This window comes from Orcinus orca, chromosome 1 (genome assembly GCF_937001465.1).
Source record: "Orcinus orca chromosome 1, mOrcOrc1.1, whole genome shotgun sequence".
NCBI lineage: Eukaryota > Metazoa > Chordata > Mammalia > Artiodactyla > Delphinidae > Orcinus > Orcinus orca.
This window is the reverse complement of record NC_064559.1, coordinates 174293968-174433336: the sequence shown is the minus strand read 5'-3', so window position 1 is coordinate 174433336 and position 139369 is coordinate 174293968. Positions and strand designations below refer to the sequence as shown.

The following is a 139369-nucleotide window of genomic DNA, read 5'->3' as shown; positions in this document are numbered from 1 at the left end:
AGGCTTCCACATCGACCATGCCCCCCCCCCCACCCGATTCCTTCAAACCCCACTGCGGGCAGCCTCAGGCTTCCCTCCCACCAAGCTGGCCCGGGCTGAGTGTGGAGGGTGACCTGAGGAGACCAGGTGGAGGGTTGGGCCGTGTGGCTAGAGGTACCCCCAGGAGGGACAGCAGTCCCAACATCCTTCCCCTTTCCCAGACCCTCCCATTGGCCTCTGTTCATGGGAAGGGTGTTCCTGGCCAGTCCCTCTCCAGCCCAGCCCCAGGTGTGCGTACACGGGGCACAGGCGTGCACGCACACGCACACACAGAGCCCAGCAGCTGCTGCATCCTCTTCCAGGACAAGAAGAGTGGTGACCCCCGGGGCGGCTGTCAGTCACCGTGCTCTCCGGGAATACAAACTCATTAAATGTTTCCCTGCCTTGTTACAGGGGCCCAAGTCCCCGAGTCAGGCCTGAGGAGGAGGAGGAGGAGAAGCAAACAAATGTGCAGCTGATCCTTTAAAAGCACATCCTGTATTCCTGACCCCTGGAGAAGAGGGATTATCGAGGGTGGGGATTACCCACGGAAGGGCCTCACCGTGGGTTCCTCTGGAGTCAAGAGTTGGGATTTCCAGTTCCTGTGGCACACGGAGCTCCCCCAGGCAGCTATTCTGCCAAACAAAACCTTTCTAGGCTAAGGGTCTCCCTCTCTCTTCCTTAGCTGCCTGGGCCTGACTCCCCTTCACGGTGCCTCTGCTGGCATCAGCTGGTCTCTTTAGGGAGAACTAGAGGTGCCACCCTTCCTCTGGCCTCTTCCCTGCTGGCAATACGTTTACGCCAGAGTCATGGAGCCTCCCTAAGCTTCCACAGTCAGAAGCCAACAATGCCCACTGGTTAGAGAATGGGGAGCCTCAGAGACCCTTCAGCCCAGCGGGCCAGCTGCCTCTTTGCTGGACGGCTCCTGAGCTGGACTCAGTGGTGGGGAATCTGGGAGGGAGCGCTGTGACGTGGGCCTGGAGGTGCAGGATGCTCCGGTGGGTATGAAGGGCCCACTTCAGCCCAGCCCAGGAAATAGTTCTAAAAGGGACCCCATCCCTTTGTGAGCCAAATAACCTGCTCGTGGATGTGGGCCGAGGCCCTGGTGGCACCCCCATTACCTATCCCTGGTGGCCAGACTTATCTCCTCACTCCCTTTGGAGACCAGACCCCCACCCTGCAGTCTGGAGGGTTTGGGCTGGGGTCACCAGTCCTGGCCTCTCTCCTGGTGCCCTCTCTGCTGCCTGCCCAGATCCTGCTCCCACGAGGGCTTGGCCCAGAACCTCCCAGAACCAGCCTCTCCCTTCCACTTCCCCCACCCCACAGAAGTGCAAGGACTCTTCCACTTTCCCATGCACGCCCCACCCCCCTCAGCATGGGCTACCAAGCTCTTCGCTCCGGCTCATCATCCGTAAGGCCCTTCCTCCTCTGCGTCTCTTCCCACCCTAGAGTCCCACGGGGAGTCATTTATCCGGATAGACTGGCTCTCCTCAGTGCAAACATTCACAGGAGCATTAACAGGCCTAAAACCCAATTAGCCTTCAATTACTCAGGCCTCCACCAGATTTTCCGTGATGGGGACAGAGGTTAGGAATGTGCTTGGGCCTGCCTGATGGTAGCTCCCCTCCATTCCACCCCCCCCAGGCACCGCTACTCCTGTCCGGGCCAGTCTGCTCCCTGCCGCCGCTCCCTCCTTCCTTCCTTCCTTCCCTCCTTCCCTCGCACTCTTCTCTCTTGCCCTCCCTTCCTTCCACATCCCTCTTAAAAAAAAAGCAGTATTCTTAAATATTATTAGTACATAACTAACACAAGGTTTGAAAAAACCTTATTGTAAAGGCGTAATGCAAAAGAATGCAAAGTGAAAAGCTAAATCCCCACCCTACCCCCGCCCCATAAATCCCAGTCAGTAAGCGGGGGTTCTCTTTACTTTCAGACATTTGATTCTATACATCTACACATACACACCACACGTAGTTTTAAATGTTCTTTTTTTTTAAACATTTCAGATTGGGGCCCTACTATTCATATTGGTTTTTAATTAATTCGGCTGCGCCGGGTCTTAGTAGTGGCACTCGGGATCTTCGTTGCTGCGTGCAGGCTCTTAGTTGTGGTGTGCGGGACCTAGTTCCCTGACCCGGGATTGAACCCCGGGCCCCCTGCACTGGGAGCGCGGAGTCTTAACCACTGGACCACCAGGGAAGTCCCCATGTTGTTTAATGACCTACTGTATTCACTGAGCAATATGTCATATCGGCTGCATCTCTCCATGTCAGCGCACAGAGCTCTTCCTTCTCCTGGGTGCATAGTAATCCACCGTGTGGCTGCTCCATGATATATTTGGTCAGTCCTTTCTTGATGGACGTTGAGTTGTTTCCGAGGTTTGGGATGACAAGCATCATTGCAGCGACCACCTCTGTCCCTATATGACTGTGCACAGAGGCCAGTGTTGCTGTGGGACAGATGCCTAGAAGTGGAATTGTTTGGCCCCAGGGGATGCATATTTAAAATGCTGATAATTATTGCCAGAATGCTCTCCATCTCCAGAACCTCCAAGATTGTGCCAATTTGTACTCTCAATTCTCCATTTCCTCTGCTCTCATCAACACTGGGTATTATCTTTTTAAAATTATTTTTCAACCAAATAGGGAAAATGACATCTTGTGATTTAATTTGTACTTCTCTTCTTCCAATCTACTATCTCCCTTCACCACTCCTTTACTTCCATGTCCCACTCCCTCCTCTTCCTCAATCTCATCCAGCCTGCCTCTCCTCTCTCTCTGTCTCTCCCACCCCATCCCCATCAACTCCTCTTGTTCCTCGCCTCCTTCTTTCCGCTCTCTTCCCCACATCTTCTCATCGCTTTGCCTTCCCTCTCTCCTTCTCCCTCCTCCCCTGGGTACTATAGTCCTGGAGGGAGGGGCATCCAGAGAAGCTATTAGCTCTGCCCCCCTAATACTCTGAGTCCTGCTCGCCTCTTAACACCTCCCTGAGCCTGGGCCTCTAAGCCCCATCTCACTCACGTCTCCCTCTAATCACTAAGGCTTATTTCTGATTTTCTGAAGTGACAAGGAGCTGGGTTTGGGGGAGGGAGGGCTGTCAGCCAGCATCCTCCAGGATTGAGGGAGGGAAGATGCAGGGAGGGAGGCCTGGCTCAGGGGATGTGGCAGTGGAGACTCCAGCTAGGCCCTCCTCACTCTATAGGCCCAGATTCTCCAGCCCCTTCTGCCTCGGCTTATGGTGCATATACTTCCACCCTCAGGGTGTTCTTTTAGGCTGTTTTCTCTGGTTTCTTTTGTGAAAAGGAGAGTGACTCCCCCTTCCCCCAGGGAGCTCCCGTGGACAGTCTCAGTCCTCCACTGTGCCCCCTCTTTTCCCTCCCCTGCTGCCACCATCTCCCTCTGCCCCAGCCCTCTGATCCCCAAGGTGGGAAATGCCTCCATGCCGAGCACCCCTCACCTCCATCTCCTGCTTCTTACCCGTGGACATCCCGGTCTCCCCTCTCCTGCCCCAAATCCACTCCTCCAAAAGCTCAGTGAATTGGCATGAATTTAATTAAGGACAGCAAGCAAATCTCTTGTCATTACAAAAACATTTAAGGTAAAATATGTGCTTAGGGGCTTCCCTGGTGGCGCAGTGGTTGAGAGTCCGCCTGCCGATGCAGGGGACATGGGTTCGTGCCCCGGTCCGGGAAGATCCCACGTGCCGCGGAGCGGCTGGGCCCGTGAGCCATGGCCGCTGAGCCTGCGCGTCCGGAGCCTGTGCTTCGCAACGGGAGAGGCCACAACAGTGAGAGGCCCGCGTACCGCAAAAAAAAAAATAATAAAAATAAATAAATAAAATAAAATGTGCTTAGAGTAGAGGTCTCAAGAGAGGTAGGATGAGGGAGCCAGAACTAATTTGAGGGAGTTACACTTGAGCCCCAGTTCTAGCCCCACTGTGTGACCCTGGATGCTCCCCTGGTGTCTCTGAGCCTTTCCATATCAGTCCCCCAGAACCTCCAAGAGGCCCAGCAGGAGTACCTTACTCCTGCCTGGAAGTGTTCTCCCTGCACTAATTTAATTACGTGGCCTAACTGGGCCCAGGCTGGGGAGGTGGTTAATGGCAGCTGCAGAGACAGTGGGTAATCAAGAATTAATTAAGCGTTTCTGGGGATTCCCGAGTCTGGGCCAGGGATTCCTGGGAGCTTGGCTATATGGCTGAGCAGGGTGTGGGAGGGGGCCCCCTCCAGCTTCCCCTGTGCCCTGCCCCTGCCCCTGCTTCCTCAGGAGCTGGGGGAAGCAGCAGGCCCTAGCTCCAGAGAGGCTCTGGGTGCAGGGCTCCCCACTGAGGCAGTCTCTGATCAGTGGGATATGGAAGCACACAGGGGCCAGCACCTACCCGCCAATCCAGGAGCCAGCAGTGGAGTGGCAGCGTGGAGCTGGACGGGCGCCTGTGCGAGTGGGTCTGGACATTGCTGTTAAGGGCTCAGCCCATGTTCAGGTTGGGGCTCAGTCTAGGCTGGGCAGGTGGAAAAGGAAAGGTGGGGCCTCAGCCTCTGGGCTTTGGAGTCAGGCAGCCTGAGTTGCGCACTCAGCGTTACTACTTGCTACGGGTTGGTGCTCTGCCCCAAGGCCTGTCCCCCAGCTCTTCGTGGAGCAGGTTCCTCCCTAGTATTCAGGTTCCAGAGAATGCATCACCTCCTCAGGAAGCCTTCCTTGACCACTCAGGCTAATTTGCCTCCGCACCCCCGAGTGACTGTCACATCCCTCTGCCTTATTTTCTGTTCACGTATTTCTTGACTTGTTTCTTGTGTGCCCCCTTGTCTTCTTCACTAGAAGAGCGTTCCATATGCAGGCAGAGCCGGGCCAGCCTGGCTCACAGCTGGATCCCCAGAACCTAGCACAGCGCTGCCCTTAGAAGGTGTGCCCGGAAGGAAGAGGTCTCTCTCAACCTGTCTCCTCACCTGTCAAATGGGGGATATTCACACTCTGCAGACTCTCAGGTCGTGAGGGGGATTTAGAGCCCGGACTCGGGAAGCGCTGAGCACCGCGCCGGCCCAGAGCTCGCCGCGATGGCGGTCACGACGTGATCAACTTCATCAGCGTAGTCCTTGCCACCGTCATCATCACGGGCGAATTTCCTGCCCCACCTCCCGGCTCCGGGCCCCGCCGGCTGCGGGGTGGAAGGCGCCCGCCGGGGTAGGGGCCTCGCCAGGCCAGGCCGGCAGACCCGCCGCGGGCCCCGCTCCTTCCCAGGCGCCCCCGCGCCGCCGGCGCTTTGAAGTCCCAATCCGGCAAATAGAGTCAATCAATTATGAAGGGAACAATCTGGCGGCCCCTCGGGGAGCGGCGGCCGAGCGATCCCGGGGGATTAGGCCGCAAATCGCGCTGAGCCTCCCTAAGTGACAGCGAGAGAATCGCACGCGGCGGCGGCGGCGGGAGCGGGAGGGAGCGCGGCCGCTAACCCGATTATGCAGATCCGCGGGGGGCGCGGATTAGGCCGCGGGGGCGGCTTCGCCCTAAGCGGCTCGGGGATTTGGGAAAAGTTTACTCGGGCGGAGGGGGCGGGGCCTCCCCCGGGCGGGCTGCCCATCGCTCCCAGCTGGGTGGGTGGAGGCCGCAGGGCCGCAGAAGAGCCCGAGGTGGGGCGCACCTCAGACGTCGGCATGGCAGCACCTTTCCAGGCACACGCTCACACACACACACACACACACACGCACGCGCGCGCGCGCAAAGAGTTACACACGATAACCCTACGTACATAAGCCCACAAACCCACACACCCTGGCTCGCCATCACCCTTCCAAGCTGCAAAAGCACGTGAGAACACACAGAGGCGTGCACACATGCCCCCAGGCTCAGCGTCCCAGGTAAGCCGTAAGCCAGGCTTATGATCACTCACACAGCAGTGGCTCACGGTCACACGAGCGTTCACGTACACACTCGCAGAAACAGGCAGATGCTCTACCATTCACAGACACACCATCCTGCATCCAGATGTGGTGCCTCCCTGCCGCCCCAGCAGACACCCCAACACAGGTGGAGATGCCAGCCACAGGATGGCCCATGCAGGCATGTGGTCAGGTGCATAGCCCCCTGGAAGGACCCTGAGGACGAGCATGTGCCAGTGTCTGTGAGCATGAGTGTTTTTGAGTGTAAGCCTGCCAGGGTGGCCCATATCTCTGGAGTCTGGGCCTAGTCTTGGGCTTCTGCAACGGGGTGGAAGGGACTGAGGCATGACACTGAGTCCCCTTGGTGACTCTGGCTGGGGGTCCTCTCTGTAGGCTGGGGGTCCAAGACTTTCCTCACCAGGTCCTCTGGGCCTGCTGCTTCCCTGAGGTGTAGTCAGGGAGGAGGTTGGGGAAAGAAGGCAGTAGCTTCCCCCTACCCATCTGGGAAAAGGGCACAGAACCCAGCTCCAAGACAACGGAAGGCAGGCTGTCAGGAATGTCTCAGCCACTTTTCATGTGTAAAATGTTCAGTGTGTATGATTGGGGTATGTCCAGGGAACACTCAGGCTTTCATGCTCAGTGTATGTCCATGTATGCTTTTGTGTTTGCCAGTATGTATATCCTTAGCCTCGCACCCCTCACACAAACATCACAGCCACATATAATGACTGAGGGCACACAGCGACCACAGACAGGCACTCATTTTAGACACCCAAAATGACCATGGACACATATTCTTAACACACACACACACACACACACACACACACACACAGCACGCCTCTGAGAGAGGCCCATCCTCTGCGTGGGCAGACAGTGAACACTAAATGGAGTCACCTTCTCAGTCCCCACAGCTGCTGTCAAGGTGGCAGAGGGCAATTACTGTGGCATGGAGGACACCTCACCCCATGGCCTAGGCAGTGACAGAGTGATCCTGTGGCTGGCTCGATCAATGGGGAAGAGGGGTCAGGGTTAATGAGTCTTTAGCAAGCATGGCACTGGCTGCGGCCTCCAGCCCCTGTGCCGTGTGCATGTGTGCCTGTGTCCATCACACACACCATTGTTGTCACTGGAAAGAGGGTATATGTGTGTGTGTGTGTGAGGGGGGGGGCATTATTTTCAGAATCTGGGATCCACCCTAGAGTGGTCTGGGCTTACCCCTGGACCCTGGTTAGTGGGGGAGGGAGGTTCTACGGTGTGATGAAGATGTGCTCTGGTGTCTCAGGCTGCTGGGCATGGTAGGGGAAGAGTCCCCTCCCTGTGTAACTACAGCCAGGCCCTGATGCTGTCTGGGCTTGGTTCCCTAATTGACCTTCCCTCCTGCAACCTTTCTGGTCCTGAATCCCTTGGAGGTGAAGCTGAAGGAATCAGACCTTCAAGAAGAAATTCTCTTGGGTATCCCTGACCTACTGGACAGGACCTGTAGGTCCAGTTGGCCAGCCCCTCACACCTAAAGTGCCTGGCCCCCCATGGGGCAGTCAGGCCTGATTTCATGCTCAGGAAGGATTCCTCTGGCTGCCAATGGGGCAGATATGACTAGCTGGCTGCAGGGAGGGCTGAGTCACAATTAATCAGCAGCCAGGCTGTGGGGAGGGGCCGACCAGGCAGAAGCCCACCACAGAGGTACACAGGCGGAGGCCTGCAGGATTAAAGGGAATGAGGGTGGGAAAAGCACACACCCAGGGTTCCTCCGGGGGGGCTCAGTGGCATCTCAGGGGTCCTTAGCTGGGTTGGGCCCTCCTTCCCCCCAGCCTGCCCTGATCCGAATCCTGCTGCCCCACTTGGTGGATGTGTATCCGTGGGTAAGGTACTTCATCTCTGTGTGCCTCAGGCCCCATCTCTAAAATGGGAATAAAATAATCCCTTCCTCATAGGACCTATATAAAGGAAATGTGAAGCATGTGGCAGAGTGGCTAGCAGAGAGGAGGTGCTCAAGCTGTGGGAACTTCTGTTATTGTTACTACAATATTATAATTAGTTTAGAAGAGGCAGACCGCAGAAAAAAAATCCAACAGCCGATGAAATCTGACACCCCTTCCCCCAAAGGAGGGAGGCTGGGGAGAAGGGAGACCCCTTGGGATCCATGACAATTTCCCCTCCCCCATTCAGGTTTATTACCTAGGAGAGCACACACGGGTTGGGGGAACTAGTCTGGGCAGTCTACCCTGAGGGGAGGCAGACAGAACCGCCCCCTCCCTCCAGCCCCCAAGTACAAGTGTGTGAGGAGTAGGTGGGGAGAGGGAGGCCAATCTGAAGTGGCTCAGCGGCTCAGTTGTTTCAGGCCAGAAGCCATTACCTTCCTGGAGAGAGAAGCCCATGGCCCATCTGAGGCTGGGGGCAGGGGCGAGCAGGGTGAAGATTGGAGTGAGACCCCATGTCTGCCTGGGGCCTTCTTGCTGTCTTTTCTCTTCTCTGACCAAGTGAAGAGGCAAAGTCCAACTCACTCTCCTCCAGTTTGGGCATGTTCCACGCTGGCCCTGGGGGTGAGGGCGGGGACCAGCCAAAGAGGAAGGGGTCCCTGCCCACAGTGCCTCGAAAATTGATTGCACCTACTGTGTGCAAGGCCCCCAAGCATCTCCTGTTTACTTTGTACCCTCGACACAGCTGGAAACCAGCAGGGATCTTCGAAAGAAAGGCATCCAATTATCTAGCCTGGGGGGCAAGATTCGGCAGCCGGAATCAGAGGATTTCCATATAGGGGTTGCAGAGGTGGCCAACAAGAGGGAAGGGGGGTGCTCAAGACCCTGCCTGCTGGGTTTGCACTGCAAGTGTGCTGTTTTATGAAGATGGTTTGCCTGCTTGGGGTGGCTTGGTGCTGATGACTGAGGAGAGGGCTAAAACTTCAAGCTCAGGGAAAACATTAGTCTACTAAATTTCAGGCCTGGAACCCACTCACGTCAACGTGGCAATTTCTTGAGTCACCCCCAAGGTGGGTAAAGGGGGACAGTGATGGGAGTGGCAACTTGTGATGGGCCCTGGAAAAATCCAAGACTAGTTCTTATCTGTAAAGGACAAGAGGGGACCTTGTGTGTCTCTAGGGGACAAGTGTGTCCCTAAAGAGCAAGGCTGTCTCAGTACCATGGACAGCAAGACCCTTCTTCCCCTTCCAGCCCCAAGTAGAGTTTATCTGTCCATTTATTCACTGGTGTTGGGTGTGTGTTGTGGGGTGGAGGACTGGAGAAGAAATGGGACAAGGAGAGGAATGAGGCTGTGTCCCCGCCACTTACAGGCTGTCAGTAGGTTGAGAAGACAGACTTCTAAGTAGCCAAATGCGGGGATTGTGTCTGTGCTGATGAATCTGTCCTCAGCCCAACTCCTGTGAGGTAGAAGGTGTCTTTCCACATCAGAAGCTCTCAGAATGCTAAAAGGGTGTTTAAACCACACTAGGCGTCCTGGGGGAACTGAGAAGTCAGCTTTGCAAAGCACATCTTGCAGGCTCCAGCCAACCTTAAATTCTAGCTGGCACCTGAATAGCTTCGTAGCAATTTAAATTTCTTTGTCTGTCCTTTCCAGATCTGGCCACATGAACAGGTCTGAATCCCTGGGAATATTCACACCTCTCAGGGCACAGAGCCTAGGGAAGGCAGAAGCAAGATTCTGTTCTGGGTAGGCTGTGAGTAGCAGTGCTGAGAATCTGGTGGCGGTTGAGATTGGCATGGGGCTGATGATCGTGGAGACAGAGACAGCCATGGAGATAGTGGTGATGGTACTAATGTGCTAATGGAGTGGGGGAGAGAGCTGGGGTGCTGATAATGGTGGAGGTGATGGGGAAGTATTGGCAACAGTCAAAATGTGGCAATACTGTAGGCAAAGAAGTAGGCCCTAATGGGAGATAGCTTGGCAGAGTCTGAGTTCATAAGACTATAGTCTGAGTTCATAAAAACTCAGCCTGGGTTCGACTTCTGCTTTTGACATTTGCTAGCTGTGTGACCTTAGGCAAGTTATTTTAACTTTTCTGTGCCTCAGTTTCCTCATCTGATAATAATAATGCCTACCTCATAGAGTTGTCATAAGGCTGAAATTAGTTAATATATGTAAAATGCTTAGAACAATGCCTGGAACCTGGTGAATACTATGTAAGTGATAGCTGCTAATACTATTAAGGAAGGCAGTGGAGGTGGTGATGATGAGGGTGGAGGTGAGAACAGGGATCGTAATGACAACAACACTAATAACGGAGTACTAACCTTGTGCCTTGCGCTATTCTAAGCTCTTTGTATGTAGGAATTTGTTTAATCATTTTAACCCTATGAGCTAGCTCATATTATCCCCATTTTAAAGATGATGAAGGTAACACAGCTAGCTAGTAATTGGAGGAGCTCTAGAGCCTGTGCACTTAACCACTTGCTGAGTGGCAACAATGATGGAGTGGGGCACAGCGATAGCGAGTGTTGTGTACTGTGGATGGTGGTAATGGAGGGGGCCTGGGCAGTGGTGGTGGTCCTGGAGGAGGTGCAGGGGCAGTGTAGTCACCTATAGGAGCATCCACTAGCCAAGTTCCCAGTAGTGCTTTCAGCTGCTGAGGGGAGGCTCTGCCAGGTTTCCCTGGTGCTGTGTGTGTGTGTGTGTGTGTGTGTGTGCGTGTTACTGACCTTTTACATGGTTCCGCTCTGAAAGCAGGTAGGATAGCAAGGACCTTCCTTTCTGTTCAGCAGCAGGGGCTTTGCGTCCCCGGCAGTGAAGTAGGATGGAAACAGGCAGACTCTCCGGGCACAGTGTGGCAAAGCCGTGGGCTGGGGCTTCCCATTTGTCCTCCATCCCCTTCCTGGGATTTGGCATCCTCTGACCCCATCACTGCCCAGGCCTTGAGCTGCCTGCTAATGCCTGGCCTGCACTGATGGAGCAGACAGCAGCAGAGGCAAGCTGCCCAGCCCATCACGGAACTCTCTCGGCCTCGCCTGCCCAGCGCTGGCTCTGGCCTGCCTCCCGCTTGCTGCGGCGCTGAGGGGGGAAGCCTTAATAGAGAATCCGCCTCTGCGCCACCACTCCCGCCCGCCAGCCTGTCCCTATTATCAGCACCATCAACGGCGGCAAATGACACTCGCGGAATCTTGACTCCAATCTGATGCCTGGTCCCCGGGGCCGCAGAGAGGCGCAGGCTGGCCAGGCTGGGGGGCTGAGGAGGGGCTGCGCTGTAATAGGATGTGGCCGAGGATGGTCTATTAGCAGCGCCGCAACTGATGATGAGCCCCCACCCCAGCCCCTTGGTGTCGCCATCCCCCCATGCCCCCCCAGCCAGACATATAGGAGGCTCGTGGAGGCAGGGGAGCTCGGGGAGGGGGCTGCTGCAGGGGGTTGGGCTGGGGCATCTTTCAGCCTGGACACCAGGCTCCCTTGGGGAACCTGGGGGTTGGGGGAGGGAAGTTGGAGAAATGAGGCCCCTCAGACTCTCTCCTTCTGACCATGTGCTGGGGAGGAAGAGGAGTAGGGAGCAAGGGGTCCCTACTGAGGGAGGGTGACTTTTTCCATTCCTACCTGGGAGCATCCAGGGCTCCAGGTCTGGAAGGATTCTCAAGAGCATCCCATCCAGCCTCCTTTTCCAGCCTCTTCTTGAACTCTCTGAGACATGGGAAGCTCAGCACCTCCCTGGCCACCTGTCTCATTGCTTCATGCTTCCTCATTTGGAGTCCTGAGTGGCCTTTCTTTCTTGGTACCAGGGCCCTGAGACCCCTAGGGGTACTCACCCCACAACCAAGAAAACCTCATAGGATGTGGAGACAGAAGGTGGGTCTCAAGTCTGCTTCCCCGGGCCCCTACCCCTCCTCATGGCCACAGATCTTCTGGCCTTTGTGTAATGTGTGTGGAAAGGTTCTAAGAGGCTGGGGGGCAGATGGATGAACCCACCACAGGGCCCTGGATAATGCAGGACAGCTAGGTCCTAGCCCAGCTCATCTGCTGGGCGACCACGGGAGAGCTACACACTGTCCACCCTAGTCTGCCTCCCTCTCCCCTCCAAAAGGCCCTTGCTGAGAAAGGGAGGTAACGAAGCTGGCTTTTCTCCCACAGGGGACAGGGCGGGTAAGCGCTTTGGGAGGCAGGAATCATGGATTTGGGGTGGGACAATCTGTAAGTATGGTCTCCTTAACACCCCCTCCACCCATGCATATACAACTGCAAAGGGGTGGAGGAAGACGAGGCTGAGAGTAGAGTGTGAGCTTGCCCCTTCCCTTCTTTGGGCCTGGCTATCAGTGCTGGGGGCACTGTGTGTGTGTTGGGGGGGCGGGGCTGGGAGGCGGGGTCAGAACACAGGGCTCTGTCCTGCCCTGAATGGGACCCGGCAGGCTGGAAGCCTGGGCTCTCTGGACTCCAGCCCAGCTGGACAGGGCTCCCTTCCGAGCTTTGCAACAGGAAAGAGGGGCTGGGCCTGCCTGTGCGAGGACCCCTGGGGCCTGGCTCATGACCATAGCCCCCTGACCCCACCCCCAGGTCTGGACCTCTGACCACAGCACTGAACTCAATCTGTTCTGCCCACTGCCTCCACCATGCCCCGTAGTCCAGAAGCCACAGACGTCCAAGCTGTTTGCCTCTGCTGAGTGCCTGTCCTCAGTGCCCCAGCGGGGGCCTGGCCATCAGTCACAGAGCTGGCTGGACACGCAGGGCCGGATGTGCACCAGTGGATGGCAGGCGGCAGGGGGCACCGACTCTTGCTCGTGAGCCCCTTGGTGGCCTCCATTCACTCCACACCTTCCCTGCGCCATTTGCTCTTGCCAAGATCACCTGTGCCCTCACCTGTGCACATCCTTCTTTCTCCATCACCTGTGTCTACCTCACCTGTCCTGTTCACTATGTCCTCTCACCTGTGCCCCTCTGCTCTGTCCCCTCTCTCCTCCCTCATCAGATTCCTCTCCCCTGTCCCCTCCTCCCTAGTCTCTGGGCCACAGTCTTCCCCTCTCTTAGGCAGTTTCCTGTGTTAGTCTCTCCACCCGCTTAGCCCCTTAGGGGCTAAAAAAGCCAAGATTCAGCCTGTGACATTCCATTTCCCCGACAACAACTGCTCCTACTTCAGCCAGGCCATCCCCTTTTCCAATCAGCTACCAGTAGGGAATTGGGACCCCAAGGCAGGATAGATTCTTTGGTCCAACTGGTGGTACAGGTGAGAGGAGGAGGCCTTGTGTGATTTTGGGGGAGAGGGGTCACTTGGCCCGGGCACCCTGGGGAGAGGATGCAGTTCTGGAGGTTCGGCAGCAGGGGGCGCCCAATCCATTCTCTATTCTCAGACCCCACAGCTGTAATTGCCCAGAGCCGGAATAGCCCACCGGGGTGAGTGTTGAGTACACTGTGGGTTGGAACCCTTGAGAGCCCTCAGGAGAGGGTGAGCTTTGTCCAAGTCTGAATTTGGCCTTGTCTTGTTTGCCTTTTAAAGACACTCTTACCTGTTTCCCAGAATTACTTCTCTATTTGAAGTCCTACGAGGGATGAATGAACTTGGCCTTAGACCTCTGGGGTAGAGGAAGGTGGAAGAGGTGCTGTCGTTCCTCTGGGGAGGACCACCTCCACTGTCCTCAACCCTGGAGACTGGCATTCCGCCTCTCAAATCGTCCCATCTGCGGGAGATAAGGAGTAAGAGCCTCCCCTCGGCTTCCCTAAGATTCCTCCCTTCTCATCTACAGGCAGTGTCCTCCCTCCACTGGACTAACACCTACACCAGCTGGGGAAGGAGCACGCCCAAGCCAAGCCCCAACAGACCTGTCTGGTGCCCAGTGGTATGGAGGAGAGGAAGGGGGCTGGGCGGGGTGGGCCTTCCCTGTGTGACAGTGTGACCATGTCTGTGACACACTAATAAATAGTGTGTGCATGTGTGTGCACAGGTGTGTGTGTGTGACTGAGAGAGAGAGAGAGAGAGAGAGAGAGAAAACAAGGTTTGTTCTGTTCTTTTCACAGCAAAACCTGAGACAGGTGCTACAGTGCACCCCCTTCCCCCTCTACACACACTTTGGGAAGGGGCTGAGCCTGGGTGCGAGGGCAAAGCAAGTGTGTGTGACATTGACTCCAACTAGGTGAAGCTGCCCCTTGGGGCGTGCCGCCAACCTCCTGTCCTCAGTGCCTAAAAGCTCACCACTAAAATTTTGATCTTTCGGAAGGAAGGAAGGCACTGCCCCAGGCTTGCATATTATCATAATAGTCATGGCTCTGGGATAGGACAGCATGAGGGGCCCGGAAGTGACTTGGAGACAGAGTGTGACAGGGGACATTTGCTGAAGAAGGCTAAACTTGATGGGGAGGGGTCTCCCATAGCCCTCTGACCTGGGGCAGGCGGGAGGGAGGGCCTGGTGCAGTCACTTCAGGCCCATAAACACCTTTCTGGGCCTCCCATTTTGCTGGGAACTGGAACTGAGATCCTCAGTGTAACACCCCCCTCTGCCCCAAGCAGGCCATGGGAGGTTGGTAAATATCGTAATCAGATTAGTGAGTGGAGACGGCAGAGGCTACGGTGGGAAAATGCTCTGGGTTAGCCTGGCCCCCACCCCTCTCCTGGGAATCCAACCCTCTTGCCCTGCCCAACCCCTCCCCTGTGGGCCCCAAAGCCATCTTGGCTCTTCAGTGGCCTCTGTTGGTCTGGGTGATCCTACCTATCACCTGGCTCTCTCTGGGTTTGGTGGAGATTTCTGTATCCTGGGTCTCCTCAGGCCAGGGGAGAGATGGGGCAGCAGAAAGCCCAGCCCTGCTGGCACCCCTCCCCTCCACTGGGCTGCTTTTCTCAGACCGCTGAGCCCAGGAGGGACCCTGACCCCTTCTTCTGGTCATGATGATGTGCTCACCTGTGAGACTGGGATGAAGCCTCAGGATTCCAGGGTGATCACAGCTGGAGGGAGTGTCTGGTGGGAGGCGTGGGTTTAATCAGGGTTGAGTCAGAATCACTTCCCTCCTCAGTCTTCTCCATGAGAAGGTGAGTACAGGTCTGCGCACAAGGGGCGCAGGAAGCCTGGCCAGACGGGATGGAATGGGGCAGAGATAGCCAGGTATATCCCGGGGAACAGTAGGAACATCAGGTCAGACCAGGAGGGGAGGGGCTGAGAGAACAGAGGTTGGTGTGCTGTGGAGGCTGGAGAGCTGGGAGACTGGAGAATTGAGGATTGGGGGCTGAGAATCTAGAGAGTGGAGATTGGGAAGCCAAGAGGTTGGGAGCTGGGGGTTGGAACTGGGGTTGTGAAATTAGGAGACAGAAGACTGGAGCTAAAGGATTTGGGTCTGGGATACTGAGGATTGGGATATTGGGGGGCTGAGGATTTGAGGTATTGGGGAATTTAGGGGCTGAAGGTTAAGAACCGGGGTGTTGGGGGACTAGAGGATCAGGACCTCAAAAGAGGTTGAGGCGTTTGGGGCTGAGGAATGAAGGGCCCCTGGAGCTGAATGTGGAGAGAGAGGAAGTAGAAAAACGTCCTCAGGGGCAAGGAGAGGTGTCCATGGCTGGGTGGGAGAAAGTGCTAAAGGCCCCAGGACAGGCCCCCCTCAGCCTCTAAGGCCGAGCTGGGGCCACCGGGGCGGGCAGCGGGCCTCTCCTTTTCGGGCTGTCAGAGCGGGTTAGGCTCCAGGAATTGGCTCTCTGGATCATCTCCCGGGAGCCAGCCCCTCCTGGCAGCTTTGTTTGGGGAAAGCGCAGGGATTAGTGGGCCTGCCCCCCACACCACCTCCCAGCCGCCAGCTCCTAGCGCTTTCATCCCTGAAGGTCGCTAAAGCCGCAGTGCTTTGAGATTAGGTCCCACAAAGGGGCCCCTTGTGCTCCAGCCAAGCCTTGGGGGCAGGAAGGGGAGGGGGTCCCGAGAACTCAGTGCAGACTGAGCCCCTGAGACAAATGCTTCTCTCCTTCCCTGGCGCATCACGAAGGTCTCCCTGGCCAAAGGCAGAAGACCCCTCCCATCTCCCTGCCCCCAGCTCAGAGACTGTGTCTCCAGTGGAGCCTGGTGAAGGGCATTTCAGGGTAGTTGGAGGTGACTCCCAGGCGTCGCCTGCCCGCCCCCGCCCCCCCGCCCAGCATATCAGCATCCACCTGTGGTCATCTCAGGGTGGGGCGGGCTAAAGGCACCCAGCGCAGAGGCCAGAGCGGGTCTAGACCATAGACTGAGAAGGAATATCTGTCCCACCTGCTCACTGAGTGGGTGGGGAGACCAGCCAGGGCTGGAGAGAGGAAGGGGCTTGTCTTGGGTCATACCACATTGCAGGCCCAGCTGGGGCAGGAATGTGGGGAGCTCCCCCTTTCACCCAGGCTAGCGGTCAGCAGGCCTTCTTGATGAGGTGGGGACAGTTTTGTGCTTCCTGCATGGAAGAGAGTAATATTTAAAAATGTGGCTTCCAGCATAAAGTTGCCAGCTATTAATTTGTCCATATAAGGGCACTGAGAGAAAACTATCAACCGCTGTCAGAATGATTTCATAAAAGAAAGGATATTTTCATGTCAAAAAAGTTGAAAAGACATAATCCCAAATAGAGAGGTTAGAGCTTCATATTGAATAGACATAGCTTTAGGAACAATTTCCTACAAAAATCTTATTTTTCTCTTTTCTTGATGTTTGGGTGAAAGGTCTTGGGACTCTTAGACCAGGTAACCTCAGAGGGAGTGCCTGCCCCATGGGGCTGAGGGCCTTAGGTCCTATGCACCCAGGTCCCCTAGATCTAGATCTTCCCACCACTCCATGCCAGGGGTTGGGGGGCAGCAGCTGTTTCGGGTCTGGCCCTGGGGAAGTTGGAGGAAGAGGCCCTGAGATTGGGCTGCTCCTTAGGGGCTCTGCTGAGAGGGCAGTCTTCGCCTTGTCCCCCTCCTTGCCAAGGAGACACATGAAGAGGAGGGGGAGGGAGCAGGTTTGACTGCGGGTCGATAGAGGAAAATTTCTTCCTGTCCTCTCACTCATAAAGTGTTTGTGGCCAACATGTTGCACAACGTTCCCAGAGAGGCCACAAAAGGCAGTACTGGGCTGGCGGGGTCAAATAGAGCTCGTGGAGCCCAGCCCCCTGCCTAGCCCCCCACCAGGGTAATTGGGGTGCTGGTGGTGGGGTTATGGGGTTAGTCTGAGGAACAATGAAGGGGCTCAATAAATCCCTTGTGAGGAAGAGCCCACAGGCTGCAATGAGAGGTAGGAACTGACGGTATTAGCCAATACTTATGTGCCATTTACCACTTACCAGGTACTATGCTAAATGTTAACTCATTTAATGTTAACTCAGTTAATGTTAAACGTTAACTCATTTAATCCTCACAGAAGCCCAAGGGGTAAGTACTAGTATTTCCCTCATTTTACAAGAAGACTGAGGCATGGAGTTAAGTGGCTTGCTCAAGGTCACACAGCTACTCAGTGGCTGAGGCTGGATTTGAACCCAGACGGTCTGGCTCCAGGGTCCATGCAATTTAATTACTGTGCATGTGATACTGCTCCACTGTAGTCCTGAGCGAGGGTTACCTCTGAGTCCCCACGATCACCTGGCCATGCCCTCCCCACTTCAGGATGCTCCATGGCTTTTCTAGGGTTTGGAGCCATCAAGAGGTGCTTGTCATTTTGCAGACACTGGGTAGAATGGAAGCGTCCCCTTGCCTAGTTGTGGTAGTTTAAACGACACGTCCACAAATTTTTCAATACTTCTTCCTTTGAGTGGTAGAGCTTAATTCTCCTCTCTCTCTTTTTTTTTTTTTTCTTTTTGCGGTACGCGGGCCTCTCACTGTTGTGGCCTCTCCCGCTGCGGAGCACAGGCTCCGGACGCGCAGGCTCAGCGGCCATGGCTCACGGGCCCAGCTGCTCCGCGGCATGTGGGATCTTCCCGGACCGGGGCACGAACCCGTGTCCCCTGCATCAGCAGGTGGACTCTCAACCACTGCGTCACCAGGGAAGCCCAATTCTCCTCTTTCAGTATGGGTTGGATTTAGTGACTTGCTTATAATGACTGAAACTTAGCAGAAGTGATGTCACTTTTAAGATTAGCTTACAGCTTCAAATAGAAGACTACAGCTTCTATTGGACCTTTTCTCTTTCTCTCGGATCCCAGCCACCATACAAAGAAGTCCAGGCTCTCCTACTGAAGAGACCACATGGAGGAGAACTGGGACACACTGGCTGAGAGCCAGCACCAACCGCCAGTCCTGTGAATGAGTCTTCTTGGAAGAGGACCCTCCAGCCCTAACGAGACTTCAGATGAAGTAGCCCTAACCAGTGTAATTGCAACCCATGAAAGACCCCAGGCCAGAACCACCCAGCTAAGCTGCTCCTGGATTCCTGACTCTCAGAAACTGTGATGTAATCAATGTTTGTTTCAAGCCACTTAAGTTTAGGGGTAATTTGTTATTCAGCAATAGATAACTGATACACTTGGTCAACCTCACTGTCTGGAATCTCACCATTAGAGCTTCACCTATGGGTGGGTTAAGTCACTGTCACCTCCATGTCTCTCCCCAACGCTGAGATAAATAACAACTGGCTGATGCTGATTTGCTGACTCAGATAACGGCTAGAGGACACCTCCAATCTGGTTAGGGGATGCCATTCTGGGAATGGTATGTGGCCACTTAATCATTTTGAACCCACGCAGGACAGGGGTGGTCACCAATGAGCCGCTTTGACACAGTTGTATGATTTCACAGCTTTCGTATATGGCAGCTTCCAGAAAAACCACCCCCTGCTTTAGCTGACAGCAAAGGGGCAGGGCTGTCATGGGGATGAGGGCTTGAGGAGAGCTGAGCTCTGACAGGAGTAAGGCCCAGGTTCCACAGATCTCTGACATTCCTGGGCTCTCTCCATTCCTTGTCCAGTAGTGGCCAGAGCTGCATTCATGAGACCCCTCTCAGCATCTTCCAACCCGTTTCAGAATCCCCACCCTTGGCTGGCCACTGGTCAGAAGTTAGCACAGTGTGACTGTGCACATCTTAGTGTCATGGTATGTAGGTGTGAGTGTGTAAGGGCATGAGGTGGGAGACATTTGTGTGCAGAAGCATGTGCTGGTGGGAAGCATTCATCTGTGCACGTGTGCATTTGATTTGTGGGTATCTGGGTGGGAAGGAGTGTATATGCTGCCGTATTTTTGTGTGTACCTGCGAGAGTTTTTGTATACATCTATGAGAATCAGTGTATCTGCATGATGGCTTTATTGGAGTGGGGGCCTGTGCACCTCAGTCTGTGTGCCTGTCTTTGCTGCAGTTGGGATGCGTGTCTATGTGTCTGGCTTTCCACAGGCAGGTACCAGCGCTAGGAGAGCCTGGGCTGTGGTCCTTCAAGGGTTAAGAGAAACAGGCACCGCCATAACTCTTAATCATAGCTTTGCAAGCTTAGCCAGTGCCCCTGTTGAAAAATGTTTCAAAAAGCAAAATAAATGATCTTTTAGTTACAGAAGTATTGATTTTGCCCACATCTAGTAATAAAGAGCAAGTCACCTGTAGCTAAAACTCTTGTAAAATATATTTTATACTCTAATAGTCTGCAGATAGAGTCACCCGCTGAGCACAGATGACAAATCTCCCCAGCGCGGCCTGCGCCCCCCATATTTCACGTCAGGTACGCAGTGGTGGTGCAGGCAGTGACGGAGCTGGGCCTCCCTGCGGGTGAAGACACAGCGGCCTGGCTGGCCAGAGGAAAAGAAAAAGCCGGGTTCCCGGCACCAGGTCCATTCCCCAGGCCCCAACCTCCACGCTCAGCACCAACCTGGCTCACAGTGGAGGTTCCAGACCACCTGCCCTGCAGAAAGAGCTCCCCTCCTAGATCTGGATCCTGCAGAAGCAGCTCCCCCAGGCTCTCAGAGCAGGGCTCTGGCTCTCCTCACTGCCTAGCTGCAGAAGCTGACAGTTTGGGAGTGTTGAGGCTGGATCTAAGAGAAGAGTGAACAAGGGGGTGGGGACTCCTTCCTGGTTTGAAGCCTAGTTACCCTAGGTGTGCACACACACGTTCACACAGGTGCCACACGCTGCCCCTCCCAGGCCCCCATGCACACACAAAGGCACACACTTAGCCCCCAGTGTACACATACACAGAGAAACCCTCCATACGTTCAGAGGGACCCCACCCTGTGCAAGTACACACATGGACACTTGGCTTTATCCAGACACACACCCAAGAGCTCATCCAGGGCATGTCCAGTTCCCCCACACAGTCCTGCCGTGCATCTAAAGAACCAGACTGCGTCCACTCTACCCAGAGAATTCTTTCAAGAAATAGACTTGTCTGAAATGACCAAATAGTTACTTTGCTTTCGGGGATCGCTCTTTTCCTTCATTACCTGTGTTATATCCAGATAAATCTGGTCCCGTACACACCCACATATAACTCTCCCCACCCCTCTCTGCAGGTGGGAGGGCAGTTGCTTAGTGAGGGCACCCTGGTCTCTTGGCCTCTTTTACTTCCCAGAGCAGTGCAGCCAGGGATGAAGCCCAGGCCTCAGAGGTCACACACCTGGTTCCAGTCCCTCTTCTGCCCTGATCTGCTGTGTGGCCCTCAGCAAGTTTCTGCATCTCTCCGAGCCTCTGTTTGGATGGTGCCCAACATTTTCCCCCAGCCCTCATGGCCTCCCTCAGAGAAAGTCCACCGGACTCACCATGTCCCTGGTCAGGGTACTCTGGGAGAAGTCACAGTGTCCTCCCACCTCCACAGCCATCCAGCCGGCCTTGGGCCACCTCACCCCCGACAGTAAGATCACCTGGAGCAAGAGCGGTCAGAGGAAACTCAAAGACACGGCAGGGTAACCCCTCCCCACAAAGCTGGGAACAAACAGCATTTTCCAATCCCTGATGGCAATGGGGTGGGGAGAGGAAGTGAGGAGGGTGGAGAGTAGAGGGAACCTCTGGGAGTGAGAAGGTGAGGGGCTAAGTCAGCACTGAGGCAAGGCTGAGAGATGGTGGGAAGGGGCCAGGAGCTTGTGGGGGATTTGGGGAGAAGGTAGTGCTACCCCAGCGAGGGGAGAAGGAACTCGCGCGGGGCAACTAAGAGGGTGTGTGTGGGGGTGGACGCTTTGGGGTGGTCGGAGAGGGCCAGGAATCCACAGGGGTATCTTTGAGCGGTGAGGGCCAGCAGCCGGGTGGAGGGAGGGGACAGAGCAGGTAGCTGCCCCGCGCTGCGCTGGGGGCGGGGGGAGGGCTCTTTAAGCGGCGGCCGCGCTAATAACCTGTCCAGGAGATGGCTCGTGGCAAATTGCTTTGTTAGTCTTGTCAGCGCGGCCGGGGCCCCCGTCAGCGCGCGCCATGGATCACGATGATGAATCGCCGCGGATCGCGCAGATGCGGGCGGCCCGCGGCCCTGCCCGGGGCTGGGGGTGGGGGTGGGGGGCGGGGCCGCGGGGGGCCGGGCCGCCGCCGCCATTAGCTCTCGAATTAGCTCTAAGCCGCGCACCCGCCAGCCACTGCCCGGGGGAGCGCCAGCCGTAGGGGCGGGAGCGGGCCAAGATGGGGAGTGGCACCGGGGCCCTCACCCCGCCAACCCCCGAGCCCGGATGAGGCCTCCGAATCCCGGCAGATCCGGACGCAGAGAGTGGGCCTCCGGGAAGGAGCGCAGGGCGGCACGCTCTCCAGCCTCCCCGGCGAGCCTCCGACATCGCAGCCGGGTGTTCCCGCAATTCGAGGGTATCCCCTGCCCGTCTGGGGCGCCTAGAGAGTGGCCGCATCCTGGCATCCGCCCCCTCCCCTCTGGTGCTGAGTGGGCCTCTCTTTCAGAGTGTGTGTACGTGCGGGGGATTAGGGGGGGTGGGTTTGGCATTGCTGCTCTAAACCGAGTCCAGAAATGGCAGGGCTGGGGTCTGCCCTGGGACTTTCGGGGAACCTCGGATTCTCACTCAGTTCCCAGATCTTTTTGCACAGACGTCTGGCATGTGGGGGTCTCGGTTTCCAGGCTGCCCGAAGCCCTGTGAGCGCCCGCTTTTCCAAAGTTCCTAAGTTAACCCCTCCCTTGCCTACCCACCACCTTGGTCCAATTTAGAAACATCTCCCCACACACACACCCATGCGCGCAGCCCACAGAGGCACAGTCTGCATCCATATGTTACATATTTAAACCTGTACACACATATGTTACATACAAATATAGGAATATATACCTGCAACTACAACATACGCATAACTCACGGGATAATGAATACACACAACACCTCCCAAAATGCACAGCCGCCTCCACTCCCAGCCCCAGTAGCCCCCAGAAAGTCTATTGGAGGCGGGTCCCCAACCAGTCTGGGATGCCTTCCTTTTAAGCCCTTTGAAGGTGTCAGCCACAGCCCTGGGGCGGTGGGTGGGGAGGCTCCAGGAACAGGCTAGGGAGGGAGGCCCTGAATCATTTCCATTTCTTAGCTCCTGTCTAGACGGTGGCACCTGCGGAATCATTTTGGTAAATCAGTAAAACCCACCCACATTGTGGCATGCCAAGCTCTCCACCGCCCCAGACCTCCCCAAAGACACCTTCCCCTTAGCCCTCCTACCCTGTTTTCCTCTCTGACTTTCTGTCCCAGCACATGCCAGGGATTTTGTGTACCCTCCCCATAAGAATCCACAATCAACTCAGAGCCCAGCACTTTGCCACCATGTCTCTGGAAGTGCACGGGGTGGGAGTGTGAATGAGCAGTCCGTGGTGTCCCCTTGTGTGGAGGACCAGTGTGTACCATGAGGCTCTAGGCATACTGGCCCCCCAGCCACCACCTCCAGACCTCTAGGACTGGGACAGCTGGCACTGGCCAGGGCCCGGGTAGGAGGCAAGCAAGGGTTTCCCCAGCTGGGCCCAGAGTCTGTGTGGCAGACACGTCCCTTCAAAGAGCAGGTACCTAGCTGAGCCCCATGACCCACCGCCTGGAGCCCTCAGTAGCCCTCAGCTCACCAGCAGGACCTGTGCTCTCCCTAGCAGTCTGCTTCCCAAGTCAGACCTAGGCGGGGTTGGAGTCCTCACCCCCCAAGTCTGCCCAGCAGCCCCTGTCCTGTCTGAGGAGGGTACTAGGGAGGGATAGGTTGGAGTTGGGTCCCTGGGCAAAGAAAGATGATGTTCCCTCCTCCTGGAAGGGGAGACCCATCTGCAGCCAGGATTCCTCTTGTGGGGAGTGCACTCAGCAACCCCCCCCCCACTACCAAGTAGGGATGGCTAGGGGCAGGGAGGGACTCCACATCTGTGCTACCATGGGAGGGATTTTGGTGACCACCCCCCGTTCATCTGTGTGTGTCTAAATGTGACCCTCTGCACGTGCACCTGTATCCAGGTCTGTGTGTGTGACTGAGTGACTAGTGTGCATAGGGGGTGATAATTTTCTCGAGGATGATCTGTGTGCGTGTGTTCGTGTGTGGAGGGCAGCCAGCTGGGGGCGCAGCATCCCACCATTTCTCCAGCGTGTGGAGCGAGCACCTGGCCTCTGTCCCGATTACCTAGGCCAAAAAGCCTGGGCTCCCCTTCCTTTCCCTTCCCTTCCCTCTTCTCCTCTCCCCTCCCTCGCAGGGCCAGATCCCTGAAGGGAAATTAAAAGGTTATTTAAAGCCCCCGCCTCCACCTTTCTTGTCCCTTTAAATGGAGCCTAAACGGTTTTGCTTTGGCAGAAGAAATCTTTTCTGGAGCTTGGGGGTGGGGGATCCTGGTGGGAGGGAAGGGTCTAAACGGCCTAATCCTCTTACCGCCCCCTCCTCTCCCCTCCCTTCTGAGGTCCACCGCTCCCCGCCCCCCTCTGAGGCACTCAGTCCCTAACTCTGCCTGGGGATCGACCCTCAAATCTGTCTGTGGCCCCTTCTGGCCTGCCCAGGCCAAAATTCCTGACCTTCTCCACCCAGGCCAGGACTCTAAAATTTACTGGCAGCATGGGCCAGTCAGTACCTCCTGCCTCTCCATGCCTTTGCCCCTAAGGAAACAGCCAGCTTCCAGGAGCTAGACACAGAAGCATCACAGACCAGAGGGAATGCCAGAACCAGGGTCCAGCTGCCCAACTCCGAGCGTAAAGCCACGTGCCTGCCCTGTGTTCGTCCTGCACTCAGCCACCTGGATTCACAACCACGCTTGAACTCACAGTTGCACAAGGATTGGTTATACACAAAAAAGGACTTATGGCCATATGAGGCTCTGCAGTTACATGTGGACTTGTGGTCATGGGAGCATGGGTCACAAGGACACACTCCACCTGTAACTCACAGTCGCTACCGCTGTGCCTAAAGGCAGGCCACACAGAATCCCACTAAACAGGGACACACACCATACGCACCCCACACCCTACCCACACTTGGCCAAGCACCTCTACATAGAGCAGCCACACACGGAGCTTCAGTACAGCCCTTTGCCACTCCAGCCCCACCAGCAGTGTGGGCGTTGACCTGCCCCTCTGGCACACAAACACCTTTCAGGAGGCCAGCCTTCATCATTGCCAGGGCCCAGAGCCAGCTGGAGAACACATCTTCCTGTGAACAGGTCCTCCTTGGAGGGAGTGGGGCACTGGTAGGACCGGAGAGGATCCCAGGCCCGAGGTTTTCCCCACGTAGGCCAGGCAGCAGGTGTCTGTCCCCCTTGAGACAGGTGCGTGCGCTTCGTGTGAAGCTGAGTCCCAGGCCAGCAGCCTCTCCAAGAGGCCTCCAACTGCCAGACAGGTGACCGGCTGCTAGGAGCACCCTCCTGTGTATGGGCTGAGTGTGTGTGGGGAGAGCTCTGACGGCTGGTGATGGGATGGTGTGGTGGCACTGGGCTGACAGGGCTGCGGGTGGTGTGGGACTGATAGGGAGTGTGTGTGTGTGTGTGTGTGTGTGTGTGTGTGTGTGTGTGTGTGTAGCCCTGGACCGATCTCAAAGAGGGACGGTGGGCGTGGGAGTCAGTCAGGGCGCTCCCACGCCATCGCTTGCTGACCCTGGTGCTAAGCGCCCAGCTGCGGTTGAGGCTTTGGGAGGGAACGGTTTCTCAATACCCCCTCGCCCTAGGGATTGGCCTATGCCTTCTGCAGACCCGAGAGAGGCAGAGATCCGGGGACCGGGAGGCCGAGACACGGAGATTCGGAGGAAGTGACGGGCGCTGATCGGGCCCACAGACCCACGGACTGTCGAACCCGGGCAGCCTAGGCCGAGAGCCGCTCTGCCTCACCGGCGGGGCGGGGCGGGGGCGGGAGAGGCGCGTGATTGGCAGCCACCCGGGCCATTAGGGAGCGCGTGGGCCCGCGCGGGGCGCCCGGGAAACGCCGTTTAAAACTCCAGCCCCCGCCAAGGCGCGCGTAGATGGCAGCGGCGGCGGCGGCGGCGGCGGTGGCGCGGGCCGGGGAGACCAGGTGCGAGCGGGCGGGGCCGGCAGGACCGAGACGGGACGGGGAGGACGCAGGCCGAGAGCTCTGGGGACCGCCACCCCTCTAGTGGTCCTGCAATCCCGGACCCGCTAGGAGGACCGGAAAGTTTGCTTGGGGCCAGGGACTTGGAGACAGACAAACAGACTGCGTAGGGACAGAGGAAGGAGGAAAAGGCCAGGGAGACAAGAGTCTGGGAGAGACCGGTAGACAAGCAGGGTGAGAGGGATACCCAGGGCTGACAACGGAGTTAGAGAGAGGGAGCAGCCCAAGGAGCCAGAAAGAGCGCAGAACTCGAAATTCCGAGGCAGAAAGAGAGGAGAGCCTTGGGCAGAAACGCGCCGAGGCAGAGACGGAAGCCTCGGCCCGCGGAGACGCAGGCACCCGCAGAGAAAGCTTCGGATCCGTCACGGTTTTGCCTCATTTGGAAGATATTACTTCGCCCCTGAAAAAAAAAATACAAAAAAGGTTTGGATATTAAGCGGAGACAAATCTTTCTCAGTTTGGAGGGGGCGGGGAGGAGGTGGCCGGGGGTAATGCGGAACAGATGCAGCCCCGGGCTTCGCGGAGCCCGGGGCCGGGGCTGGGGAGGGGGTGCGGCCCGCAGCCCAGGACCCCGCCCTGGGAGGGCAGGGGCCGCCCGCGCCTCCTCAGCTTCCGCATCCACGCCGCCCGGCGAACCCCACGGTGACCCGGGCATTACCCGGGGTCTCGCATTGGTCCGGCCCGCGCAGCTCCGGCTCAAACTCCACCGGCTGCGAGTGAGCCTTTTCTATCGGGATTGCGATTCTGCACGAATTCTCCGGTCGGGGGTGGTTCAGCGCTCAGCCAGCTTCTGTCCTCGTAAATGCAGCCTCGGGCTGGAGTTCCCCAGGTGGGTGTTTGCGGCGCAACGGGCCTAGACCCCTGGAATTCGTTTTGCCTCCCGCGGCCTCGGCTGGCGTGGGTCGGATGAGCTGCGTGTGGAATCGCAGGCTGGGGCCAGCCCCTGGAGCCTCTTCATGGTGCTTCGGGTGGAGCGGTCAAGGGGCTGGGGGCACTGCCAGGGACTCTCCTCTCTGGGCTCCTAAACCGGGTAGCTGTGACCCAGTTCTGGACGGGGACAAGCGGTGTCCCGGACTCTGCCGGCTGAACTTTCTCGTCCATCACAAGTTTCCGGGCTCTGAGCCGCGGCAGCCCTGGTGGTGCGCGTAGGGGGCCCGAGCGGAACCTCTCCTCTTCCAAATTCGCCCCGGATCTGGGGCCCGAACTTTCCCTGATTCCGGTGTGTGTGTGTGTGTGTGTGTGTGTGTGTGTGTGTGTGTGTGTGTGTGTGTGTGTGTGTGTGTGTGTGTGTGTGTGTGAGGGCCAGTCCGCCCAGGGCGCGGGACGATCTTTTTCCTTTTAGAAAAGTATGCAGAGGCAAGGGGTCGATCGGGCTAGCGCTGGTTTTCTAAGGCGGCTCTGGGTTAAGGACGTCGGGGAGAGAGGAGGGCTTTACTGCCTCGATCGGCCTTGCGTGTTGGGGGGTGGGGTGGTACTGCTGGCCTCGCGGCGGCTGTTTGCGCCGCAGCCGCGAAATTGTGCTGTTCCCAGTTTGCAGCCGCGACGGCCGGGTGGCCGGGTCTTTCTCACTCGAGCTCGGGATCCTGTGCGCTGCAGGCGGGTTGGCCGGGCCCGGCCTCTTACTAGGAGGTCCTGTCGCCTATTAGTTTTAGGTGGGGTGGAGTGAGAGTTGTTTTCAATTTTGCAGGGATTCGTGTTTCACTTCTCTTCATCCTCAGTCTTTCCCCAAAAGAGAAGGCAGCCTGACCAAAGGGTCGGTGAATTTAGTCCCTACCTCCCCTCTCTGCAAACCAGCTGTGCTAATGTTTGTGTAGGCGGTCAGAAAAAAATCGAATTTGCTGCCCAGTGAGAGCAAATTATCCGGACAACTGGCTCAAATCTCTCTCCTCCGTGGCCCGGGGAGTTACAGTCTTTGGACAAGAGACAGAATCGCTACTCAGGATGGGGGTAAACACCTTCCCCCACCCCCTCGGACCTTACGGGCGCCGACTCCTGCTGCGACGCGGGAACCTGTGTCGCCAGCAGCACAGACCCCACGTAGAAAGTGGAACAGAAGGGCAAAGGTGCAGAGGAGCGGAAACCCGCCCTGAGCGAAGGCAACCTCGAAGGTGAGCACGCAGGCCTCCGATGGGCTCCACCCGACCTCGGGCTGGCGAGTCAACTTCAAGGGTGATGGGTGAGTTTTTGGAGGACCCCTGCACTGGTCCCCACCACTTTCACACGCAGAATCCTGTGTATCTCGAAATTGGAGCCGTTTCTCTGCTCGATGCAAACATAACTTGCTCTGGAGACCCAGCCCCGCAAAGCCCCTCACACACAGCTTAGTGGATCTTTAGGAAACAGAAGTTTTCAGAGGACCCCGAGCTGACAGCACTCTGGCCCTCTCAGGCCTGGAACGGGGGATCAGCCCACTGCCCTCCTCTCCGAGCCCGCTGCCCTGAAACCTGGGTTGTGAGGGAACGCCCGATTGAGTTTGGCGATTAGAGCACTTGGACTTGCCCGTAGGTTGCAGAACCTGACCTCGGGGCAGAGACCCCTCCCTCCCCAATCTCTGAGCTAGTCCTGTACACGCACACATTTTGGGGCCATCCAGAAGGACAGACACATAGGGATACACACACATACACACGCTGACCGCCACAGAGAGGCAGAGGCATGGGTTAGAGTTACCTGGGCTATGGGTGGCTCACTCAGACACATACAGGTGAGAAGTCACACAGGTAGAGGAACAGACACATGGGGCACACAGGCAGATCTGCTGGACACATAGAACTCCTTAGACGGGCACCAAATACACGGGTTAAACGCACATGGACACTCACGCATATCACACAAGACACCCCCAGGGCACCCATCAGAGTCCCAACAGCGCCACTTCTCCCCCTCACCCGGTTCAGCCCAAGGGTCCCCCGGCCCACAGCTCCCGCCCCGCCTCTGCTCCCCTGATTCCCCACTAGCCCGGGGCCTCAATGCTCACTCCGCTGCTTGCTCCCCCTGTCAGGTCTCTGGTCCTTGAGGAGCTAACCCCCACTTCCCCCTCGTTCCCAGTCCCCCACCCCCACCCCCCAGTCCCGCTCGGCCGCCCCGCGGTGCCCATGTAAATGACAGCAATAAATATCTAATCAAGGCCCCGGGCGACGATGCCCGTCGCCCGCCAAAGCCCATTACCGAGCAGGCGGGCGGGTTAGGGAGGGATGCTGGGGGGACGGTGAGTGGCAAGCCGAGCATGTGGTCCGTTCTGGACCTTCGTTCTGCACTGAGTACCCATCATTTCTGACCTTGGGCGAGTCATTGCTCCTCTCTGCGCCTCAGTTTCCCCTTGGGTAAGACGGGTGCTGAGCTGGGCTCTCCATTATCCTGGCCTGCCCTCCCACCATCCAGCGATCTCTCTTTCCACTTAGTCGCCTCTCTGTTCTTCGGACAACTTATTTGACTCGGCCCAGTGCTGCCAGATGGGCGGACATCCCAGCTCGCAAAGACCGAGGATCTCAGCTCTGGCCCCGCCTGTTCTTCCAACTTTAGCTGGGTTTCCGGCAGCGGCAGGGAAGAGTCCCCTGGATCTGCGGTCACCAGGCCGGAGTGCATTTCCCAGATGGGGTTACTTCTTGAGACCAGTCTACTGCCACTGCAGGCGCTGCTTCAGTGTGTCCCCAGGTCACTGGAGCCCACTGGGTCTCGCGGCCCCTTCCAGCCCCCACGGCTCTGTGCACCAGGGTTGTTTGCTTCCCCATGGCCGCGTGTCCCTGTATCCGTACTTCTGTCCGAGCACGGGGGCATCCGGGGTCTCCGAGTCGGCACGACACACCCCTCCAGCAGCCCGAGGCCCACACCTGGGCCAGGAGCAGGGACTTGCTGTCCCTGTTTACGACCTGGCCAGGCCTGGGTCTGGATGATCCTGGGGCGGCCCAGCTGGTCCCTGCGGGACTCCGGGCCGCCTCCTCCGTGCGGGTGTGAGGCGGGAATGCTGGTGGCCTACCCTGCCCTGCTCCACTCCAGCTCGGTCCAGGTCCAGGTCTCCTCGGTGTTCTCTGGCTCTCTAGCTGCATCTCTGCTGGAAAGGAAGAGGAGAATCAAGCAATTATCCTGACAGTTCGATTCCCAGGGCCTGCGGTCAGACCTCCCCCGAGCCAGCCTGTCCTCCAGAGCAAACGCTGGATGGGATTTGAGAAAAAAAACAACAAAAATTGGCCTGTCTCATTTTCTCATCCTTCCCCCGCCGCATTTCCCTGCCTTAAAAAAAAAAAAAAAATTAACTCCAGCCGCCTGATTTCTTTGCACCCCCCCCAACACTGAGCACCTCAGAAAAACTGAGAACAGTAGGGGGAAGGGCCTCCCTCAGTCTCGGCCCATTAGCCTGCGGGGGGCTAATTACCCCAATTAGCGGCTGATTTATAATTAATGGCTCGGACCGAGGGATAATTGGATGTTAATGGATAACAGTTTGTGTAGGGAACTAAGCGCCTGGGCTCCTCCAGAGGGCCTCGGGGGCGGGGTGTGTCCTGAGACCCACCCGGAACTCTGGAGATCTCTGCACTGGCGCTCCTCTTCCACCCCCCTCTGTTCCCATCCCTAAGGCAAGAGGCTAGGTGAGAATCTCCTCTGAGAAACTGACGAGTTCTAGGTGCCCGGAGACCAGCACCCCATCTGACCTGACCCTTGCAGAGCCACACACCCTGAAGCCCACCATCTGAGGTCCTTGGCTTCAACCCTAGGACCACTTTGGGGGCCCTCAGCTGAGCTGGAAGGGGGATGCTGGAGATTCTGGACCCCACCATCTGAGGTCCTTGGCTTCAACCCTAGGACCACTTTGGGGGCCCTCAGCTGAGCTGGAAGGGGGATGCTGGAGATTCTGGACCTCGACAGCCCATTACCTCACCACATGGATCAAGCAGTGTGGGGTTAATGGTAGCAATGTGCGAGTCACGGTGCCTGTATCAAATGCCACTGGGGGGTGGGGCATGGCCAAGACGAGAGCAGTGGCCAGGGCTTGGTGTGGGACAGGGTCAGGGCTCAGTCTGTGGCAAAGTCAGGGCCGAAGGAAGCTATGGCCAGGAGGTGGCTTGGCTTCTGGTGGGGACATGGGGTCTTCCCTGCTGGGTAGGGCAGGGCAGGCAGGTGAGGAGACTCTGGGCCTTGGCTCCCTCAATTCTGGGTTTTGCTGCCCTTCTCACATCTCCCAGAGCTTCACCCAGGGCATTTGACCATTCTGCTAGAATTTGAGCCCCTGGAGCTGGAACTCATTGCATTACCCCAGAGTTCATTGCCTGACAAACAGTGGCTCTATTTTTACTTATGGGATGAATGTCTCACGTCTCCTGTGCTGGGTAGTGAGTACTTGCTCTGGAGCAAGACCCTGCCTGGCAGGAGCCCCGGATTGGTGAGGTTAAGGGCTCTTGGTGAGCACTGAGTTCACGCTTTGGAGTTAGACTCCATGGATACCATCGTGGCTAAGTTGAGTAGCTGTGTGGCTTTGGGCAAGTGAGTTTCTGTCTCTGGGTTGCAGCTTGCTTACCAGTCAAATGGGATGAGATTGTTGTGAGGATTAAATGAGATGCTGCCTGTCTCGGGATGGCTGGTAAAAAATACGTATTATGATATCTTGGGTGAAGGGCAGGCAAATGGGCAACTGCAGTTTGGTAAGGTAATGCTGTGATGGAGAGTTCAAGAAGTCACCTGACCCAGCCTGGCCTATCAGGGGAGGCTTCCTGGAGAAGGGGGTGCGTAAGCCTAGTGTGAGGGATCAGGAGTTCTCCACATAATGCTGGTGGAGGGACAGTGTTCCCAGAGGAGGAGGCATGGCGACTGTGGGGAGCTGTGTCTCAGTGGGTGGGAGGGTGCTGGTGCAGAGGGTGAGGAGGGAGCAGGGTGGGGAAGTGGAAATGACAAATATGTGTGTCTCTAGAACGTGTCCTTGGCTGTTCTCTGTGGTTTTGCTGGCCATATCGAGTCACTGAATTGTTGGCGCCCTGGCTCACCCTCCTGGGAAGTGAGGCATGGCTGAGGGGAATCTGGTGCCTGGCAAGGGGAGAAAGAGGCTGGTTCCTGGGCTTTCTGCACACTTGCGTGCCTGACACTGACAGTGGAGATTCGGGGAGCTTGGAGGGTTCAGCAGTGACCTGAGAATTGATCTGGAAAATAAACAGCATCTGAGAGGGAGCAGCTGGGTGTATCCTCATCTCAGGTCTGCCCTTAGCCCTGGCGCCTGCAGGGTCCTTGGTCAGGGTACGGTCGTGGTTTCGGTGTCCTCTTATATCATATGCTCCCAGTGCTGATTTCTGGCGACTCAGAACAGATGTGGGAATAGGGGTGCTTATTGGGATGGCGGCTCAGGCTTTCCAGTTCCCAAACAGGTCAGCCAAGGGTGACTCACCTTCTTTGAGCCTCAATTCCTCATCTGTAAAGTGGGAATAATAATAGTACCTCCCTCAGAGAGTTGGGGTAAGAAATTAATGAGGTTACCATGGTTGAGTATCTGGCATGTTCCGGGCACAGGGCTTCTCTTAAAGTCCTGTAAACTAACACAACATTGTAAATCACCTATACTTTAATTAATTAATTAATTATTCTGGCTGGGGCATAGCTTGCAGGATCATCTTAGTTCCCTGACCAGGGATTGAAACCAGGCCCCGGCAGTGAAAGCGCTGAATCCTAACCACTGGATGGCCAGGGAATTCCCAACTATACTTTAATTTAAAAAAATGTTTTGAATAAAAAAAAAAGTCCTGTACCCACTGACTCAGAGCTGGAAGGCGTCTGGGTCATCTTGGTCAGCTACCCCCTCCCCACTCACACACATTCACGTGCACACACGCACACACATGAAGGACTCTCTCCTCCTCAGCTTCCTCAGGTGGCTGGCCGACGCTGGGTTACACACTTCCCCCGACCACCCAAGATTTCTCTCCCTTCTGGGGCAGCCGTTGGGTCAGTGTTGTAACAGAAGAGGTTAGGGATGGTAGGGCCCTAGCCAGGGTCAATAGCAGCCTGGGGTTGGGGCAGGAGGCTTGGTCTGGAGCTCCCGGGTTCATGTGTTCACGTTCTTCTATCTGCCTAGCTAAAGTCTTTTGGTCTCCAAACTACTCGATAGGAGGAAAGGCAGCAGGGGCCTCTTCCCCCCAGAGGGTCACCGGGGAGCCTCCAGGGCTGAAGGGGTGGCAGCATTTCTCAGGGCAGGAAGTCCAGGGCAGCAGGCCCCCTACAGTCCCTCCCACTCCTGTTGGCACCCAGGGCTAGTCCTCACCAGGGCCTAGCTCTCGGTCACACTCTGGAAATAAATACCAGGTAGGTCCTCGGCAACCAGGGTTCTTGTTCTGCCTCTACCCCTTGGTAACTGTGGGGCCTCGGGCAGGTGACTTTACCTCTCTCAGCCTCAGTTTTCTCACTCCTATAGTGGGGGTAATAAGTCCTACCTGGTAGGGTTGTGTTGAAGCTTGTTAAGGTGAGCAGAAGAGGGTTTGGCTCATGGTAAATGTTCAGTAAAAGGTAGCTGTCATTGGTAGTGAGATAATGATTCTGACCATGCTGGGAACAGAGGAGGCAAATTGCTCAGAGAATTTTGGTTCCTCCCCTCCTGCATGTTTTGTTTTCCTTTAAACAAAGTTGTTCTGCATGGTTCTCCACTGTGCGTGGGAATGAGAAGAAATGGAGGGGGAATTAAAAGTTCAGAAAAGGAGAGGAAGAGGTGAAGAGAGATGGGGTAGGCCTGTGGGCGGCTGAGCTGGGTGTGGCCAAAGGAAGGGTCCACTTTCCTTTTAATCAAAGATGCCTTACGTGTGGTTTCCTAGCTGTGCTGCCGTTAATTTATAAAAAATGCCGCCTAATAAAATTCTGCTTGATTCTTCGATTGGCTGGGCATTAGGCCGCAGCCAGCAGCGACGCGGGGGCATAACGGATGCATTTGCAGATTTGGAAAATTAAAGCCATCTATATGGTGCCTGTGGTGGGACATCCGCCGATCTGCTTGCTTAATGAAATATAAAGATTCTTTTAACGAATGTAAGCACAATTCGACAGCTTGTGAAACACGGCCGCTCCATGATGGATGGCTCTCCTGGCTCGCCAGGAATTGCGGGGCGGCACCTTTTAAATATATAATTGATTCTGTTTGGAGTGTGCAGTGGGCTGAGCCCATGCACGGCCCGGCCTGGGGCCAGGGCTGCAGGGCCCTGTTTAGAGGCTCCGACTAGCCCTGCAGGACTCCAGCCTGGGCGGCTCTTGGCCTCCCCGTAGGACCCACAGCACTCAGAACTGGATGTGGATGGGGCTCTAGCTGCTGGGCCTGGCTGAGGACCCCGGGGGGCAGGTCTGGGCTGCCCCTTGGCTGGAAAAGTGCCTACCGGGCAGGGTTCCCCCCAGTCCCAGACTTACAGTCCTGCGGAGAGAGGAGCTGGTGGTACCAGGGCCCGAGGACCATACTGGGCTGTGCTGGCCCTGCCTCCCCTACCATCTCTTAGCTGGTGAGTCTTTCTGATGCATGCAAGATTTATTCTTTACTAAGCACTGGCTGTGTACCAGGCTCTGTGCTAGGTGGTACAGAAACCCGAAATGGGTAAAACAAATCTATTTATTTTCTCTGTGTTGATCTGTCTTGCTCTCGGCATCAACTCCATCTCTTTGCTTTTTTTTTTTTTTTTCTTTCTTTCCTTGTGTTTCTCTCTCAGACCCTGTTCAGGGCCACATGACTTCTGAGGGTACCATTTAGCATACGTTCCTCTGGTCATACACACACACACGTTCACACACACCAGCCCACAGACATATAGATAACCACAGACACCCACTTAAACACAGATGCATACACAGTCGTGTGCCTGGTCACAGTCGGGCTGCGTACACACATGGCCCCACGTGATCACTGAAATGAGCTGCAGGCCTGTGGCTGTGTGGTTCCACATCTGTGCAGCTTGGACGGTAAGCAGCATCGTCAGTCAGGGGCCCCTCTGTGGCCTCAGAGGAGACCTGGGGCCCTGATGTCCATCTGGAGAAGGAAGAGAGTGTGAGGCTGGGGAGAGAGGCGCTCAGCTGGGAGGATTCAGGCTTGCAGCCTCAGCTCACAACATACACACGCTCACATGTGCACACACGTGCATGTATGAGCACACACACTGGGGGAAGGTGCTTTTTCTCTGCTGTTGTCCTATTGCCTTGGATCAAACCAGAGATCCTAGAAGTCAGGGAGCAGAACATGCCGGAGTAAGAACCTGTGAGTGGGGTTAGGAAGCACCAGCTGGTGGGAGGAATATCACCTCACCTGTGGAAACTCGTTCTACCACTTCCTAGCTGCGTGGCCTTTTACAAATTATCCAATCATTCTCACCTTCCGTTTCCGCATCTGTGAGATGGGGGTAATAACAGTCCCTACCTCCTAGGGCGTTGGGAGGATGGATGGGGATGTCTGATGTATCTGGGGCACTTAACAAATAGTTGTTATTATTAATTCATTCATCCGATCCTCATCTCCTGAGTGCTGCCTCTGTGCCAGACCCTGCGACTGGGCTGAGGTAGGGAATCCAGAAATGCATGAGACACACTTTCTGCCCCCAAGGAGCTCAGTCTGGTGGGGGAGATAGAAGTGTCATCACACTCCTCTGGTCCGGGGCTAGGATTGAGAGAAGCCACGTAAAGCGCTTTGTGTGGTGCCTCGCTCAGTGTGTTCAGTAAATGGTAGCTGTTGTTGTTACCATCATTTCTATGACCTGAGCTTAGTTACATGCAGCCTGAAGAGGGGAGCGATGCCTTCTCAGGGGCGGGTGGGGAGAGCCCCACTTCTGAGGAGTAGGTGTCAGCTGAGTAGCCTTGTCAGGTCATGGGGAGGAAGGGCAATGATGTTTCAGGTGGAGGCCCAGCAGGAGCAAAGGCGTGGAAGTGACACGTGGGAGTGGCAGGTAATCTGGTATTGCTGGGTACCAGGGAAGGGGAGGGCATCAGGCTGGAGGGGAGGGGTGGACAGACGCCAGACTGTGAAGGTTCTGGAGGCCGTCAGAGGGCCAGTGGGCTGGGCCGGTTTTGGGGCCGAGAGAGGCACACCGCTCCTGGCGTCCGTTAATAAAGACTTGTCGTGCATCAAAAACTGTGAGGTCAGCAATAATTAAGTCAATTAAAATGTCACTTACCACATTAACAACAGTGGAGTTTTAAGGCCACAAAGCCCCTGAGTTTGGTGGGGAGGGGCATTCCAGCCCAACCGGGGTGGGGGATGAATAAAATTACTTCTAAGCTCTGTTCCGTCTTCCCCACATGGCCCCTGTGACACGTTTTGGAGCCTGGCTCCATCCCCACATCCCTTGGAACACAAAGATAACCCTCCCCCCACCCCCACCCTCAAAAAGGAAAGAAAGAAGGAATATAAACGTGAAGATCACCTGTAATCCCATCTGCTATCTCCCAGAGATAACCTCTGTTAACATTTCAGGGTATAACCTTCCGGACTTTTTTCCTATGCATATTTATACATACATTACAGAAATGGGATCACATCATGCATACTGTTACCTATTTCTTCCACTCAACAGTATATTGTGAGCATCAGCACATACAGATACACATCATTGTTTTAAACTGTGGCACCGTCTTGCATTGCAGGCACGACTCTGCCCTCATTCGCTGGACTAATCCTCTCTTGATGGGCAGTGAGGGTTCCAATTGTTTGCCATCATAAGCAAAGCTGTCATAAATATTCCTATATCCATATCTCTGCATACTTGAAGGATAAATTTCTAGAAATGGAATTGTTGAGTCCAATGATGCTCTCTCTAAAGGCTTTTGATGCAGGGAGTAAAGAGCTCTTTTGTCAGTGAGGTAGGAGAAGGACCATTTCCTACGCCCCTCAATAACCCTGGGTAATAATTTTTCTTCATATTTGCTGACCTGATTGGTGAAATTATTTTATTGTTTCTATTTTTATTTCTTTGGTGACAAGGAAGGCTGAGCATTTTTTGGTCATATGTCAGATGGCTATTTGTTTTTCTTCCTTAATAAGTTGTCTCCAGAATTCCCTAGTGGCCAGTGGTTAACACTCTACGCTCTCACCACCAAGGGCCCGGATTCAGTCACTGGTCGGGGAATGAAGATCCCACCAGTGCGGTGCGGCCAAAACCAACCAACCAAACAAACAAAGTTGTCTCTTCATTTACTTAGCCCATCTTTTATTAAGGTGACCATCTTTTTGTTTCTATATAAGAGCTCTTTATATGTTATGGGTATTTTATTTTTATTTGTGCTACTTTTTAAGTCAATTTTGCTATGTTATGTATGGTAAATATTTTCCCAGGTTTTGTGTTTGCCTTTTAGATTTGTTTATGGTACGTTCTGTTATACAAATGCTTAAACACTTTATGTCGCCGTGTCCATCACTCTCTTCTCTTAGATCTCTGCCTTTGGGGTCACGTTTATGGTACACAGAGTGGGATTCTGTAAGTAAGTGTTGTTGGTAGGTGTCATGTGTGAGTGTCGACTCAGAAATCTGTAAATCCAGCCCTCAGTTTCCAACTTATATATCCAGCTACCAATTTAACATTCTTTTTTCTTTTTTTTTTTTGGCCAGGCCATATGGCTTTCAGGATCTTAGTTCCCCGACCAGGGATCGAACCCGTGCCCCCTGCAATGGAAGCACGGAGTTTTAACCACTGGACTGCCAGGGAAGTCCCCCCAACTTAACATTCTTACTTGGAAGTCAGATCCATATTTCACACTTACCATGTCCCCAAAAAGCTGTGATTTCCATTCCCCACCTCCTACTTCCCAGAGCCACTTCTCCCCTAGAGCTCCCGATTCAGGAAAAGACCCATCTTCACTCAGTGGCTCAGGCCAAAAACTAGAGTATTCTTTTTTTTGCCCTCTTTTCCTCACATTTTATAACTGACCTATCAGCAGTCATGTCATTTCTACCTTCAAACTATGTCCTGATTCTGACCACTTCTCCCCCCTCCACCCGTACCACCCTAGTGGAAGGCACCTCGGTCGCTGGCCTGGGCTTATGCATTGGCCTGGTCTCTTCGCTTCTCTTCTTGACCCTCTGCAGTCTGTTCTCCACACAGCAGCTGAAGTGAGCTTTTAACAGCAAATCATCATGGTCCTCACCTATTCAAGACCATCCAGGAGCTTCCCATCACACTCAGGATAGAATTCAAACTCCTTACAATGGGCCATGAAGCCCCCTGGGATCGGGACCCCCTCCTCTCCCTCCCACCTCCCCTCCCCCACACGCCCCCTCCCACTCTGTGCTCAAGCTACTCTGGTTTCCTTGCGGTTTCACACACACACCAAACTTATTCATGCCTCAGGGCCTTTGTCCTTGCTGTTCCTCTGCCTGGAAAATCTACTCCCGCCCCGCCCCGACCCCTGAGATTCACATGGCTTACTTCAAATATCACAGTGCCCTTTCCTGACCACACGTTCTAAAACAGCCTCACCTTTCCTCCTGTCATGCTCTGCCTCTGCCTTATTTTTCTTCAGAGCACTTATTCCTGTCTGACTTTATTACATAGGTTTATTTGTTGTTTTATAGCCTTCCTCCCTTGGAAGGTAAATTCCATGAAGGCAAGGACTTTGGTACTTAGTATGTGGGTGCTTAATGAATATTTGTTGAATGAATATGTGTAATACATGAATGTGTATGAGTGTCACGTTTGTGTGTAGATACATCTGCTGCGTGGATGGCTATCTGTAAGAACATCTATGTGTGGAACTGTGGAGGTAATGACATTGTGTTTGTGAATGTTCACGAATTTGTGTGCAAATCTGACTGCTTATGTGAATGCTTTGCTGAGAATGTCTGCGTATGTGTCTTTGTGCATGAGCCGTGTGTATGCCCGTGTGTGCACGTATGTGCTGTGGATGTTTGGTGATGCGTCCACTTCAGTGAGGGTGGGGAGCTGAGACATCTGGACACGTCCTTCCTCTTATCAAATGGACCACTTTCCAAAAGTGACGTTTCAGGCCGATACATGGTGGGCACTCAGATGAGGACTGCAAGGGTCTGGAGGAGCCCTGGGGCTGGTGGGGCCCCGGCAGCCTCATGCTGATGCGAGCCATCTCAGCAGAAGGGATGTGCACTCGGATGCGTTGGCCACCAAAGAATGAGGCTGAAGCAATGTGGGGCAGAGCAGGCCCTGGACAGGCTGTGTGGCCTCAACACGTCACTGCTCTTGCTCCAAGCCTCAGTTGACTCATCGGTAAATGGGGTTCATTGCTCTTGGCCTGCTTGCTTCTTGGGAATACGGTGAGAACAGAGGGAGGCAATGGCAGTGTGTGTATGACAGTCACAGCAACAGTGTTCTTAAAGCTGTGCAGCATATGAGGGTTGTAATCCACGATATCATCAGAGCGAGTGCCTCAGTGTTCCCAGGCCAGCTCTGGACTTGGCCCCGTGTGAGCCTCAGTGGCTGTTTGTTGAAGAAATAATAGGTGTGTGAGCAAAACAATGATGTGCAAGTGAGTAAGTGCCTGGGTGATTAAATGAAGAGATGACTGCATGAAGCAGCAAACGGATTGATGAATCCCAATGACTAACATGTTTGAGCACACGCTACGTGCCAGACCCTACTGTAAAGGTTTCTCTTAATCCATGCAGCAACCACATGAGATAAGTACTATTACTAACCCCATTTTGCAGATGGAGAAACTGAGGGTCAGAGAAGTTAAGTGACTTACTCAAAGCCACAAAGCTCCCAGGTGGCAATTCCAGCCCAGGCAGGCTGACTCCAGAGCCCAGAGCACTAAACCCTACACAAGTCCTGCTGCGTGAATCAATGAATGAGTGGGTGAATGAATAAATACATGCAGGAGCCCTCTTGCTCTTAGCTGTGGGCAAGGCAGGCCACTTTCCGATGGGGAAGCAGAATCTCTCAGGGGTGAGGTGGGCATCCAAGGTGCGGACCTTGGGTGGTGTCTCCGCCAGGGTAGATGTGACCGCATGGCCTCACTCACATCCCCTCCCTCTCCCTGGTCTGCAGGCACATGCCGCGATGCAGCACTACGGGGTGAATGGGTACTCGTTGCACGCCATGAACTCGCTCAGCGCCATGTACAACCTGCACCAGCAGGCGGCCCAGCAGGCCCAGCATGCCCCCGACTACCGGCCCTCGGTGCACGCGCTCACCCTGGCCGAGCGCCTGGCTGGTAAGGGCCGTTTGTGGGGACGGGGGCTGGGGGGCCTGGAGGAGAGACCTGGGGGAAGAGACTCTGGAAGGTGAAGACAGGAGGGAGTACTGGGAACGTTTACTCTGGGAGACTCAGGAAGACCCAGGTCACTTAGTAACACAGGGAGATGTCAATTCAAAATCTGTGTGCGAGTGTCCAGAGCACCCTTGTTTGCCAGCACTGTGCTGGGCCCTGGAGCTGCCCTATGCCTTCAGATTCCCTTAACCACCCTGTGAGGGAGGGATTCATTAGCCTCTCTCACAGGTGGAGAGACTGAGGTAGGAGGTAAGGGACTAGCCGAGAGCATTCCAGCTAGGAAGTGGCTGGAGTGCCCAGGGAGTCCCATCTGTAACAGCTCCCATGTTTTGATCACTGATTGTATGCCAGGCACTGTGTGAGGCGCGCTCTCTCTCTCTGTGCGTCTAACCATTCAACTCCAGTAAAGGGAGGCTATTATCTCCATTGTATGGACAAGGAAATGGAGGCTCAGAGAGGTTAACTCTAGGCAGGGCTGGGGTAGGAGATTAGAATGTGACATTATGGCTAAAAATCTGAGCTTTGAAGTTACAGACTTGCAGTCATTGTAGGGTCTGCCCACTCACCTCTCTTCTCTGAGCCTCAGCTTCCCCCTTTATAAAAGGGAACATGGTGGTGCCCATCCCATAGGATGGTTGGGATGTTATTTGAGATAACATAATCAAGGTATTCAGTAGGGACTGGTAGGTGCTCAGAGGAAATTATTACCCGGGTCCCAGGGGAAGTGCCCATGAGGGAGCTGCAGCCTGGTCCCTCCTCTCCCAGTTCAACTGATTGTTGCCCTGCCCTGGCAGCCCCTCAGTGAGCATGGGAGGGTTTGATGGCATAGGTGGGGAACGTGATTTCCTGGGAGGTGAAGCCACCCGCCCCATCCTGTCCCAGGCCAAACCTCAAGCAGCTGGTGAATTGCTCTGGCCCTGGGCCAGGTGGTCCTCAGAGAGCTTTAGGACACTCCCAGGGAGGCCAGGTGCCCAGAGACTCATGAGAGGGCACGGCAGGAAGAATGTGGCCAGGATCAAATGGTGGGGCAGACCAGAGAAGCATGATCAGCTGATGCAGTCAGGGAGGGCTTCCTGGAGGCCACGGAGCAGGAGTCAGGCCTTAATAGGACAAGGAAGGGGGACTAGCGTGAGTAAAGGCACAGAAATGGGTTGGGATACGAGGCCTGGGTAGGGGTTCCGGCCTGGCAGGGAGGGTGAGGCGGCCGCTTCTACTCCTTTAGACGCTGCCAGGCTCTGGGAAGGGCTCAGTGGGCAAAATGGAGCCCCTGGTCTCCTTCTGTAGATCAGCATTGGGGTCATCAGTGTCCAGCATGGGGATGTGGGTGCAGTCCTGCCCGGGCTGTGGCTGCTTCTCTGGTTTGGAGTGAATTCCCTGTGCCCAAGCTGGTGGTGACATTTGATCCTTACCATGTTCCAGGGCTCAGAGAGGAAGAGTCAGGGACAGAGGCTCACCTCTGCTGGTGGGGACAGAGGAAGTGGAGTATTCAGTGCTCCCACCAATTCTCTAATCTTGAGAAGGAGGGATATGAGCTCCAGGCGGGCCTTTGTATGGAGGCCTCGCCTTCCAGCAGGAGGTTTTGCTGACGGTACAGAGAGCCTGGCGTCCCAGGCTGTGACTACCTCCCACCTTTGTAGTCCCTGAAGCCAGCAGCAGAAGGCTGAGCTGCTGCTCCCACACCCAGTGTTCTACTGAGAGGGGTCCTCACTCCTTCCCCTCCCGCAGCGTGACCAGCATGAGCTCAGGGCTCGGTCCAGGCTGGGATCAGTACCAGTTTGTAAGAGGTTCAGGGCTCCCTCTTTACACTGAAAAAGGAGCAGCCCAAAGTCTGAGGCTTCCTGGATACCCAGTTGCCTCCTACTTCCTCGTTTAGAGTGTGGCGTTGACTCCCCAGTCCCTGGAGTGCAGGGGAAGGACCTTGGCAGCCCTGTGCAGAGGCTGACACAGCTCGGGTTCCCTTCAGCATAGATAGTCCAGGGTCCACTTATGGGTGTTGGTAGGCGGGGAGAGAGAGGTTAACTGTCCATCCTCCAGGGACTGGTCAAGCAGAAGGGTTGGAGGCTAGACAGCAACCCCAGACAGACATCTATGCTGGGAGGTTCATGTTCCCAGCACGTGGGCAGGACTGTGGAATCTGTGGTCCACCAGGCCTGTCTCCCCTCCAAGCCTGTGGTGGTTAGTACCTGCTCTCTTTGTCCTTCCCTCCTGGAGGAAGCAGCTAGAAGGGTCAAGACCACACGCAACAAGGCTTTCCTGTGTTCTGAGGGCCCTGCCAGAGCCAGGCTTTCTGTTGAGGAGACATAAGAGCAGGAGCCTCAGGTCCTGCCATCAGAGATTCACAGGCCAACTGGGACGATGAGATTCATACCCAGAGGACATAGGATCAAGTGCCAGTGAATTTCATCTCCTCAGTCAGACCTCTCCTGAGTGTACCTTGCAGATAAGTCATGGCCTGGCTTCTCATGGTCGGGACAGTATTTTGTTGGTATCTAGAATCTAAGGGTCATAGGCTATTAGAAGCTTTGTGACATGGACTTCCAAATTATTAGCATCATGTACTCTCAGAATATTATACCCTTATTATTCTGGGACTTTAAGGATTTTAGGGCAATGCCCACCCACCTACCTACCCACCCATCCCAAACCAAATAAGGAAGATCCCCCTCAGTCATATTCCTGACAGCCATTCATAGAGATGAGTTAGACCTCAGTGGTCCTGATAGTGAATGATGGGGTGGAGCGATCTTGAAAATCCAGCCACGTGGAGAGGAGATGGGTGATTTCCAAGGGGGAAAGGACCAGGGTCTAGCTCTGGCAGGACCACAGTGGGTCAGAGCAGGGTAAGATTCAAAATCTATTTCCCATAATTAAATGGGCCCCCTCTCCTTGCCCTCCAACGGCTGTACATTTCAAGACATCATCTTGGAGGCCCGCTATGGCTCCCAGCACCGCAAACAGCGTCGCAGCCGCACGGCGTTCACGGCTCAGCAGCTCGAGGCCCTGGAAAAGACCTTCCAGAAGACTCACTACCCGGATGTGGTGATGCGTGAGAGGCTGGCCATGTGCACCAACCTACCTGAGGCCCGGGTACAGGTAGGACCCAGCTCCTCTAGCTAGACCTTGCAGGCAAGCACCAGCCCATCGATCTGGCTTCCTGCTGTCCAGGAGCCAGCACTTTAGCCCTCGGTGCCACACTGCAACTGGTGTCTCCACGAATGCCTTCAGCGACAGGGAGGGCGGGTTGGAAAGGATTGTGGGTGTGTGTTTGCTACAGGGCGGGGGCAACCTTGCCACTCACACTCCCTCCGGGAGCACCCTGCCCCTCAGCTCTGCTGCTTCCCCCCCCACTCCTGCTCTCCTCGCCCTGTTCCCAGGTGTGGTTCAAGAACCGCAGGGCCAAGTTCCGGAAGAAGCAGCGCAGCCTGCAGAAAGAGCAGCTCCAGAAGCAGAAGGAGGCTGAGGGCTCCCACGGGGAAGGAAAGACTGAGGCCCCGACTCCAGACACCCCGCTGGAGGCCGACCAGCCCCCCAGCCTGCCCAGCGGCGACCCCCCTGCTGAGCTTCACCTGAGCCTATCCGAGCAGTCGGCCAGCGAGTCAGCCCCCGAAGACCAGCCAGACCGGGAGGAAGACCCCCGGGCAGGGGCTGCGGATTCCAAAACTGAGAAGAGCCCTGGGGCTGAGAGCAAGGGGCTGGGCTGCAAGAGGGGCAGCCCCAAGGCAGGTGAGGCCCAGCAGCAGCTGTGGTGGGCCGGGGCCCAGCCGAGGGAGAACAAGCAGGTCTAGTCGCACGCGGGCCTGGCTGGCGAGGGGGGTCAGAGCAGTGATAGAGTTAGCCTTGGTGGCACTGGACCTGACCCAGAGAAAGGACTTGGCCATAGCAGGCCTGTTCCAGGTGGTCACCCTTTAGTTGCTGAATCCTGGAAGGGTCCAGGGAATTCAGGGGGTCGGGGGAGAGGCTGTGTGGCAGGGGAGGGGTACTTGAGGAGCTCAGGGCAAAAGCTATTTATCAACCATTATGGAAATTTTCCAGTATTTTAACAACCAGTACAGATGTACCAGTGCATACTGGGTGAGTACCATATGGGTACCAGAGAGTCCCACATGCAGCAGAGACTCAGAGCTGTGTTTTTGACGGAACAGAGCTCTGGCAGGAGGCATAGTTCAGATACAAACCCTGGGCTCGGGCAGGGAGTGGATGGGGCTGTGAGCTGAGAGCTGGAGGGGAAGGGGAGCCACAGACAGGAGAGGGGAAGGGGAGGTGACCGCCCTTGAGAAGAAAAGGAGTCTTTGGGTGGGACATTTCTGTACTGCCTGACTTGCTTGTGGCTCAGCCATCCCCCGTGTCAATCTGTGATTCTGTTGTGATGATTTCAAGAGTAAATAAAACTCTTTTGTCCCACCAAAACCAAACAACAACCAAAAACAAAAAAAAGGAAAAAAGAAAAGGAGTCTCCCTAAGAAGTCAGACTTGGGGGCCTTCCAGAGTCTGGTGCTCCTCCAGGAAGCTTGGGTCCCTCCCTCCCAGGATCCTGGGGGATGCTCAGCCCTGGCTGACGTGGGTGGATATGGTTTCAGCCAAAGCCTTGTCTTGTCTGCAGCTCCAAGGGGGTGGCAAGGCCGAGGGAGCCCTCCTGGCAGACCTGTGCCCTGTCCTGAGTCCTCGATTCTTGGTTCTCTGCTTGCAGATTCCCCGGGCAGCCTGGCCCTGGCCCCTGCAGCCCCCGGGGGCGGCCTCCTGGGCCCCTCCCACTCTTACTCCTCATCCCCGCTGAGCCTCTTCCGTCTGCAGGAGCAATTCCGCCAGCACATGGCCGCCACCAACAACCTGGTGCACTACTCTTCCTTCGAAGTGGGGGGCCCGGCCCCTGCTGCTGCTGCGGCTGCCGCCGCTGCCGTGCCCTACCTGGGCGTCAACATGGCCCCTCTGGGCTCACTGCACTGCCAGTCCTACTACCAGTCGCTGTCAGCGGCCGCTGCTGCCCACCAGGGCGTATGGGGGTCTCCACTGCTGCCCGCACCCCCCGCAGGCCTGGCACCTGCCTCGGCTGCCCTGAACAGTAAAACCACGAGCATCGAGAACCTGCGGCTTCGGGCCAAGCAGCACGCGGCCTCCCTGGGACTCGATACGCTGCCCAACTGACTGCTGGCCTCCCACCCGCCAGGGCTCTTGGGTGCCCCCAGCCCAGCCCCATGGTTAACCCAGTATGGCTCTCAGGGAGTTAACTCCAGGAGCCCAGGGATCCCGGAGCCTTGGAGTCCTGCTTCCTGCCCCTCTCCCCCTCCCCCCACCAAAGCTCCAGCCCTCGGTGAAGCCCACACCTACGCCCTGCCCTCTGCATGGCCCTGCTTGGATCCCACGGAGGCTGAATGAGGAGGAGGTGAGAGGCTGGTGCCCCCAGCTTTCCTCGGGGAGTGAGAGGCTCTCGCTGGCTAGATCCCTGCCTCAGCGTCACCTCCTCCCATCCCTCCCTTCCTCCCCTTCTGTCCCTAGTAAGTTTGTGTGTGGAATGTGAGATATATAAAGCTATATTTTCAGGCACCTGCCTGCCCCAGGCCCCCTGCCCTGCTCCATCTCTTCTCCTCTGCTGCTCCCGCCTCCACCTGCAGCTTCCACATCTCACTCTGGCCTTCCCTTCTCTCTGTCTCTCTGTCTCCCCTTTCCTTCTTCCCTGCCCGCTCTCGCCCTGTCTCTGTCCAGTTCCCCACCCCGTCTCTCCCCAGCCTCTGTCTTCCCCACTCTGGATCTTCCCCCATGTCTCTCCTCCCTGCCCCCGCTTTCTTTCTTTGGCGCTGGCTGTGTTGGTGTTGTCGATTCCCAAGCTATGCTTTGTTTGGGGTTGTGGCTTTTTAGTTTCAGTAATTTTGCTTCTTCCTGTTCCTCTCCTTTTGCTTCTTCCCTGCCTGTCTCCTCCCCGCCGGCACCCTCTTGAGGCAGCTGTTTCTTTGCATCCCCAGTAGAGGTGATACGGTCCTCGCTGGAGACCCTGGAACCACTGGAGCTTCAGGCAGTAGGGGGCACTAAATTACCCCCCCCCACCAGCCCAGATTCTAGAAGGGCATGTTCTCTTCTCTCTCTTTTCTAGCTTTGAGGCCCCCCCCATACCCCTGATTGAGGAGGAAGGGAGTGGAGGCAGGAGTCAGACTGGGGCAGGCAGCAAAACGGCAAGGCAGCATCTCCGGCTGCCACGGCGTTCATCCAGGCCTGACCACAGGGCTCCAGACCTCTCTTCGGTGAGACTTCCCTGGGTGGAGGGAGGCAGCAGGGAATGGGTGCTCTCAGAGAAGTGTCTTCAGAGGAATGCGGTCCCACGCCCTGGGCCTCCAGGTTCTGCAGTTAGTGTGCAGGGCAGGGGTGTGGCTAAGCCAGGAGGGAAGGTCGGACTCCAGCTCCTGATCACGGTAAGCGCAAACCATGCAGCAGTGCGGAGTCTCAGGCTTCTGCTGGCATCCTGTCCCAGAGCCAACTGTCGAAGTAAGGGCTCTGTCCAGGTAGTCACTGGCTCAGAAAGGTATGCTCCTGCTTATGGCCGGGAACCCAGCCCAGCAGACTCCCTCTCCGGGTGGAGTGACCTTGAGTCAGCCCGTAGCCTCTCTGGGCCCGTTTCTCCACCTGGATTAGATGGCCTGTAATGTCCTGTCCGGCTCTAACATTCTGCACGTCTGTGCTTACAACCTTGCGGGGCAGAAGTTTTTAGTTAAATTAATAACAACCACGAAAAGGCTCTCAAAAACACAATGTATGAATTAGAAAATGACTGTTGCCTTGCTGTGGAGCAGTGGGTGTCACACGCACAACCTCTCCTCTCCAGTCTCTGCATCTCAGTTGCCCCAGTAAGTATAATGGGTCCTTTCAAGTTGAGACAATCTGGATTGGATCCTGTTGTTCTTGAGTTTTAGTCCAGCTTCTGTGGTCCCCCCATCTCTAAGCCTTCACATGGTCTCAGGGGCTCAGGGTAAGGGGAGGGAAATGGCTTGCACAGATTCTGGGTCATGATGCCCAACCCTGTGCAGCTCACCACTGAAGCCTCCACACCCTGCTTAGGGAAGTTGGATCTGAAAACCAGCGTAAAGATTCCTAAGGCTTACCTCCTCTCCCAGTGGTAAGAGAGGGGGGTCTACTGGCAGGATTGCTTTGCAGAGTAGTTGATGCCCATGACCCTTGGGGAGTTCGTCTGGCCTAGGGCAGATGGAGAAGGCTTTGGATGGGAGCAAAGTGAGGGGGATGGTAGCTTGGGCCAAGAAAGCTGTTTGAACAAAGCAGTGGAGTGAGACTTTGTGGATGATGGGGAAATGGTGGCTGGCTTCATGAGAGGTGGGGCTGAGGGTCCTGAATCCAGTATCTCACCTGGATGTGGCAGGGACCAAGGCAGGCAGGTGAGGGTTTCTGAACAGGGGGATCAGTTGAGCCAGGATCAGGTATCTGAGATTTGGAAGGTGAATCCAACAGCCACAGGAGATCAGAGGAGAGACTTGGGCAGGGAGACAGGAGGGTAGCAGAGACTCTAGGAGACAATAGGGATTTCTGGTTTATGCTCTGGGATCAGCTCCAGGAAGTTCTGTTTCCGAAATGAAAGCAATCTCATCTAGCCCAGGCATGGGGACTGAAGCTTTTTGCCTGTCCCTGGAGGCAAATGACTGTCACTGGACCTTGGAATCCAATAGCTCTAGACATTACCACCTCCTCCAGGAAGCCTCCCCTGACTTCCCAAGGAGCAAGTCCACCCCGGAGTCATGTTCTATTATGGCAGAACCAGGCCCACCTCTGGCTCAGCCCAGCTTCCCTCAGAGCTTTGTCAATACTTCCTCATTCAATTGACCCAATTCCACCAGCCCAGAGAAGGCAAGGAAAGTATATGTGGTCCCCTTCCCCGGGCAAGTCTCAACGTAGCTTAGGGGACCAGCCTCAGTGACTGAAAGCAGCTAGAGAGCAAGAGGGGAGAGTACTTGTAAGCCGTACCCTGCATCTCCTATCAGCTTGGGGTGGGCCCACCACACCTGAGACTGAGGCTGAAGTCTCGCCCAGGTTGGCCTGGTCATTGCAAGGCTGAGAGCCAGAGGCTCTGACTGTTCCTTCCAGGAAGGCCTCATTCCTCTCCTCTCCCTCCTGTTCGAGGTCTCCATTTCCCTGCTTCCTCACTTCCCCAGAGCATGATCCAGGGGCCTGGGCCCCCACCCCGACTCCGCAGCAGCGGGCTGTACAGACTGCTTTCCAAACCAGCTGTTTTGTGACCTTTTGTGCTTAGAGGTCGTGCCAGCCCGTGGCAAAACCACTGTGTACCGTATTTATTTATTCTGTTAGTTGAAAAAACAAGACTCAAATGCCCCTCCCCAGCTCCACCCCCTGCGTAGTACAGCATGACACTCTGTCCCGTGTATCCCTCCGTCTGTCTGTCTGACTTCCTGTGACGTTGTGACCTGTTCTTTGTCCTACTTGGCTAATAAAAGAGAATCTGGCAGCACAGCCCTCGGTCCAGGTTCATTCCCAGAGATGCCCATGGAGGGCTGAGCAGATGTCGTCCGCCTCAAGGTCTGCTCACGGTGATCCAGCGCTGTGGCCAGTGGTCACGGTGGTCTAGCTCCCTCCAGGGCCCTCACCAGTCTGTGGCTGGTGTGCCACTCTGGGGAGGTCATGGGGAGCAGAGGGACCAGGGCGGGGAAGGGTTCCACTGTCTTCTCTGGGCGGCTTGGTCCTCGCCCAGGCCCGTGTGGCAGGGCAGCTGGGGGCTAGGGCCAGCTGAGGGTATTGGGGTAGTCTGGGGGATGGGTATGTCGGACAGAGAGGGGCGGGGGTTCTGTGGGAATGACAGGAGGGCACACTGGATCTAAAGCCAGAGCTGTTCTCCAATGGGATTCTCCAGTGGGATAGGCAGCTTTGGGAGGGAGGGAGCCCTTTGTCCTCAGAGGTGAGGAAGCAGAGGAGGAGGAGGGACTCTGCTGCGGTGCCGGATGGATTGGAGATGTATGAAGCTCCTCCTTTTAAGAAAAAGACCTGGCAATTCCCCCTACTCAGCCGTCACGGCCCTTCCCTGGGGTTCTGCACAGAGGGTCTGCACAGGGCCCCTGAGCCAGAAGGGGTGGTGCAGGCTCGGGGTTGGGGTTTGGGGGTGAGAGTCCCCTCCGGGGGTTTCCTGGAAGGAGAACACCAGCAGACCTGACTGGTGTGCAGGGAGCTGCTTGCTGGGCTTCCCAGGGAAGGCGCCTCAGGCCAGAGGGACCCGTGGGGCCCTGACCCCCCCATTTCCCAGGTCGAAGCTGGACCCTAGGAGGCACATTCCTCTCTCCCCAGTGGGGCTGAGGATCAGGGCGGGGAGCACCCCCTTCACCTTGCCTTCCCACCTCCCTGGGAGGGGCTGGCTGATCAAATGTCTGCCCCAAATCTCCTACTGCCCCTCCTGGACCGGAGCCCTGCCTGCCCCTACATACCTCTGCCCCAGGTATACACCTTCCCTGGTGGAGAGGGCACCCTGGGAACTCTGCAGTTCAAATCACTCATGCACTCAGCACTTACTGAGCACCTGCTGTATGCCTGGCCCTGTGCTGGGCACATAGAAACGAGTAAGGAAAACATGGTCCCTTTTCTTAAGACAGTACAAAACAGGGTTATTTGGGGTTCAAAAAATAGAGAACCATGGGAGTTCAGAGGAGGGGTCCCTAGCTCAGCCCAGGGAGGTCAGGAAGGCCCCTTGGGAGGGAGACTTTTGAGCTGAGTCCCATAGGTCCAGTGTTCACCAGGAGGGCAAGAGAGAAGAGTATCCTGGGAGGCACAGCACACACAGAGCTGCAGGACCGCCAGCTGGTGAGCCCCGAGCCCTGGGGGAGCCAGGGCCTGTCCAGGTGGGGCTTGAGAACGGTGCGGGGTAGTGTCAGGGGCTGAGGAGGGAAAGGAAAGCTGGGAGCTCGGACTCAAGCCCAAGGGGCGTTGGGAGCTATTCCCACCCAGTGGGGGAGTGGGGTGATCAGATTTGCATCTTAGAAAATCCCAACCCCCCATACCTTTGCTGCATGGTGGCTCAGGAGGAGGTAAGGAAACCAGAGAGGAGGCCACTGTCACATCCTGGTGGGAGGAGGGTGACATCAATGTGGACTAGGGGAGGAGGGGTGGGAGGAAGGAAGTCGAATTACTATGGTTACTGCAGGTTTAGGAGGGGTCAAGGGTGCTCCTGAGTCTCTGGCTTGGTGGATGGGGACCCTTGGGCTGGGGTGAGGGGAATGAGCCCGAGTTAGACTGGTCTTTGGGGCACCTTTAATTTATTCAAGGGAAGATGTTGGGATGTACTAGATCAGGGCACAAAAGAGGGGTCTGTCTGCGCTGCTTAGACTTTATTTAATAAGTACTTACGTAACACTTTCTCCGTGACTGGCACCTCACAGATATTGTCATTTAATACTCACATAACTCTATGTGGTATTATTATCCCCATTTAACAGATAGAGAAACTGAGGCGCAGAGAGGTTAAATAACTTGCCCATGACCACACAGCTAAGTATTGGGCAAACCAAGGTATGAACCTGGCTAACCTCAGAATCCATGCACTTCACCTTGGTGGTTGTCAACAGAGATAGAGAATGAAACCACGTCACTAAGTAAGATCACACAGGGGACTCTGAGGATGGGACCTCAGGGAAACACTGACTACAAAGCAAAGAAAATTCTGTTATGGAGTTGGGACAAGCTGCTCCTGGCTTGCTGGTGACTTTGGGCAAATAACTGCCCCTTTCTAGTCCTCAGTTTCCTTTTCTGTTGGCTGGGAATCATTAACTATGTCCAGCCTGCTTCCTGGGAGGCTTAGGTGAGACCAAGAGGAGAAGGGTCTGGAGGAGGCCGAGGGGCTGAGTGGCCTGTGCCCGGCACGCAGTAGGTGCTCAGACAGCCCACGGTGGGTGCGATGAGAAAGGCATGGGGGCTCCCTGGAGCTTCTCCCTGAATCCTCATTTCCTTAGACCTTGGCCCGTGTTTTCCTTCGGTCCAGGGTTCTTTGGGGGCCCTGTGGAAGGGGCACCATCTGAGAGGGTCCTGGGGGATGGACCCCTTTAGGGCGGGGTGGGGTGGGGTCCGCCCCTCCCCCGTTTCCCACAGAGCTGCCGGGCCTGGAGCTCCCCCACCCCCACCCCACCCCATCTCTCATTCTCTGCTCCCTTCTGGGAAAGCCGATTAGGAGGCAGCCTCCTGCCCACCCCCCTGACAAGTTTGTCTGAACTTCCAACAAAGGCCCTCAGAGGGCTGCAGAGGGAGGGCCCGGCACCAGGAACCTGACACCACTGGCCCAGGATCACCCGGGCAGCCTAGGAGGCGGCTGTGCAGCTCTGCTCACCCTATGCAGGCAGGAAGGTCTCCCAGAGGGGACCTGGCCCCTCCAAGGCCTGGGGGCTGGCAGGCTGGGAGACATCTCCCCCTGGGATCCCCTCCTAACGGGGACAGGGCCAGCCCCAGGAGGTCAGGTGGGGATCTGCATACATTCTCACCCACAGTCACACACACACTCCCAACTCCCAGGGACACTTGTACCCTCCCCCGCTCACAACCACACACACACTCACACACGTATCCTCTGTGTGATACACACGGGATGTGCTGACTTCTGTATTGCACCACACAGTCTCAGGGTGTCTGTGTGTCTGTCTCTGCTACGCTTGCACACACCACCCATACAAGCCCTCAGCCTCGCCTGGAGGTTGCACACTTGCCCCACTCCCAGATGTGCACTCTTCCTGGCTTACACTCCAGACAGCATCCCCCCAACGCTGGGATAGTGGCTCCAACTCCCCCCTACACACAGGCCTCCAAGCCACACTGCCAGCTTGGTGCTTGGAGATACTCCACGATTGCTGCCCTGGGCCTGCTGAAGACACTGCCCAGATACCCACACGAGAGTCAGACCCGGGCCCGAGCTGCCGTTTAACACCCTTGTTCCCTGACTCCATGCATCCATCCTCACACACCATCTGCTCTCTTGAGGACACCCTGGGGAGACATAGGCCCCTGGGCTCAAGCCCTGTATTGTTCTGATGTCTCCATTTCAAAATCCTTAACTTTTTTTTTTTTTTTTTGCGGTACGCGGGCCTCTCACTGCTGTGGCCTCTCCCGTTGCGGAGCACAGGCTCCAGACGCGCAGGCCCAGCGGCCATGGCTCACGGGCCCAGCCGCTCCGCGGCATGTGGGATCCTCCCGGACCGGGGCACGAACCCGTGTCCCCTGCATCGGCAGGCGGACTCTCAACCACTGCGCCACCAGGGAAGCCCCCAAATCCTTAACTTTTAAACAAAGGACCCTGCATTTTCATATTGCCCCGGACTCCACCAATTGTGGAGCGGCTCTCACGCCCTCATCACAATCTCCCTCAGTCTGACTCACTCGGCCCTGCTGAGGCTTTAGAAACTCCGAGTCTCCAGAAAGCTCTCAACTTCTCCCACCTGCCTGAATGCCTCCGCTTCGTCTTACAGCTGAGCCTTCCCTGTCCACCCCCATCCCTCACCAGGCAGCTGAGTGTGATGGGTGGAGGGAACTACTAAGCATATACTACACTTCTATATACCTCCTCCTAGTGCGATCTTGGGGTTCAGCGTCCTCATCTGTAAAACAGCCTAATGATAACACTGACTTCGGGGTTCTTTGTGAGGTTTAAATAACATCTGTAAAACATTTAGCACAAAGCCTGGCATTTAGTAAATACTCAATAAATACTTGTTATTATTGCTATGATTACATTCTTATAAGTGCTGGCGAACAAAACTAGACTGGCCCTATGATTGTCTAGTGGGTAAAACAGAGATTACTCGAATAATCACACATACATAAATGTGAAGTAGCCGCAGTGAATGAGGAGCACAGGTCTCTAACCTCATGAGGTTTACAGTTAACAGGAGAGGCAATCTGAGGCAAGGATCAGGGATTGGTCTGGAACAGGGCCAGGAATAAGTCTGAGGCTAGAATCAGGGATCAGCCCGGGGCACGTCGCTTAGGGGACAGAGGTGGGGCTCAGAATGGGGCCAGGGTCAAAGCTTTGTGTGTGGCTGGAATCAGGGATCATTTGGGGCCAGGGGTAGGGCTCAGTCTAGGGCAAATCACAGCTCAATTAGAGGTCAGAGTTGGGGCTCAGAATGGGGCCAGGGCAGAGCTCAATTCGGGGCAGGGCTGAGCTAAGTCTGTCACTGGTACCAAGTCAATTTCATTTCTAGCAGTGACTCACTGTGGGGCTGTTTTAATAAGCTGCTAGGCTTCTGTGAACCTCTGTTTTATCATCTGTAAAACGGGGAGATCTCTGTCTACCCCCCAGCCCGTGGGAATCCAGTGAGCTAATAATGGAAGCGGAGGATTAAACCGCTGCCACAGCTGCTGCTGATTCTAAGCCTGGCCCCCTGGGGTGCTCCTCCCCCTGCCAGGCTGGGGAGGCCGTGCCATCCTCACCTAAGTCCCCAGCTGTGGGGAACTCGCCACCCCAGCCTGGGATCCTTTCCCAGAGGATTCTGGAGATTTTGCAAAGCCCTTTGAACAACAAAGGCCACGGGAGCGATATTTCCTCCTGGGGACTGACTGCCCAGTGGTTCCTTTATCTTGGCAACCAGGTTTGAAGAGCCATTCTTGGAAAGAGCTCGTGTGGGGCGTGTGCGGGTGCGTGTGAGTGTGAGCATGTGCTTACAAAGCTGCTCTTTGTTGCCGTCCCCACCTGAGCGGCTGCAGACCTGGAAGCCTGGGTCCTTCAGAGTTCAGCCCATCCATCCCTCGCCTCCACACAGATGTGCTGGGCAGCCAGGAGGGCGGGAACACTTTTTTACCTTAAGATTTTCCCGGAGGAGAGAGCTCCAAGAAACAGGAGCCCTAGTGCCTCAGGAACAAGGTAGGCTAGGCTGAGGTGGATGCTTGACAACATGGGAGAGATGAAAGGGAGTTTGGGTTCTTTTAGCAGGTGCAGGGCATCCTCGGCCCTGGGGTCCCTCCCCAGCATACACGGACCCTCTGGAGGCAGGGCCGACAAGATGCCCGAGAGGCTTGCCTCATTCAGACTTACCTTCAGTCTGCTCTTGGTAAGCCACTTAGAGAGAGACTGTGCCGCCAGCAAGCCCCGACCTACCTGTCGGACTGTGGGACATGGGAGAAGTCCCTCTCTGGGCCTCAGTCCCTGTGTTTAAGTTGGGCTTGGACTGAAGCCCCTGACTGCACTGGGTGGAAGCTCCAGGTATACAGGCAGGACCTGGAGTAGCCAGACCTGCAAAAGGAGTCTTTCTGCCTGTCTCTTCCTCTCCCTTTCTCCTGTTCTAGCTGCCAGGATCCCACTAAGCCCAAGCGAATGGACAAGTGTGGGCTGGCGGTGGCCTACTGGAGGGCCTGGTGTGTGGATGGCCTGGGGATTCCTGCTACAGGTTCTCAGAACAGACATCCTCAGGGGCCCTCCAGTTCAGTCCCCATTTGGGCAGAAGTCACTAACACCCAGCCCCTGCCACAAACCCGCAGGGACGGGAAGCTCATTACCTTGCTGGGCAGCCTGCTCCAGGTCTGACCCGGAAGTTCTTCCTCATTTGAGCTGAAACCTGCCTCCTCCTCGTCAGGCCTGGCCTGGGGGGTGGGGGTGGTGTGCACACAGAAGACATCTATTCACACTGTTCTGGGACATCCAACCAAACTGGACCACGTGGCACCTCCCGCACTCACTGTGCCCCTTCCCACCCGTCTGCTCTTGCTGATCAGGCCTTCTGGGGAAAGCCTGTTCACTCTTCAGAACCCATCCATACGCACCCTCGCCAGGAAGCCTCGCCTGATCACTCAGCCCCTCCCTCTCTTGACCCTTCTTGGCCACCCAGGGACACCCAGATGGAGCTCCCTGAGCAGGACTTGGCACGGGCAGAGCCAGGCTCAGAGTTGTTGTGGAACCAATACTGCACCTGTCTAACTGAACTGGAGGTGCAGCGTGAGCGGCGGGCTCTGCCTGGGACCCTGGGAGCCCGGTTCCTGTCTGGCCTTGCTCTGTGGCCCCGGGCAAGCCCTGGCCTTTTCTGGGCCTCTGTTTCCTGTGTAGAGGTTGGAGGGTAGTCTATTCAGGCCACCCGCCTGCCTTGGACGGCCTTGCTTTCTGAATGTCCTGCTGAGTTTTCTCTTCTGTGTGATATTCACCCCCCAGTTTCCTCAGTTGTTCCACCCAGGGCCTCTCCCCATGCTGGACCACATGACCCGCTGTGGGTGCACACAGGGCTTGGAGGCACTCGTGGCAAAGGCCCAGCAGCTGCCCAAGGAAGTGGGATGAAGGGGTGTCCAGGGATGGTGCCCAAGGACCAGTGAGCACCCTTTGGCCATGCAGGACCTCGCCCTTCTCCTTTAGAGATGAGGCTGGGCCTGAGGCTGAGGCTGTAGCCCAGTCCCTGTCTCTTCCTGTCTCTTCTCTTCCTGAGGATGTGGCCCCGTCTTGGCACAGGCTTTAGCTCCCTCCTCTCAGTCTTGAGTCCCAGTGCCCACACTTTAGGGACCACCCGCCACCAGTCTTTGTGAGGTGGTTGGGAGGGGCCTCAGTCAACTAATGTTTACTGAGCACCATCTATGTGCCAGACACAGCCTGGGAACTGGAGATGCAGTGCTGAACGAGACTGTCCCTGCTCCCAAGGCACTCATTGCTGGTGGGGAGACAGACAACAGGTAGATAGGTGCTGAAACAAATATGTTTGGGGTGCTGATTAAAGGTTATGAAGAAACTCAAATAGAGAGTGGGGTCAGGGTGCAGCTGAGGAGACGGATGGAAGGAGCAGACCAAGAGTGAGGCCAGAGAGGATCAGACAGATCAGATCGACAGACAGGCTGGTGCAGGCCTGGAGGCTCCACTGAAGGCTCCACTGAAGGCTCTGGGGGAGAAGGGGTGGGGGGGGGTGGGATCTATTAAGCTGATGACTCCAGGCCCTAATCCTGTGCCAGGCCTAGGCGGGTAGTGTGTGTGTGGGGGAGGGGAGCACCCCCGCTGGGGTGTAATTTCACGCTGAAGGGCCTGATGGGGCGTCCCAGGGACTGATCCTTTCTGGATCAGAAAACTCACTTCCCTTTGTCGCATGCAAGGGCGATTAATGCCTTAACCCTTTGTGGGCTGGCCTAGGGCAAGCCCCGCCCCCCTCCAGTCCCTTGGGACCTAGCCCAGAGCCCTTCGCCTCCAGCCCCATCAGCTCCTGGACCTGGTTCTGTCTGCAGAGAGGGAGAAGCTGTGACTGAGGACAGCCAGGGGACAGCTTTCCAAGCAGCTTTTCCATGTCCCTGTTCCCTGGAATGCAGCTGCCCAGGCCCTGTGCCCCCAGAGACGTGAACTCTCCACCCCTATCTGCAAGTTCTCTTATAGCTCAGTTCAAGTCCAGTCTCCTTCAGGAAGCCTGGGGTCTAGTCCACCGGCCACCACAGCCTTCCCACATGTCCTGCGAAGGGGCTCCCACTCTTTCCCGGGGGGCCCCTCCCAGCGGCCATAAGCAATACAGCCATAACCGCCTAGTCCCGCTGCCCTCGCAGCGAGGAATGAACACTACTCCGCCCCACACCCCCAGAAGGCCAGGTCCCCTGACCCTCACAGTCCACACCTCCAGTAGCACCCCAGGGATAGCCCTGGCCATTCTGTCCAATGGTGGCATTGCAGGCCTGGGCAGCTCACCACCGGCAGCCCCTGCCTCTCCGCCCGCTCGAGATCGCGGCCCCCCTCTCTCCCCGTCTCTATTCAAAGCCCCACCAGGAAGTTGTCGCACCTTCTTTGGCCCCTCCCCTCGCTCCTCGCAGCGTAACTTCGCCGCATCCCGGGGCAGCCCCGGCGGGTCGCCCCTCCCAAGCTCCCCTGGGGTCGGGGCAGAGGGGCAGGGACCTGGGCTGGGCCTCCCCTAAGCTCCCCGGGTCTCTGAAACCCCAGCCCCGTTAAAAGAAAGCCCCTAAATGTTATTTACACTTCGGAGTCTTAAAAACCATTAACAAAAGCCACTTAATTCAATTATCTTCCCGGCTGGCTCGGTTCTCGGAGCTGAGCGCGGGCCTCCCCTTGCCGCCACCCCCCGCCACCCCCCCCCCACTGTCATTGTGTCGGGCTAATGAGGTAAACTGAAGCGAGCCCTGTCCCCCCTGACAGGTTTATGAGAATTTAATAAAGCGTGGCCGGGACCAAATGAGTTGCCTCAGCCTGGGAGAGCTCATTGTCTTCGGCGTCAGCGTTTTTGACTCGAGCCGCCCCTCCCCCGCCCCGGCTCCCGCCTGGCTCGGTCCCCACGCCCGCGCCAGTGCCGCCCAAGGTGAGCCTGGGGAGGGCCTGGCAGAGGCCCGCTCGGGCCCCCAGGGCCGAGGCTCCCCGGGCCGGCCCTGACCTGGGCAGTGTGCCCTGCGGAGGGGCTGCGTGGTGCCTCGCGGACCTGCCTGTCCTCACACACACACCAGACCCCGGGAGGGCACGGGGACCTCCGGGACTCCTCCTTCCTGCCTCCCTGCTCCTGTCTCACCCACCACTGTCAACCTGAGGCTGAGGCCTGGCTGGAGCCGCCTTGAGCGTGATTCACTTTCTCTTGCTTGTCTGCAGTGACCGGCCAGAGCGAGGGGGCTTCTCTTCCTGCCAGGGTACACGGTGGGGACACGGGGCCCTCAGTCATGACCTGGTCACCTTCTCCCTTTTGCCCTGAAAGGTAACGAGGGGTGGGGCACAGCCCAGTGAGTGGAAGGGACTTGCCCAGGTTTTAGCGGGAGTCAGAAGTGCAGCTGGAAGAGGCGCCCAGGCTGGAGGCCCCCAGACGCACAGGCAGGCGGGCAGGCCTCACCGGAGCTCCAGGGGTATCTGGAGAAGGCCCAGCTGTCCTTCGTCCCTCATGTCCCGGACAGCCTAGAACCGGCCTTTCTCTGTCTGGCCTCTGCATCCTCAGGGATGCAATGTCTAGGAGTTTCCAGACCATTCAGAGACCCAGAATTCCTTCTTTCCCCTTCCAAAGTGTTTCCAGAAGTTACTTCCTTCTGGGGCTGAAGCCTGGCCTGGGAACCTCATCTGGAAGGTCCTGTAGTCAAGGGGGTGTGTGGGAGCCAGTCTTCGGGATCAAGGCTCAGTCCGTGACCATGATGAAATCTCAGTCTTAGTTCAGGGTCAGCATTCAGTGTATTGATTAGGGTCAGAGTTCAGGTTGGGACCAGATTCAGGGCTCTGTGACCAGCATCAGACTCAACCTGTTACTAGAATCAGGCCTTAGTGCATGCATCAAGGTCAGGGCTGTCTGTGCCCAGAATAAGGGCTTAACGTTTGTCCATGACCAAGACTCAGTCTGTGCCCAGATCAGGGTTCAATTTTTGGTAAAGGTCAGGGTTCAAGTCAGAACTCAGTCTAAGATCAGGATCAGGGTTCACTGTGTGGCCCAGGCAGGGTCAAGGCTCCGAATGTGGTCAGGACCAAGCTCAGGTCGGGACTTAGTCTAAAATCAGAGTGAGGGCTCAGTCCAGGACCAGACCCAGGACTCACCTGTGTCCTTGATAAAGGATGTCTGTGTCCAGCACCAGGCCTCCCTCTGTCGTAAGGTCAGGTTCCAGGGTTGGAGGTGTCACTCAGTGAATCTGGGTGACTTTAACACCCACCCCCTTCATGCACACCCAACTCCCTACTCCCCACCTCCTCAGAAGAGGAAAAGGCAAAGTTGTGCAGTCTGGCTGGGCTGTCACCTCTATCCCCTGTCATGTGCCCAGGGTGCCCTCTGGTGGCACTCCCTAGCAGTGCCGGTTTCCTCAGTCTTAGCCCATCCGTCTGGCCGTCTCCTATGCAGGGGAGCCTGGCCCTCAGGTGCATCCATTAATGCTCATCTAGCCAACTCTATATTCCTGTGTCACCCCCCCCCCCCAAAGCAGAAAACAGGAGTTAGCCAGGAGAACTCCCACACGCATAAGGAGCTTTTCTCCCTTCCGGTCCAGAATCAGGCATCTTGATAAATCCCTGTTTCCGGAGGCCCAGAACCTTAGCTGTGTGATAACATTCACACTCTTTACTCATTCAGTCGTTTGACAAATACTTATGGGGCACCTACCTTGTGCCAGGTAGGCACTGAGTGCACAGCTGTGAATAAGCCAGAAGTCCCAACCTCTTCGAGCTCACATTCTACTCACTTCTCCCTGATCCCCGACTCCTAGTGCACAGACCTCATCAGAAAGGCACTGGCATCAGCAGAAGGTTAGGTGAGATTCAGAACTGGGCAACATCAAGTCCCTTCTTTCCTCTAAGAGTCAGAGGTTGGACTACTCTAGGTTCTGGTTCCTGGTCTTCATTTCTCCTCATACGCCTCATCTGGACTCGTGGCTTCACCACCACCCACAGGTCAATGGCTTCTGCATCTGCCTCCCCAGGGCTCTCCATCTGGGACTCGGGCCTGCGGCTCCAGCTCCTACAGGACAGCTCCACTGGGTTTACAGACCTTTCATATGACAACAGCCCTTGCTTTTCCTCCACCGTATGCCCAGCTGCTCAAACCAAAATTCTAGAACTTCCTTCCAGATTCCTCTCTTTCACTCCCTTAAACTCCCCTGACAGGGAGACCTCAAAAATGGGTGTCGAATCGGCCCAGCTCACAGCCACCGCTCCGGTCCTGACTCCCAGCGTTTCCCACTGCAACGACCTCCCAACCTGGCCCCTCTTTTCCCTTGTGTCCCTCAACATCTATTTTCCACACAGCAGGCAGAGTGAGCTGTGCAATCATAAATCAGATCATGTCACTTCCCTGCTTAAAACCCGCCAGTGGCTCCCATCTCACGGAGAATAAAACCCCAGCTCCTCACCCTGCTTACTAAGCTTTACAGGAGCTGAGCACGACGCCCGCTCCCCCCTCCTCCAACTTCATCTCCCACCCTTGTCTCTACAGCCCTTCTTTCTTGGTCTGACACATGGAAGCCAAGTTCATTCTCACCTTAGGGTTGCACTGGCCATTTTCCTGAGCATGAAATGCTCTTGCTCTAGACCCATGCGTGGCTAACTCTTGTCAGTCAGAGCTCAGCTTAAATGTCACCTCTCAGAGAAGACCTCTCCAGCCATCGAAGTCCCTCTGTCACACCTTCCTGTTGTGATTTTCTGCACAGCACTATCAACTAGCTAGGATTTTTTGTCTTGTTTGCTTACTTATTTAATGCTTTAATTCTCCCCCAAGTAGAACGTAAGCTCCTCCAGAGCTTGTTCACCAAGCTATGGGTTCATAGTAGGGCTCAGGAATTATTTATTGAATTAATTAGTAAAAAATGGTCCTAAGTGGCCGCCCTCATTTCTTCTAGTGGTTCTAGAGAGGGAGAGGATCTGAGTTCCCGGCCCTTAGTGGGCTCCCTTGTCTTGGCCCTCTGGGACGTGGCCTCACTGTGCCACCCCTGAGCTCCCCCAGGCCCCAGGCGGCACCCCTCCTTTCAGAAGGACCAGCTATGTGTCCTCCACATAGGACTGTGTGCAGCCCCTGGACCTCTGAGGACATACCCTGGTGCCTCAGTTCTGAATCTCAGGGCCAGGAGTGGGAGTGGGAGGGGTTAGCCTTCATCCCAGGACCCCTCGGCAGTGTCCCAGCGGGAGGTGGCAGTCCCTGCTCAGATTCCTCGAGGTCAGGGAGCTTCCTGCCTCTGTGCCTTCAGAATCACCTCCTCTCCTTCCACAGAAACCTGCTCCCCACCCGGTGGCGCCCTGGAGTCCCTCTCTGCCCTCAGGGCCTGGAGCCTGCCGGGGAGGGGACTGCAGACGTGCGGAGACAGGGCAATCCTCCAGCCTCCTTGTGCGTGGAGACTGTGGCTGCCCTTGGGCCTCGCTGGCTCCACGTGGATGCATTGCCCTAGGGGGGCCTGAAGGGATATGAGGGGAGGAGTCCCCGGGTGTGGCAGGCCTGGAGGGATACTGGGGGGCTTTGCTAGGGCTGGCGGATTGGAAAGTGGATCCTGGGGTATAGAGCATATCTCCTGGTGTGCCTGGGGAGGGAGAGGAGGCACAGACGGGACAAAAATGACCTTCAGCTGGCGGTGACAATGCAAGGGAGACTCCAAGGAGCCATGCCCCACAACCCGCCCTCTGCTGCCACCTTGATCCCATTCTATTCACTCACACCATCGATCTGTGGCCCACTGCCTTGAACCCTATCACATGCTCACTCTCCTCCCCAGCAGCAGATCCAAGACAGGATCTGGAAGTCTTCTTCTTTTTTTTTTTTTTTTGGAAGTCTTCTTGTAGAAGAGGAAGAAACCCTGATGGTGCAGCTCCAGGCCTCTGCCAGCAGGAGGGGGAGGGGTTTGGGCTGGGCCTGGCATTCCTGGGCTAGAATCTGGGGTGCCTCTTCTTAAGAAGGTGGTGGGAGAAGGGTGGTCCACACCCCAAGGCGGCATCAGCAGTGGCCCCTCTCACCTCCTACTCTTCCAAGGCAGCAGGTGGTGTCCGAGGCTGCCAGTGGACCAGAAGAGACAGGCCTGGAGCCTGGGGAGGTGGCCTTCCTTACACACACACACACACAAACACACACACACACACACACACACACGAATGCAGGTGGGGGTGGGGAAGTGCTCTGAGAAGAGGTCATCAGCTCCAGGGGCTAGATGCTTCAAAGGTTAGGACCATCGACCCGTGCTAATTAATAGAGATGACCTGCTCAGCGCCCACTGAGAGGGAGTCACTCTTCTTCAGGTCAGTGGGAGGGAGACAGCAGGAGAGGAAGAGGCAGAGAGAGGGTCAGAGGAAGGGAGGAAGAGACCCAGGGCTGGTGGAAAGTGCCTGTGCCAGGGCAGAAGAGCAGCAGAACCCAGCCTGGAAAGAGGAAGGGAGGCTGACGAAGCCAAGGGCAGCTGGACAGGGAGTCATGGCCAGCCAGGGGTGGTGGGCCAGCACGTGCCACCATCCCTGGGCACTGCTTGCCTGGGTCCCTGAAGTGAGAGGAGGGGCTGGCCCAGGGTTGCAGTGTCTTTCCTCCAGCCCCCAGCCCCCTTGTTTCTCCTTGCAGGGCAGCCTGCATCTCTCTACCTGGATTCTCTACCTGCATTTCTCTCACCCACCTGGACAGAGGACAGGCTGAGCCCAGACTGCAAGCACAGCCAGGCCAGGAGAAAGGTGTAGGCTTTGCAAGACCTGGGGAGCCCTTCTTGCCTCACCATCCCTGCTGGGTGACCGAGCCCTCAACCACCACCAACACACACACACACACACACACACACACACACACACACACGCTCCCACACAGGTGTGATGTCAGACAGTGTCACCCAAAATACTCCCACACTCCCCATCTCATAACGTAGCCGGGCTGTCTCACCCACAGTCACACTCATATACTCATCCAGCCCCCTATCCGACACCTGTTTCCACAGATGTTCACAGGCACCCACAGTCTCAGTCTTTTGTTCACAGTCACACACTCCTCTCCCTGGGGCTCCCTTCCAGGTCTCCAAGGGGGGCTGGTGCTGGGATGATGAAGCACTCCGCCGCAGGGTGGGGGGACCGAAGACTCCAGGGTGCTGGGTCAGAGGCCCCGCAGTCAGCTCCTCCCTCCTGCGCTGCACAAGGGCAGAGGACGACTCCAAAGGTGATTTATTAAGGAGCGAGGGAGGTACAGCGGGAATACACAGTGCGGTTCACACCGAGACCTTCAGGGTGGGAGGAGCCCCCTCACCACTCCTCCCTGTCGGCCCCCAGCTCAGCTCCCCCTGCTCTAGTCGGGCAGAAAGGGTGGGGTGTGCTCAACACAGCTCTATCTTAGGGATGATCTGGCTCAAATCAGATCCTGCCCCCATTAATCCCAAAAGGTCATGTTGGGGTAGAGACAAGGAGGGCGGGGAGGGACAGAAGGGGGTCGGGCAGCCTTTCTCAGCAGGCGGGGACAGGAGACAGCCCAGGCTGAACCCATCCTTTCTCCCCCTCTTCCTCCCACCCGTTGGGGGCGCGGGCCTTGCTGAGAGCCCCTCAGAGTGGCTCTGCTCACAGTGCCCAGGGAGGGAAGGACCAGTAGCCCAGTTTCCGGACGTCTGGGGAGTGAGGTAAACTAGGGCCCAGCAGACCCCACCCTCTGAGGGCCGTGCCTGGACACCATCCTCACACTCCCCCCTCCCTCCCCCGGAAGTTCCAGAGATGGGACAGAGGAGGCCACCTGTGCCCAGCACCGGACCCGTATGAAAGTTTTCTTTTTCTTGTCTCTCCTCCTCCCTCTCTTTTTCCCTAATGGCACTGATGGGAGGGAACCGGGACAGGGGAGTCAGGGCCGGGGACCCGGGAGGCTAGGGGGCGACGCCCTCCCGGGGCAGGTCGAGCCGGACCCCATCGGCGCGCGGCGCGTAGAGGGCTGCGGGCGCGGGGGCATCCAGGGTGAAGGGGCCGGGGCTGGGGCTTGAGCGGCCGGACGACGCGGCCGAGGCGGCGGGGCTGAGCTGCACAGCCGTGGTGTCCTGCGCCGTGCGCTCGCTGCTCTCCATCTCCAGCGCCACCCGCCCGCCGCCCCCGCCCTGGCAGGGACCCGCGGCCGCCGTCGAGCGCGAACGGGGCGCGGGCCCGCGGCGGCGGCTACACACGCAGCAGGCCGCGAAGAAGCCGAGCGCCAGTACGAGCAGCGCCGGCCCCAAGATGAGCGGCGCGTTGTGCCCCGGGACGAAGGAAGCGAAGGCGCCCACCAGCGTCACGTTCACGCCCGCCAGCAGCACGCACAGGCCGCAGGCGCAGAACAGCGCCGGGGACGGCGGGCCGGGCAGCCGGCCTTGAGCGCGGCCCGCGGGCGCCCGGGCCGGGGGGCCCTGGCTCTTCTCCGGGGGCGGCATCGGCCTGGGGACTCCGGGCACTCATCCAGCTCCCTCCTGCCGCCGGCCCCTGCCAGCCCACATGTCAGGGGCTCAGCTCACAGTAGTCCTGTGGGCACAGATCAAGGGAGAGGTCAGCTGGGCATCTGGGCTTCCAACCCCACTCTCCGTTCTGTGGCTACGTTCAGTGCCTGGGAGTGCAGAGGCCATGCCGTCTTGGCCAGCCCCTGTCTCTGCCTCTGCCTTTGGGAAGCAACAGCTCACCCCCCATGGGAAGACTCCCTTATCCCACCAGGTCCCTGGAGTTCCTCGTGGCTAATCTTGCCATCTTCCCTCCCTCCCCACTTCCTTATGTCCTGCAGACAGACACCAGTCCTCCACCTCCTCTCCTCCAGAAAGCCTTCTTGGGCTAATTAAGTGAGTAAATAGGTGTAAAGTCCTCGGCACAGTGATAATCATGATCAGTAGTTCTAATCAGAGGCCAGGTGGCAGCTCTTGGGACTTAGCTTCCTCCCTTGAGTGTTAGAGGCCCTAGAAATCATCTGGTCTAGCCCCTGCTCGTCCAGAAGAGGAAACTGAAGCGCTGAGAGATCTAGCGATTTACCCAGTATCCGGGACCGGGACCTCATGACCTGCTGCCTGGCCAGGGGGCCACCACCCCAGGTTCTGATAGGCATAGCAATGACATTAACTTTCCCGAATATCAGATGAGGCCCTGGAGTGAATGACCACATGAGAGTGAGGAGCTCTTGAAGTTTTAGATGGTCAGTGAGAAGAGACAGTCCCTACATGGGTTGGGCTGGAGCAGACCCAAGGCCCCGGGTCCTTCCCAGACTGGGCATTCTATTAGATTCCACTCCTACCCCCATCGCATCCCCCAGGAGTCTAGTGTTGAACCTGGACTCAAAAGCCCAATCACTGGGTACTAGGATCCCTTTCTAGGATTTTCTCATTGTATCTGGTTGTGGGACCTATCACTGGATTCTATAATTCTGGGAATGTGTACAGAGGCAAGGGTAATGTCATCAGAGTCTGGGGAGTTTAAGACTTCTCTTTGAGAATTCTGCTCTATAACATGAAATCACAGGTACTAAGGCCCTCGAGGGATGAGATCATAGCCATGGAGCTGTGTTAGAATTGTGAAAAAGTGTCGGAAAAGGGCTCTGAGTTGGGGTGGGAGGGGAGTAATTAGATGGGACTACTGGTTGGCACGGAGCATGCTGGATGAGTAACGGAGCATGACCTGGACAAGTGGCCTAACTCTCTATGCTTCAGTGTTAACACCTGTAATGTGGGGCTAATAAGAGAACCTACCTGATAGGGTGTGGTGATAACTAAATGCTGTAAGCTAAATCAAGTGCTTAGAACAGTGCAGGACATAGTGAGATTTCCATGTTACTCATGTCGTAGTGGTGGCTGATAAAGAAGGGGCTCTAAGGTCTCAGATCTGGGGGTCAGTCATGTCAAGTTTGGAAACAGAACAGTCAGTCTGTCCCTCAGATGGAAGTGCCTCAGGGACGGGCCCTGAATTATCCTTCCCAAGTCCAAAGCCTGTACACAGAGGAGTTGGAGAGAATTTGATGATGGGGTGTGTGAAAACGAGGACTAGTGCTGGGGAGGGGCAGCTCAGGTTGTCACTCTGGACACAGGTAGGAATCAGCTTGGCCCAAGCAGGTCAGAGGGTCTGGAGGCCACCTCCGGGCCTGCCCAATGTGATGACTCCAGGGCTTCCTCCCTTGGCATCACAGTGGGAGGTGGCACCAGGGGAGGTGACAGCTGTCCTGCAACTCCAGCGAGAAGCTCCTGGCTGACACAGTAAGCTGGCAGGAATTCAGAAATCCCCAAATCCTGGTGAAGAAAGCATGTGTTGACCCTTGAGGGCATCTACCGACCACAGATTCCTCAGGAAGCGCCATATTTGCATGAACCATCTTTTTTTGTTGTTGTTGTTTTTTTGCGGTACCCGGGCCTCTCACTGTTGTGGCCTCTCCCGTTAAGGAGCACAGGCTCCAGACGCGCAGGCTCAGCGGCCATGGCTCACGGGCCCAGCCGCTCCGCGGCATGTGGGATCTTCCCGGACCGGGGCACGAACCCGTGTCCCCTGCGTCGGCAGGCTGCCTCTCAACCACTGCGCCACCAGGGAAGCCCTGCGAACCATCTTTGATCTGCAGCTGTTGGTTCTGCCAGGCAGCAATAGCAACCGCTGAAGGGGTACAATTTTTAAAGCAGCTTCACACGCATGACATCACTGAACGATACACCTGCTTGATACTTATTAACAGCCACATCTTACAACTGAGGAAATGGAGGCTCAGAGAGGGAAGTTGATCTGGGTCTAGTGGCTGGACTAAAAGGAAGACCAGAATCAGAGAACACATGGTCTAGCTCACAATGTATGCAATCGTGCTTCATTTTAAAGAGAAGGGTTTGATCCCCTTGGTGTTGATGTGGAGATAAATCCCAACACTTTCTTCCTGCTGCCCTCAGGAGGTGCTGTGAGATTCCCAAATTTCACCCCTTCTGTACCTCATCATTATCTGACATTGTCCTTCCTATGGGGAAGGCTCTGTCTGAGGCTGATGGAGGGAGCCCCTGATGGAGGGGATAGTGTCTGGCCTTTCACCTTATCTCACAGCAGACTCCTGAAAGCTGACACTGGACAAGGGTCGGGGGGTGGCGGGGGGAGGCCTAGGTGGCTGGAGGATCCAAGGCTCTCCTTTCTTTTTCCTTATAGAGAAGACTCTTTATCTTTGGGTTTTGGCAGTTTTACTATGATGTGCCAAGGTGAGATTTTCTTTGTATTTATCCTTTGTGGGCTTCCTGATGCTTCTACAATCTGTGGCTTGATTTTTGCCTCTTTTGGAAAATTTTCAGCCATTATCTTTCCCTCTATTCTCTCTCTTCTCTCCTTCTGGAAACCTAATTGCATACATGTTCAACCATTTGACATTGTCCCACACATCTCTTATACTCTATTCTGTATTTTCTAGCCCTCCCCACCCCCCACCCCGACCCTGTTCTCTCTGGCTATTTTTCTACCGATCTGTCATCCAGTTCACTAATCCTCTCTTCACCTGTGTCTTCTCTGCTGTAAAATCCATCTATTCAGTTCTTAATTTCAGTTGTTATAACTTTTCAGTTCTGGTATTGCCACTTGATTCTTTTTCATAGATTTCAGTTTTCTTCTGAAAAACTCCTCTTATGTATTTTCTTGAACATATTAAACTCTTTGAAGTCCATGTCTGAAAACTCCAACATCTGGATGTCTTGTTTTTATTGTCTGTTTTATTGCTTTTGGTTTGGGGTCATTAAGTCTTATCTCCTGTAATGCCAGATCACTTTTTTATTAAACGCCCAACATTGTCAAGATAGCTTGAGGTCCTGGATGATGTTATCTTCCTTTAGAGAAGATTTACTTTTGCTTCTGACATGCAGCTGAAGAAGGGACAGGCCCAATCTGGGACTGCACTGACTGGGAGCTGTGTTTCGGTCTTCCTGAGTCTGGTCTATATCTGGTTAACCAATACTCGCAGAGGATAGCCTTTTGGGGCCCCCAACTAAAAGCAGGAGGTGTTTAACAGGGCCTTTCCACTTTTTAAGCCCTAAATTCCAATTTTGACTTCCCAAATCCATGGCCACTGCCCCCTACAAACTGGAAAATGCCTTAAGGGAAAGAGTGAAATAAAATATTATTTCTCTTCTCTCCAAGATCTTGGCCCCTCAGGTCCTTACTGCCTTGGTAGCTCTCCCATGCCTTTAAACAGATTTCTTAAATGTTTAATCCAGCCTTTTTAGTTACCCTCAGTGAGTGAGTTGGTCTGATACAAGCTAGTCTTTCTTAGCCATAAACAAGTCTAGATGAGAATCTGAAATTAGCACTTTCAGATTGCTAACCAAGTTAGTTGTGTTATGTTGAGCACTTTGCAATAACATCTAATTTAATTTTCACAGCATGAGATTAAGTATTATTGTCATATCCCCATTTTGTATATGAGGATATTGAGGCACAGAAAGATTCAATTTTCCCAAGACCACTGAGTGGCAGTGGTGGTGCCAGGATCTGAAAACTGGTGTCTTGACACCAAAGACTGAGATCTCAACCCAGTATAGCGCTAGGTTTGCTAAGTGCTTGTTGAATGACAGAAGCACAGGGCAGAGGCTTCTGTAGATAAGCTCCTGTAATCAGTACTTATGCTGCTCAAATATCCACAGCAGAGGAGGACAGGGTGTGTTCTGTGTGTCTCTTAAGGAAGGTAAACTCACTTTGCTCCTTCCTTGGCTTACCACACTCAGTTCAACTAAAGCAAATACCTGCCCAAGGGCTGAGCTTCCAGGGGCTAATTGCCAACAAATGATCCTTACCTGCTCCTGGGAGGCAGAACTGACTCTGGAAGACAGACTGCTCCCAGAGTCTCCACCCCAGGCAGAGAACAGGCTAAGGGCTGATTCCTGTAGTTGCCTCCATCCTGGTTGATGGGGACCTGGAGCACGCAGGGGTGAGGTGTTGAGGTCGTTCAGCTATTGCAATTAATTCAGTCCGCAGCACCATTTCCATCTGGTGGACTGTGGCCCTCCAGCTGGGGCTGGTGGATACTGTTTTGTAGCGAGTGCTCTGGGTGTCATTGGTGCTGTTCACTAAATCTTTCTGGTACTCCCGCCTTCTGAACACATGTTATGATTGCACTTTCTGGCCAATTTGTGATTAGGTGGGGCTGTGTGACTAGTTCTGGCCAATGAATTGTGACATGCGTCACTTCTAGGATGGAGTATTTAATTTCAGAAGCAGGACCCTCCGAGTTGGTGCTATTGCTATCCCTTCAAATATCCCTTCAAACCCTTTCTACCTCATCCCAAGGCCAGTCTTCAACCCCATTGCCTGAGCAGGAGGGAAGGTCATTGCTCTGAATCTTGAGTTTTAGAATTGGAACCTTCTCTTTAGTGAGCACCCCAAGCTGCTGAACCTGTAAAGATCATCTCGTTCAATTCCTTCATCTGCAGAGGGGGGACACTGAGGCTAGGAGTGAGGAAGTTCATGGAGGGAGTCTGTGGCCAAGCCAGACCAGAACCTGGCCTTTTCCCACAAAGCCAGGGCTCTGACCATTGCCATTCAGCTGCGCATGACCCTGGTCAGGCAGCAAGAGTCCCCCCTGCCCTGCCTTGGCCTGGGAGGCCTTGTGGACTCTATTTGGGAGTCCAGGCCATAAGCAGTTAGGGGCAGAGGCAGACACTAAGGGGCTGGGCCTCAGATAACCAGGGTTCTTGACTCTGGTCTGGTTGGGCAACTTGGGAGGGCCAGGGCCCCTCTCTGGGCCTCAGCTGCTGAATGTAAAGGGAAAGGTTTAACCAGATTATTGTCTCTGAATCTGTCCTCCTGCTGCTGGTGGTTTGTGAAGGTGGACATGGAAACCAATCAGAAATTACTGCCAATATAGCAAAAGATCTCAAAAAACTGTGCACTTACCTGTAATATGGCTGTTCTTTGCTTTGGGCTGGGATTAAATCATTCCCTTCACCCTGGCCTGCAGAAGTAACCTGATGCTCTGCTGTTCAGGGTGGGGGTGGGGTGGGGGGTAGCTCTGATTTTGGGGAGATGGGCACTCACGTTGAACAGCAACTCTGTGCTAAGCACTTTCCCTGCACTCACACATTTAATCTTTACTATGACCCCGTGGGCTGTTGCCATCCTGAACCCAGTTCACAGTGAGAACCTGAGGCTGGGAGAGGTGAAGAACATTCCCTGGTTTACTCAGTTGTGATAGGTAAAGCTGGGATTTGAACCCAGTTCTGTCAGATTGAAAGCCATGTTGTTTCTGCTACACCAGAATTTCTGCTTACGGAAGGTATAGAGATATTTATTTTAAAAATTAGTAATTGATTATTACTATCCAGCCAATCATCAACAAGCTTGGGGCCCAGGGAGGATGGTCCTCCATAGGTGGACGCAGAGCTCCTAGAGAGGGGGTCTCCGTCTGAAGCCCCTCAGGTCAGCCTGACCCACCCAGTCTCTGAATCTTGGATGTCTGTGTTGTTCTAGAGCAGTTACTTGACCAGGGGCAGTTTCCAGGCCTTCTGGTCCCAGGTTCCTGCTGCAAGGACCCAGGAGCCCCTGGACAAGGGGGCTGGGACTTCGGTCCAAGCATCAGGCACTGGTCCCAGCCCCCTGTCTTCCATGTGAGATTGAGTCCCTCATTTGCTCAGTCTGAGCTCTTTCCCCTCACTGTGAACCCCTCTGTTTTCCTTAGCTTTGGCCCCTCTTTTCCCCTTCAGTCCCAGAAATTCTGGGCCAGCCCTCTCCCCTGGCCTCCCCATCCACCACCCTCCATTCCACCCCCATCCTCAGGGAACCTCCTACATCACCATTACTCAGTGCCAGCTTGTTCACTACCCTGGAAGCTCTCAGCTTCTGCCAACTGAATTCTGCCTCCTGGGAGCCCCCAAAGCTGCCACCACCCCCACCCTAGCCAATCCCACGGCTCCCCTACTTCTGCCCAGGCAATAGACATGCGAGAGAGCGCGCGCACGCACACACACACACACTCACACGAGGCTCACCCAGATTCTCCAGGCTGGAAACAAGAGAATGAAGAGAGTGAAATCTGGAGGTGTGGCTTCCCAGCTGCTGCGTCTGACACCTGGGCCCCATGATCCTCATCCCTGAGTGCATGTGCACACACACACATCACACGTGTACACTCAGTGGCCAGACATATCCAGAAACACACACACAGATGCATTACACACTGAGAGTTGCAAACACATAGCCAGACACAAAGACCCTCTCAGTTGCCTGCCTATGTGGTAGAAAGAAGCTGTTGCCCAGCAGAGGTACCTCTGGAGACTTCTCTGCCTGGGAGCGTGGAGGTGGACTGCAGATTGGCAGCAGTGGAACTGCCCACCTCCTTCCAAGGCTTTGGGAGGCGCTCTTTCTCCTCCAGCCCAAGTGCCCTGAGGGACTTCAGCAGCCTTTGCACGACCGCCCCACCCTGCACCCTCTTAGCTCCTTGGCTCCTCATTTCCAACGCCCAGTTCCTCCGTTCCACCCCAACTATGCTCCCCCTCGTCACCCCAAGGACCTCACCACCCCTGTCATCACCCTGAATCCTTCCACCTCTGAGAAACCCAGCCATCCTACTCTTGACTAAACCCCATGGCGACCACTATAGAAACACCTGCACAGCACCTACTATGTGCCAAACACTGTTTTAAGCCCTTTATATTATTAACTCACTTAAGCCCTATGACAACCATATAGATAGATGCTATTGCCATCTCCAGTTTTGGATGGGGACAAAGAGGCTCAGAGAGGTTGAATCACTTGCCCAGGGTCACAGACATGGTGATAATATGTGGCAGAGCTGGGATTCTGACCTAGGCTGTGTGTCTTCTAAATCTGTGTTCTTCACCACGACTCCACAGCCTCTTGCTGTAACAGTGCTCTGATCTAATGCAATCCTGGAACTCTCTCTACATTTTCTCCGTGAGCCTCTCACCTCTGCTTCTTTCTGCTTTCCACCCGAGAACCCCCACTGCCTTACTTCACTTACCCTCTTGCAGTTTACCTTGTCTTGCAACTTGTTCCTTTGTCCTTCTGCCAAAGCTGCCCAGTGATGCCTCGGCCCTGCATCAGTCCAGCTTTCTGTCTCCTCCACGTTTGTGCCCAAACTGCTAAGCTTTGTAGGTGAAAAGAAAATCACCAGCTGGGCAGCAGGGCCCTCGTGCATCCCTGTCTCTGGCGTGACTCAGGCCCTCAAGGATCCCGGGGAACGTCCCCCTTCCTAGTCAGTGCTCAGCCCTTCTCACCGTGCCTGCACCTCCTGGAGGCACTCGAGCCTCTCCTGCTTGAAACCAAACAAAGCCCCCACCTCCCCCACACCTGCCTGCATCTTGAGAGCACTGTCTGCGCTCCCTACTGTACCTCCTTCTCAAAGGTCAGTCCACTCCCGTCGCGCTTCTGTGCCACCGCGCTCCGAAGGCGCCTGCTCCAAGGCCGCCAGTCACCTCCTCGGTGCTGAATTCAGTGAGGACGGTTCAGTCCTTAGCTAACTTGACCTCTCCACAGCTTTGGACCCCTGAACCCTCCCTCCTGGGAACATTCTCTTCCTCTTAGAAACAAGCCCATTAAACTTCATCTTCTCCCACAAAGCCCAGACTCCCAGCCGGAAACCTGGCTTCATCCTTGCACCTCCTCCTCCCTCAGGCTCTCCCTGCCACATTTCCAATCTAGTCTGTCACCAGCCCTGCAGATTCTTCCCTCCAGGGCTCTAGAACCCATCCCTTCCTCTCTAGACTCACTGCTACCCCATTCCACTCTCCTCCCCCTTCGCTCCCTGCTGAAACCCCTCCTGGGCTCTCCCAGCCCCAGCTCCCTCCAGGCAGCCCTCTAGATTTTGCTGGAGCGGAGAGCAGAACTCGCCAGGTGTGGTCGGGTGGCCACGCTGCTCCTGTTGCCTCTACGTTCACCTGGCTAACTCCAGCTCAACCGTCAGAGCGCAGCTGGGACGTCGCTTCCTTCAGGAAGCCTTCCTTTGCCTCGGTGATGGGGAACTGCTGTGTCCAGGTCTGTATCCCCCACTGATCTACCTTGAGGACCAGGATTATATCCACCTTGTTAGCTGCCACATCCCCACTGGAGTGTCTGGGTCTCCCCAGGTGCCCAGGAAATATTGGTTAGACAAATGGTTAAGGTCAGAGGGGCCACTGCGGTCTGCCTTTATCTATCTCTTGGTTTTGAAGTCGCTCTATGCCCACTTCTCCCTATTCCCTCCTCACTTTGGGTCTTGGGAGGGTGTGGTGGACAGCTGGGTGGGGACTGGAGGTGGATTCTAGGGCAGATTCTTACTGAGTTAAAGACGGGGGAGGGCTCAGGGTAAAGCAGAGGGGCCCAGGGCAGCCTCTCCATGCTGTGTGTCCCCCTTCTCCTGTTTCCCTCTCTGTCGTTCTCATCTCTTTTCAGAGAACTGTGCTCAAGGCTACAGGTGCTTGACCTCTTGTCTGGGCACTACTCAGTTCCCCTGGGGTTTAGGGCTGGATATAGAGTATCTCCTCCAATCCTAAAGCTACCCTCCCCATCGTCTCCCTTCTCCTTTCATCCCCTTGCCCTCCCTCCAGCCTCCCCCAACGCCTGTAGCTTGCACTTGCCTGAGCCGGTCCAGTGGACACTTCTCTGCTGGTCCTGCCCCCGGGAACCCCCAGGGGAGAAAGGATCCCTAGAGAGGAGGGCAGCCAGGGGGGTGCCAACTTGGAGGGGGGTGCTGGGGGGAGCGGCGGCCGGCCCCCCTCACTCACCCGGCTGGCGGCTTGCAGATCCCCGGCTTAGCGGGTGGGCGGGGGCGTGAGGGCAGAGGGGCTCCAGGGAGCAGCTCCCGGGGACCCGGAGGGGCCGGGAGGGCCCTGGCTGTGGGCTGTGCCGTTCGGAGCGCCCATCTCAGCTTCCTTGCGGCCCCTCGGCTCCCTTTGACCCCCCACGGATCAGCGTTCCCACCAAGTCTCCTCTTCTCTTTGGCTCCGGCTCCGCACCGCCCTTCTCCCCTCCCCGCCTCTAGGTTTTAACGCTTTTCAAGCGCCTGGCAATGAACTCCCGGCCGCCCACACACTCTCCAGTCTGGACTTCCTGAGTCCGTGATGGACACATTGCCGTTCACTCTAGAGCGAGGGGTGTAGGTCTCACTGGCTCTGTCTTCAGTTTCTGGCGGATTCCCAACCCTGGGCGGGGGTGGGGCTTGGGGGGCAGATGGGAGGGGGATGGAGCGGTGAGAGCAGGAAGATTTTTCCGGGGATGGGGCTTGTTTTCAGCAACCCTTCTCCAATCACCCTCCACAAATCCTGCATCCTAGAAAGAGGTGTGGCCACGAGCCCCTTATACAGCTCCTGGTGAGATTTGGTGGGATTTGTAAGGGTTTCTTCGGGGGTGGGAGCGGGGAGGGAGCGCTTGGCCTGCCTCCAGGCTGGACTGTGTTGGCGAGGACTGGGTGGGAGTCTGAGGTGCTGATTTTCCAGGACCTGGGGGAGTTCAGCTGGAGGAGCATCTCCAACCCCCTCTTCATTCATTCACTCATCCATTCATAAATCCGCCCTGATGTGAACCACGCGCCAGGCAACCTTCATCCTGACAGTGGCCTGGGAGGGACCACTCATCTTCCACCTGCAGATGAAGAAACTGAGGCTCGAGGCCTCACAGTCTCTTGCCCAGGCCCTGGAGGTGGGAGGGGGGTTGCTGAACCAGTACTGAGTCTTAGCCCTAGACTCCAGCGCCAGCCTGGTCAGTCCTCCAGGTTGGCCCAGTGGGAATGTGACTTCCAGGGGGCTGCCTGGACTCCCCACCTTTGGTATAGTGTCAGCACCCAGCCCAAGGCTGGCTAGTCACATCCACAGTTGAGGTCAGAACAGGGCTATTGGATAGAACTGATTTCATTTATTGAACAGACCGCTGTCGTATAACCTGTCCCTGTCCCCGCCCCCTCCCCTCCCCCCCCCCCCCCACTGAATGGAGGGTTCCGGACCTGCTCGGAGGGGAGAGGGCGCTTTCCCCTAACACTACCCACCGCACCACCCCTGCCTGCTTGGCCCAACCTCAGCTTCTTCCAAAGCATGGATGGGGAGAAGTCACGTGTCTCCACAGGGCCACTACTGGGACCAGGTGAAGGGGGTGGGGGTCAGGGGTAGAGATGCAGTTGGGGAGGAGGTATCTGGACACTCACCTGGACTGGGGGAAGGGAGCTCTCAGGAAGCCCATGGCAGGGGAAAGAGAGGAAACAGGCCCAGGCCTTGAGAACTCCCAGAGTTTCAAGGGTCCTTGGAGCCCCACCCAGTTCTTCCCCAAAGGACATAGCTCTTGCCTTTTCACGTGTTCATTTCCTAATTTAATCCGCTCTGATGCCCAACGCTGCTCTGTGCCTGGCCCTGCCAGGCATCTGGGGTACCATAGCCCTGCCTGGGGGAGATCATGGCTGGGAAGGGTTGATGGTGGGTAAGGGGAGGACCACAATCCCTACAGCTCAGGCACCACCTTCCCCACTTCCACCCCATCCACCTCTAGGCATCTCTTTGGGGTGCTGCTGGTGAGGATGAAGACGGACCAGAGGAAGCATTTCCTTACTGATCAAGGAAACCAGGCCCGAGTTATTGTTGATGACGATGATGTTGAGGAAAAGGAGAAGGGAGAGGGAGCAGGCGGGAGGGAAATGCAAGGAGGGGGACACTGACTTCCCTCGGGCTGGAGGAACAAAAGTCTCCCCAGCCCAGCAGCATTTGTGAAATTTGTTCTATCCATGGAGGTCTGTCCCACTGTGGTCAGGGAGTTGGTCCCTGGGGCCTGTGCAGAGGGCAGCAGAGGGTAGAGCCATGGGTGGGGAGAGAGAAGAGGCCTGGATGCGAGGTTTGGGACAATCTCTCACCATGGGACTTGATGAGTCCTTTTCCTGCAGGGCCTCAGCTTTCCCATCTGTACAATAGGGTGCTTGCTCTCTCCTGCTTTTGGTGTGGTTTTCCAACATCCACTGGGTACCTTCCATGTGCCTGGCCCTCAGCGCCCCCACTCTCGTGAGGGGGAAATAGACAGAGGCCACTCAGAGTGCTGGGGGCTGTGATGGAGGGGAGCCCTGGGGCTGTGGGGGCACAGAGAAGTCAGGGGAGGCTTCCAAGAAGAGGTGTCATCTGCACTGATTCTTGAAGAATGAGACTCTTCCTAGCTTGTCCTTTGCTCACCAACGAGGACAGAGGCCACATGGAGAAGATGTCTCCACAGAGGTCATACAACTCTGCTTCCCCCTGAGGTCGCAGGTGTATGAGGAGTGGCGTGGAGGGAGGAGCAATGTTTCCTGTACAGCCCGGCTCCAAACCCTGTACACATGTGGAGCCTTGAAGTGGCTCTCCCGGGAAAGCCTAGGGAATTGTTTTTCCACTAAATTTAAGCCATTTAACATTTATTGAGCACTTACTGTGCACCATGATGGTAACTGGAAAAGGGCAATAGACAGTAGGTTTCAACAGGATTAGTAACTGTTTTGTGAAAAAGAAGACTTCAACCTGCCTGGAGGGTGTCGAAAGAGGGAGACAGAGGCTGGTGGAAGAGGATGAGGAGGGCATTGTGGTTAAGGGGACACTTGGAAGGAGGCCTTTAAGGATGGGGGATCTGATAGGCAGAGAGGAGCAGAGTGGGGGGCATCCAGGAGAACACAGGCCAAGGCTTGGGAGCTGGAACGTGTTTCGATGGTTCAGGAGCAGTGAGAAGGTGGGGAGAAAAGGAAGGCTGGAGGTCTTGTTTGCAGTCAGATCATGAAAAGCCTTAAATAGTGGAGTCAAACCCCAAGAGTCTCAGCACAGGGCTCAGCTCAGGAGACACCTCCTCCTGGAAGCCTCCAGGCCCGTGCGTCACCTGGGCTCCTGTCAAGGCAGCGACCATTTTGTTTTTCTAGGCTATGCCGCTGTCTGGTTCACTGCTGCTCAGGGCCCATTCCTGAGGAGCTGCCTGGAGCTTTTGATATTCAGGGGAGTCTGGTCCAGGCCCTCTATGCAGCCAGTGAGCTCCTGAGGCCCAGGGCCAGGCCCAGACCCGGTGTGGTTCCTGTGAGTCTGCGGTTCACTTCCCTGGCCAGGCTGGAGCAAGAGACTGGGGTATCACTGGGCCCCAAATTCCAGAGGATCCAGACAGTAGATCAAAAAGGGAAGAAAGCCAAGCAGCAGTTCAGAGAGAAAATCCAGGTCAAGAGCCTGAAACCAGAGACACCGTGGTCCAGGCCCCACCCCACTACAGGGAATCCATTTCCAATGGCCTTGGTGAAAGCAGGTCTGGCATCTCCAGGACCTGGTTCATCTCTGGTTTGGACCCGTGCAGGCTCTGAGATTGGGGTAGCGGGTGGGAAGAGAGGGCAGGGCAGGGGGCAGCCCGTCAGCCCCTGCCTCAGCCCTCCCCAGCCCCCCTTCCCCCTGGCTTCAGCTTCTCCAGGGTTCTGCTCACGGTGGACAGGCTGCTGCGGACTCCTGCGGGAGAGACCAGGACAGGCCTTGCTGAGTAGACAGGTCCCGGGTCAGGGCCACCCAGAGGGACCTGGGGTCAGAGCGGGCTAGAATGGGGAGGGAGGGAGGCATGGATGGTCAGAGTGGCCCTTCTGGAGGACAGCAGCATGGTGTGGGTGTTAGAGGCAGGACTCGGGGCTGAAGGCCTGGTTTCTGGCCGCACCACTTCCTGGCTGCCTCACGTAATCTCCCTGTGCCTCAGTTGGCCCATATGTAAAGTGGGGCTAATTATAGCACCTGCCTGTTCTGAGAATGAAACAAATTAACACATGGAAAGTGCTGGGCAGGGTGTCTGGAATAGGCACTTCCACTGGCAGCAGACACAGGATGGAGGCATCTTTGAGAAACTCTTGCTCTGGCATCCTCCAGTGTGTGGGGAGGAGGGAGGAGGGAGATGCCCAGTTTCAGGCACCCGCTCTGAGAGCTGGATTCCACAGTGGAAGAGGAGAGTGAGAAAATAAGCGGGCATGGGGCCTAGGGCAGGGAAGGGGGCAGTGCGGTGTCATGCTGGGCCTGACAGAGAAACCCTGGGGACCAGAGCAGCTGAGCTCAGCTGGGAGCAAGAAGGGTTCTGACTAAGCTCATGGAAGAAATACCCAACGCTGCTGCCTCCCTGTGATCGGAGAAGTCCCCTCTGCACTTCCCTCAAGGTTTCCCCACAGAGCTGTGCACCCAGAGGGGGAAGATGGCAGATGGACTCCGGGATTTCTGGAACTTACCTTCTTTATTACCATTGGCGCTGGATCTTCCTTCCCCGTGGTCTGGCCCTGGCTGGGGGTGGATTCTTAGGCTCCCTATAGGATGAGACCACCCCAAGCCCCCTGGTTACCAAGCCATTCTCAAATCAAGTCCAGCTTTGGGAAGGGAAGGCCCTCCTGTTATCTACTCTCCATCCCTGCTGCTGTCTTTGCTCCACTACATCCCTTTACGTCTCCCACGTGATCTGAGCTGATCTGGGGAGAGGAGTGAAGGAGGAAGAAATGGGCCCTGGAAGGAGAAGGTGGCAGATTTTTATTTTATTTTATTATTATTATTTTTTTGCGGTACATGGGCCTCTCACTGTTGTGGCCTCTCCCATTGCGGAGCACAGTCTCCGGAAGCGCAGGCTCAGTGGCCATGGCTCACGGGCCCAGCCGCTCCACGGCATGTGGAATCTTCCTGGACTGGGGCACGAATCCGTGTCCCCTGAATCGGCAGGCGGACTCTCAACCACTGCGCCACCAGGGAAGCCCAAGGTGGCAGATTTTTAAGGAGGTGGAGGTCCCGGGGAGACCCAGGGATACATAGCCCCACAGGATTGATGGAGATGGGAGTGCATATGTGGGGAGCTGAGAAGAGGAGGGGAGCTGTACGAGGGTCCTAAGGTCTCACACACAGCCAGTACCAGCGACACACATGGGCTTGGCTCCACTGCAGAGTGGGCCACAGACGTACAAACAAAGTGTCTCACCCAGTCCTCTGCTGGGGGCCGGGGAGAGGACTCACCTATCGTAGGCAGGATGCGGTCCAGGTTGAACCGAGCCTTCAGGAAGGGGTAGGCCAAGATGAGGAGCCCTGAGAAGAGAGACACAGAGGGGTTCCGTGATGGGGAGGGAGCCTGTTTAGTCTGAGCTGCATGAAGCTGTGGGCTGTGAGCCTGGGGGTGGATTATGGGTGAGCATGGGAGGAACCCCAGTGGCAGGGTTGGGACTGTGGGTGTGTAAATGCAGCCTGTGAGTGTGTGCGTGGGGGGTTCCCCAATACCCAGCCCCAGGAGGGGTTGGGGAGCAGTGCCTTCTGCGGAAGGGGCTACAGGCTGTGAAGGCCCAGGCTCCTGGCTCCACACCGCCCAGGTGATGAGCAGGTTGGCTTTCTTCCTTCCCAGCTGGCTGGAAATGGGCCCATTGACACTCCCCAACTCTCTCAGGTCCCACCCTCCCCTAGGGCCCCCAGGGCAGGACTGGGGGTGCTCCTCAGTGTGCTCCTTTTCACCCAGACCTGGGGAGGGGGTAGCAGAAGAGCGGGTCCTGCTCTGCCCACTCCCAAGGGTCTGTGGCCCTTGGCCTGAGTTCACAGGTACAGACGCCCAGAGCCCACCAGCCTCGTGCTTCTGCTTCTGCTTGTGGCCCAGGGTGGCGGAGTGGGGCGAGGGATGGTACCCAACACCACTGTGGGGAGGTGAGTGGGACTGGCCCAGATAGATGGATAGATGCCTGGACAGACAGATCTGCTGCTGCGACATTTGGGAAAAGAAAAGGAAGCCTTCTCTCTGAGCTAGATCCTGTCCTGGCTCAAGGAGGGTCCCACAGAGAACTCTGTTCTCTTCCACCTGCCCCCCATCAACTCAGCCCCAGCAGGCTTATGAGTCCCCACACTAACCCAAGAGCCCAGGGCTTGGGACTGGGAGCCGGAGCTGGAGTAGCCCAAGAGGAGTGGTCGCCAGCGCCTCCTCCACACCTGCTGACCCCTGCAGTGCGCTGCGGGGAATCTCACCCCAATCTCCCTCTCCCTCCCCGTACCCGCCCCCCACCATGGCTGCCTTGCTCACACCTCTTGCTTCCATCCTCCCCAACCAAATTCCTGATGACCCAGCTCTTCCCTCCATTTCTCGTTCACCTGACCATGGCCCCGGCTCCCTCTCTGAGCCCAGCACCTGCTCACCCACAGCAGCGGCACCAATAAAGATTCCACCCACGGCAGCTGCAGCTTTGGACACGGAGACACCAATGATGATGCTGCCGGCCACCAGGCCGAGGGCCACGCAGGCCAGCTGCAGGCAGCGGAAGTCTCTGCTGCTGATGGGGATGTCCATGCAGGCCCACCCGGGGCACAGTCTCCAGCCAGCGGAGCCTTTTCCCCTGAAGAGCCCTGGAGGTCTCAGTCCTCTTGGATGTCTCCTTGCTGGAGCTCCACCTTTAGGGAGGGAGTTTCTGGGCAGTAAGATTCTGGGCTGGTAACCCTTGGCTTTATCTGCAACCCTATCTGACAATAGTCTTAGCTAGGATCTCTCCCAGGTCGCCCCAGCTTACTCTTCCTCCCCTAAAGACCCCTGAAGCTGGAAGCCACTCTCGGAACTTCTGCCTGCTCACATCCTGCCTTGGTTGCCAGAGTTCTGGAGAGCTGGGACTGCCCCACGGGCTCCTCCCCTGTCAGCCTCCTCTCGGGAGAGCTCAGTCCGAGCTCCCCTGCCCAGGACCTCCCCTGCCCAGGACCTCCTGCCCCAGCTCCCTGGAGCCTGCTCAGCTGCCACTGAGCCTCAGCCTATTAAAGTTTAAAGCAATGGAGGTGGGAGGCGGGGCTGGTCCAGAGGACGTGGCTTCCTCAGAGATGCAGGCGGCAGGAGGTGCTGAGTTATTTATGAGGTTGCAATGTGAGCTGCTGCCCACAGGCCCACTAGGGCAGTCAGCCCAGGTTCCACTGTTGGTCCTGGACGGGGCAGGATGAGCGGGCGGCTTCACGTGCGGCTCGGCAGCCAGAGACGTGAGGAGACTCCTTGGCCACATGCTCAGGACCCACTCTGCTGTCCCTTTGGTTGGAGGTACACCTGGGGGCCTCTGCTTGGGGACTCCGAGACAGAGGCATGGAAGGAGACCTGGACGAGGCTCAGGAGACAGGAACAGCGACGGGGACAGGAGGAGGAGGGGGAGAGGGTCCTGCCAAGTCCCCTCGCTAACCCCGCCTCTCCCCCCCTCCCCCCTCCCATCAACCTCTGGGCCCCCAGGCAGGGCTGAGAGGTCCTAGTATGAGGACGATCTCAGGCGACCCTCTCCTCCTCAGGTAGGCTTCCTTTCAGTTGCCAGTGGGCTGAGAAGGTGAGCCCTTCCATCTGCCCTGGGATCCCGGGTGGGGGGCTGACAGGGAAGAACAGTGGTGGGTGCAGGGGTGGGAGGAAACACATGCAAGCTAGGGGGCTAGGGTTGGGAAGAGGAACTGGCAGGGGCTAGGTGTCAGCAGTCGGGGTCAGGAGACGGGGACAAGGCTGGCGCCTCCTGACCTCTGGGCTGAGCTCTGCCCAGCCTGTCTGACCTACTTGCAGAAGCCACCAAGTCAAGGCCGGGCAGCGGTAACCCAGCCCAGCCCGGCCCCGCACCCCAGTGCCAGCCCTCATCGCTAATTGCATTCTCTGGCCGTTAATGTATCAGCACATTTCCCAGGGTCCCATCACCAGCCCCACTGGCCTCTCTTTGGATCTTCTGTCTCTCCACTCCATGTCTGCCGTCCGATGCAGCCAGGCCCAAGGCCTCTGGCCTCCACCTGTCTCCACAGCTCCTCCTGCCCCCGGCCCCCCCCCCTCCTCTGCGGCCCTTCTGCTAGTGTGTACCTGGCCTCTGCCATCTGGAGAACCCTCATTCTGCAGGACCCTGCAGAGCCATTCCTGAGGGCTCCTGAGTGGCTGCATCCCCACACTGAAATGTCTGCCACCTGTCTCCTCTGTAGACGGTGAGCCCCCTGAGGGCAGGTTCAGGGCGTGAGCACCACTGAGTGGCCAGTGGGCACCTGGGCTGGGCTTCTGGACACAAGGACAGAGCTCGGGGAGGGCTTGGACCTGTACGACCACCTCAGGTCGGCAGAGAGGAGGGCCGCGGGCACCATGGGACCTCTGTCTCTAACAGGAGGCTTTCCTGGGTGGGGGTAGGGGCCTGGGAAGGCCAGGGTCATCTGACTGAGCTTCAACTGAGGGAAGGCCCTGTCAGGAAGCTGGAGTGAGGCCTGGGCGGGGACAGGTGTGAACTCAAAGGTTTGAAGAGAGGAGGGGTGACTGCAGAGCACCGATGGACCCCAGGGCCATGTTCCCGGCCCCCATACGAGGAAGGCCCTGGAGGTGGGCATCCCAGCCACAGCTGCTGCTGCCAACATCCCCTGTGCCTCTCGCCAGGATGAGGTCTGATTATTCCTCTAATTAGGCATCAAATGACAACCCATGTCTCTGTCACACAATTTATCCCCCACTGACTAGTTTTAGAAGGAGCCATCAAAATAGTTGTCCATGAAAACGTGTTCCTGAGACATGAAGCTTTGGGAACCTGAACACCCTCCACAATGCCCGCCCCCCGCCCCCCGCCCCTATTAAGTGTTTGCATAACTCTGGCCGGGCAGGGCCTGTGCCGGCTCCTCTCCTGGTGTCAGGCTGAGGGCGACGCTCCCATACCATCAGCAAGACAGAGGCTCCCCGGCCACATCTCCGAGGTGGGAACCTTGCACTATGGGACTCACTTTGCTCATCTGGTGAATGGGGATGGGGATGGCAGGGGCCAGAGTCAGGGATGCCTGTGCATTGTGGGTTTCAGATTCCAGAACACCCTGACCTCTAAAAACTGGAGACAAATTCTAAATTAGAGTTTTCCTTTGACACTGTAAATCCCTCAGGGCACAGAGGCAGAGCAGAGCATATGGAGGAGAGACACATTAAGCCACCATCAGTTACAAGATCACAGAACCTCCCAGCTCCTTTCCAGAACAGATGGGGAAACCGAGACATGGGGAGGTGGAAGGACGGCTTGAGTCCATGATGGAACCCAACGTCCAGATTCCCCGCTCAGCTGGGAAGTACGCTAGCACATCTCTAAATTATCTTATTGGAGGTGGGAGGAATTGGCAACCCCATCATTAGAGGGAGACATGGTGTTCAGAAGAATCAGTCGAGGCCTGCGTCGTTCCCGCATGACAGGAGTGTCGCTAAAGGCTACTGGAAACTTGTGACACCTGCTCCTCTGTTGGTTACAAATGTAGAGACGGAGACTTGCCAATTCTTTCCTCAATACTGGCCGTACCAGCTCTGAGAAAGTGCATGCTTGCCCTTGGGTGATGAGCTTACTGGCGCAGGTGGATGAGATGGGAGCCCAAGGCTCTAGAGCCTGACCACCCCACACTTCCCCACCCCCAAGCTCAGAGCCCTCCTAGCTGAAGCCTGGGTCCTCCAGGCCCCCGGATCCAGAGTGTGGCTAGGCCGTGAGTCACTGCTGAACTCTGTCACAAAATCTCTTTGTCTGACAGGGAGGCCAGGGCTGGAGGGTGCCTGCCTATGCTCTTTCCTTCCTGGAAGCACCAAGTCCAAGGGTGGCATGGGGGTGGGGAGAAAGAGTGGGTGAAAAGGCCTCAGCTTGGTTTAGTTCTGTTTATTTTCCTTGAGGGGTGAGGACCCTGGAAGAGAGCTTGATTAATTCACCGATCCCTTGGGGGACAGGCAGCTTTCCTGGACTGTTTGGAAGCTGAAGTCGGGGAAGTGGCTTCCAAGGCAACTGCTACCATGGCAACAAGAGTGCCAGCCGTGGGGGGACCTTGCTTCTCGCTGCTCCCCTCAGACCTCAGCAGCTGGAGCAGTTGGCATGGGACTAGGGCACTGCTGTTCACCAAGCTGGATCTGGAGAGGGGCAGTCAGCCAGAAGGGAGGAGGGGACCTCAGAGCTCAGGCAGGTGGACACTTGGAGGGAGAAAGACTCCATCCCTGTACCTGAGCCCCCAGACGGAGCTCAGACAGGAGTCCTCAGGGTCCATTTGAATCAGGATGGGCTGGGGTCGAGGCCTGCCGAGACTGGATTTGAGGCAAGAAGCCTGAGGTCCAGGACACTCCAGCCCTCTCCTAAGGGCAGCCCGCACGTGAGCCCTAGAGCTGGGGCTCTGGCTGCCACAGTTCCAGGCCCCAGGGCCTCCCTCAGCATGTCTGCCTCTGCCCAGCAGAGCCAGGCACATGGCCTGGTCCCCAGAAAGGGCAAGGGACTTCCCAAGGTCACCTAGTGAACAGTGGTAAAGGAAGGACTAGGACCCAGGGCTCCAGCCCCCAACCTGGCTCTTCCCATGGCATAACAGCTGCCCCATGGGGACAGGGACCCCCACCAAGAGGGACAGAGCAGCCTGCCAGCAGGAGGATCCCACAAAGGGCCAGAGGCCAGCCCCGTGTGGAAAGGCCAGACACATCTCCACCCACACAAGCCAAGAAGAAGGTTTCCTCATCTCCATCACTGGGGCCCAGTTGAGCAATTATGCCCCAGGAGACAACAATAAAAGTAACTACAACCATCACGGCTACTGTAATATTTATTGAGCACTTACTATGTGTGCTTGGAACTGCTCTAAACACTTTACATTTATTAATTTGTAACTTTCACAGTAGCATCACGAGGTAAGCACTAGCCTCCCCAATTTTTGGTTTAAGAAACTGAGACCCTCAGAGATTGTGTAACTTGCCCAGGGCCCAAGGCCAGTAAGTGGAAGAGCTGGGATTTGAACCCAGGTAGCACAGCTCTGGGTATCAGGTCTCTGGGAAGAATTCCAGTTCTACCTTCCTAGCTCTACAGCTGTGGGCAAGCTAGTTTTTTCCTTTTTCCGCTTGGTTCTTCATGTTAAGTGGGGTAAATAGCACCTTACCTCATATAACTGCTCTGAGAATTAAATTAGAGAATGCCTGTGAGCTTCTCAGAAAGCACTTGTTACTTAGTAAGTGCACAACAACGCCAGCAAAACCAAAGTAGGCACAGCAGCATTTAAGCAGAGCTGTGGATGAGAGAGGCCTGACCGGGTGGACCTGGGGAGTGGGATGGTGGAATACTCGGTCCAGGAAGCTCCTGTAAGTCACATCCCTGCTGGACCAACCTCGAGGATTGACCAGGGTGGGGCTGGAGTCCAGAGACAAGAGTCACACCCTGCTTCCCAGTCTCCAGGGACAAGGAGACTGGGTCAAAAGGCTCAGATTCTGCAGGCCAATTTATCCAGCCCATCCCACACCGGGTAGATGAAGAGGGGACGTGAGGATGGTACGGGTTCCTGCAAAGGAAGGACCATCAACAAAAAGTATGTCCTCGTTGACATGGAGGATTCACGGTGCAGAACACCTGGCAGCCTGGCCCATGACCTGTCCCCACAGGGAAGAGCCCTGCACCCCATCTCGGCTCTCTGCTCCCCCAGGGAGCAAAGCTGGCAGCAGTGCCCAGTCTTCTGCCCTGACACTCAGACCTCCCTCTGCCACCTCCTTGGGAATTTCTAAAGGCCCTCCCCATACAGTCCTCTGAGTCTGGTTCTGAGGATTACTAAGGCAATGCGCACAGAAGCCTTCTGCTTGAAGAACATGAGGACTGTGGATCGAGGCGCCATTTTTCTTTGTTACTAACTCTGGCAGGACAAGCACAGTCCCAGGCACACGATGGAGCCTCAAGAAAGGCTCAGTGCTGCTTCAGACAGACGGGACTCTGCTCCACTTTGGTGGGTGGGCTGGGCTGGGTACAGGGCATGCCTGTTAAAGTGCTTTTTGAAGCCAGCTTGTGTGATGGTTGCTGACACGGCCTCTTCCACTGGATAGGGAGATCCTAAAAGGCAGAGGCTGTTTCCCACTTATCTCTGGGTCCTGGCACAGAAAAGGAGATTGACAAATGTTTGACGAATTTCATTTCCTCACTGAAAAAAGAGAAGCAATGATCTCGCCTTCACCTTGTGCTATATTCAGAGGTCTTGACAAGGGGCACCCCCCCCTTGGCAGGACCCAGCCCCTCTCTAGAAGGCCTGTCTCCTCCTCAGGGTTGCAGGTGAAGAAAGGACCACCAGGAAGGCACTAGAATTTAAAACAGTTTTATTAAAATAAGCACAATGCATAATAGCATCCTTGTGTTGCAAAAACATCTGACATATGCAAATCGATTTTCTTAGATAACCAAGCAGCTCCGCTGATGCTCAGCTATCAGCTCCCCAGCAGAAGGCACCACACGGCTCAGACCAGGGTGGCCGGGCAGCCTCCGGACTGGCTCCACCTCAGGCACAGAGCTCCTCAGTGCCCCAGACCTGCGCTGCCCTCCACACCAGGCTCGAGGAAGGTAGCAGCAGACACACTGGTCTCTAAGTCACTCATCATCTGAACAGCTTAAAACTAGTTAGAGTAATAGGAAATAGCTCATTAAAACCTTCCAAATGCATGGAAATTCAGGAGAGAAAAATGAACCCTAAGAGCTCTGGAAAGTCCACGGGCTCACAGTGGGAGTTTAAAGTCTCATCTTTGTCGGAAGAGCACGGTTAGAAAAAATGCCAAATATTGTAAAACACGAAATAATACTGACTTCAGCAGCAATCCCAAACAAGGCAGAGGATGATAAATGACGGACACATTTTGGTCATGGCAAAGAAAGATTATGTGCTTCTCTGAGCTATCAACTGGAAGACGGATCTGGCTTCCTGAATGCAGAAGGCTCCCTGCCCTTCCCTGAATCGAGGGGATGGCTTCCCTCAGCCAAGGGGGAGGACGTCCGGAGGACAGAGGAAAGTGGAAGGACCGCCAGAGGGGGGTGACAGTGCAGAGAGAGGGAAGAGCCTCTGTCAACTGACGCTTCTCAAGGCTGGCTCCCTGAAGGCCACAGCCCCAGCCGGTGAGAGCGGGCTGGATCCTCGATCCGCAGGCGGGTGAGCAGGTGGGCAGGAGCCCAGTAAAGAGATGTCCCTGCTGCAGGCAATTATGCAAAGTGACAAGTGATAGTTTTCCTTTTCAAAGACAAACCCTTAGGAAAAAGCTTTTTCCTTGAGGACTCTGGGGAAAGGAGGACGAGAGCCTTTGTGGATGAAAAGGCCTGGATGGAGCCGCAGAGCAGGCCCCTCACAGGTTTCCAGTGGGGCCAGGCCTGGGGCCCGGAGTGGGACAGAGCTCTGTGGGTGTCGGGCTCGGTTGCGTGTCTCCACTGCGGCCTGCCTGGGTCAGCGCCCTCCGGCGGGCCAGGCGTGACTTGGAGGGAGGGGAAAGCTTCACGGAGCAGAGGCCCTCGGCCAGCGCCTCCGACTCCTTCGCCAGTTCATTCTCCTCGTGCTGAGACAGCTGGCGGTTAAGGGCGATGGCCTCAGCCGCAAAGAGCGTCAGGTCCATTGTGCTGCTATTTCTGCAGGGATGGGGGGAGCAGAGAAGAGAGGGAGGCAGGGCTCAGTGGGGTCCGCCAGCCAGCTCCTCGACACCCGCGCCAGTTGCTGCGGTTCTGTGCTCCCACTGGACTTTTCTGAGCTGGCACAGGTTGCTCTCTGAAGTTCTTGCATGGGTTTGGAATCTGACTTCACTGGGGCTGGAAAGGCTTTGAGCCTCAAGGACAGTCTCTGGACTTAAGAGTTGGGACAAATGCCGCCTTCCATCCAGAGCCCCCTCTTCTGAGCCCTGCACACGCTCTACCAGAGGAAGGGTCACGCACTTGAAACTCACCCACGTACATCCCTCTCGCCCGTCAGGACAGGGGGCTCCAAGAGCAGGGGCTGTGCCTTTACGTCTGTGTCCCCAGAACCCAGCTCAGGGCTAGCATGTAACGGGCACTCTGGGTTTGCTGAATCAGTTTTCTAAGGTGGATCTGAGGTTTGGAGGCTCAAGGCATCTGGATGCAGCTCTAAAGAATCAGGGAGGAACCCAAGCTGGGCTCAAATGAACTGTGACTATAAAGGTGTAATACCTCCCTGTTTAACTCCCGGAAACTGGCCAGGAGGTTGGTTCCCAGAGAGATTCCCATGAGGCTTTATTTAGCCCTGGTCCTTGGGGAATAGGGAGTGCTCACTGGGAACATGATCTAGCGTTAAAATGCACTAGAGTCAAACACATCTGCGTTCAAAGTCCCACTCCCTAGGCTACTGTGTAGCCTTAAGTTAACTTGATTTATCTATTCCTCAGTTTTCTCATCTATAAAATGGGGCAATAGGAGCGCCCCTTTTTTAAATGTATCGTAAAGCTTATGAGATTCAATATATGTAAAGCCCTTAGTATGATACCTGGCGGGTGGTTAAGTATTTCCTATACAGTGGCCATTATTATTGTCTAGTAGTGTATATGACACTTGGTCCCTCTGCCTTACAAGGCCCCAGGTTCCTGCTACTTTCACCAACCCGCAGCAGTAGAAGGAAACCTTGCTTCGGGCTCTAAATAGTGATTTCCAGTTAGGGTTCATGTGGATCCACAAAACAGGTTTTTCTCCTGCAAACAGCCTAAGGCGGGATCTTAAAGACGCTGGGGCAGGGGAAGCCATCCAGGTGGAAGAAGAGAAGAGAGGGAGCCAGACCTAGTGTAGAGGGAGACAAGGAAGAGGAGCAAGGAGAGGGAGGCCAGGAGCCCATTCAGGAAGAGGATACCTGAGCCTAGAGATGGACTCCCCGTCCCCCACGGGGGGATGGGCCCCAGTGTGGCTGAGAGCTCGAGGGGAAAGTCAAAGCCAAATGAGCAAGGGCGTGGAGTGCAGCAGGAGCATTTACCTCTGGAGGACTTGCGGCGTGGGGAGTCCCCTTTCTGGAGCTTGCTAGAACGGGAAGGACAGATGTGTGGGTAAGCGCTGCTCCCTCTTTCAAGAGCTGCCCCCATCCAAGCCAGCGGAGTGGGCAGGTTACTAGAGGCTCGGGCCCAGCACAGGGACTTGCCCATGCATGCCTGCAGGGTCAGACCTTCCAAGGAGACAGAAAGCAAGGTACAGACCCCAACCCAGCTGCCTCTGCATGGAGAGCCCTCTCTTTACCTGGCAAAGTCCTAATCACCCTCCGAGACCCAGCTCCAGGGTCACTTCTCCCATGAGACAGTCCCCCTTCCTTGCTGCCCCCCAACCCCTGTCCCAAGCAGAGGTGGGTCCTTGTCCTTTGGTGCCCTGAACACTTTTTTTTTTTTTTGCGGTACGCGGGCCTCTCACTGTCGTGGCCTCTCCCATTGCGGAGCACAGGCTCCGGATGCGCAGGCTCAGTGGCCATGGCTCACAGGCCCAGCCGCTCCACGGCATGTGGGATCCTCCCGGACCGGGGCACGAACCTGTGTCCCCTGCATCGGCAGGCGGACTCTCAACCACTGCGCCACCAGGGAAGCCCCTGAACACTTTTGATAACACTTCTGTCGTACTATCCTATCATTTATTCCCTTGGTTCCCTCTCCCCATCAGAACATGAAGATAGAGCTTGGGTCTCGCTCCTCCCACTACTGCCAGTGTCTGGCATGTGGTAAGTGCTCAGTGGTGCAACACTTGGGTGGCTGCAGCAGCTCTTGGGTGGTTAGGAATCAGCCACTTGGAGACCCATGGATTGGGTTCCCACCTGTAACTGGGGCTGGCAACGCTTGCTTCCTTCCCCTGAGGCTGGCTAGGGACTGGCAGACCAAGAAGACACAGTTAATCACAGGAGGTTTGGCAGACCCTTTGGAGGGACAGAGGTCTGGTATCATGATTAACTGAGAAGGATGGTTAAAAATGTTTTCTAGTGAAGACTTGGAGCTTTCCTTTGGGGAAAACACCAGCCTTTGCCTTTCAGGAAAGCTGCAGCCAGACCCCAGCAGCACAAGAGGAACCTATGAGCCCCCAATGCAGCCGCACAGCAAGCACGGTGGAAAGGCCTTGTTTCTGCGCGCTCTCAGCTAAGGAAACTTCTGTATAAGGGGATGGTGCTACCATCCAGGCTGCTCCCTCTGCTGGGTGCCTCTGCCAATAATGGGACGCACATGGAGAATCTCCCAGAGGCCTTTTCCATTCCAGAGGGGCATGCGCTGCCTGGGGCTTAGTCTGTGGCCAAGGTTAGAGCCCAGTCAGTGATATCTGTAAGGCACTCGGTGTGGGGTTAGGCCAGGGGTCAGTTCAGCTCTACGTGCACAGGGGTTGAAGCTGCCATCCGGCTCCCTCCAGCTGAGATCAGCCACGGGGGTGTGAGAGCTTCCTCATGCCTTGCTGCAGCCCTGAAGAGGTGGATGCCTCCAGCCCCCCAACCAGTCACTCACCCCCTGCACCCACGGGTGCTGCAGAACTTGGGCGGCACTCAGCCTCTGTTTCACGTCTCGAACCAGGAGCTTGGAGATGAGGTCTTTGGCCTCGCTGGAGATGTGAGCCCAGTCCTTGTCAGGAAACTCATACTTGCCTTCCTGGATGCTCTCAAACAGCTTGTTCTAGGTAAGGAAAATTCCTACTGAGGCCACACTGGCCAGGGGATGGGCAGACTGTGCCTGTCATGGTCTGATCATGTGGGTCCAGTCGACCTCAGCTGCACCTGCGGCTAGTGGCCCGGGTATTTCCCAGACTAGGGCCCCTTCCCCAACCCCCACCCTCCCCTAAATCATCCAACCACACAGAACGCCCTGGGTGGGTGGGATGGCAATGCTACTTGGAGGGCCAGGTGGGTGATGAGTGAGGAATGTCAACTAGAGAACAATGCCCAATTCCTCGGCCTTTCATCCAGGGCCCTCCATCCAGATGACCGGGCTCATCTCCCGCCACCAGAATCCTTATCCTTCCTCTTCCTCCCTCAACATACACCACTGTTTCAAACCTCCTATCTTTGCTCGTGCTGTTCCTTCTACTTGCATTTCTTGCCTCTCTTCCCCTCCTGGAGGGGGCCAGACTCCTCCTTTGAGACTCACTCAGCTCAGGAATGCTATTCTCTAACAATCCTCCCCTGAACTCCTCTCTGGACTGAGGGCCTGATGATCTCCATCTCACCTGGTGGCTGCTCTTGGGCTGAGAGGGAAGGGCACGATACACCCCATTCCAGATCAGGTACAATCACCAAGCCCAGTCCTGCTTGGCCTCCCCCAGCCACCTGACCTCCCAGCAGGCCCTGTGCTCACCTGGCACACTGTGCAGACCTCTCCCCGGTCCCAGCCACAGTCAGCTCCGCACTGACCCACAAAGGGCGGGTAGCCACTCAGCATGATGTAGAGGACCACACCCAGGCTCCACAGGTCACAGCGCTTGTCGTAAAAAGTGGCCTTATCCGTGAAGACTTCTACCACCTCAGGGGCCATATATTCTGCAGAGCCACACTGGGCAGGGCCAGAGGTGGAGATGGGGAAACGGCAGAGAAGAGAGAGGCTTAGTCACAGGGAGGGGACCGTAATGGGACTTGAGCAAGAGGATGGAGTTGCAGAGTAAGAAACTGTCGACAAAGTTGGCCAGAGAGCTTGACTGGTGCCACCCAGGCACTTAGAAAAGCTGGGCCACTGGACATTTGTAAACTGAGTCCTATCATTCCCCACAATCCACAGGACCAGTTAGTTCCAGGTCACCTTCTTATCTTCTCAGGTCCTTCTCCAGTAGGCAGAGACCCTTGGTCAAGAAGCTCCAGGAATCTCTCCCTGCCCTGGCTCTCTGTAAACAGTCACTCAATGAGCAGATACTTCAACGTACCAGGAGCACAGCTCTCGGGAGGAGATCCAATTCCATAAAGCAAGGATTTCTTTCTTTTTCTTTTTATAAATTTATTTATTTATTTTTGGCTGAGTTGGGTCTTTGTTGTTGCGCGCGGGCTTTTCTCTAGTTGCAGCGAGCGGGGGCTACTCTTGGTTGCGGTGCGCGGGCTTCTCATTGCGGTGGCTTCTCTTCTTGCGGAGCATGGGCTCTAGGCATGCGGGCTTCAGTAGTTGTGGCTCATGGGCTCTAGAGCGCAGACTCAGTAGTTGTGGCACACGGGCTTAGTTGCTTTGTGGCAAGTGGGATCTTCCCGGAACAGGGATCAAACCTGTGTCCCCTGCACTGGCAGGTGGATTCTTAACCACTGCGCCACCAGGGAAGCCCAGCAAGGATTTCTTAAAGTGAAGTCCTGCCAAGCTTCCCTGCTAGCTTTGAGCATGGAAGAATAAGAATTTAGAATTAAGAGACCATCAAAGCTAGGAGAGCTCTTAGAACAAAGCTGATCTCCTCACTTCTCCCATTTATGGATGGGAAAACCAAGGACTAGAATGGGACAGGGATTTTTCAAGCACATCAGTGGCAAACCCAGGTCAAGAATCCAGGAGTCCTTCCTCCCATACTTGCATAGAAGACTGCTGATAAAAACAAAACAAACTCTTTTTGCTTCCCTCTTCAATATTTCAGGCTCACCAGGAGGCAATCCTCCCCCCCAGCCTCGCAACATACACAACTAATTTGACGGGAAGATGGTGAGTGGAGAAAGGACATTTTCTTTGTTATTGGCAATCAGAGTTAATGCCTTTGAGAATAAGGTAGTTCAGTGTAGTAGAAGCTAATACAGAGACATCTCTAATAATGTTGCTTAGAATGAGACATGGGCATATTTTAAAACGTCTTAAAAAAAGATTATTAGGGACTTCCGTGGTGGAGCAGTGGTTAAGAATCCGCCTGCCAATGCAGGGGACTTGGGTTTGAGCCCTGGTCCGGGTAGATCCCACATGCCGCAGAGCAACTAAGCTCGTGTGCCGCCACTGCTGAGCCTGCGTGCTGCAACGAAGAGTAACCCCCTGCTTGTCGCAACTTGAGAAAGCCCGCGCACAGCAACAAAGGCCCAATGCAGCCAAAAAAAAAAAAAATTAGGAAAACTCACTTTTGAAGTGTGCAAATCTCAAAAGAATTATAATAATTATAATATATCCAGTATGTACAAGAGATGTCTTAGTAAGAAATAGCTCCCAGCAGCACCATCTGGGCAGGAAATGGGAAGTAAGAGAAGCAACAGGATAACTCAGCCAGGTCCTTACATGCAAAGACCTCTCAGTTCTTGCCACAGAGGCCACGCTCCCTAACCTTCACCATAAGGTGGACGTGCCCCGACTCCACCATGGGAATGGGAGCTGTCCACATGCTCATATGCAAGAGTGGGCCTGAGAATAGTGTCTGTCTTCACCTGGGTCAGGAGTCAGGGCTCAGCCTGTTCTTATGGATATAATTAGTCTCCTCATTAGCAGTGGACCCACCCCAAACTGAAAGCTCTAATGTCAGTTCCACTAGCACCTAAGCAGGGGAGGGGTGGGGGATGGGGGTGGTTGTTAAGATAGGAAGTGAGGCCAAACAACAACTCAGGCAGCAGCAGATACGCTTGGTTTCCCTTCCTTAGCCCTCTGTTCTGGTCTCCAGAGCATTAGGGACAGGAGCTCAGAAGGAGAGGGCACAGGTGCCCAGCCATACATACTGGAGTGGTCAGCTCTGGTGTGGTTATGGGGGTGCAGGAGTTGTTCAGTTTCACCCCACTGCCCAAGTCAAAGTCACAGATTTTCACCGGAGACACCTGAAACGGAAAGCAGGAAGCAACGTTACAAATAGGAGCAGCCAAGGGGCGTGAGGAGACCGCGTGTCTATGTGGGTATATACTGCCACAGTGTGGCTGCCACACTGAAGCCCAGCTTTATCTGGCAGTCATGTTTCCTCTTCTTGAGTGAACTAGAAATCACCTGAGGATTTGTCCTAAGGTGTCCTCTTCTCCATGCTCTTTCCTTATTTCCCGACTAGGAGAAAATGTGTGCACTACACGGGGTCAGACTGTGGTTGTGAACTTCGTATAAGACAAGGAGCAAACCTATGGAACTCTCGCCAACAATGTAGGTTGCAACTCAGAAGTTAGAGAAGTTAGCACGTATTCCTGAAAGACTCCTTGTACCTCACTCACTGCAGGGCAAAGGAGTTTTGCATAAAACCCTTGACCACCTCAGGTGGCTTAGGGTGACCAACCTGTCTTTGCTTACTTGGGGTTTTGTTGGGTTTAAGCACCGGAAGTCCTGCATTCCAGGAAATCCCTTAGGCCCGAGCAAACTGGGATGGTTGGTCACTCTAGGCAGCATCAACATAGCAGCCCAGTCCACTGGGACTAGATGCTGCACCTGAGACTGCAGAGAGCATGAGTCATCTCTGGAGCCAAGTGGGAGGCGCTGTGTGAGTGCATGAGAATGGCCTGCGTGGTGGAATAGCACAGCAGCCAGTCAAAAGTGCTAGGCCCCATTTGCCATTTACCTACTGCAGCTCCCACCTCTCTTTCTTTCCTCCCTCCCTTTTCTCTGCCTTACATTCTAGATTTCTTTTCTTTTTCACTTGGCTTCTCTTTTTCACTGTGGTTAAAATATATATAACAGAAACATGCCCTTTTAACCATTTTCAAGTATACAATTCAGTAGCATTATTACATTGATGCTGTTGGGCAACCACTACCAGTATGTTTCCAAAACTGTCACATCACATCAAACAGAAACTCTACCCATTAAGCAATAACTCCCCATTTCCTCTCTCTCCAGCCCCAGTAACATTTAATCTACTTTTCGTCTCTATGAATTTGCCTATTCCAGATATTTCATATAAGTGGAATCACACAAAATTTGTCCTTTTATTTCATTTAGGATACTGGTTTCAAGGTTCATCCATGTGGTAGCACGCGTCAGAACTTCATTCTGTTTTACGGCTGAACAATATTCCATTATATAGATACGCCACATTTTGTTCAGCCATTCATCTGTTGATGGACACTTGGGCTGTTTCCGGCTTTGGCTATTATGACTAGTGCTGCTATGAACATTGATGTTCAAGTCTCTGTCTTCAACTCTTTTGGGTATATACACAGGTGTGGAATTGCTGAGTGCTATGGTAATGCTATGCTTAGCTTTTTGAGGAGCTGCCAAACTGTCTTCCACAGTGGCTGAACTGTTTTATATTCCCACCAGCGATGGGGAAGAGTCCCCATTTCCCCACGTCCTCACCAACTCCTTTTATTTTCTATTTTCTGTATTGTAACTATCCCAGTAGGTGTGACATGGTATCTCACTGTGGTTTTGATTTGCATTTCCCTGATGACTAAGGATGTTGAGCATCTTTTCATGTTCTTTTTTTTTGGGGTACGCGGGCCTCTCACTGTTGTGGCCTCTCCCACTGTGGAGCACAGGCTCTGGACGCGCAGGCTCAGCGGCCATGGCTCATGGGCCCAGCCGGTCCGCGGCATGTGGGATCCTCCCGGACCGGGGCACGAACCCACGTCCCCTGCATCGGCAGGTGGACTCCCAACCACTGCGCCACCAGGGAAGCCCCTTTTCATGTTCTTGCTGGCCATTTGTATACCTTCTTTGGAGAAATGTCTTTTCAAGCCCTTTGCCCATTTTTAAATTAAGTTGTCTTTTTGATATTGAGTTTTAGAAGTTCTTTATATATTTTGGATATTAAACCCTTATCAGACATATGATTTGCAAATATTTTCTCCCATTCTATGGGTTGTTTCTTCACTTTCTTGATGATGTCTTTTTACACTCAGTCTCTCTTAATTTTAATGTCAGCCATAAAAAGGGGCAACAAACCTGTGTCATGAAGATCAAATGAAACAAAGGACATGAAAGTACACTATAAACCAGAGGCCCTATGACAGAGTAGTTCAGAGCACCAGTGGAGTCTGGGGTCAGACTACCTTAGTTTTAATCTTTAACAGCTGAGTGACTTTGGGCAAGTTTCTAAATCTACCTAAGCTTCAGTTTCCTTATCCCCATAAAATGAATATAATAATAGTGTCTACCTCATGAGATTTTATAAATACTAGATAAAACAAGTGTAAGTGCCTGGTACAATGTTAAGTGCTCAAGAAATGTTAAACATAATTATTAATAATAACCATAATGATAATCATGATAAATTATAAAAGTTTATGCCAGAGCCACTGACAGGAAGTCACAAGATTTATTTGAGCGAATACATTTCTATTCCCCACAAAAGCATTGTAAGTAGCAGGCTGACTCACATGTTCCCTCACAGCCACTCCTTATTTATGAGTGCTCCCCTAATCCAGACCAAGACACGTGTGTCATGCATATGCACATGTATACACACACAACTAGGAATGTGGGCCATCAAAACAACCTGGGCCTAAGTCCCTCCTAACAAACAAAGACTTTGTCAAATTCATACATGCTATGAAGATGCAAACACTTCCATTTACTAACAGATTAAGATAAAGATTAAAATAGCTGCATTTGTTCAACACCAAGTATAAATGTCTTCTTTTTAATGGGCATCTTTGTAAATAAAAATGGAAGCAGAAACCCTTTTCAAGAACTTGCTTCCTAATTATCACTTCTAGTGGTGGACACCGGCAGGCATATATACCATAACATAAACATCATTTACAGGCAGAGATTTGCTTGATGTAAGATGGAGGTGCTGTCTGACTCACATCTACTGCTCTAAAGGTAGGTGCATCGGATTAGAAAACATTCATTTTGTGCAGGTCTCATATATTTTACAAACACTTAGGCTTAAGCCAATCTGCTGATAAAGAGCACCGAAGGGCCAAGGATTAGCCCTACTTGGGATGTAGAAACACTACACGTTAGGTATAATATTCTCATGTGCCTATAATAATCAGTTCAACTTGGTACCTGAGGCCAAGAGAGCTGCTAATGATTTACACTGAAAGTAAGGGTGGCTTCCCTGAGTCAGTATGAACTGTGACATCCCAAATCAGGCCCTAAGTACCTTTTCTGGAGATTCACACAATATATTTTCTGGCTTCAGATCGCGGTGAGCAATGCCTGAAATGACAAAGAGCAAAGAAATGGTTAACATATGCACTTGAGTATCAAACATTCCACACACAATTAATTTTTTCCAAATGCTGTTGTTCGCAAATTAATTCCCAATTATGGTACATTAAAAAATCAACTAGCTGCAGGAGGCAGAAGTAGCCAGAGACGCAAACCAAAAGCACAGTTGATTCTGCAAGTTCTTTTGAAGCGAAAGCTTTAGAAGTCAGTCAGGGATAAGAAGGGCTAAATGAATCCCAGCCAGCCTACCTCTCAGCACCGCACTGACAACCCAGAATAAGCAGCCTAATATGAAGCAGAGCAAAGAGCCCTGCAAACAGCGATGCTTGGAACAGCAATGAAGAAATAATTAGTGCATTGTTTAAGAGCATCTCAGGGGGCTGGGACTGCTCTACCTCATTTCTTCTTGTGTGGCCGATTCAAAAAAAAAATGATTCCTTCAGTGGGACTCCCTGAATGTTCAGAGGATCAAGCATTAGTTAACAAGTCTCCCAAAGCTTGTCTGGTTCCCTTCTCACCTGCTCTGCATGTCCAAGACAGTCCTGCCAGAAGCTCAGCAAGGACAGCTTTGGCCCGAGGGTGCTGTTCTTAAGAGAAACCTCTCCTGTATTTTGGTCAGACCTCCTTGAAGAAGACTGCGGATTTACAGCCTACCCTGTGAGGCATTAAAAGTTGCCGAACTGGCCAAGAAGGCACCTGGGGGCAAACCCCTTTAACCAATGACAGAGACAAAGAACCAACTCATGGCCATGGTGTTCTAGTGGTGGACACAGAAACCTCCCATTCCTTTTTCCTCCTGCAGAGTGTACGGCGCAGAGATAGAGGGCTGTAAAGTCAAGCAAAAGCCAAACAGCTACTGCTTGGAAGTACTGGGAAGTAGCAGAGGATTCGTGGAATAATGGGGAAAAGCAGACTCTGCTTCACTACAACTCCCTTGCTGATCAACTTCTCAGCAGCCCTCTAGATCCCCAGCAGGAGACACTTCACTAGGGAAGAAGAACCTGAGCTCCAGCAGCCTAAGTAACTTCATCAGTCACCTAACTGAATGAGAACCCAGAGCGACTACGTCCAGGCTGCACGAATTGAGCTGGGCTGCAGCTCGCCGCGTTAAAAGTGAAAGATATTTTCCATTACAGCAAATGCTCCCACAAAAGGATCATGAACCACACGTGGAGCCTTACTCTCCAAATAGGTGTCGATGGCCCCGTTGTCCCCTGGCCTGCGAACTGAGAGCCAGGCCGTAATAGTGGGCCTCCTCGGTGAGCACACCGGCCATCGAACTGCTCCGGTTCATTTCCCAGAGGTTGAGCTGCAGTATGTCCAGTATTTAAAATATGGAACTTGTTTCAGGCTGACCCAGTCTAGCCCAATTCATCTTTCCAGCATAAAGTTATTTAGAAAACAGCCAAGTTCAGCTGCAAATCGTTTTTCATCCCCTCCAACTTCTAGTCACATGGGCAGCTGGCCAGCTAGATGTTAACTAGCACTTCAGAACTCCTAAGACACCACCAGCCTCTGTTCCCTGTAGTGCGTTCTGGTAAAAAAAAAAAAAAAAACAAACACACAAAAACACACAAAAAAACCTGCCTTTACCCCCCTCCAAGGTATGGATCTTATAAAAAGTGTGACCCAGTTTTGCAATCTACAGAGGCAGCTTGGGGAGCAGTTGTAAATCTCTGTCAGGCAGGTGTTACGTACAAGCATCCCAGCTTTCAGAAACAGAACTACTGCTATTCATCATGCTGTGCAAAGTACAGACACCCCCTTCTAAGAATTTTCATCCCATGTGCAAGTCAGGCCCCCAACATGGGCAGCGTCAGCACGGAGCACTCTCCTCAGCCACGGGAGGAAGCGAGGTGGACTGGTGAACCTCCCCTCCGGCACAGGTCTCACCAGCCTGCATGGTATCACTGGCACATAGTGGTATGCGGGAGCAGCATGCCTGCAAGTGGACCTGAGCGCTCACAACCAATGAGGCTGGCCAACGTCCATGGAAGTGAAGGGAGCAGAACTAAGTCTCAGAGCATGTGCTCCACCCCCACGCCCACCAGGCAGAGTGTGTAATTTTAAGGGAATCAGTATGCGGAGTAAAAATGCCTTCTGCCTTGTGGGGGAGGAGGGTGGAAGAAATGTTACTGAAGAACTACTATGTGCCGGGCACTATGCTCCACCTATATATGTATATGTTATAAGTATACAACACATACACAAGAGACACACAATTATGTAAGTGAATCAATATATACAAAAGGCCCAGGCTAGTGCCTGGCACATAACAAGGGCTACGTAAGTATTAGCTACTGTTGATGATGTCATTATTATCTCTCTTAATTCTCACCATAGCTCTAGGAGGTAGGCATTGTTACTGAGAGAGCACACAGCTGGTAAAAAGGTGAAGCCAGAATTCATTTTTGCCATGGCACTGCTGTTAGGCAAATTTTAAAAAAATATGTAATAGTCAAACATATTTCAAGAAATGCAAAAACATATAATTTGCAAAAATATTTAATTTACTACAAAAGTTCTAGCTAAGGAACTGTAAACTGAAGTGTAATTCAAACAATAGTAGCTTGCTATTTACACAACGTTCAACAGATACCTCAAACTCACCATGTTAATAGAAAAATGCATTTCCCATTTATTGTGAACAAGATATAAAACTACAGGTATACTACCATGCCAATTTTGAAAAGAGATATACAGGTGATATATTTTAAAAGACTAGACTGAATAATACCCAAATATTTATATTAGAGTCTAAGTCATATTATGCATGAGTTTTGCATTCTTCATTAGTAAAGGATCATTCACATACACACACTCAGACATGCCTTGTTCAGCATGAAATTCATTGTTTTTTACTCCTTGCTCTTTCTCCTGTATCCCTATCCTGCTTAATAGCTCCACGTCTACCCACCATTCACATCAGAGATCTAGAAGCCACCCTGGCCTGCCCCCTCACCCTCCTGGGTGGGCCTGCCAGCTGTACCAGCTCCTGGCCCAGCCCTCTACCTGGCCTGCCCCTCTCCCTTGGTCCTCAGAGGCAACCAGCCCAATCCACCCACAACGGCCAAGGCCTGGCTAACCTTTGGTGTGCAGGAAGTCAAGGGCTGCAGCGACATCCTGCACCACTCGGCTGGCTTCTCGCTCGTTGAATTGCTTCTGCTTCTGGATGTGGGTCAGGATGGAGCCTGGAGAGCAGAGGGACACAGAGGAATGCCTTTTCAGGCTCTAGTAAGTGTAACTTCTCAGAGGCCAAGTTTTCAAAAGTTTGGGGTGGGGACATAGGCTTATTCATCGCTAAATGTCCAGCAGCAGTGTGGTACCTGGCACAGAGCAGGTACCAGCACAAAACTGGACCAAACAGAACTGGAAGCCTATCTTCTGTATCTGTCTATGATAAGCACAGAAGGGAGAGAGAATACCATTTAAGTGACCAAAAAATATTAATGCCACTGGGGCAGATTCGGCTTCTGAAATTGAAAAGAACTAAAAGTGAATCCACACGAGGTTGGGGGCCTCTCTAGAGGAACTTTTCCTCCCTTGCATCTGATCTCAGTCCAAACAAAAGCACATGCCTTCAAATGGAAAAGCCACACCTTTACGCGTTATGTAAAGGTCTAGTAAAGGGAAAAAAATGGCTTTCCCCCCGAACTTTCCCATTTATTATTATTATTATTATTTTGTTGTCAATGGCTAACATTTACTGGGTAGTTAACTACATACAAAGCACTATGTGATACTCTTTAAATAGATTATCTTATCCTCACTGCAATTGTACAAGATGTACAAAATAGAGTTATCCCCACTACATAGCTATAGATGGGGAACCTGAAGCCAAGAAAGGTTAAGCAACTTGCTCAAGATCATACACCAGGAAGTGGTGGCATCATCAGGACCCAAGCCCAGTAAGTCAGGTCTCGGAGCCTGTGCAGACTTCTCCTCAGCAGGACCTATGGTCTGACTCCTGGGGGGATGGGTTTTCCTGAGCCAACCACATACTCTCTTTACCCGCTGAGTCTGCCCTCAGTAGAGCTGCGCTCTAAGTGATATAGTTACTGATGACCCCGGCTGCATCAAGCATCTCAGATAGGTAATTCATGGTGCTGGTGTGGTTGGGAGGGGCGGGGTAGACACAGGCACGAACATATGGCTTGGCTCCATGTGGTCTGTGCTCACCACTGGAAGCCAGCATTTTGGGGCAGAAGGTGTCATCTCTGTATCCTAAAAATGGCACATGTTTACTTATTATCTCTGGTTTTTGTCATGGAGAGGGGATGAAAGATCTTCCACTTGCCAGATTAAAGAATCAAAGGATCCCAACACGCTGTGGAACATTCTGAGAAAACTGGCTCTTGGCTAGGTCTCAGGCTTGCTCTACTGTAGTGAGTCTCTCGTTTTCAAATTTGTTAAAAGGGAGAGTGGCGAGTAATACTCTACACACTTCTAAGATAGCCCCCAGCATACCCAATTGTTACAGCTGACATTTATTGAACCCTTAGTGCCTATGGGGCACTGAGCTAAGCATTTCACATGAATTATCTCATTTAATCTGCACAGTGTCCCAAGGAGGTCGGTGCTGTCATTATCCTTATTTACAGATATAGAGAATACTGTTGGGAAAGATTACGTGACTTGCTCAAGGTCACACAGCTAGTAAGCGATGGAGCTCCCTTAACCACCAAACCCCTCCGTGTAGCCCTCCACTAGACTAGGCTCCAGACATCCTCCCTAACCTTCACCTTGCAAATGCTTCCTAGGGCTGGGTGAGTGATGGGGAGAGAAAGGGCTTCTCTATGTCAGAAAAGCAACTTAAATATATATTCCGATGATCATGTGTGTGGGTGACAGTGGTGATGGTCGAGAATGGCATCTGTCCATCTGAAGGATGGTACCTTCTGGTGAGCCTTGTTAGACTTCACAATGAATGCAAGAGCTCCCACCCCATAATTAACTTCATTAAATAGTGAATGTATCAAAACAATGGATTGATAAATTGATGACTAAATGTATCTATATATGAGTCCTATTATAATGAGAAGGCAATAGAAGTCCACACAGGTGACATTCTGAGTTCTGCAAAATGCTAATTACATCCTTCCCTCCGGCCTCCCTTCTCCCAAATCAAGGGCAGTTTTAAGTCCTTCATCCTTTTTATTAGCTTGACTCATTTTAGAAGTCTCTGGGATTCATGATGGATGATCACCGCCCTGGGTCTTAATCAGAAGTCCAAACACATACTCAACAGTAAGTACCTCCTTGCAATTTCTCAAAGACCAAGTAAAACCTTGTGTCGTCTTCAAAGAACTCAATCAGCTCCAAAATGTTCCTTAAATAGGGAAAACAGTATTATATATTGAAGCCCACTTACAAATACACAATGAAAAAACAAAACAAAACAAAAACCAATGCCCTGTAACAGGGCAGAAATCAACTTGAAATCAGAATGCTTATTAAAGCCCCATGTTTGAGAAGTAGCCAATGGTGTTAGCAAGATTCAGGTCACCTTATCTTTCCATAATGTTTAGTCTCTGGTGTTTTCACCAAGTCTGTGCTGTCAAACCCAAACCCTAAAACCCACTAGGTAGAGTTATAAAAAAGTCCCAGTCACATTAAACTGAATAAAATCTGCAGCCGACTGGAAGCAATTGCGGCTAATAACACTGAATAGTAGGTGTGTGTCCTGGAGGCAAGCAGCAAATAATTACCTGCCCTCCCTCTTGCCCATAAATCACGGGGCAGTATTTACATTGCCTGGAGAAAATGGAAACATCTGTCAAATAGACTTGGGGCCTAACGTGGGCACCGCTAGGCCCTAACTGCTAAGCGCTACTTAATGAAACGGCTGTGTTCCCGGCCACTGTAGCACTTGTGGCCTTCCCCGGTGAGCACTCTCTGCCTGCCTGAGCGTTACTGCGCTCTGCCAACAAGGTCGTCTTGTAACTCAGTAGGGAAGCCACCAGCCTGGATATTGGAGGTGTTGGGGGCTTTTTTTCTTTTAAAGAACGAAATAAACCAAGTAGAGTCTGTAATGCTGAACTCAGAAGCTGCAGGGCTGAAAATAAAAATCTGTTCCTCATAAAAAATGCTGACCATTTTGGGAGACACCGGACATTTACTAGCAAAAGGGCGTCCGAATAAGATGGCCAAATGGCCTAATTTGAAAGAAGACTGTAGAGGCAGTGCCTGGAGTTAAATCAACAGCAGCCCCCTTACTCCAAGCTTAATGACAAAACCATCAATACTGGCCACTGGCTCCCTGCTGACCCTGCCATGGAGGGAGAGAGAGGCGGGAGCGGCGTCTTAGAGGTCACCCTGATTTAAAGCCACAGTGGGAGAGCCATTCATTTGGAGAGGGTGGTGAGTAGACTAAGACGGGGCTAGTTATCAAGCAACGAGTGTTAAACAAGGTTTCAGGACCCTTAGTAGTACCTGCACGTATATAAATATGCTAGGAACAGAAAGCGCAAATAGTCTTAATAGTTCTCATCATCCTCATCTATTAACTAAAGCAGGTCCCTACAGATTTCTACTAGGCAACACTCAGTCAGCCTGCTTTCCACAGGCGCTTGAAAGAAATAAAACCCCGTTTTTTCCCAAGCAGCCACTGATTCAGATTGCTTGCTCTTCTAACTTGCATAAATTCCTGATATGTACAGTATTTCAGCCTAAATAGAAGACAGCTTCTTTGCTGCTGCTGCTTTTCCTCTCTCTCTCTCTCTCTCTCTCTCTCTCTCTCTCAACACTGAAACATGGAAGGAGTTATACACAGTTCTGGGGGAAAGAGTGAGAGCTAACTGCTGGGGTCAGGAGACGGTAAGAATAACTTCCTTTTCTGCAGCCAAGCATCCCCCCAGAGAAGCAGCAAGTAACCCAACACTATACTCACTTGTTTCCTTGACACTGATACAGCGTCTCCACCTCCCGAAATACCCTACTCCGACTGTGTCCTGCATGTTTTTCAATGATCTGTGTGAAAAATAAAATCTGTCATATACACCCACCTGGTCAAAACACCCCTCAGCGGGTGCCCTCTGGGACAGTGCAAGGCCAAATTCAGCCCAAATCCAGTTTCAAGCGCAAGTCTGGAATAGGCCTTGTGGCTCTGTCAGCAAAGCAACCGACTGGCCCCAGGGCTTTCTAGCCCACCTGGGCTTGTTTGACTCTGGCCAAGTACATCACCATCGAAGCCTGTGAGGTTGCTACCCCCAGCCGCCCAGGGGAGACCGAGGCAGCCAGCAAGACAAAGAACCAGCTCTACCAAACTCCTACCCTGAAAACATCTCTGTCTGCTTTAAGGATAAGAATTTACAAGCTCTACTAAAGGATCTTCTAGTGCTGGAGGAAGAGCAAGGGGAATAAGGGATACAGTGAAGAGGAACTAAAGCCCCAAGGCCCAGCTCAGATGCCACCTCTGCAATTCTTCTGAGAATCTACCTTTGGCAGGCACCGTATTAAGTCATTTAGGTACATAATCTCAGTTAATCCTTAATCCTTACAATCCCGAAAGATAGGCAGAGGTAAAACATTTTGCCCACAGCTCTGGTAAGTGGCAGGGCTGCAATTCAAGCCCAGAGCTGCCTCCAAAGCCCTTGCTATCCTATACCTGCTTATATCCTACACAGCTTTTTCTCACAGAACCTAGAGGCTCTGTCTCTCCTACGATACTGTGGGCTGCTCCCCCTCCCCACCTGTACATGGAGATGCCTGGCAAGTACTGACTGAAGGAATGCGGGAGCCAACAGCTGAGCAGGTGGTTTACACAGGGACTGGCTGACCGTGCACATCTCTACAGACCCATCCAGAGCCCCAAACCGTTGCTAGTAGAGCCTGTGGGCAAGTCTTCTGCAGAGCTGGCTCTGCCTTATAGTTCCATGTGCGGAATGGACAGACATCTGGTTCCTTCATTCCAAGACTGCTGTCAAGGACACTTCACACTTCTCCAATATGCAGCAGCACAAACATCCACAATCAAGTAATTTTCTAAACAAGTACATGTCTGTTAGTAGACCACTGAACCCATTTTCTGAGCTGTCAGAGAGGTGAAGTGCTGGGGCACAGAAGCTATTCAGCTCATTTGTTCACCAAGCAGATCAAAGTCAGGAAGAACTTTCTCGCCGGCAACTATTCAGCAATGGCATACTTTTCTGAGGAGGTAATGAGCTCCTGCTACCAGAGATGGGGGTGGTGGGTGCCAAACATGGAGAACTATGTGAAGAGTTACAGGGGAGGCTGAGGACCAGATTACCTTGAAATTCCATTCCAACCGTGAGACTCTAGGATTCATCAGTTGGATGCCTGTAGGGAAAGTCCTAATAAAACCAAGTACTGTGGAGCCAGGCTGGAGAAGTAGCCCACGTCTGGGGAGCTTTCAAAGAACAGAAGAGACATGAGACATGGGCAGAGCTGCTGAAACCAAAGAATTGCCAAGCCCAGGTCTGGTGTTTGCCCAAAGATGCCATGGAGCATGAAGGAAGGGCAGCCTTGAAGAAATAGTTCTGTCATCCATAAATGTATTCACATCTTTGAAAATCAATTTACATTTGTGTTTTTTACCACACTTAGGCATATTTTTTTTAAAAAATTACTTGTAATTTATACTGACCTGTTTCCAACAAGGAATCGAGATAATGCTTTTGTTACCATATGAAGCAACACTCCAGCAAAAAGGGACATGGATTAGCAGAAGTGTTCTCCTTTATAAATCCAGCTGGGACTAGGACTATGACCAGTTGGTTAAAAGAAGAAACATTTCTTTCAGGAGCCAATTTGGCTGGGTTTGCCCATATGAGGCGGCACTTAGACCTGGTGGCTCTGGCAGATGATTTGAACACTTTGCTGGATACCAGAATCACCCAGACAGCTTGTTAAAATTAATGTTGCTGGGGCCTACCTCTAGTTTCTGATTCAGGAGGTCTGGGATAGGGCCAGATAATTTGTATCTCTAACAAGTTCCTAGGCCATGCTGGTACTGCTGGTGCAGGGACCACACTTTGAGAACCACTGCTCTAGATCCATCCCTTCTTCCATGTAGAGTCGGCAAATGGAAGCACAGAGGGGTACGGTGAGCCACTCCACGGTCATGCAGCTGGAAGTCACCTCTCCTGCCACACAGCTGAGTGCTCGGTCCTCATCACCACATTGCTTACATCACTTGTATAGCATCTTGTAATTTATAAAATGTTTCTACTTCTACCAGTTCATTTTTGTTTTCATCTTCATAACTACTCCCTGAGACAGGAAGGGCAGGTATTATTATCTTCATTCTAGAGATGTGGGAACTGAGGCTGAAAGAGGTTCAGTGACTTGCCCCAAGTCAAACAGTAGTAGTTTGTCAAAAGAGAGATTCAGATAGGCCCTCTAATTCCAAATCTGACTGTCTGCTCCCTGAAGCTAACTTCATTCATTAGAGGCATTGTTCTAAGCACTTCACACATATTAACTCATTTAATCCTCATGACAATACTATATACTATATCGGTTCTGTTATTACACTCATTATACAGATGAGGAAACTGAAGGACAAAGAGGTTAAGTAACTTGCCCAATGTTACACGGCAAGTAAGTAGAGAAACCAGTGAATCCAGTGAATCCAGCTTCAGAGCTCCCGTTCTTATTAAGCCACTATATCGCAGAATATAAAATTTATCTGGTTTAGGACAAGCTGAGACTGACTACCTGCAAAGTAAAGCCTGGCATCCAGATGAGACACTCACTTTGACAGCATACTCCTTGCCACTCTGCAGGCTCACGGCACCTTGAACTTTGGCATAGGCTCCCTCTCCAAGCAGCTCAGAGGTCAGTTTGTACGTATCTAGAGGTGAAATGGGTGAGAAGAATAACAAGATGAGTCACCCCTTTGCATAGAAGGAAAGAAGAGCTGTGTCACTTGGCTTCCCCAGTCTGACAGCGCAGGCGCACGAGGACTCTGCAGTGCTCAATGACGAGAGTCTAGTGCTCCCAGCCGCCTTGGGACTCGGCTTCACAACGACCAGGCCACATCACTGAAGGATCTTGTTCCTCATTTTAGAGATGAGGTCAGTGAAAGAGGTTCAATTCGGCACATGCTTCCCGAGTACCTACTATGTGCCAGACGACATCGATGGGGACACAGCGAGGAATAAAGTATAGTCCCTGCCCTTTGAGAGTCACGATCCAGTGGGGAAGACAGACACATACACAAGTGACCCCAGAATAAACCAGGCAGTGGTCAGCACTCTATTACCACAGAGGGACAAGACATAGTAAAAAAAAAAGCGGGGGAAGGGAAAGGTTAAATCTGTTGAGGGAGTCTGGGGGATCCTCACAGAAGGGATGTGATTTGAATGGACATCATTCATTCATTTACTCATTTGTTGAGCACCTCCTATGTGCCCAGCTCTGTGCTAGGAACTGGTGATACAAAGGGGAATAAAGCGCTGTTTTATTTTATACCACACACAATGGAAGTCGGAGGTTTTTTTTTTTTTTTTTGCGGTACGCGGGCCTCTCACCGCCACGGCCCCTCCCATTGCGGAGCACAGGCTCCGGACGCACAGGCCCAGCGGCCATGGCCCACGGGCCCAGCCGCTCCGAGGCATGTGGGATCCTCCCGGACCAGGGCACGAACCCGTGTCCCCTGCATCGGCAGGCGGACTCTCAACCACTGCGCCACCAGGGAAGCCCTAAGTCGGAGGTTTTTGAGACATTTTCAGAAGTCACCGGCAGGAAACAGGAGATAGAAGTAAGATGCAAACGGATGCCTTGAGGTTTTTAGGGTGCTGAGTCAGAGCCGCTCTAACACAGCAATAGGCCTGGGTGAAAGTATATTTAGGTGGCCTGCCCAAGGCCCGCTCCTCACAAAGAGCACAAGCTCTCTGACCCCCTTCCAAAGGAAGCCATAGCTCTATCATGGTCTCTGCCGAGGCCTCTCCTCCCTTGGTCTCCATTCTTCAGGTTTTTCCTCTTGAGGCAGCCTAGCATTTAAACCCACAGACTACTGAGCAGAATACTTTTAACCATGAAATTAGATTTTATCACTCTTAGTCATGAGAAACCCCATAACTGCACAAGCCATCCCTGAATAACAGGAAATACTCTCGTGTTCATTGAAAGAGGAAGACCTGTTGATTTGGAAACTATTCTAAAAAACCTTGGGACTTTTGTTCATTCCCCAACCCCCTCTGCCATGCACACACATCTACTGTTAAAGACAAACAGACAAAACCTACACTAAGCACCCTGTTGGTTCCATCAAGGTTTGGTCTCACAGCTGTAAGTATTTTAAATGACGTGCTTCTCTTACAATGGACACTTGGGTATTAGCCTTTGCGTGTGTCAGGATAGGTTGGTGGCTGGAGGTCCAATATTCCTGACTCATAAAGGGCTTGTTTTTAGGACCACTCTACAAAACAGTCAGTTCACTAGTATGTCTGTAGTGTTGGTAAGAGGGACCGTAAAGAGAAGCTATTTCAAGTTTCACAATGAAAGAAACAAAATAGATGATGGGGGCTCGGTCACTCCTAGGAGGAGCTACTTATCCTTTCAGTCCTTCGCAGGAGCGTCCAATGAGTCACTTCATCCCATCTGGTGCCCAGTGATAACAGGACCAGCACTGAGCCTGGTGCCTCACACACACTGTTCAAAATGTTTGACAACTCAACATCGTGTCCCCTGAACACAACATGCACTATTAAACAGAGTCAAACTCATCCAGCACAAGTAGTTGCAATCTCTATAAGCTGAATTCTCTGCTTATAGAATACTGAAGTTTCTTTCCTTCTTTCTTTCTTTCCTCCTTCCTTCTTCCCTCCCTGCCTCCCTCCCTCCCTCTTTCCTTCTTTCTGCCGCGCCACGTGGTTTGCGGGATCTTAGTTCCCCAACTAGGGACTGAACCCTGGCGATGGCAGTGAAAGCACAGAGTCCTAACCACTGGACCGTAAGGGAATTCCCTAGAAGATTTCAGTTTCATTTGCAGCCATGGCCCTCGACGTTCCCTCTTCCTCTGACATGGCTGTTCTACCTCTCGGCAGCTCCTCCAGGACCAGCTGAGGGAAAGATCACATCGGAAAAGCAGCTGAAGCATACCAGGCGATCTCACTCCACGTGCAACTGTGACACACTGGCCTTTCTGCTCCCTGATGAAATGCTCAGACCATTCAGAGGAGGCTTGTGCACCATCCAACAGCTTCTCCCATCCCTGCACTCTCTATCACCCCTTTCTGTAAACTCTCTCACCCCTATCTTTCATGCCTATCACACGGAGAACCATGAAGCTGGCTCTAAGATGATGCAGCCTATGACCTTTACCCCTGGGCTACCAGGACACTCCTCCCATGCCTGGGAAGCCACCAACCCAGCTCTAAGAGATCAAAGAGAGTGACCAACCTTCAAACTTTCCTGGCAAGGAGTCAGTGGCCCGGGCCTTCCGCTTCTTCTTCTTCCTCTTGTCACTTTCTGCAATGGGAACAGGTTCACTGCTGCCCATCTCTGGGAGAAAAGAGGAGATAGAAGGGAAATATCACTGGACTGATCAGGCTATAAGTTCACCCAAAAGGAAAAAAAGGAGGGGGGGACCCAGGAGCTTTCCACTCACATTTTAAAAATATCTATGAGGGCTATTTATCTGTTTTGACCCAAGAGGCAAAACTAAAAGCAAAACGATTATAGATCATTAACTGTGGAAAGGAACTCAGACAGATACGCTAGATTAAAAGAGGATAGCAGAAGCCTGCTGTAACCAAGCTCATTAGCACATGGATTTAGATCTGCCCCCAAACAGAACAACGAATCCTTAAGCAGAATCCCACATGTGACATCCTCCTTCAGCCTCAGCACCAGAAAGGCAGGACCCAGGGAGCTTAAGCAGGAAGGGAGGCGGGTTTGCGGTGGGGGGGGTGGGGTGGTCCATGCAAATGAAATCGCATGCTGCTCAGTAACATCCCTGTGGATGTGCATAGGGACTCAAAAGGCCCTCAGTGGAGGCTGCCTCTATGACGGTACAACAGGGCAGGGGTGGGTTTGAGGATGGCCCTAAATTCCTTCATGTCCAAGAGCACAGACTTGAGTGCTTGGGAGGCCAGCGCATACCCTCCCTCCTCAGCTCCTTATTTGAGAGGAGGCAGGTAGGGTCCATTCAGAAGCCTGCAGTTGACGGGTCTACACCGGGTTGCTGGATGCAGTCATTTATTGCAAAAACATTATTATCTCTCTGGCAAGCACCTGGCTCCCCACCTTAAAGGGAGGATTTGTGAGGCAGACATTCAGACATTGGACAGATTGGGCAGGAAAGGGTGGGGACAGAAAGAATAAGCATGAAGACTGAGAGGGGGAAAGAGAAAAGGAGGAATAATGAACCAGCAGCCAATCATAGTCCTGTTTCTAAGACACTGGAGTAAGGGCCTTCCCATGTTAAAGATAAATTACTTATAGAACATGCCATGCCCTTGATCCAGAGTGGAGCCTTAATACTCTTCGCCTGCAGTTAGAAATAATAAGATTTCTCTGAAGTCTCTGGGTCTAAATCCCCACCAGGGTGATTAAACCTTTACATCCTTCTAAAATAGAGGCGGTCGAGCACTGATGGGGCATACAATGTGAGTGACTTTTAGACCAACCTTCAATAAACACAGGCTCTGGGTTGCTGGATGTTTTTTTCTGAGATTTTGAAATGGAAGCTGGCTCTTTGCCCATTGAGGGGAAAGGCCCACTCTCTTCTCAGAGGACCCCAGCTGAACATGATCAGAAAAATGGCAAGTCTGCTCAGGAAGATTGATTAGAGCCTACGCACGTCTACTGCACACTGTTCTCAGAAGCAAGTACACACAACCATTAGGAGAAAGCACACAGAACAATGGCGCATTTCAATACCACAATCCAGAACCTGGTTAAGCAGCCAAGTGTCTGACAGCTCAATTGAGCTGCATTCTTCCTCCCATTTCTAGGATCTGATGACAGTAGACTTTCATTTACACTTTAGAGAAGATAAACATGTGGAGGAAAGGAATCCACAGAGGATCCCCAAGTATTACTCTAGCCAACAGCTTCAAGCACAAGATATACCTGGGGACTGCGACATGCTATGAATTCAAAGAACCGAACTCAAACGGCAGCAGCCAAAGATCCACCCTCACCAAGGGAAATCAAAAGGAAAAGAGCTGCCCAACACAGTGAGAAATTCTACAGAAATGAAACAAGGCTCACTCGTCTCCAGGACCCCAGGAGAGGGGTGCTGGCCATTGGGACAGCAGGCTGAGAAGGAGGGACCACTGCCCCTCTTGCCCTGCCCTTGAGTGCAGTCCAGTGGCACCCCTCCCCACCCCATCTATTTTCTCACCAGCACTGCGAGCTGAGTGCGGACGGGACAGATTTGGGATTCACTTCTCTTCCTCCTTCCCCTGCCCAAACTCTGAAGGAGGGCCAAAGTACAAGCAAAACAGCCCAAAGGCAGCAATGGAGAGGAGCAGCAAGACAGCTGGCGGTGTTATAGTTCATGGGGGACGCGCAGACATACTTATGACTCTAGCTAGAAAACCCCGTTAGCTGCAATTTATACTTGGTTTTCACCACAGCAGGGCTGAGGGAGCCTCTCGTGGAAGAAGCATACCTCTGAGCACTGCCGCATACATGGAATTAGATTTTATGGCTTCACACACAAAAAGATCGAGTACCTGGTCTATTCTGCATGGATTTCAATGGAAGAGGGTGCGCCAGAAGGGACAAATGGTTAAGACTTTCCTTGGAAACAGAACTTGTTGAAGGAGAGTTGTTTTTGAAACTAGGAAGAAAAAAATGTAGGAAGACAGTGAAGTGAAAAAAACATGCTTAACTTCCCTGTTCACAGCGGGGGGAGCGGGATGGAGATGTGTCATAACCTTACCAAAGGGCTGAAAGCTCTTCACCTGGAGCCTGTCCATACACTCTATTGGGACCTTAGTTTATCATGCATGCAATCATTTGAGAGAGGCTTCCTCAGGGTGTGAGGCTCCACAATCAAGCTGGCTTACCTCCTTCCTTCGGCCTAAGAACTCCTCTCAGCCATCAAAACCCAGCTCAAAAGTCTCCCCACCTTAGAGTAAGTTAAGGTTTGCACAAACACTTTTGAAATCTATGCAAATAGATGGTGTTACTGCACAGAGCTCGAATCCGGTGCTCCATCCTCTGTTCCCAAACACCCTGCTAGCAGCTATACTAGAGCACTGGTTTTATTTGGCCTTGAGCTCTCTCTACTGTTCCTAAAGGCCAGGGCTATCCTTGCCTGTTCATCTCTGCGTCTCCTATGAGTTGTGGTGTGGTGTCAGACATGTATCAGGCATCAGAAAACGTGTACTGAAATGAGAATGATATGAGAGGACGCACATCCTCGGGGTTAGGTGCAGGCCTGTCACCCAGGCCCTCTAGGTAACGAGTGCACACACTGAAAGAAACGTAGGTACACCTTTGCCCTGCAGGCAGCACAGAGTAAGGCTTTACTCAGTCTATGAATTCCCTGATAGACTCCCTCTCAACAAAGCCCTATGACTCAAAACGTCCTTAACTTTCTAGCAAGAAGCCTGGTCTTTGCTATAGGATTGGGCGATGTGTCTGCTATTTCAGAGGAGGGAGTGAGCACTTCCTTCATGTCTGTAGACAGACCTCAGCTGGCATGGAGGCTCCCAGCACTTCACTGCCTCCAGCCCTTGCTTTCCTCTTGGGCTAGGCTTGGCGGTCGGTCCACTACTTGTGTATCCGCGGAGGTAGAGCTGGAGAGGAAGCACACTGCTGACAGGGAAGGCTCGTGGGCTTGGCATCGGGAGACCTAAGTGAAAGTCTGGTTCAGATATTACCAGACGTAGCACCAAGACCAAGTTACTTCGCCTCTTAGCGTCTCCGTTTCCTCATCTACAGGTTAGGTTTAAAAATAATACCTGCCCTTTCCAGCAATGCTGTGAGGACCCAGTGAGCTACTTAATATAAATGCACTTCAGAAAAACATATATGGGGCTTCCCTGGTGGCGCAGTGGTTGAGAGTCCGCCTGCCGATGCAGGGGACACGGGTTCGTGCCCCGGTCCGGGAAGATCCCACATGCCGCGGAGCGGCTGGGCCCGTGAGCCATGGCCGCTGAGCCTGCGCGTCTGGAGCCTGTGCTCCACAACGGGAGAGGCCACAACAGTGAGAGGCCCGCGTACCGCAAAAAAAAACCCAAAAAACAAAAAAAACATATATGTATGCATAAGTCTGTATGCACATACAACAGAGTAGAAAGATTAGACAGAAATACACAAAATTGTTAAACTACTACAATCTGAAAGAGTGCCTATTATGTGCCAAGCACAGGTATTTTACATACATTATCTCTAATTCTTACACTAATCTCCAAAGTAAATATTTCACCATATTTCAAGTGAGGAAACTGAGGCTCAGAGGTTAAATTATCTACCAAACACCAAACATCTAGTTAGTGGTTTAACTTGGATTCAAACACAATGCTGCCCTTTCAAGTCCTGGTCACATCTTATCTATAGTAGTTTTCTCTGTGTGATAGGGTGATTTTTATTTTCTTCTTTATATTCTTCAGTATTCTCCAAATTGTATACAATGATGTTTATTACTTTTTTTAAGTGCTATTATTGTTTCAGTCAAGTTTCATTTTTAACAAAATACACAGTAACATTTCTCCAATGCACACTGGAATTTAGAGTCTGATTGTACAGTTTTACAAATTATACCTAGATTTCTGTATATTGAAATTCAACAGCAGGTAAAGAAAAAACATTTCAGGAATACTGGGGCCCTGAATTTTTATAATCTTGGAAAAACAACAAATGGCATTTTAACTTTTATCTTTATAAATGCTATGTTTTAAAAGGAAAAACTTTGTGAAAAAAACCCCAAATAATGCACTGAACATCTGCACCTGAGATACACCCTTTTAAATCCTGGTCTTCACACTGTGTGAGCTTTGGCACGTTGCTTAGTTTCTCTGAGTATCAGTTTCTTCATATACAAAATAAGGTCAGAGTAAGGCCTGGCCTCCCTAGATCACAAGGCTTTTGTGAGGATCAAATAAGAAAGGAGAAGTGAAAGCACTGCTGACTTACTCATTCAACAAATACTGTTTTTTATTTGGCACCTACTGATTGTCCAGTGCTAGACAGTGAGAATATAAGAGAAGACACAGTCTCTGTCCTTATGGAATTTAAATCCACTGACATGTAAAACGATTTCAATTCAGTGGGACAAGTGCTATGACAGGGGTACCAGGTGCTGTGGAGCAAAAGACAGGCGGCTAACTCACTATAGGTCACTAGTGACCAGTTTGGTCACTAGAAGAAGGGACAGCTAAGCTGGAATCAGCCAGGAACCAGCCAGGGTGGGGGCTGGGAAGAGAGACAGAGGAGGTGCATGAGCTAAGGCCTGAAGGAGAGGCAGCATGGCCGGCTAGTGCCACTGCAAATTGTTCAGGCTGGCTGGAGCATAGAGTATGTGGGGAGTGATGACAAGTAAGCTGAAGGGGTGAGCAGGGGCAGATCATTTGCAGCTTCACCACCATAGTATCATCACCATCATCACTATTATGTGTTTCTATTCCTAGGCATAAGTTTATCTTGTTTTCTCCATTAAAGTGAGTGTAGGGATGCATATTCTCCTTTCTTTGTAAAACAGGTATTCATTGGAGGCGTAGTAGGTGCTAAAGATACAGATCCAACCACCAAGCTGGCTCCTTCACGGGGAGAGGGCCCAGAGGACCCACAGAGCAGATGAGGCGCGGCTGAGGGGTCTCACCTGGGGGGACTACCAGAGCCACAGATATTCCTAACATGCCAGTACCGAGCCACTGTACAGCCCACAAGTCGACCTCAAGGCCCCCCTTCTGAAAGAACCGTGTCATTTCTCCATTAGGTCTTATGAGCCACATGGCCCCCAAAAGGCACCAGATCTGTTCTCCACCTTTTGGTAGAGCTTAGAGAGAACTAACCAGCTCTAACATCTGGTATGTCACACCAAAGACGATCATCCTTCCCCAAGAACATGACTCTGCTGGCTAACTCAGCTTGACAAACTTAGCTCATGCTCCTCTCCCAACCACCCTAGAGTTCTTTTCAAGATCTATGATTCACTTCCCAACATGTGACAGCTAGTTCCCTCAGTCGCTAGAGCTTTCTAGAGAAGGAATAGTGGTGACAGTAAGCTGATGAGGGTAATTATCAATTCATCTGCCTTCTCAGTCATCAGCTGGCTGAGGGCCCCCAAACAAATGGAGAACTGAGAAAACGAAAGGGAACTGAGGAAACGAAAGGAAGGGGGATGGACACTCCTAAGGAAGAGGCCAAGATTAAGAAATCTGAGCAGAGGAGGAGGCAGTGAGGAGGAATGGGGAGACTAGCCCGGGACACTTACTTCTCTGAAGCAGTAGTAATAGTAGTGGTAGTACACACACTTACATGACATGGTGCTTACTCCATGCCAGGCAATGTTCTAGGCATTTTACAAATACCACAGTTTACATATACTGACTTACCTAACCTTCACAACTCTATGAGGTAAGTATAATTATTATCCACATTTTACAGATGAAGAAACTGGGTGCAAAAAGATTAAGTAAGTTGCCACGATCACATCGCTAGTAAGTGGCAGAGCTGAGATTTAAATCTAAACAGTCTGGCTCAGAATTCAAGCTTTTAACTATTACAGCATACTTAAACATTAATGCTGAAAGGCAGAAGGGGACAGCCAGTCAGAGTTAGCTGGGCACCAACAAGAATGCTTTTATTTAGAAACCTTAGCACAGAGCCTCCCCACTGATGTGCTGTGAGTGAGATATTGATCCTCTCACCAGGCTGAACAACATCATTTTCTGTGTGCTACGATGTCCAAAAGGTTGGGTGGCACTGCTCCAGCTTAAACACAAGGGCATTACGACCATATTATCACGATTATATTAATCTAAAATCTAATTTATCAGAAGTTTTCTCTCCTTGCTCTGAGATAGCTTTGTGTTTTGGCCTGTTTTGTAGGATGAGCTACAAGCCAGTCCAACCACATTATTCCATGGCAGTTCTGGTATCGGGACAAGGCTACTGTATTCTTCATTTGTCTGACCTATTAGTTGGTTGATTTGGTTTCTGATGGTATCACTACCATGTAGGGGACAAGGTCAAGGGTACACTCAAATGGAAGCTAGTCAAATTTAACACACGGTGGATGAAAGGAGTCCCCCTGTGAAATCAGCTTGTCCTGATCAAAGGACGGTCTGTTAATGTGATTCCAAGGGGCTAAGGTATTTCACAGGTTTGCTGCAGAGTCCAGTGTGTAGTGGGGCTGGGCAGCATTACGCAGATTGCAGTCTCTCACTCAACTACAGTGAAAGCAGCTTGAGGCCCACTAAGGTGCCAGAGGGGTGGTGACTCACAACAGGCCTCAAACAGGGCTGGGATGGTAAGATTCCCAGGGGCAAAAGGTCTAGCTTCAGGCCCACCTTCTTCCTCGGTTCTGATTCTGGGATCATATGCAGCCTTCAGAGCTGTCACTGCATCACCTGGTGGAAGGAATGAGAACAGGAATGGTGCAGGGGGTAAAGGGAGTGTGTACTTAAGAAATAGCAAGGAGGAAAACAGAACTACCATATGACGTAGCAATTCCACATCCGGGTATTTTTCTGAAGAAAATGAAAGCACTAACCTGAAAAGATATCTGCTCCCCATAAGTAAACAACCTAAGTGTCCACTGATGAACGAGCAGATAAAGAGTGGGAGATACACACACACACACACACACACATATACATACAATGGAGTAGTATTCAGCCATAAAAAAGAATGGCATCTTGCAGTCTGCAACAATATGGATGGTCCTTGAGGGTATCAGGCTAAGTGAAATAAGTCAGACAGAGAAAGACAAACACTGTGTGATCCGCAGGACTTCACTTATATGTGAAATCTTAAAAACAAAACCAAAAAACAAGCTTATAGACACAGAGAACAGATTGGTGATTCCTGGAGGTGGCAGGTGGAGGGTAGGTGAGATTGGGGGTAAAAGGGGTCAAAAGGTACAAAATTCCAGTCATAAAATAAATAAGTCATGGGATGAATGTACAGCATGGCAACTACAGTTAATAATACTGTACTGCATATTTGAAAGTTGCTAGGAGAGTAGATCTTAAAAGTTCTCATCACACACAAAAATTCTGTAACTATGTATGGTGATAGATGCTAATGAGACATTGTGGTGATTATTTCACAAACATCAAATCATTATGTTGTACACTTGACACTAATATAATGTTGTTATGTCAATTATACCTTAATTTTTTTAAAAAAGAAAGAAATAGCAAGTAGGAGTAAAGGACTGGATTTGTGTAAGCAGGACTGTATAAAAAGCTGAAAAAGGCTGAAGTCAGCTCATCCAAGCTTATTAATATGGCCTACAAGGCCCTCCAACATCCAGTGCCTGTCTACTTTCTAGCCTCACTAACCATCAGTCAGTCATTCTTTCAAGGAAAAATGAAAATAGTAGGTAGTTCAGCTTGCAGTTCACAACCTCACAAGTGCTTTTCCTTGAGACAAGCGCTGTGCTTTGGTATGCAGCAGGAGTGCTTTCGAGCATTTCCACTGTGTCACGCAGAACATTAAAAAGATGTGTACTCAAGGGCTGAGATTCAATAAAATTAATAACTTTTACTGCTTCATCAAGGACATACTTAAGTGAAAACGGCCTTTTTTAAAAACTGTGAGTGCACAGCAATAAGAATACAATGACTGCTAGTGCAGTTCAGTGCCACTGCCTTGATTCGCACTAAGGCATCAGCAGTTTTGCCCACTGTTGCTTTGCAACAACAAATAGCATCTTGGCACTATTATGAAAGTAGTTTTGACCTTGCAGATATCTGAAAGGTTTTCAAGGATCCCCAGGGTCTGTAGAGCACACTTGTGAACCACTATTCTAGGCAATGGGGAGGGACTGGGCCCCACTGGAGCTATGCTTTAGGGCCATCAAACCAGCTGTGATGGCAGAACAAACTGGAGGCTGGAGGGGGATGAGAGGGCAGAGCAAGGCTGTGGCAACAACCCGGAGGAAGGCAGGGAAGGTGTGTGGCTGAGGTGGGGATAGAAAGGATGAGGAAGAGGTGAGGGGTGTGATGGGGAGAGGTAATGAAGCCAGAGAGGCAAAGCTAGTCCTGGTCCTGCCCAATGACTGGAGATGGTGGAGGAGTCCAAGACCACTATCCTCCTTGAAGGGAAGGCACGGAGTCTAATTTCTCTCTATCCCCACTGCCCTGTACGGAACCAGGCACACAGGGGGACCTCGATATATGCTTATTAACCAAAATCAGGTAACTGTAAGAGCAGTAGTACCATCAAAGAAGGGGAGAATTCAGGAGGGGAAGCTGGCTGGGGATGGGGAGCAGGGGAAGACTGTGCCCCGGGAAAGCTTCAGTTGAAGGAGGGTGACATAGCAGCAAAGTCTGAAAACTCTCAGAACAGGCTAAAGCCATTCTCACCTAGTCCTCATCTGAAACAATCTACAAATGAGGCATTGTTTATAACCCACCAGGCATGATGAGACCTCAGGATACTGTGTCATACAGAACACTTCAAAATGTCCTCAGATATGTCACAAATTGTTAAAACCTGGAAAGATACATCTCAAGCCATTATTAACAATAGTTAACTTTGGGAGAATGAAATTGAGTGGGTACAGAATTTTACTTTTGATACTTCTGTTGTATTTGATTTTGTTTTGTTATGATACAGTCATTTTACCTTTATAATTAAAAGGGAATAAATATGTTTTCCTTACTGCATAGTTTTCCTTATGACCCTCTCTGCCAGTTTATTCTGGTAGAAATGTGCTCCACCCTACTGAGTAACTGTCTTAGGCATGCCAGAAAGCCCAGCTAATCCTAGCTGCCCAACTGAACACTGGAGTCTCTGACTCACCCCTTCCTCTGGAAATATCAGATACAGGTCTCCCAACTTTTGGAAAGTTCGCTTCACACCACTTTGCTTTTATGAAAGACCTACATTAGTATGTACCTGTTTTCAAGACATACTAAGAGCATTTTCATATTTACGAGAAAGGGTGAAAAGTGAAAATAGGGTTCAGCATTTGTCTTCCAGTGAACATTATAGAGGAACCACGCACCACGAGCAGTGAGAGTGGCACTGCCAAGCTCCTTCCCCAGGAACTACACTCAGCATCAAGCTGACAGAGCTTGGAACTGTGTCTGTGAGCATCTATGCTTGACCTCTGTTTACTTTGTGCATCCATTAGCAAGATGTGTCCTAAGATAATTGCTTTACACCATTTCTGCTTAAGAAAGGTTTCATGGGAACACTCTACTTTCAGATAGTGGGGGAATCTGCAATTTCAACCTGATGCAATCTAAAAGGTTAAATAAAATGTGCATCCAATCTTACCTATAGGTCTGCCCAACTTTGCGAAGGAGACCCTCTGTAAACTTGAAATTCCAAATGCAATAATGCTCCTGTCAGGGGGCTGCTGTCTTCCAGCTGCAGGAAGTGTTTCAATGGCCTCTGTACATAGCAGACATTCTTCAGTTTTCCATTGGCCTCTGCTTCATTATACCTGGCATGAAAATCTTCAGAAAGCAGAAACAGAAAGGATGTAAAAATGCTGACTTAAAAAAAATGAACAGAGAAGATAAAGATCAACTTGTGTTCCCCAAAGCTATGTGTTACACCAGTAAGTAAGTAATCACAAGGCAATCACAGATTTCCCCAGTCTTTAAAATTGGAGCATGTAAAATGCTGACACAAAGCATGTGAAGATTTAACAAGGGTCTGGGTAAAAGTTTTCGGATTATGCTTCCATTGTGAGATTCCAGAACCAAAAAGATGTAACTGGACCTGAATGACAGATATGGGCACCTCTGTACGCTGAGGAGGCTCACATGGAAGGTAAAAGCTGCCACTTTTCTGTTGTCCACTTTTTTAGAGATGAATGAGCTCTGGTTTCACCTCCTAGTGGTTAGGTCCAAGACTCACAGGCAGGAGGCACCAGAGTCAGAAAGGTAAAGTAGATGCTGAGAGCAGCAGGTGGCATGAACAAGAATAAGGTTTTATGCCAAATGCATAACTATTGCTAGTTTTCCATCTGATGACTTCATTTTCTGTATGTCCACTGCTATTTTTAATCTCATGGCTCTAGTTACCATGTGTCAAAGTTGATTTGTCAATTTCTCTACTCAATGAATATGTACTTCCCCTTTTCCCAGTGGAAAAGCTCTAAAAATGTAGTTTAAATCCGAATTCTAGGCCCTGGAAGCCAGATGTGTTTCACCATTACCTCAGATCACATGTCCCAAACTGTACTTATCCCCAACCCCCATCTACCACCTCCTTCCTCCTTCTTCTTCTTCTCTATCAGATTATATCATTCTGCCAGTCACCCAGCCACAGAACCTTTAAATCATTTCTAATGTTGCTTTCTCCTCCAACCTCATAAACTCTATATATTCCCATTGGCAGGCTCTCCCTCAGCCTGGTATATAGTTCCTTGCAAACAACACCTATTCATCCTTCCAGGCCTATCATAAATTACTGAAAGTAGTCCCACAAATTACAGGAATAGTCCCTCTTTTTTCTACTTCATTCTGCATTTAATTGAAACCACATCTAAATACTATTGTAATGCTTAGAGTAGGCTATACTCATGCACATGTGGCTCTCCCATGAGGCCATAACCTCCTCAAAGGCAAGGACATGTCTTTTTCATCTTTGTATTTCCAGCACCTAATGTAGTATCTGGCACAAAGAAGGGCTCCAGTAAATATCTGAATAAATTACTTCATCCACAAAATATTTCTTTATTGTTCAAAAGAGAATGTCAGCACGTAGAATTATCCTTCATATTGTGCCTTTTATTCCCAAACAAATCTCTGTGGCCCAACGAAACTACTTCCAGGGCCCAAAGAAGCTCAGGTTGCGTTCCCTCTCCCTATGGCCACAATGCTTCCAGGGGCAAACTTGAACACCTTGACTTTAACCCTTTGCCTTCAGTTTTGCCACAGGTTTAAACCCCTTGGTCCCTTCTTGTTGCCTATAGTAAAGGTCGGCAATTTGTTTTCTGTTAAGGGCCAGACGGTCAATATCTTATACTTTGTGTGTCATATGGTCTCTGTCACAATTACTCAATTTTGCCTTTGCAGAGCGAAAGCAGCCAGAGATGATACGAAAATGAGTGATTGTGGCTATATTTCAATAAAACTTTATTTATGGATGCTGAAATTTTAATTTCATATGATTTTTGTGTCACAAAATATAAATTTCTCTTGAATTTTTCCCAGCCATTTAAAAATGCAAATGGCTTGCAGTCCAGACAAAAACAGGTGGTGAGCCAGATATGGCCTGTAGGCCATAGTGCGCCAACCCAGCTTATTTCCTTTCCTCACCAACTCCACTCCGCTACACACACACACACCTCTAGTAGGCCTACAGTAAAAACAACCTTCACAATTCCTCTGTGGACTTTGTTATTTTGCTGTTTGGAGCCACTCTAGGGCAGGGGAGGTAGAAAATGCATGGGCTTTTGAGGCCTAGATTCAGAGTCTGGCCTTACCATATACTAATGTGGTAGCCTTGGACATAATATTTAACCTCTCCGTACTTCACTGTCATCATCTATAAAATGGGGGCAGTAACACCTACATGACAGGGATTTTGTGAGAATTAAACGAGCTAATGTGTATCAAGTTCATGGCATAGTGCCTAGTTTATAATAGGCACTCGATAAATAGTAATTATTACTCTAGCTTGGGATATGGCTTCCCCAGATCAGCTGTGACCCTGGAAAGCAATCCAGACACTCTGTAAACCACAACTGGGCAGCAGGAGAGAATGAACTGAGAGCAAAGTACAAAGGCAGGGATAGAATTTGGAGGTTTTCAGACACATGACCCAGGATTCTAAGTGCCTGGTTTGCCCCGATTCCTTCTGACACCATTCCAAATTCCACTGGGCCTCCTTTCCTCCTCAGAAAGAACTTCTGACTCTCACACTACCTGAATCTCCTTAGCATTCCTTACCAAATACCCATATGAGCCCTGGAACCCTCTCCTCATTCCTGCACCTCTTTCTCGTATAGGGCTGGGAAAGGGTGAATGTGGCCAGACCAAACCTCACAGACTGGTCTGCCACTGGGTCTTAAGTAGACCAGGCACCCAACTCTCTCTCAATTATTCATGAATTTCCTGCTGTACAGAGAATGAACTTTTTTCAGAGGTCAAGAACTAGTCTCTCTATAGAAGTTTTAGAGCAAAAAAACCCACCAAGTATACAAACAAGGGTTCCCCCATAAACCATCAGCGGTGGGCAGATAGGACAGATAAGCTTGTGGTATCTGTCCTCGGTACAAAAAGCCAGATTTGAGCCTGGTACTTCCTTGCTCCAACACGTCTAATGGGGGTCTACTCCCTCTGGAATCACCAAGCTCCTGTGCTGTCACTCAGGGCCTCCACAGTCTTGCCCTAAGCCACCCCTCCTGCATTATATCTTACTACTCCTCTATAGAAGTCCTCACCTATAGGCCAGGCAAAACAGACAGTATCTACCTAACTACCCTAAACAATTTCCAGCTTCCCACACTTGTGCATAACTCAATCATAGCACCTGTAACATTTTACTGCACATCTCCCCCTAGACTGTGAGCTAGCAACAGGGCAGAGACTGTGTCTGATTCATCTCTGGGTCCCCTACACCTAGCACAGTGCCTGACATGGGGAAAACATCCAATAAATGTTAATGAATGAATGAAAACACCTGAAATTATTCCTCCCTTAAACTGTTTTAGTTGGACTCTTATTAGCAGCTAAGCACAGTCTGGGTCACTGCCAAGAAGTAGAAAGATCTAAGAAAAAGAAAAGAAGCATGACCAATGTGATCCAAGCAACGGAAAATAGGTTTTAAGAGTGAAGTAAAAGAAAGCAAGGCTGTTTAGCCTGCCGAAGAGAAGATGAGGCCCAACTCAATTCTGGCTTTAAGTCTACAAAAGGTCCTCATAAGAAAATCTTGATTTCATCCTCCCTTTATAATCAGAGGGAACTTTTCCATATTCATGGAAAATGGAACAAGAAGAAATAGCTTAAGTTAAGGCCAGAGGGGCTGAAGCTAAAGAGAAAGAACCAAATTAGGCACCACTTTTCCAAAGATACTTTTGTACTTTTTGACGAGTGAATTGGAGGGGTTTTGCTGAAAACTTTTTTTTTTTTGGCCACACTGTGTGGCTTGTGGGATCTTAGTTCCCGGACCAGGGATTGAACCTGGGCTCTCGGCAGTGAGAACACAGAGTCCTAACCACTGGACCGCCAGGGAATTCCCGCTGAGCACTTTTGTTGAAGGCTGTGCAAAAGGAAATGAATATGCTGCTCTGTTCCTGTTTGTTGTGGAGACCAGGTGGGTGAAAACACAAGTTGGGTAAGATTTTCTAATAAGCCACTGACTTCTTCCCTTTTTATTTATTTATTATTATTATTATTTTTTTGCGGTATGTGGGCCTCTCACCGCTGTGGCCTCTCCCGTTGCGGAGCACAGGCTCCGGACGCGCAGGCTCAGTGGCCATGGCTCACGGGCCCAGCCGCTCCGCGGCATGCGGGATCCTCCCAGACCGGGGCACGAACCCACGTCCCCTGCATCGGCAGGCGGACTCTCGACCACTGCGCCACCAGGGAAGCCCCGCCACTGACTTTTAATTGACCCTTTTTTCTATAGGCACTTTCTGTCATGTCATGTTTTGCAGTCCTGTGATGGAACAACCTAGTATAGGCATACCTCAGAGATACTGCAGGTTCAGTTCCAGACCACCGTAATAAAACAATTATAGCAAAAAAGAAAGTCACACAAATTTTTCGGTTTCTTGGTACATATAAGAGTTATATCTACCCTATACAGTAGTCGATTAAGTACGCAATAGCATTATGTCTAAAAAAACAATGTACATACCTTAATTTAAAAATATTGCTAAAAAATGTTAACCATCATCTGACAATGCAGGGTTGCCACAAACCTTCAATTTGTAAAAGACGCGATAATTGCGAAGTGCAATAAAATGGGGTATGGCTGTATTTCAAATTTTCCTGAAGAGACAATGGAAAGAAAGAGAAGGCAACAATGTCAGAGTAAGATAGTAGGGAAGATGGCCCTAAAAAATATATTTTCTATAAAAACAATACCTAACTGGATATTAATAATAATTTTTAATAGTATTACTATTAAAGCTAACATCCACTGAGCACCTACTATGTGCCAGGCAGTGTGCTAAGTGTTTAACATAAGCTATCTCAATCCTCATAACAACCCCATAAGGTAGGTTATATATGTAGCCCCATTTTACAGGTGAAGAAACTGAGACCCAGGAAGGTTATATAACTTGCCCAAGACACACAGCTAGCAAGTGTCAGAGCCAGGACTCAAACCCAGGCAGTTCAACGTAGAGTCTACTAACTACTGTCTCCCTGTATAAGAAGGGTGACAGGCTGGAATTTAAACCTTAGCCCCTCTGAATCCAAGTTCATATTCTCAGCTACTTCCTTATACTGCCCCAAGCCAGGAAGAACAGAGCAACATATGACATCAGCAAGAGAAGAGATCTCAGATGTAAACCAAAAATACCCCCCATATTCCAGAGAAAGAAGCTAAGATGTAAGGATTCACAGATTCTAATGAGCACAACCAGGACTTGAATGCCAGCCTCTTGACTGCAAGTGGAGTCCTCTTTCCTCCATTATAGATTCTTGTTGAATTTGAGGGTGAGAAAATGAAGGAACAGTATGTGCCAAATGGGCTCCCTCCCCAGGCACTGTTGTAATGAACTGTTAAACTCACATTAGAACCTGTGCCTGAAATACCAAGGCGCCAGCAGCCTCTGTAGACTGAGTCTAAGATTCTAGTAGTAGAGATGGCAATGAACTGATTAATGGTACTACAGGAGCTGCCAAAATGCTCACATAGTAAACCAATCAAGCAGACCTAGACCAGGCAGCTACCATACTAAGTCAGTGGCTCACAGTTTAAGCCTGGACTGAACTATTTCAACAGCTTCCTTGTTGATGTCCCCATTCTCAGACTTCCTTTGCCCCAGACTAGCCTCCATGCTGCAGCCAGAATAAACAGAGCCCCAGTCATGGCATTTAAGCCTTGCAGCATAATGAAAAGAACATGGATCTTTGAACCCAACACTCATAGGTTTGGACCAAATTCTGTCACTTACTAGCTACATGACCTTGGGCAAATCACTTTAATCTTTCTGAGGTCCAGTTTCTTCATCTTTAAATTGGGGCTAAATATCTCCTTGTTACAGGATTCTGAGGATTAAATAAATTATAGTGCATCTAATATACTCTTGGCCACAAAGCAGAGTAGAGACTGGATAAATGTTAGCGTTCTTCTTCCCATACCCCTTTCTACATTTTGGCCACAATCAATCATTTCAGCTATTTCCCTTCCTCACCAACTCCATTCCTCTTCCCCAACACACACACACACACACACACACACACACACACACACACACACACACACACACACACACCTCTAGACTCCTGCTCAAGCTGTTCTTTCTCACAGGAATGAACCTCCTCTAAGGCCCAACATAAATTTTCCACCTTCAGGAATCCTTTCTAGACCCTCTTCGGTCGTGTTGGGATTGATTTCTCATTTTCCCAAACTCCCACTTTGTTTACATTCTTTACTACATTTACTATAGTCAGTCTGATTTCAGTTATTTATGTACTTACCTATCTTGCCAACAACACTGGAGGGAGAAGGCTCTAAGAAGAGAATTACTGGGGGTGGTGGTGGTGGGATGAATTGGGAGATTGGGATTGACATATATACACTAATAAGTATAAAATAGATAACTAATAAAAAAAAATGAACATGCACTGGAAAAAAAAGAGAACTACTTATAGGAGGGCGGGAAATGCGTTGTTCTCCTCTGTGTATATTTCTCAATACCTGGGTCTTATACATAGCAAGAGCTCAATATGCGTTTATTAAACTGAATCTTGCCACCACTGACTGGGCATGTTTACAGAAAGATCCTGGACTGAGTTTACTCTAAAATTCTGCTCTCACTGCCTGACTTGATCAACATGCAATTTTTAAAGTGTACTAATATTCCTAAACTGTTCCACCCCGCTGGTTAGGAGACGACAGTCATTAAAACCATATTAAAAAGCAGAGTCGGGGAACACGAAAATAGATCTGAATGATTTCTGTCTCAGTTTCTAAGTCTGTAAAATATAGAGTTTTGAGATGTTACATAAAAAGCGCTTAAAACGGGATCTGCCGCATAGTAAGTACTCAATAAATGTTAGAATTTTATTATAATGTAGTAGACTGGAAAAAACAGAGTCAGGACTTTTCACTTCTAGTACTATCTCCACCACTGACTGATGTCTTGTCCAATCTTGATCAAGTCCTTTCCCCTCTCTGGGCCTCTCCCCATCTGTAAAACTGAAGTAGAACCAGACGGTTCCTAGGCTCCTTCTACCTTCAACGAGGTATATTTTTCTGTGATCAGCAAAGAGCCTTCTGCTCCAGATGCTGAAGCTGTTGGCAAGGAAAAATTGTAGCTGCTGGTTCCCAGAGGAGAGGGGCCAAGACCAAGGCAAGGCCAGGACAATTGATTAGTAAACCACCTGTGCACCTTCCCCTGTGTGAACTATAACACATTCAGTGCAGGTTCCTGAACAGAGCACCACCTCTCTGCCAAGAAAACTCACAGCAATGGCAAGACAAGAGCCTGAAAACAATAGCAGCAATGAAGAATCCTGCCTTGTGCAGAATTCCTGCACTTTCTTACCTTTGATGCCTGTAATTAGGGCACCATCAATCTAAACTAGGGCCCTCCTTAGGCACAAAGAGAAGGAAGAACACAAAGGCCCACTCTGAGCATGAAAGCTCATAAAACAAAGACCAAAGTGAGTAAATAAAAAATGTCACTGACTCATTTGACTGAACACACTGCAGAGGCCTACTATGTGCTAGGCAGAGGAGGTATGAAACAGACATGATCCCTTTCCACCAATGTAGTCAGAGTACATATGGGGTGACACATCCCAAAGCAGACTGTAATAAGAGCTATATTCGAGGTGTAGCCTCTGCTACGGAAGACGGGAAGGGGGCAACAAATCCAGTAGGGGGGACCAGAGAAGCTTCAATGACAAGCTACATGAGACACAGGCCTTGAAAGATGGGGAGGTGGGAACCTCAGGAAGACGGAATATAGGCAAAGGAACATGCAGGGAGTACTAGAGAAAAAAAAAAACAAACTAGTTTATTTTGCCTGCGCCACAGGGTGCAGGTTAGGGAGAACAAAGGGAAACAGGGCAGGAGAGAGATTTGGGAACAGATTATGGAGGGACTCATCCACGAGGCTGAAGAGTCCAAAGTCTATATGGCAGGCAATGAGGCCCACCAAGGTTTCTGAGCAGAGATATACCATGATGAGAACACTGTCTCATGGGCACCCACGACAAGGATGCAAAAGGAACCAAATTACTAGATTACTATGGGAAGCTTCATAAGTATGTGTTGGAATCCAACAGCTCCTGTTCACAGAGCTTCTCACTGCCCAGGTTCAGCTTCATGTAATCTGAGTTTAAGAGGTGTTCCCTTGCCAGGCCCGTTAACCGTCAAAATCTGCTAGCATAACAGGACTTCCAGACAAAGTAAAAAACCCAATTAACCCTATGGATCACAGAACAGGAAGAGCTGATGCGGGAGAAGTTGGGGAGGGAGCACCAAAGTCTCCACCTGGCCCAGCTCCACATAAAAAACCAACCCTGGATCTCCTCTTTATATCACTTCCAGCCAAGCCTTCTTTACAGGGGCTGAAGCTAAGTACAGTGGGGCCGAAAGCACTTGGTCAGAGGCTGCGGATCTAGTGAAACAATATATATGAAATGCCCAGCACAGCGCTGGGCACATGGGCACTGGTCAGTAAGCACTGACCCAACCTGCAAGGTCAGTTCCACCTATAAATCCCACTGAGGCTTCAAGACCTAAGTCACCTTAACTCTTCCCTCAAAGGCCTCTCTAAAGTACCCCAGTCCAAAATGACCTAATTCCTAGATATCACACCCATTTCATGTGCCAAATATTCAGCACCCAATTCATGACAGGTGCCATACAAGGTGACTCATGTAACCCCATTCAACCTTCACAATGACCCTCCTAAGCTCTTTTAATACAGGAGAAACTAAAGCTCTGAGAGGGGAAATGACTTTCTTGAGAACACACAGCTAGGAAGTGGCAGAGGTGAGATCTGAACCCACGACTGCCTGACCCAAACTCAAGCACTTCCAACACTTCAATCCTGTCACCAGCGATGGCCTCTTATCTGCTACTGACCATGTGACAGGTAGCCTGGAAACTCCCTATGGAGAGAGACGGTACCTGACACTATTCTCTCTCCTCACTGTACAGCGACCCACCTATGTCAGGGGCTTTTAAATGAAAACATCTAACTTTAAAATAATGGAGTACACAGATATGATAAATTCCTCACATGAAAAACTATTCATGACGTTGGACTGTCTGAGCCCTGAGCCCAGCCATATAGCCTGATAGGGACTGAGTCTCAAGCTGGCCCCAGGATGAGCTCCGATCTCAGACACCTGTCACAACCCAAGCCCCGACCCTAGGCACAGGCTGAGCCCGGACCGGAAACACACGCTGCACCCAGAGCTCGTCCCAGACGGAGCCCTGCCAAAGGAGAGCCCTAAAGAAGCGTCCCCTTCGGCTGTCCCCGCCCCCCGCAGCAGACTCTGGTCGTGACCTCGGGCCGTTCTGAAAGCCCCGACTGCTCCGTCCCAGGCACACGACTCATTCACAAACCCACCCCGCTCCCCGCACCATTTCACTGGCAGGGAAACCTCGCTGTCTGGGCTTTACCTCAGCTGACTCCCGGCAAGGCCTGTCGCGCACACCAACCACCTGCTCGCTCAGCCAAGAACACGGAAGAAGATATACTAGCCCCGAGAGGTGGGCCCGACGGCGTGTAGGAGCTGCGCCTGCGCCCTGATGGCCACGCCCAGCGAGTGGGGGCTAAGCAAACTGCGCAGGCGTGACGGGTGAAGGGCGGGGAGGTTGCTGGGATAGGGGGCAAGGCTTAGCTCCTTCTGGCCGTCCCTTTCCTGAGTGGAGGTCGGGAAACCCGGGAAGCGCAAGGAGGGAGGAGGCACGGCAGCAGCAGGTATAATTATATTTACCGAGCGCTTCTGCATGCCGGGAAGGAATTTTTAAAATCCCTTTTACATATGGGGAAATGCTGCCAATCTTTTTAAAGACGAGAACGAATTCTGTAAAATTTCTTAAAAGGTTTGCGTGCCTGTAATTTCACCATGAGAGTTTCTCCTTGAGTAAAGTATTACCCCCAGTAGGTAATGGTGGTTTAAAATAAAAAACGTAAGAAGTTCATTTCTTGCAGAAAACTACCTGCAAATAAATTAATATTTCAACCAACCCCCGACCCTCCCCCAGGCTGCAAGTGTGATGAGGGAGTGAGAGTGCTGACTTGAGGTTAAGGCAGGCCCTAACTGAGTGTGTTTCCTCCGTTGTGAAATGGAAGTAAACATCCCTCCCTGCCTGTGTCAGGATTGCTGTGAGGGTCTGGTGAGCAATGCTCGTGAAAGAGCCTCTTGGACTTCCTTCCCATCATCCACCCGACAAATGTTCGTTCCCCTTTCCCCTTCTGGGCTCAGTCTTCTCATCTGTATGATGGAAGGAGGTCTGGAACAATAGGGAACATTCAGGGCTTTGCTAGATTTCCCAGTCTGGGTGACAGCTGGAGGCAGGGCGGGTTCTCCCAAGCTTCTGTATTAAGTAAGTCACTTCCAGAATCTCTCAGTTCAACCTGAAAGCCCCTGTGTAAGTTGACCTCTCCCACCATCGCCTTCCAGGCCCATCCAAGCCTCAAATACTCAGAGGCTGTGCTAGCCTGTTCCCATCTCTGTTCCCTGAATGTCTCAAGAGCTAGATGATCCTCAGTCACTCAGGTCTGTGTTCCAGCTCAGGTTCCCAAAATTGCTGTGTTCCCTGCATGGCAACCAAGTTCAGTTAACAGCAGAGATGAGGGCTCTGGGGGGCTCAGAGGAGGAATGGCTTAAAGAAGGGCTTCCCAAATCAGTTGAGCTCCAGCCATGCCTGTGGCTCCCTTCACCACACACTCCACACAGCTCCTGATGGTGGGGCAGTGGGAGTGGCAGCAGGAAACTTCCAAGAGGCTGCAGTGTTCCTGGGGGCCAAGGGTGGTGGGCTATCTTTTACTCAGCAGGTGAATGCTCTGCTCCAAGGTGGGGAGAATGGCTGGGCAGCTAGGCTGCAGACGGCTTTGTTTTCCTGTTGGCTCAAGAGCCATAAAAATATTTGGAGCAGGGAATGAGGAAGCAAGCCAAACTATCCCTCTACCTTCAATACATTGCCTCTCCAAGGATCCTCTCCTGCCAAGTTTTGCCCTATGGGGGGCTCTTTTCTCTGTGTAGCTGAGGCCTCAGCTCTCTCTTTTATCTTCTCCTTTCTCTGTCTAGTCTTCTGCAAGCATCCCTCTCTCAATTTCTCAAAGTAGTTTTGTGAGGGCTTCCTGATGTATTCAGACATTCTCATGTAAGGTGCAGGCCTTGGCCACACAGTTCTGAGATAAGTCTACGCTCATATGGTGTATTCCAGAACAACTATGATCCCAGAGCCTGAAGTTTCTAAGAGTCTAAGCTGTCCAGTAATTGAGGAAGTAGTGCGTGACCTGCCATAGGAGGTATGCAAGCAGAGCCACCTTTTAGAATGCTGGACTGGGGCCTCCTCTGGTAAGCCAGAAGAAGGGGCTGCAGAGTGCAGGGCCTTACAGTTCCTACAGCAATGAAAGGAGGGATACCGGGCACCAGGAAGGGAGCTAGGCAACTAGCCAAAGACAAACGATTCAACAAGCTATTATATGTCAAGCATCTAGAGCTGTACCTAACACACAGTATTATTATTGTGAACGATCCACAGACTGTAATGAAGGCGTTTAGAGATCTAAGTCCCTCACTCCCACACCTGATCATGCAGTACATGCCAGAGTACCTTGGGGGCTGGGCTGGGACTGGAACCCAGGTCTCTGTCTCCCAGGAGAGGCACTGCACAAAGCCAGGCTGTCTCCTCGGGTAGAAGGAAGAGCTCTAGGTGGGCCTCTGCTGACTCTTAAGAACCAAGCTGGTTTTCAACTCTTGGCTGGGCAGTTGAGGGTAAGGGGCAGTGGACTGATGGCAAGACCTGAGCTAAGAGTGTCAGGTGTCTCCTGGGGAAGAAGTTCAGGAGTCAGCCCCATGTCTTGCCACCACTTGGAGCTCTAGCCAGCACCCGACAGACAGCCTTCTTTTGAGAAGTGTTTCCTCTGCTGTGATTACAGTTAGGGCTGTATTTCTGCCCTGTACCTTAACCCATTAGCTCCAATAAACCACCCAGATTAAGGGGGTGGAGTGAGAGTAGCCAGTGCCAGGTGACCTGAGCTAAAACAAGGAAAGACTTTCCCAAGAGACTGAGTTCCCCGAAGCCCTCCCCACTCTGAGGTTCGTAGCCTAGCCCAGGAATTCTGGGCCTAGGATTCTCAGAGCCCTGGGAAAACCTTGGTGACCCCACCCTGGAGAGCTGGGCCAGACATGACCACATCAGCCAGCCCTCCACATGGCCCAGGATCTCAGGACAAAAAGCCCTCCCTGCCCCATTCTGGCCCAGTTCCTTCCACAGCCTTCCCAGGAGCCATGTGGCACCCAGACCACAGCTTCCCACCAGGGCCTTTAGTTTGCCTCCTTTATTTTACCAAAAATAACAACAATAAAATTTCCCTCTGTTTCACAAAAAAATACATCCCCCGCCCACTGCCGCATAATCAGTACTGGCCATAGCCTAGACTCCATCTTCCAATCCACAGTCCTCCTTGGCAGAACCTTTGACACCACCCCCCACCACCCCCCTCACACCAGAGCTTCTGGCAAAGCTGCTGGGCCAGTGCTTCCCTCGGGAACTTCTCTGGAGGCAGCTGTCCCAGGTCCAGCTGGCTGGACCCAGGAGCCCCATCTGCTTCCCCAGAGATCTGGCAGCTGCGGGGCCATGGAGAGGGGCATGATTTTGGAGTTTTGGCTCAGCAGACAACCCCAGCAGACCACAGGGGTGGTGGGGTACTCTGGCATCAGACTAGAAATCCTTGCTCAAAGCAGGAACAGTTGTATCCTGGAGAGAAGCTCCCTCCTTTGGAGTGCATCTCATCTCCCTGTGTAGCAATCCACAGGCCAGGGGTGGGAGTCAGAACCCCTGGTTTCCACTCCAGCTCCACAAAAGCTTTGCTGGGAGGCCTTGGACAGCTTCTCCCGCCTCTCCTCTGGCTTCAGTTTCCTCCCATGTACGTGGATGATTCTGAGTGAGACTGGATGATCCTCAGATTCCTTCTGGCTCTCCATCCTGGCCCCCCAGCCTGGAGTCTCCAGGAGAGGAGGGCCTTGTCCCTGCCTCAGTTTCCCCACCTGTGGGTCTGGGCACAGGGCTGGGCATGGCCAGTGTCTCTGTGGACAGCTATGCTCTGAGATCCAACCAGCTGGAATATTTCAGGGATGGTTGGGAAGGAGGCAGGCACTTGCAGGATGGGGGCTCTCCAAGCCTGGAAGAGTCCATTCACAGCTATGTGGTCCTCAATGTCCCAGGTGGGAGATAAGGCTCCGGAGCTTCCCAATTCAAGCTCACTAGCTTTGTGGGTTGGAGGATGATCTTGTGCTGGGCTTCAGATCCTCACAACCACATCTGGAGGTTCAGGAAGCTAGACTGGAGTGTATAATTCCTGATTTAAGGACTGGGGATCTTTGTGGACATGAAGAATCACCCCTGACGCCCATGAGGCTATCTATAATCAGGCCTTCTGGAGGCAGAGGGATGGGGGAAATGACAGCTCCTGGGCATCTCTAGCTGAGCAAATCAGAACCTATGGTGGGCCAGGATTTTAGTCAGGGCAGGGCCCCCCTTCCTACCTCCCCCCATCAGTGGCTCCCCAGAGCTCATGCTGATGGAAGATGGTAGCCTGGAAGATTCAAACATGGAGCCACATCTACCACCACAGTTCGTGCACTTACACACACAGTCAGACACACCAAATGGGGAGACTGACTCGTCATCATTCCTAAGTGGTCATGGTCCGATGGCCCTAATCCCTACTTCCTTCCTTCCTTCCCTTCCATCCATCCATCAATTTACCTAACATTTATGGAGGGCCTACTATGTGCCAGGAACAGTCTAAGGCACGTAGCTCTCACAGACACACCCCACAGTCAAAATCATACACGTACACACCGATACACACGTGTCATCCGTGTCCACTCACTCACAGGCTGCTCATGCTCTTGCATCTTTCTTGCCGTCACTTCAGCCACATCCACGTTCCCCAAACAGGCTTGGCAACCACCGTGGAAGGGTCAAGTGTCAGAGCAGACTAGACTTCATGCTAAGGGTTTAGCTGCTCCTTTTTACCTGTCTGCCCACCTTTAAGCTCTTCCCTACTCCACTCACAAACAGTCAGGGGGACATGTGGGCAGACTCCTGAGAACCAGAAGTCCAGGGGCTTTGGGTGTGTGGAGGGGCCCCAGGGCCTTCAGGTCCCTCTGCTACCAGACTTCTGAGGGCCCCCTCCCTGGCCACTCTGTGTTCAGATGGTCCATCTGATGGGCAACAAGGTCCAGGTCTGGGCTCAGTGACAGATCCGCTCTGTCATCTCCCTCTGCAGAGACACAAGGTGGGGAGGGGTCAGTCAGAGCTCAACCTGCCAGGCAGCCCGTTTCCAAACCACAGGGCCTGGCTACTCTTCTGCCTGAGCCTGGCCCCTTCCCGCCACCACCGCCTCCCAACTCCAGGCTGCAGATCTGTGTTTGTAAACTGATACTTGAATGAAGTCGCTATTAAAGTACAAAATCCATTGTTAAATGAATTGCGGTCCCCTAACATATCCACTTGGATATTGGATTTTCTTAAAGCAGGTAGCCTTCGGATCTGAAAACTCAGAGGCTAGCCCTGGTGGGGGAGGGCAGTAGGGGCTTGGCCTCACCAGTGGCTCCAGCTCCCGCTGGTCCACCAGGCTGAACTCACGGATGAAGTAATAGAAGTGCTTGTAACAGGTGTTGACGTGCGCCTCGGCCCCCATGCTGAGAATGCTGTCGAAGTGGTGGATGTAGACATGCACAAAGACGCGGAAGAGGCGGGTCAGGATCTTGGTGCAGACCTGCTGGAAGTTCTTGGGGAAGGGAACTCCTAGGGGGCGGGATGGGCAGATATGGGGCATCAGCAATCTGATGATGAAACTCTGCCCAACCTTGCCCTCCCCGACACAGGCAGCCTCTGCCCAAGATGGCCTCTTCCCTAGCACACTTCCCTGTGGGAAACAGAGATCAAGGTTTGCTTTCTCCCATACTTCCCTTTTTAATGAAGCACTATGCCTCTCCTCTGCTGAAATACAAATCATCTTCTGATTTTCCCATCACCCTGAACAGGACTCTGCTACTTTGTTGGGTCACTGACCAACCCTTCTTAGACTATAATAGAAGTTATGCCAAAACTCTCCCCAGAAACATGCGCATCTGTAGGTGCTCGCACACAACACCCTTGGATGCAATTCCAAGGAGAGTTCATCAATATCTGGGGTCCATTTTTAAGAATATGGGCCTTCAGGATTGAGTCCTAACTTCCCAGCATGGCGCCTGCTCAAGGCCTTTCATGATCTGATCCTGACTTGCCTCTCCAGCCCTACCGACTCCTTCCCCTTCGCAACATTCACACGGCAGGCCCCAGACGCCAATCCTGAGAATTACTAAATCTTCATGAACAAGTTCGTATATCTCTCAGTCCTTCAAATAGTCAATAAGACTCACAAGAACCTTCCATCTGTGAGCCAGGCCCTGTGCTGGGTCCTTTGCACCTTTAGCCTGGTATGATAATGGGTATGGCAGCCATTCTAGATCTGATAAAACAGAGGTGCATAAATGTGGAACCACTTGCCCAAGGCCACACAACTATTAATTAGTACAGACTGGAGGCAGGATTCAAGCCCTCTTTGCACTGCACTGCAGCACCCCTCGGATAAATGCCACAGACCCTGCCAGAGACAAGGTCCAGGACCTGTGGAAAAGGCACAATTTCTGTACAGTCCCCCATGCTCACGGTGGAGATCTTGGGGGCTACTCTCTCTTCTCTGCAGTGGCAGAGCCATCCCAGAATTAAGGCACAGGCACCTGGGATCGCACAGGCCTGGGGGTGAAGGCTAGAAGGGAACAAGCGGTCAGACGCAGGCCCACACTGACTCTCCCCACTCCATGAGGCCCTTCCCCTTCTTCACTGCTCTCGGGTGGGGCTGAGCCCTGTCTCCCTGTGAGCCCTTCCAGGCCCAGCCCAGGTCCCTCAGACTTGTCCTGTCCATCTAGATGTGGGGCCCTGGGCCTCAAGAGACCTGAGCTGGTTCTGAGTCCCTCCTGATTCGGTGCACTCTCCCTCTCTCGGCCTGTTTCCTCTCATGTGAAGTGAAGATACCCATGTTGGACATGATAGTGCAGGAAATGGAAGGCCACTGACTGGGGAGGGGCGTGGGCACTGATTTGTGACTCAAGGCCCTCAGCATTCAGACTTCTCCCCTCCGGGCCTGACCACCCTGCCCCGCCCATCTCTGATTCCCATAGCCTTAACACAGATGAACAGGAGGCCAGGTGGGGCGCGGCTGCTGTGATGAACACAGGGTCATGCCTGCTCAGCTCCCGAGCCAATACCGTGTCTTGCTGCCCTTGGGTGGGGAAGCCGGGCCAGGATGACATCATTCATCTCCTCTCCCCACCCTCACCTGCCCAGGCTGCCCAGCTGAGAAAAGAAGAGACTCCATGGATTGGGCTTGACAGGGAAAATTCTGCCTTCAGAGCCCACTGAGGAGGACGTACCGTCTGGCCCCCATGGGGCCCCACCCCTTTCCCTTTCCTGGGGCCAGGAGTCAGAGGGGACTCCCAGGAGGCAGCAAGTCAGATCAGCCCAAGCAGGGCGGGCGACCTGCTAGGAGCACCTTGAGGCACTTGTTCTGGAAGGTTTTGAGAATCACAGTGGTCTTGCCAGGGTGTTCCCTGGAGGGACACTCAAGCTTCAGACAAAAAGAGGCCCCAAACTGGGAGCCAGGCAGCCCTAGCTCAGGATGCTCAATCTTGAGCAGACACGGTCTCCCTGAGCCTCCGTTTCCTCTTCTACAACATGGCTGTATCAAGCTAAATGCCTCATCTGCGCGATGGGCCCCGCTGGCTCCCTTCCTCCCTAGCCAGGCCTGACCTGCCTGCCAGGCGGCACTCACCCACGCGCGTGGGAAAGACATCCTCGTCGTTGATGAGGCCCTCAATCCAGTCCATGAGCAACGCCATGTAACGAGGCGCCGAGAGCTTGGCCGGCCGCCGGTACTGGCGCTCGTCCTGCCAGCGGTACTCGTAGCGGGGCCCGCCGGCCATGACCGGGCAGCTGGTCTCGCTGCAGCGCTCGGCCATGGTACCGTAGATGAGGTTGATGCGGTTGAAGAAGTCCACCACATGCACGGCGATCCAGTCGTCGATGTTCTCGCCCGGTGGCAGCCTCACCACACTGCGCAGGTCCAGACCCGACTTGAGCGACGCCTGCGCCTTCTTATACAGCTCAAAGCGCTGTGTGCCCGGCTCGAAGCGCTTCCGAGGCCTGAACGTCTTGTCTTTGGCGAACACCTGCTTCAGGCACAGCGCCATGGCCAGGATAGGCCGAGGGCCAGGGGTCCAGGGGCAGGCCCTGCCGATGCCCTGCCAGGGCCAAGGGCATGGGGGAGCATGGTGGTCAGGTTCTTACCAAATGGGCTGGATTTCCCAACACATCATTTCCCTCCCACCTCTCGGCTTTTGGCCTGGAATTCTCTGCCTGGAATCTAAATCCTCCTCATCCCCACAGTCCAGCATCCTGCCCTATTTCCAGGTACCCTAGCTCCCCCTGCCAAGCGTCCACAGCCCTCCCATCTTGTTTAGTTTCCTCTCCACTTTCATTGTGTCTCAGAGAGAGGGCTGGGCCTGGGCTCCAGACAAGTGCTCCTCAGACTTGCTGTGAACCATTAGAGAGCTGGCAGAGGCTTCCTGCAGGCAGAGGCCCCTGCAGGAGGCAGAGGCCTGGACAAGATGACCTCTGGGGATCCCATGGGCTAGTTGGTAAAGCGTGGGAGAGCCGGCCTGCATTGTCCTGGGGCTAGGGGGAGAGCCCCCACCCTCGGCTTCCTCTGAGATATCCCGCAGTCCATCCGGCCACCGGGGATTCCCAGGGAGCACAAGGGACTTTTCTACCAAAAATGTACTTTCCTTTTATTACCCTGAAAGGAAAGAGCTCTCGTATGGCCAGCTGGGTGGCCTCTGAGTGTGGCTGCAGGCACTGGAGGGAGGGGGAGGTGGCAGGTCTAGAACGGCACCACTTCCTCCAGCAGTGGCTGGAGATCCTTCCTCCCAAGCTAGCCTCCTCCAGCCTGAAACACAAACCAGAACAGCCGGTGGCCCCTCCCACTGCACCTGACATTCAGTAGACATTCCTACAGCACATACTATGTGCCCGGCACTGGAAGGTAGGAAAATGCAGTCAAATCACCCAGCTGGGCCCATCCAGAATTCAGAAGGATTTGCTTTGCCTCTTAGAGTTGAAGGATCTCAGTCTCCGAACAGACTTTGGGGACGGTGATAAGAGCCCCAGGCTTTGAGGCTGGAGACCTGGGTTCTAGTCTCATTCACCACTGCTAGGTGACCCCTACAGCAGGCATGGATTGGGCCATGCAACTTCCTCCGTCAGTCACAGGCCAAGTTCCTGGGACTTCCAGGGTAGTCACCTCATCTCCCCTGTGAGTGTGTGAGCTCTTGGGAAATGCAGAGCCAAGTACCCACTGGAATTTAGCCACATGAGCACTGATCCTGACCCCAGACTGAGCACTAAGGCTAAGTGTAGGCTAAACACTGAGCTTTTGGGCTGCAGGCTGAACTATGACCTGGCCCTGACCCTGGTCAATTTGAGTCCTGGACTCTAACCCTAGACTGAGGCTTGAATACAGCCACAAAGCCTGGCCTTGACCTCAGAGCTGACACTGGAGTATTTTCCTTTCTCACATCTCTAGAAATACTGGGACAGGTTTGGGGAAGGGAGGGTGGGAACAAGGTGACAATTGGATGTAACCAAAGGTACATGTGGGTCATCATGTCAGACAAGTCAAGCTAGTGGAGAAGTCTAAAACACACAACACACAGGCCATGAAGGGGAAGTCAAGTAAAATGAGAGGAGTTTGGAGAGTAGGGGCAGGTCTCCCAGCAAGATCTTGTCCTCTTGAAAAAACCTCAAAGATGTGGCAGGTCATCCATCCCCCACCCCTCAACTTCTCACCCAAAGAAGTTCCCAGTGTGGGACTTCCTGATCCAAGAGGAGATTTCCATGCTTGAATTGCAGCCTGCATTCTAAACTCTGCTTGGGGCAGGACCTTCCAAAATCATTCACACTGCAATTAGGTTGGGTCCCTGGGCTCTCCACCTTTGCACAGCCCCCCTCAGTGACAGCTACCAACAGTCCCTCACCCTGGCATTCAACACCTCACCCTAGCTTTCCTGCCTCACTTCCCTACAGAAACTACCCTGGGCTTCTTCCTGATCCCTGAACATGCCCCCAACTCCTGCTTCTGTGTGTTTTCTTACACTGGTCCCTTGGCTTGACTCACACTGTCAGGTTGAATGCTACCTCCTCCCACAGCCCCTCTACTGAACCCAGATCTCTTTGTCCTTAGGTGGAGATTACTCTTTGGCCATTTGGTCCCCCACCAGCCCCACCCCCCAGCCTCGGTCAGGGCCTGGCACATAGCGGATGCTCAGGCTTTAAGGAAAGCTCAAAATCAAGAATCATAGGATTGAAATAGCCCTGAGAAATCAACTGGCCCAACCCACTTCTTGTATGGATGGGGAAACTGAGGCCCAGTAAGGGGACTTGAGGAGACTGCATTCACACAGCAAGTTATAGGCAGGGGATCTCCAATGGCAAAACTGGACACTGGGATAAGGTGGGGCATGACAACTAGTAAAGGGCCATTTTCCTGCACTGCCTGGTCGCTGGTCTGGTGGAGATAAGGGGAAAGGAGGGGAGTGAAGGGAAAGGGGAAGCATCTTCCCATCAACTAGACCAACCTAATTCCTGTTCCCCCAGCACACCGAGCCTTCCCCACACCCCACAGCAACTTTGGTGTCCTAACCAGTGAGCTAGAGTCCCACCTTCCTGCTGCACAATTTCAAGGCCCGGGTCTTTCCCCAGGAAAATGAAAGCTTGGGGGTGGGGGGATGGATAGATGCCCTTGTATCCGTGCCACTTGTCTGTCTTCACTTCCCACTCCCATCCCTTTACTGAGTTTCTAACTCTCACAGAATCTCTGTCCCCTCCCTGAACTTCCGAACCATGGCCATTCCCCCTCTTGGCCCCCGTTTCCTAACTCTGGATGTCCCTTCACTCCTAAAGTGGCTAGTGATGGCTTGCTCCCTGGGTGAGCATCTTGGTTTCCCAAATGAAGACCACAGAGGGGCCCTGCCTGCTTCTGATGCTCAGCCACACCTGCCACTCCCCCAGGCCTGACCCAGGATCTTGGCCCCAGTCTGAAGCCAGAATCCAGCCTAGAGTAGTGCGGGTGTGTGTGTTGTGTGTGTTGTGTGTGTTGTGTGTGTTGGTGTGTGTGTTGTGTGCGTGGTGTGTGTTGTGTGTGTGTGTTGGTGTGTGTGTGTTAATGTGTGTGTGGTGTGTGTGTGGTGTGTGTGCATGTGGTGTATGTGTGTGTTGGTGTGTGTGTTGTGTGCGTGTGTTGGTGTGTGTGTGTGGTGTATGTGTGGTGTGTGTGTGTGTTGGTGTGTGTGTGTGGTGTGTGTGTGTGTGTGTGTGTGTGGTGTGTGTTGGTGTGTTGGGGGTGGGGGCAGGCGGGAGGGCTGAGGGCTGAGATCCAAGAGAAAAGTAGAGGCGAGGACTCCCAGCTCTTCCCCGCGGCGCTTGGCCACCTACGACCACTCCTCGGCCTCTCCCAGGACCCCTGACGCCCCTGCCTCCCCAGCCCAGACGCCAGGACAGACGGGTCGTAGGACCCAGAGGAGCAGGCCTGAAATTTCCGCCTCCGAAGACACGCCCTCCTCAACCGACTCGCCTCAACCCCAGCCCCGACTTTCCAGCTCAGAGCTTCGGACACGGACCGAGGGCTGTGGCCAGCCTGCTCGGGCACAGGTCGCCTCGGGACGGTGCCACGCTGGGACGGCCGGAGAAATGAAAGTGGAAACGAGGCTGGGCCGTGTGCGCGGCGGGGCGCGAGGGGCACTCACGGGGTCCGCCGGGTGGGCTAGCGCGAGTCCACTCTGGCCGCGAGGTCACATCCCCAGCAGGCGGTCCCCTCCTTTTGCTCGTCGCCGGCCGCGCCGGTCCTCTCGCCCGTCTGCCTGCCGAGCCCGCGTCGCCCTCCCGCCCCAAGGCGACGCCAACTCCGCCCCGGCCCTCCCTGCCCGGCCACGCTGTGGCCAGGGGGCGGGGAAGGGGCGGGGAGAGGGGACCCCCCCAACCCCAATACCCCCGCCTTTCCGGAGAGTCTGTATCGCTCCCCCAGCTTCCCAGGGGCAAAGGACTAAGAGCTGGCCCTCTCAGGAGGGCCAAGGAGGCAGCCTCAACTTCTTCGACTGTAAAATGGGGACAAGCCCAGCTTCTGTCTGGAGCTGGATAATGGTGGTTTCCTTGCCCTCCTAGAATCTTCTGTGTCTCGTGTGTCCCTGAGCTGGAGATCACTATGCACTCCCATACCCTCAGCTCCTGGCATAGTGCCTGGCACATAGCAGGCACTTAATGAATGAATGCCTTGGGTACAATGAGCTGAGTCCCTTACCCCAGCACTGAAAGGACTGGCCCTCAAGAGTGCTCAAATCACAGACTTTCACCTCCCCCACCAGGGCTGGGGTCTTGACTTAGGCTGGGCAGATGGTCCTCACTCCTGGGCGGAAGTCACCCCATTTCCCCCACCACATTTTTGTTCCAGCTGTTCCCACTTTGGGATAGCTTCTTTCCTTACTTTCTTCCAGCCAAATCCAAAGACTTCAAGACCTGATTTGCTTTTGCTACTTTCTACTTGGGTTCTT

At 53.0% G+C, this 139369-nt stretch overlaps 5 protein-coding genes across 12 annotated transcripts; 1 reads left to right on the top strand and 4 right to left on the bottom strand.

Moving 5' to 3' along the window:
- Positions 1-39123: 39123 nt before the first annotated feature.
- On the top strand, positions 39124-44485 carry DMBX1 (diencephalon/mesencephalon homeobox 1). 2 transcript variants are annotated; one of them, XM_004285768.1, is made up of 4 exons: positions 39124-39286; positions 42258-42436; positions 42718-43066; positions 44031-44485. In XM_004285768.1, the coding sequence occupies exons 1-4, from the start codon at positions 39133-39135 to the stop codon at positions 44483-44485; spliced, it is 1137 nt and encodes a 378-aa protein (XP_004285816.1). In that variant the 5' UTR covers positions 39124-39132. The 2 variants fall into 2 exon arrangements, with proteins under 2 accessions (XP_004285816.1, XP_004285815.1); XM_004285767.1 differs by having other exon boundaries at positions 39133-39284; positions 42241-42436.
- Positions 44486-61845: 17360 nt separating this feature from the next.
- TMEM275 (transmembrane protein 275) lies at positions 61846-65700 on the bottom strand. The gene has a single exon (XM_033416536.2). The coding sequence runs from the start codon at positions 63059-63061 to the stop codon at positions 62528-62530; it is 534 nt and encodes a 177-aa protein (XP_033272427.1). The 5' UTR covers positions 63062-65700; the 3' UTR covers positions 61846-62527.
- A 9217-nt stretch (positions 65701-74917) lies between these two features.
- KNCN (kinocilin) lies at positions 74918-78845 on the bottom strand. Of its 2 annotated transcripts, XM_033416533.2 has the most exons (4): positions 78695-78845; positions 77540-77608; positions 76774-76848; positions 74918-76018 (listed from the first exon to the last, which is right to left on the bottom strand). In XM_033416533.2, the coding sequence occupies exons 1-4, from the start codon at positions 78843-78845 to the stop codon at positions 75939-75941; spliced, it is 375 nt and encodes a 124-aa protein (XP_033272424.1). In that variant the 3' UTR covers positions 74918-75938. The 2 variants fall into 2 exon arrangements, with proteins under 2 accessions (XP_033272424.1, XP_004285817.1); XM_004285769.3 differs by lacking the exon at positions 77540-77608.
- Positions 78846-84576: 5731 nt separating this feature from the next.
- Positions 84577-127255, bottom strand: MKNK1 (MAPK interacting serine/threonine kinase 1). 4 transcript variants are annotated; one of them, XM_033416528.2, is made up of 15 exons: positions 127104-127249; positions 122148-122281; positions 117609-117790; positions 109880-109986; positions 107598-107699; positions 104948-105045; positions 102121-102200; positions 100487-100560; positions 98318-98422; positions 95164-95219; positions 91856-91951; positions 89559-89753; positions 88716-88880; positions 87224-87267; positions 84577-85881 (listed from the first exon to the last, which is right to left on the bottom strand). In XM_033416528.2, the coding sequence occupies exons 4-15, from the start codon at positions 109893-109895 to the stop codon at positions 85605-85607; spliced, it is 1308 nt and encodes a 435-aa protein (XP_033272419.1). In that variant the 5' UTR covers positions 109896-109986; positions 117609-117790; positions 122148-122281; positions 127104-127249; the 3' UTR covers positions 84577-85604. The 4 variants fall into 4 exon arrangements, with proteins under 4 accessions (XP_033272419.1, XP_012394520.1, XP_033272420.1 ...); XM_012539066.3 differs by lacking the exon at positions 122148-122281 and having other exon boundaries at positions 127104-127255; XM_033416529.2 differs by lacking the exon at positions 109880-109986 and having other exon boundaries at positions 127104-127248.
- A 3341-nt stretch (positions 127256-130596) lies between these two features.
- On the bottom strand, positions 130597-138717 carry MOB3C (MOB kinase activator 3C). Of its 3 annotated transcripts, XM_033416530.2 has the most exons (4): positions 138569-138717; positions 134542-135010; positions 132312-132473; positions 130597-131946 (listed from the first exon to the last, which is right to left on the bottom strand). In XM_033416530.2, exons 2-4 carry the CDS (start codon positions 134957-134959, stop codon positions 131834-131836), a joined length of 693 nt encoding a protein of 230 aa, XP_033272421.1. In that variant the 5' UTR covers positions 134960-135010; positions 138569-138717; the 3' UTR covers positions 130597-131833. The 3 variants fall into 3 exon arrangements, with proteins under 3 accessions (XP_033272421.1, XP_033272422.1, XP_004285819.1); XM_033416531.2 differs by lacking the exon at positions 138569-138717 and having other exon boundaries at positions 134542-138083; XM_004285771.4 differs by lacking the exon at positions 138569-138717 and having other exon boundaries at positions 132271-132473; positions 134542-138081.
- Between the last annotated feature and the right edge of the window lie 652 nt (positions 138718-139369).

What these genes read in the sequence shown, in the direction of transcription:
- DMBX1 (XM_004285767.1), top strand. Translation starts at nt 39,133, where the DNA reads ATGCAGCACTACGGGGTGAATGGGTACTCGTTGCACGCCATGAACTCG. An exon ending in TACCTGAGGCCCGGGTACAG is followed by an intron (nt 42,437 to 42,717) that starts GTAGGACCCAGC and finishes CCCTGTTCCCAG; the next exon opens with GTGTGGTTCAAGAACCGCAG. An exon ending in GAGGGGCAGCCCCAAGGCAG is followed by an intron (nt 43,067 to 44,030) that starts GTGAGGCCCAGC and finishes CTCTGCTTGCAG; the next exon opens with ATTCCCCGGGCAGCCTGGCC.
- TMEM275 (XM_033416536.2), bottom strand. Translation starts at nt 63,061, where the DNA reads ATGCCGCCCCCGGAGAAGAGCCAGGGCCCCCCGGCCCGGGCGCCCGCG.
- KNCN (XM_033416533.2), bottom strand. Translation starts at nt 78,845, where the DNA reads ATGGACATCCCCATCAGCAGCAGAGACTTCCGCTGCCTGCAGCTGGCC. An exon ending in CCGCATCCTGCCTACGATAG is followed by an intron (nt 76,849 to 77,539) that starts GTGAGTCCTCTC and finishes CTCATCCTATAG; the next exon opens with GGAGCCTAAGAATCCACCCC. An exon ending in CGCCAATGGTAATAAAGAAG is followed by an intron (nt 76,019 to 76,773) that starts GTAAGTTCCAGA and finishes TCTCTCCCGCAG; the next exon opens with GAGTCCGCAGCAGCCTGTCC.
- MKNK1 (XM_012539066.3), bottom strand. An exon ending in TGTGTGAATCTCCAGAAAAG is followed by an intron (nt 91,952 to 95,163) that starts GTACTTAGGGCC and finishes TTTCCGTTTCAG; the next exon opens with GTGTCTCCGGTGAAAATCTG. An exon ending in CACCAGAGCTGACCACTCCA is followed by an intron (nt 89,754 to 91,855) that starts GTATGTATGGCT and finishes GGCCCTGCCCAG; the next exon opens with TGTGGCTCTGCAGAATATAT.
- MOB3C (XM_033416530.2), bottom strand. Translation starts at nt 134,959, where the DNA reads ATGGCGCTGTGCCTGAAGCAGGTGTTCGCCAAAGACAAGACGTTCAGG. An exon ending in TGTCTTTCCCACGCGCGTGG is followed by an intron (nt 132,474 to 134,541) that starts GTGAGTGCCGCC and finishes CCCGCCCCCTAG; the next exon opens with GAGTTCCCTTCCCCAAGAAC. An exon ending in GCACTTCTATTACTTCATCC is followed by an intron (nt 131,947 to 132,311) that starts GTGAGTTCAGCC and finishes GTGTCTCTGCAG; the next exon opens with AGGGAGATGACAGAGCGGAT.